This window comes from Hyperoodon ampullatus, assembly GCF_949752795.1.
Source record: "Hyperoodon ampullatus genome assembly, chromosome: 15".
In the NCBI taxonomy this organism is placed as follows: domain Eukaryota; kingdom Metazoa; phylum Chordata; class Mammalia; order Artiodactyla; family Ziphiidae; genus Hyperoodon; species Hyperoodon ampullatus.
Genome location: NC_136928.1, coordinates 69,332,854 through 69,462,878, shown reverse-complemented (window position 1 = coordinate 69,462,878; position 130,025 = coordinate 69,332,854). Strand labels below are relative to the sequence as shown.

General features: G+C 47.8%; 2 protein-coding genes across 2 annotated transcripts; one reads left to right on the top strand and one right to left on the bottom strand.

Moving 5' to 3' along the window:
- Positions 1–24,080: 24,080 nt before the first annotated feature.
- On the top strand, positions 24,081–108,891 carry EFR3B (EFR3 homolog B; the record flags this gene model as incomplete). Its single annotated transcript, XM_079720758.1, has 23 exons — positions 24,081–24,158; positions 61,724–61,800; positions 62,864–62,991; positions 71,993–72,143; positions 84,423–84,544; positions 89,221–89,370; positions 90,584–90,718; positions 91,373–91,451; positions 92,201–92,336; positions 92,615–92,776; positions 93,597–93,708; positions 94,089–94,140; positions 96,103–96,275; positions 96,798–96,873; positions 97,339–97,500; positions 98,916–99,047; positions 100,472–100,539; positions 101,435–101,562; positions 102,315–102,406; positions 105,636–105,684; positions 106,851–106,957; positions 108,294–108,343; positions 108,786–108,891. The coding sequence occupies exons 1-23, from the start codon at positions 24,152–24,154 to the stop codon at positions 108,889–108,891; spliced, it is 2,454 nt and encodes an 817-aa protein (XP_079576884.1). The 5' UTR covers positions 24,081–24,151.
- A 5,908-nt stretch (positions 108,892–114,799) lies between these two features.
- On the bottom strand, positions 114,800–118,021 carry POMC (proopiomelanocortin; the record flags this gene model as incomplete). The annotated part of the gene is made up of 2 exons (XM_079720971.1): positions 114,800–115,614; positions 117,890–118,021. The coding sequence occupies 2 exons, from the start codon at positions 118,019–118,021 to the stop codon at positions 114,961–114,963; spliced, it is 786 nt and encodes a 261-aa protein (XP_079577097.1). The 3' UTR covers positions 114,800–114,960.
- Between the last annotated feature and the right edge of the window lie 12,004 nt (positions 118,022–130,025).

Below are 130,025 nucleotides of genomic sequence, written 5' to 3'. Positions count from 1 at the left end.
CAACTTTAGGCTCAGAGGGGCTGAGGCATGAGCCAGAGCCGGAAAAACAAGTGGTGGGGGGTCCGATGAGGTTGGAGGGTAGGGAAGGGTCTCGCAGACTGAGGGACTGGTGGGTGCAGAGGTCCAGCGGTGTGAAGTAGGGTGCTATGGCTGGAGAAGTGAGTGGAGTACACGAGGGAGTGCAGAGGCAGGTGAACCTAAAGAGGTAGGCAGGAGCCAGGTCACAGATTTGAGCTTATCCCTGAAGGATGTTAAACAGGGCATGGATGTGTCCGGATTTGCAATTAAGTATGCTGCTTCTGGCAGCAGACGGAGTGGAGTGAGCCAGACTGGAAGCAGGAAAAGTAGTCAGAAGACGGCCATGGGAGAGCACATGAGACGCAGTGAAGACTTCTGCTTGACAGAGAATGCCAGCTAATAAAAAAGGACAATTAGCAAAAGCACCATTTTGCAACCCCAATTCAGACAAGGATTCTGATTATCAACAGATGCTAAGATATTCATATGGTCTCAGAGAATCTCTCCACTGATTATTAATTACAAAGAGGAAACTGTACCATTGCAATAGAAAGACCTGGTGGCCATCACCTTAACCTAGAGGTCAAATTTAACACAGTGGGACAATCCGATGTTATGTGCTTTCTGATGTGATGCAGTAAGAAACACATAACATCTCCTATATAGTATTCTTTTAAAGATGTTTAGGGAATTCCCTGGTTGTCCAGTGGTTAGGACTCTGCACTTTCACTGCCGAGGGCCCAGGTTTGATCCCTGGTCAGGGAACTAAGATTTCACAAGCTGCGTGGTGCAGCCAAAAAAAAAAAAAATGTTTAATCTGAATCTAATCATAAGGAAACAATCATGCAAATCCAAAATGTGGGAAATTAGCTAAGAAAACTGGCTGGAACTCTTCAAAAATTTAGTGTCATGAAAAACATAAATAAAAATAAAATGTGAGGGGACTGGTCTAAATCAAAAGAGATTAAAGAGACTCAACAGCCTCATGTGTATGTAACACGTGATGAGATCATTGACCAAAAATTTGAAACAGCTATAAAAGATATTTGGAGGACAACTGGGGAAATTTGAGTATGAACTAAATATTAGATATTAGTTTTTTGGGGTTTTTTTGCGGTATGTGGGCCTCTCACTGTTGTGGCCTCTCCCATTGCGGAGCACAGGCTCCGGACGCACAGGCTCAGCGGCCATGGCTCACGGGCCCAGCCACTCCACGGCATGTGGCATCTTCCCGGACCGGGGCACAAACCCCTGTCCCCTGCATCGGCAGGCGGACTCTCAACCACTGCGCCACCAGGGAAGCCCTAGATATTAGTTTTTTTAGGTGTGATAATGATATCATAGCTATGTCAGAGAATGTCTTATTCTTAAGTGATGCTGGAAAATTGAAGAGTGAAGTGTTTTGCTGTCTTCAACCTACTTTCAAATGGTTCCAGAAAATATGTAATATATATATGTGTACATATATGATATACACGGATGCTTTTACATATATATGATATATATATATGGCATGTATGGAGTGAAAAAATACTGATCAAAATCCAACCCATCACTTGAGATATGGGGAGGGGGAAGGGTAAGCTGTGACATAGGGCGAGAGAGGCATGGACATATATACACTACCAAACATAAAATAGATAGCTAGTGGGAAGCAGCCGCATAGCACAGGGAGATCAGCTCGGTGCTTTGTGACCACCTAGAGGGGTGGGATAGGCAGGGTGGGAGGGAGACGCAAGAGGGAGGAGATATGGGAACATATGTATATGTATAACTGATTCACTTTGTTATAAAGCAGAAACTAACACACCATTGTATAACAATTATACTCCAATAAAGACGTTAAAAAAAAATCCAACCCATCCATCAATGTCTGGCATAAACAACCTCTTTCCAAAATCTTTCCTCATCTCTGGAAAGTCACTCAACTAACATATGTGGAGTATTTGCATAAGCAAATGCAGAGTACTAGGTGCTGAGAATATGCAAATGAGTGCCAGGTGGTCCTGACCTCAGGTAATGCCTAACTCTGTGAGGGGATCAGGCACGTACGCAGATAAGTATAAAACAGCCTGCTAAGCACACTGATAGATATTACTGGGCACCAAGAGAGTACAGAGGAGGAATACCTAACTCAACCATAGACTGGTGAATTAGAGAGGACTTCCTGGAGGAGGCAACTGCCAGAGTCATAAGGTAAGTAGGAGTAAGCCAGATTGGAGGGTGGGATGGTGGAAAGTGTGATGGAGACAAGCAGCAGCCGGGCGGAGGAGGAGAGGTGCGTTTATAAGGAGTTCATTATTGCTGGAGTGGAAGTGGAAAGCCAGCAACACTGAATGCTGACGCTTGAGAGCAGACCGAGGGCTAAACCAGAGATTCCTAGCTTGGCTGCTCACTGGAATCACCTGGGGACCTTTAACAAGCTATTGATGCCTGAGTCCCAATTTAAATGGCCTGTGGTGGGGCCTGGGTGTGGGGATTTTTAAAGAACTCCTCAGGTGATTCTGATATGAAACCAAGGTGGAGAAGAAGTCATGAAACTGAGTTAAGACTTGTTTCTGAGGGAAACTTGGCAGGAGTTGGGGATTGATGGGATGCGTGGTCAGGTGGGAAGGTCAGTTTGACTCCCAGGTTTGTATCTTGGTGACAGGGCGGAATCATGGTGCCACCAGCTACAGTAAAGAATCGGAGCTGGGGGAAGAAGATGAGTTTGGTTTTGACTACAAAGTACCTGTGGGACATCCCGATAGAATTGTCCAGCAGGTAGTGAGATATAATTAAGATATACAGCGTCGGATATACATCAGCTGGTGGCATGAATGCCTATTGATAATTTTTGAGCCAGTGAAAGTAAATGAGATGATTCAGGGAGAAAATAAGACCTCTGAGGGTATTTGTTGTGTATAGTGTGTGTGTGTGTTGTAAGAGAGAGAGAGAAAGGAAAGAGAGGGATGTGCCAAAATGTTACCAATTTTCTGTTTAGGAGAAGGATACATGAGAGTTCTTGCACTGTTCTTTCACATTTATTTGTAAACTTAAACACTATGCGAATGAAAAGAAGGAGGAGAAACAGGAAAAGGAGACAAACTAATGAGAGCTTGACCCAAGACCCGAGCAGTAGGTTTGGGGAGGAAGGTTGGAGCCATGAGAATTACAGAAATATCGGGAATCTGTCCCAGTCACCCGGAGTGACGTTAGGGAAGCAGGTCCGTCAGGATTTCCACTCCTGGTCAAAGATTATGTGATGTCCTTCCATCACGCGAACAGCGGCAACAATCACAACAACGGCACTTAAACTCACCACGCCGGGAAGCAGAGAGCCATGGAGTGGCTTTGAGGGAATGAGTTTAGCTCTTCTGAGGCTCTTTTCTGACAACGAGGAGATTGGAGCAGGTGTCCTCCGAGGTCCTGTTTAACCTTCTCCAAATGCATAGTCACAGTTACGCTTCCTTACTGACGCTCCTCGGAGCCCTCTGACCTAAGCATTAAAGGTTTTGTCACGTGTGCCATGTCATTCTCTCGGTCCTGATTTATTTCTCCAGCCCTTTTTGGCCATCCTCTTTTGAGAGCCTGTCCCTGACCAGACGCGGTCCTCATTGAACTCCGCTCGGTAAGTGGAGCTCTAATAGCTGCCGGCCCCTGACCCGGCTGCCCCTTGACCTCATGGCAGGGCTTCTTCCTAGACTCTTGGATATTGCTTTCTATTAACAACTCTTCTGATTTTCTCTCTGTGCTAAAGCTAGCACACACTTATAGAAAAGTGGAAACTTTGGGACATTATATAGAAGAAAATTTAAATTACTCACAATTCCACCATTTCCCAGAGAGCCACTATCAAAATGTTTTCCGAATGCATGTGAGTGTGTATGTGTGTTGCATAGCTGATCTCTTATATATACATAATTTTGTATTCTGATTTCTTAACTTAATAACATATCTTGAGCACTCTCATGGAGGAGGGAACAGGTCGCCATTCTGTGATTTTTTTGCAGTTTCACAAGCGTCAGATGTCATTTAGGAACCTCATGTTTCATAGCTCTCGGTATAATGAAACATTATGTTTTGAGAAAGGTAATGTTAAAATTCCATGTTTAAATATATTTCTTTATCATTATATGATAATGATATAATTATCTCCTTATATACTTAAAAGATTCACTGTTTTCATATAAAGTGTTTTCCAAATGATTTGGCAACTCTGCCCATTTCTTCTGGTTCTGATGTAAGCCGGGCCTGTTACATCATCACTGGTACTGGGGAAACACCAAGATAGGGAAAGGACAAGAGAAAGAAATAGATTTAGAATTTCTCAGTTTATGGTCCCATATCATTAATGGCAGATCTGAGACAGGCTGGGACCTGGAACCTGGGATCCTTGGCTGCAGTGCTTGCACCTGGACAAACATCTCCTCAAGCAACAGAATACAAAGAAACTATAAGGGACTAAAAGTAACTGTGTACATACACAGTTGGGGCAAATTATGGACACCAGGATACAAAAAGACCAAAAACCCAACTGCCACTTCTGAGGTATCGGGAGCAAAAGCAGGGTACCGCGCACGATCCCTGCACACAGCACCGCCAAGGGGGTGGGCAGACTACCTAAGCCACTCCTCTGGCCTGACCCATGGATCCGCCCCTGCCCTTAGTCAATTTAAGGGATCAGCTCACCCCCCGACCCCCCCGCCCAGAGAGTGCGCAAGGGCACCTGTTACTTGTTTTCGTTCCCTCGTGCTGCAGCACAAGTCCCAATAAAGCCTTGCCTGAATTTCTCATCTGGCCTCTTATCAAATTCTATTGATTAAGGAGTCCAAGAACCCTGGTGGGTAACAGATCCATAGAACCAGTTCTGGGTGGTGTTGGTGGAATTTGTAGGGTGTGTATGTGTGTGTCTGTGTGGTGAGTGGGTAGCAGGAGAGAGGCAAGTGGGAGGAATAAGGCAATGAATTAAATATGCTAGGTGTGGAGGCACACACGGTAACTATGGAGATGCCATCTCTTCCTTTCTTACTAATGCCAAATAATAAGGTCTAATTTTAATGTACTGTGTACATGTGTGTATGTGTGTATATAATGGGGGGGTGGGGGAGACATGTGAGGAGGGATGCATTCTAGAATCTTAAAAAAAAACCAACAGAATTAATCACAAGCATTTCCTAATGTCATAAGTTAATTAAATTAACACATCGTAACAGTTGACAGATGGATATTCTTTAATGTCTCCAAGGAAGTACCAGAACCATTCACCAATTCAAGCATCTAATATTTTCATCCAAGAAGTTCAAACCACTTAATTCATCCTTATGGTCCCCCTGGGAAGCAAGGAGAAAAAAGAAATTACTCTCCACCCCCTCTTTTATATGTCTATATACACTTTCTATTATGCACTTATCTTTATAGAAAAGGAAACCCCATAAACCAAGTACACCTCTCTGAAATCACTTCTAACCCTCATTAGAATGTGCACATTCACTTGAAATTGTTGCCTACATACTCCTTGTCTTCCTGCATTTTTTCCAAATATGCACATTTTGATGACCATCACCCTTACTATTTTTAATGACTATATAATATTCCATTTATTGACATGCCATCATTTATTCAACCATATCTTTATTGTGAGAGATTTAGGAGCTGTTTCTAAATTATTTTGAGCATCATAAGTAATACTGTGAATGCATCACAGTGCAAATATTTTTTCCTTTGGGATTCTTTACTTGAATCTGATGCTGGCTTTTATTATTTCACTTTTGCTATACTATAAACATATAATAGAATCTCTAAGTTGTTTGATTGATATTCACCTAATTTCTATCAATAATTTAGAATTAGATAGTTTAATTTCTATCGATGGTTTCTATTTTCCTATGTATAAAAGTGTATAAAAGTCTATTCGTATCCTTTTCTACTCTGATCAATTGCCAAGTAGGAGCTAATCATTAGCCCTACAAATTTTTATTAGATCCAGGTTTTTTAGGAATGTAAACTTCTACGAATTATATTTGTCATGAATCATTTTCACATTCCGTGGTCTTCCTTTTTTAAACTTTGTTCAGTTACATTATTTCATATGATGTATTTTTAGATGTTAAGAAGGGATTGTAGAAGAATTTACTCATGGACTCTTTCCCAATGATTTCTATTGCCCTTGGAAACCTCCATATCACCCTGGCAAGTCCTAACAACTGAATCCTCTGCTATTAGGAAAAAAGCCTTGGGTCAAGGTTGATGTGGGGCCTGGGACATCCCAGGAACATGGCCTCCTCCATGGGGAACGTGGCTGAGAGCCAGACTATCAGTCTCCAGTGTTATTGCTACTAGCACTCTGCTTTCCCACTTCCCTCTTTGTTCCAAGATAGTCATTGTGATGTCTCAGAACTAAATCTCTGTCTGTCTCTTAAACCTTGTGGTTAGGGACCAGCACTGGTTATTCCCAGAGCTGCCGGTGGGTCACATGGAGAAAGGAGCAAAGGCAGCGTGTTTCCGTGACTCAGGCATGCTTGCTCCTGGCCACAGCGATGACACATTTGTCTCCTTTCCCATATCCTGAGCCTGAACCAGGCGTCACGCATTATTTCCCTGTCTGCAGCATAGAGGTGTGAGACAGATCCTGGCTCCAAAAACAAGGTTATCTTTATGGTCGTTTGAGTGTGTGTGTGTGTGTGTGTGTGTGTGTGTGTGTGTGTGTGTGTGTTGCCTGTCTCTCTGTATTCTCTGTTGTGTGTTGTGCTTGTGTAGCAGCCCCTCGTACACAGTCCTTGTTGGAATATGGGGTAATGGTGTTTGGATAAATGCTTTGTCCCAGTGGCAGTGGGGAGGGAGGGTGTTCAAACGCTGAACCTCATTCACAGACTCAGTCATCCTGCTCAGCTCTGCTCAGTCTGAACGAAGTAGGTTATCGTTAGTGGAACTGAGCTCTAATTCTGCTGAGGTGTCAATAACACGACCTGGGATGAGAACTCATTATGATGCTGAAAAGGCTGGGAGGTACAGGTGGGCTCGAGAATGGGAGGGAAGGGGGGAAGAGTATGGGAATTACTGTATTTCAAAAAACCATACTCGATGGGCTTCCCTGGTGGCGCAGTGGTTGGGAGTCTGCCTGCCGATGCAGGGGACGCAGGTTCGTGCCCCGGTCTGGGAGGATCCTGCATGCCGCGGAGCGGCTGGGCCCGTGAGCCATGGCTGCTGGGCCTGCGCGTCTGGAGCCTGTGCTCCGCGGCGGGACAGGCCGAAGCGGTGAGAGGCCCGCGTACCGCAAAAAAAAAAAAAAATAGAGAAGCAGTGAGTGGGGTGGTTGACAGCTATCTCTGGGCTTGGACTACTGGGTTTCAGTCCCACTTTCTAGCTGGGTAAACTTGAGCAAGTTATCTAATTTCCCATGACTCAATTTTCCCATCTGTAAATAGGTATAAAGTTACACCTACTTCATAGCTCTCTAAATGTTTTCAGTATGGTGCCTGGTACATAGTGAGCACTCAGTAAGTTATCATTATACCTTCCAGATGCCTTTCTCTTCATGCACTCAAGTTTGTTAATATCTCTTCTAAAGTGTAACCAGTCAAAATTAAACCCCAAACTCTATTTAGTCTGACCAGGCAAAAGGTGCAAGGGGCTAACACCACCAAAGATCTAGACATTTTACTTATTTTAATACATTCTAAGACTACACTGTTTTTGTTTTTTAGCAGCCATATCATACTGTTGAGTTATATTGACCTTGCATTTAATAAAACCTTCAGACCTTTTTGTGTGAATTTCTGTCCAAATAGCAGTTAACCTTCCTATCTCTAGGCAGTTGATTTTTTTTTAAACAAATACAGAACTTTTAAATTGTTCCTATTAGTTTTAATTTTGTTGGTTTGGACCCAGTGTTTTAGCTCATACAGATCATTTTGAAGTTTGATGACATTCTATTATCATATGTGTCATCATTCTTAGATCTGCGTCATCTGTAAATTTGTTAAATAAGTCTTTTATTTATTTATTTAATTTTTGGCCACGTTGTGTCTTCGATGCTGCGCGCAGGCTTTTCTCTAGTTGCGGAGAGAGGAGGCTACTCTTCGTTGCCGTGCACGGGTTTCTCATTGTGGTGGCTTCTCTTGTTGCGGAGCAGCGGCTCTAGGTGCGTGGGCTTCAACAGTTGTGGCATGCGGGCTCAGCAGTTGTGGCCCGCGGGCTTCAGAATGCAGACTCAGCAGCTGTGGCGCACGGGCCCAGTTGCTCCGCGGCATGCAGGATCCTCCCAGACCAGGGCTCGAATCCATGTCCCCTGCATTGGCAGGTGGACTCTTAACCACTGTGCCACAAGGGTAGCCCTTAATGTTATATTTGAATCATCCATAAAATTGTTGACTAGAAAAAGGCCAAGGGCAAAATCAATATGACTTTAGTAAAATCTCTGTAAATCAGCATCAATGGACCAGCAGCATTCTTCATATGTAATCCATTCAGGCTACAAGTTTCCACCTTGTCTATAATAATTCTATAAAGAAGACAAAAATTACCACTTCTTAATAAAGATGTCTGCAGGACTTCCCTGGTGGTCCAGTGGTTAAGACTCCAGGCTTCCACTGCAGGGGCCGCAGGTTCCCCTGGTTGAGGAACTAAGATCCTGCATGCCACTCGGCATGGCCAAAAAATAGGAAAAAAAAAAAAAAAAGTCTGCGAAAATGGGGCTCTAAGGATGTTTGCTGAGGTACTGTTTGTAAAAGCAAAAAATAGAAAAAAAACCCCTTAATATCCAATGAGTCATTAATTAACTAATACATTTTTGTACAAACTTTCGATGAACTATTCTTTGTCATTGCAAAATAAAAAAACAGAATTCTGCAGATTCATGGTTTCCAAACTTATTTTTAGCCATAGATATTGTAGAAATTTGGTGGGGTTTTCCCCTCTATTTTTTATTCACTTTTCTAATAATATCACTCTGACTTTCTTCAGGGAAAATTTCCCTTTCTCACTGGATACTTATAGTGAAACTGTCTAATAAAGTATCTTTTGCTTCCCTAGCCAGAGGGTGTATACCTGGCCCAGCCTAGGACAGTTGGGCTGGCTCTGTCTTCTAGCACTTAAAGGACCAAAGAAAAGTTGGAACTGATGCATCACAGCAGTCATGCCCTGATCCAAATGGCTATTAATTCCTGCTGCCAGGAGCCCAGAGCTCCCCTGGCTCCTGCCCTTTCTGATTCTGATTTTTCACCTATCCTTTTTATTTGGTGAACTACCCATAACTTTCTAATGAATTGCATTTTTCTTAAGTTATCCAGTTTTAGTTTCTGTTGCTTACAATCAAAAACTCTAACTCTAGAACCCTTTAAAAAATTTAAAGACATTTAAAAAATCCCAATACGTAAAACAAAATAAAACAAGAGTGTTCTTGCGTATGGGAGGTTTACCCAGTTGGCTACCTCTTGCCTGTACAACAAACTGATAAGGCTCTAAGTGTAAAATGTCATCTTTCATGGATATAAAATCTTCTCTCTTTGTTGACATAAAATGTAAAGTGTTCTTCTGTCTCTATATCCTACAAGTTCTTTTCACTGTTTGTTTTGTGTTCTGTTCTCTTTCATGTTAGATGCTTTTCTTAAAGGTCTGATTGGCTGATAGTTTATATTTAAAAGCAACTCACTAAAATGATTATCAGAAATGTAGATGGTCAGAGTTTGTACCTGTTTTTTCTTTTGCGTATTTAAAAGCAACTCACTAAAATGAGTATCAGAAATGTAGATGGTCAGGGTTTGTACCTGTTTTGTTTTTTTTGTTTTTTTTTTGCCGTACGCGGGCCTCCCACTGCTGTGGCCTCTCCCATTGCGGAGCACAGGCTCCGGACGCACAGGCCCAGCGGCCATGGCTCACGGGCCCAGCTGCTCCATGGTATGTGGGATCCCCCCAGACTGGGGCACGAACCCATGTCCCCTGCATCGGCAGGCGGACTCTCAACCACTGCACCACCAGGGAAGCCCCTTGTACCTGTTTTAAACTCTACTCTTTACATCTGAGGTTCTTCGTGCCTTTGACTCCTGAGCCTTTCTGGGCTTCTGCTGCCCAAATTGTCTTTCACTGACATCTTCTTCTGTAGGCACCTGCTTTCAGCTTATTTTTCTCTGCCAAATCAGTTACCACTCGTCAATTTATTTTTCATCTTCCAAACATTTGGTGTCATTATTGATCCTTTTATCTCCTCTCCTAATCTCTTTATCCTTATGAATTTTTATCTTTCTTGTTCCCTTAGTGAAATTTTAGTGTTTTTCAGTGGAAAGGAAGCAGAGATAATAGTCGGGGGTTATTAAACTAGAAAACTCTATCTACCTTTTCCATAATTACCATGTTTTATTTTTACACTAAAAGCAAATAAAGATATTTTTAACTCTAAAGTTAACAATTTTTATAACAATCTCATGTTGTCCACCAATGGCCTGCAAATCTATCAATTGATTCAAAAAGGAAAAAAAGATGGGTACTATGATTTGTCCTTAACAAATTCATACTGGCTCCAGCTGTTCACTTAATTACTTTTTAGGTGTTCATAGCAAGCAACTCTGTTTAATCAGGGGATTCTATTAATTGTCAATATTCACCACCAAGCTGGTAATTAGCAGAACCTACTTTTTCCTTTCATACAAGGTCAACCCAGTTTCAAGTCTCTCTAGTTTCTCATGAATTTTTAAAGTTTATTGATAGCTACTTTGCAATCCGTTTTCCAAGTCTTCTTAGCATCTTAGGAAGAAATTTGTCTAGATATGGGGGGTTCTGGTAATTAATTTTAAATAAATTAAAAAATTTTAAACGTATTAAAATAATTAACTTTGTTAAATTACTTTGCCTACCTTAGGCTTTAATTCTCTCTTTGCAATGTTTGTTCTAAATCCTTTCCATTTAAGGACTACAGTAGACTTTTCCTGGGGGGAATGGAGTGGGACCACCTAGCATCTAAACACCCTTCTCATCTGAGGGAATCCAAAAGATGTGGGACACAGAGCTCCACCTCCCACTGTGGAAACCAAAGGGGACAGCTCTCCTTGTTCTCCACCAAAGGTATTAGCATGTAATCTAGGCTCAGTGAGCCAGAGGCTACTGCACAGGATTTTTAATATTGAATGAGGAATGTGAAGACACAGAAGGTGAGAGGTTTTATTTGTTGTTGTTTCGATAGTAGAAGAGTTTAGAGTACAGATGTGGGGAGGGGGCATCCTTAGTCTGTGACACCAGAGTGACAGCAGCCAGCAGTGGTGGTGCCAATGATGGTGGCCTTATCCTGGTGGCATGATCTTGATTGTATTTGTATGCCCGATCTCTCTTGGTTCCTGGCTGGGTTTTGATCTTGGCCTTCCCATTGACTCTGTGATCCTATACCATTTTCTTAGAAAAGGAAAGGAATTTCTTTTCTAAGTTAGCCAGAGTTAGTTTATGTTATCTGGACCAAGATCTTTGAGTAGTACAGAGAAATTGGTGCTGGGAGATGGTTGCAGGCAACAGAACCTTGGGGAAATGGATGAGACAGGGAATCTGCTAGCTGGTTACTTAAGACCCAGAGCAGAAAATATTCTGTTAGTCTGTAGGGATGATATGTCCATGACATAAAATGGTAGGAAAAATTAAAAGGTAAATAAAGTCTCTGATTGCTGCTCATTAGAAGCAACTATTTGCTCCTGCCAAACCAGGAGAGTCAAAAAGTATTAAAGGACTACAGGATGGTGTCACTTCTTCTGTTGCATCTAGTTTGCTTAAACAAAAATAAATGACAAGCTCCAATCCTTAAATTTTCAGATCATAATACAAATTGTAACGTTTTCTAAGACTGTGCAAAAAAGAAACTCATTTCTTACAGCTGCATGACCGAGATAACTGAAAGCCAGACTCCATGAGTTGTCAAATTACAGAGTCCACTGAATTTACAGCCTCACCAGGTCTCTTATGTGAAAGTTAGGGCATTGATCAGGAAAGTGCTGCACCTCAAGAACTACAGTGGGGATATATGTGAATATCTGAAGAACTCGGGGAACCCTGTACCCCTAAACCTCACTGAGCCTCCATCACCAGCCCAAACAGAATCTGCCATATCTAATGAGGTTTTTATTGGTTTACATGAAGATCCACCGAAGGGAGTTACCTTACTGAAGGAAGCCAATTATCCTGTGCTTTACTCCCTTCACTCCTCATTATCTCCAAACATTTGACTAAAATTAGGTACCAGCACACCCAAGGGGCCAATTATAAGGTATAAACTGGGATTAGGGATCAGCACATACTGTGGATAAGGCACACACACATACACAGATCCACACACCAAGATTTGCTAATTAACATGAAAACGGGGGAAACACACATGAGGATGGATTTTCTAAGGAGGAAAAAACAAAACTTAGATTCAGACTGAATTTATCGACAAGGGTGCATTTGCTAGAAATTTGAATTTAACAGCTTGGCTTGAGTAGTTGGAAGTGTTTCTAAATATTTTCTTAGTGGGTTGCCTAAAACCTAGTCACAATAGAGAACACTAAACAAAGCTGAGGTACAGTGTGGTATAATGTTGAGGAAGAAATTCAAAGACATTGGAAGATAGAAATATGGGAGGGCATTTATCATGTCTTCTTTCTATGTCTCTAAGGAGGCCCAGAAAAAGCTCATGAAAGAAATCTTTGTGAGTGCTTTAGTGGTTATTCTAAGTAGGCCAGGAATGCCTGTGATATGCTACAGATGGAAAGCTCCTCCCCGTCTTATTTCAATCACAGTGGACAGATCCTGGCACAGCAGAGGCTTTATGCTGGCACTTAATTGCCAGTGATATGGGGACATGATTTCCATCTGGGACAGCAAGGTCAGCATGAAGTTTCAGACCTTCACTTTTTTTTTTTTTTATCATGGGTCCTCAGTACCAAAATAAATAATTAGCCACTGGGATCCCATTTGATTTAAAATATATTTTTTAAAATAAATAATTTAAAAATTATTATTTTGAATAAATAATTCAAAAAGTTCAAAACCAAACTCCAGTCAAAAACATTTGATTCAAGTCAATACAATAGAGTGACAGCCCCACATCCAATTACTAGATCCAAGATTCCATGAATAAAGGGAAAGCCTGGGTACTTTTGAGGAACAACCCTGCAGCCACCACAAGTACAAACTGTTTATATTTCCTCTACCCTTTCCCAAAGGGAATTGTGGCCATTTACCGAGGTAACTTGAGGGGAAGTAAAGGGATCATTTATGGGTTATTGGACATTGACTTTGAGCTAACACTAATTCTTCAGAACACTTAATACTGCCATTGCCCACTGGTTGGAATGGGGCTTATGGGAGCCAGCTTGTAAGTGGAATTTTGACCAGAATCTACTTCACAGTGGGCCCTAGAATCCCAGAGAAATCCCACAGTTATTTCCTCAGTTCTTGAGTTTAGAGTTGGACTAAACAGTCTCAGAGATTGGCATAATCATAGCAATGGATTCCTCACCTGTGGAATAAGGCTTATTAGGTAAACAAGGCCATGTAGAAGTACCTGCAATTCCTCCTACTAAACAAACAAACCAAAAAACAGTCAAAAGCAATACTACCTCCCCAAGGAAGTCATCAATACAACTGTCACCATAATAGTCTTGTTAGATGCAAGGTACAGAGTTCTATCATATTTCCATTAACTCTTTAGTTGAGCTAGTGAAGGATCTGGCTGGATCCTGAGAATAACATGGGTCCTCAGTACCCTTGGTTTATTATAAACTTAACTAGGTGATGCCTCTGATTGTATCTGCTGTTCCAGTTGGGGTCTCCTACTAGATCAAAACAATGTGGACTTTGGTACCCAGAAGACTGCAGCTTATCTCTAATGTTCTAATGTTTTTTATCCCAGTAATTAGAAAACACCAGAGAAAAAGGTTGCTTTCACCTGGTAGAGAAATACACCATTTTCCTAGCACTATGTCATCTCTCTGTTTCTGTACTACAATTTAAATGCATAAGACACTGATTGTCTTTCTATCCCACTGGACATCATGCTACAGTAAAATATGGGTGACATCATGACGATCAGATATGGAGACCCAGAAGTATCAGGTACCCTAGGTACCTTGGTAAAAACAAACAAACAACAACAACAAAAAAAAAACATGCAAGAAAGAGGGAGGGAGGAAAATTCTAAGAAAGTACAGGGGTCTGTTGCCTCAGGGATTTCTAGAGGTTCAGTGGTCTAAGTCATGTCAGGAGAGTTCATACAAAATGAAGAACACTTGGGGCTTCCCTGGTGGCGCAGTGGTTGAGAATCTGCCTTCTAATGCAGGGGACACGGGTTCGGGCCCTGGTCTGGGAGGATCCTACATGCCACGGAGCAACTAAGCCCGTGAGCCACAACTACTGAGCCTGCGCGTCTGGAGCCTGTGCTCCGCAACAAGAGAGTCTGTGATAGTGAGAGGCCCGCACACTGCGATGAGGAGTGGCCCCCACTTGCCACAGCTAGGAAGAGCCCTCGCACAGAGACGAAGACCCAACACAGCCATAAACAAACAAATAAATAAATAAATTGATTAATTAAAAAAAAATGAAGAACACTTTGTAACCCCTGGTACTCTCATCACAAAGAAAAAGGGCCTTCTTGGACTTTCCAGGTAATATATTTCACATTTTGGTGTGCTTCTCCAAACTGTTTACCAGGTAACTTAAAAGACTTCCAAGTTTTGAGTAAGGCCCAAAGAAAGAAAATTTTCTCTAGGCTGCAGCATATGTGGCCTTAATGACCCAGTGGATTCAAATGGTGCTTGAGTTATCAATGGCAGATTGAGTTGCTAAATGGAGCTTGTGGCAAGCCTAATTAAGAGAATCACTGTGGAGACCCCTATGGTTTTCCATCCATCTATGACCTCTTCAGCAAGCAACTGTTGTCTTTGTAAGAGATACTTCTCAGCCTGCTTCTGAAAAAGCAGTGAATGTCAACTGTGGAGCACCTGGTGACAATGCTATCTTGAGCCATCCATCATGAACTTGGTATCCTCGGAGCCACAATGCCTTACGGTTGGGTGTGATTAGCAGCACGCTAAAAAGCAATGTATATGAGAAGACGTCCAAGCAGGTCCTGAAGGCACAATAAATTATTTGAGAAGTTTGCTCACACTTGCAGCATGCCAGCTTCTGCTGCCTTGCTGCCGCTTCCTCAACTCCATGATCTCATATGGAGTTAGTTCCCTACTAGCCAAATCTAGTAGCAGCCCCACTCAGATGAGTCCCAAAGGACTGTGGAGATGAAATATACTCCCAGTAGGCAGAACTTCACACAGCATATCTCTACCCAAAAGAAGAGATAACCTGAAGTAAGAATTTACAATGAGTCATGGGCAGTGTCTGGTGTTTGGGCTGTATGGTTAGGAACTTGCAACAAGACTGAAGGAGAATTTTGAGGAAGAAGTATTTGGAGTGACATCTTGGTCAGAAATAGCACTGAAGTCATTTGGGGAAGAAGAATGTGGAATAACCTAATGGAGTGGACCCAATTAATCAGGTGAACAGATTACTCACTCTGAGAATATCATTCAGGTTCCTTCCCAAGCTACCCCAATGCCTGCTCAGTGGGATCAAACAAAGTGGCCAAGGTGGTAGGGATGGAGGCTGTACATTAATCCGACTACAGGGAAATTTCCCCTACCAAGTCCATTTTCATTTGTGCTTCCTTCCTTGGTATACTAAATAATTTATCTACTTCAGGTAAATTCTCTCTAATTTCCTCTTCCTGTCTTGTCTACTATTCTATATAGTGTATGTTGGTATTATTTAAAATAGTCGTTTAATTTAAAGGACACAAATATTGAGACAAGTCATGATGAAATAGAGGAATAATGGATATCACTCTGAGATTCTAGACTTGGAGCTGAATTCAGTAACTGACAGGCTAGGGCTTTCTCCTCTTGGGAAGGATATAGTATATTTTTAATTGTAGGAGGAACTGTTGCATTATATTAAGTAGGAATGCTTTTATGCTGGAAATTTGGGAAGGGACATATATGTGGATGTTTGGCTACCCAGGATCCAATCCTCTCAAGAGTACATGAAACATTCTCCAGGGTAGATCATATATTGGGCCACAAAGTTATATATATATATATATATATATATATATATATATATACATATACATATATATATATATATATATATATCTCACATTTTCTTTATCCATTCATCCTTTGATGAACACTTAGGTTGTTTCCATATCTTGGCTATTGTGAATAATGCTGCAACAAACATGGGAGTGGACATATCTCTTCAAAATACTGATTTCATTTCCTTCAGCTATACACTCAGAAGTGGAATTGCTGGGTTATATGGTAATTCTATTTTTTATTTTTTACACAACTTCCATGCTGTTTTCCATACTGGCTCTACCAATTTACATTCCCACCAACAGTGTACAATAGCTCTTTTTTTCTCCACACTCTGACCAACTTCTGTTATCACTTGTCTTTTTGATAATAGCCATCCTAACAGACATGAAGTGATATCTCACTGTGGTTTTGGTTTGCATTTCCCTGATGATTAGTGATGTTGAGTACGTTTTTAGATACCTGTTGACCATTTGTATGTCTTCTTTGGAAAAACGTATATTCAGATCCTTTGCCCATTTTTCTTTTTTTTTTTTTTTTTGGCCACACCATGTGGCTTGCAGGAGCTTAGTTCTCCAACCAGGGATCTAACCCGAGCTCCCTGTAGCGGCAGTGTGGAGTCCTAACTGCTGGACTGCCAGGGAATTCCTTTGCCCATTTTAAAATCAGGTTAGTTATTATTATTATTATCATTATTATTACTTGCTATTAAGTTGTATGAATTTCTCATATATTTTAGATACTAACCCCTTATCAGATATATGGTTTGTAAATATTTTCTCCCATTCCATAGGTTTCCTTTTCATTTTGTTGATTATTTCCTGCTATACAGAAGCTTTTTAGGTTGATGTAGTCCTATTTGTTTATTTTTGCTTTTGCTACCTATACTTTTGGTGTCATATCCAAAATATTATCTCCAAGACCAATGTCCAGGAGATTTTTTTGCTATATTTTCTTCTAAGAGTTTTACAGTTTCAAGCCTTATGTTTACATCTTTAATCCATTTTGAATTAATTTTTGTGTATGATGTAAAATAAGTGTCTAACTTCATTCTTTAGCATGAGGATATGTAGTTTTCCCAGCACCATTTGTTGAAGTGACTTTTCTTTCTTCATTGAATGGTCTTGGCACGCTTGTTGAAAATCATTTGATCATACATGTGAGGGTTCATTTCTGGTCTCTCCATTTTATTCCATTTGTCTATATATCTTTCTTTATGCCAGTACCACACTGTTTTGATTGCTATCACTTTGTAATATAATTTGAAATCAGGAAGTGTGATGTTTTCAGTTTCTTCTTCTTTCTCAAAATTGCTTTGACTATTCAGAGTCTTTTGTGGTTCAATATGAATTTTAGGGTTTTTTTTTCTATTTATGAGAAAAACGCCATTGGAATTTCAGTAGGGATTGCATTAAATCTGAAGATCATTTTGGATACTATGGGCATCTTAACAATATTAAATCTTCCAATCCACGAACATGGATGTCTTTCTAGTTTTCTTTAATTTTTTTTTTTGTGTGTGTGTGGTATGCAGGCCTCTAACTGTTGTGGTCTCTCCCGTTGCGGAGCACAGGCTCTGGACACGCAGGCTCAGCGGCCATGGCTCACGAGCCCAGCCACTCTACGGCATGTGGGATCCTTCCGGACCAGGGCACGAACCCGTGTCCCCTGCATCGGCAGGCAGACTCTCAACCACTGCACCACCAGGGAAGCCCTCTTTAATTTTTTAAAGCAGCATTTTGCAGCTTTCAGAGTCTAAGTCCTAGAGCTATTTTTATCTCTTTTCTGACATGTCATATTTCTGTCTTGACTTACCTTCTCTCCTAGAATGTCAGTTTTCTGAATGGCAAGGACATTCTTAGTTGTCTCTCCTCACTGTGTCTAACAGAGTCTCTTGCATGTAGCAGGCTCTCGATAAATGCATGTTCTGTAAATTAGAACACAAGTGAGTCCTAACCTAACAGACATCAGCTATTAACAGGTTCAAAATCAAATTGACTTTTTGGTTATATGCATGTTGGCATATAGATGTCTGAGCTTCTCCATTATTTTCACCTGAGAATTGCTGAGCATTCTCTCATGAGACTGAAGTGATCTGTCATCCCTGAGCTAGAAAAGAGAAAACTGGGCTAGAGATTTAGAAGCTGATAATTGGGACTGATTATCAAAGAGGAGTCCTGAAGCCAGGCAGAGTCCAGGGAGGGGGAAATGGGCCAGGGATTCTTAACTGCAGGGCTGCCAAAAGCTGAGAAGATGATTGTAAGTCAGCATCATTTGGGGGAGAAGGAGGGGTGATTTCAGGGTCCAACGTCAATCTGAGGCAGTGAATAGACAAGGCCAAGGAGACTGGGTTTGGCTCAGGCAGGCCAGGGTAACTTCCTCGGAGAGCTGGCATCTGGCCCCAGTGAGGTCCTCAGGCTCTTCCTCCTCCACCGGCTCCACTTTCAGCTCTTAGAGCTCAGCATCTCATATGTCTTTCTGGTTTTTTCCCCAGTAGCCAGGTTTGCAACTTTCTGGAGCTGTTTTTCTTCCTCTCCTCCAATTTCATTTAAACCTTTCTTTAACCAGGTTGGCCAGCCTCTGGGCAAGCCTGTTCCTTCAAGGTTCCATCAAACCTTGTTTGGTGCAGGTCTCCTTAGCTATGGCTTGGAAAGCCAGATTTGACCTTCTGAGATCATCTACCTGACCAGCTCTCCACTTCCTGTGTTTTCTAAGTCACGCCTATCAACAAATAAAAATGACACCATGGGCTTTCAAGTCCTTCAGAGCGTGGGTGGGCTTGGGTCTCCCCGTGGGGACAAGTATCACACTTGGAGATGGGAGTGTGGTGCTCAGTGGCAAACAGGTGCCTCTTGACAGCCTGGAGCAAGGAGAGAGTGAAAGGACAGAGGAGTCAGGGCTAAGGGCATGATAATGCCTGAGTTTTTTACTGGAAACATGGATCTGAGCTTCAAGTAGAAGAGGAGCCTCTTTTCCGGGGACCATAGGGAACAGCAGCAAATGAAGGGAGCCTGACCTTTCTCTGGAGAGTGAACACAGGGTAAACAAAAGGCAGTGAAAAGGGTGGTGGCTGGAGATCTGCCTTAGTACATTTAAACCTCGACTTGTCAATAATCAGTATCTCAGACTTCATTCACTCACTGGTGAAATCTGGTTTAGAGGAGGTAAAATCCGTCTGCAGCAGCCTTCTCCACCCCAGGCACTCAGGCCCTGCTCTCACAGCAGCAGGCAACTTGGTGCCCCTAAGACCCTCCTGCAGCCCGAGGCAGCTCTCAGGGACCTGGCCAAGAGCGTGTCCTCCTGACCTGGCTCCTGAGCTGTTTTCTGGGTTGTGGAGATGCCTTCTTCAGCCCTTGGATACCCACCTGCTCCTATACTTGGGTATCGTTTTTAGAGGCCGTTCTTTCCCTGCGGCTTCTGAGAAGTAGGTCAAGGTACAGGCTTTAAGGGAGAAATGCCAGGGGTTCAAGTCACCAGGCCGGGAGTCAGGAATCCCGAGTTCTGTTTCCGGCTTCACAGCTAATCAACTACCTGACAATCTCAGGGGCTCTTTCTCCCCTCGGCTCCCTCAGCCCTTCACTGGGTCTCGTAATTTTTTTCCCCTGAAGCTGTATTCCCCAGGACTGTCACTTTCTTCCCTCTTCTCTCCCTCTGGAAAATGCCCTTTAAAGCTGTTGGCCGCTCAAGGCTGGTACCCAGAGTAAGAGCTGCTGCAGTTGTGTGGCTGTTGGGGAGATTAGAGGCTTTTGAGCAGACAAAGTCAATCCCCTGGGGGCCATGGGAGGCTGGAGTGTCAGGAAGCCAGACTCCTGGACTACAGGACAGGCCTGGAGGTGTGGAACCACGGATGCAAGTGAGGCTCCTGGGTTTTATGTGATGACTGTAGATTGCCTCTTTCTTCTAAGCTGCCTTTCTCTGTAACTCAGGGCAATTCATCCTCTAGTTCAAAAGGAAACTGTGGGAATTGTGGTGCTTGCTCATGGCAGAGGGGATCCTTTGAGCTGTCGCAACAAAGGACATTGTTCAGAGTGACTGTGGTAACCAGGGCAAGTTTGGTCAAAGAATAATCACCTTTTCTAAGGCATAGTTCCTCCGCCTGACCCAACTAGTCCCAGGAGGCCCCCGGGCTCTAAAGGCAGGTGATGCCACAGTAGGGCCACCAACGATGGTCTAGGAATGGGGTGGAAATTAGAGCACCTGCTTTGGTCTGTTTAGCCTGAGACTCTCTCCAATCTCTACCCTCCTTCACTCCAAATGAGAGAGTGAAATACGGGTGAGAACGAGTAGCAAATGCAGGTAAATCAAGGGAAGGGGGCACAGTGCTTTAGACCATCTTAGAAGTCATTGCGGAAAAAAACTTCATTTAAAGTGCAGCTGCCTTTTTTTTTTTTTTCCTGGCCATGTGCAGAACTTCCCCGACCAGGGATCAAAGCTGTGCCCCCTGTATTGGCAGCACAGAGTCTTAACCACTGGACCACCAGGGAAGTCCAAAGTGCAGTTGTTATGTGACTCTCAGTGTGGACTGTAAGGCTTCATGGCGTGGTAGAAAGAAAATGTGTCTTGGGCAAGAGTTTCCTGGGCTTGAGTTCCTACTCATTTACTAGAATTCCAATTACTATGGTGGAGGGCCATAGAAGAAGCAGAGTAGAGCTTCATGAAGAAAAAAACGAAACTGCATCCACAGTACGGCCCAAGCTGTAAAAATTATGATTAAAGTAGGATAGGGTCTCAGTTTCCCAGCTGTAAAATGGGAATAATAGTATGGACCTTGCAAGGTCGCCCAGAGCATTACATCAGATAACCTGTGTAAAGTGCCTGGCACAGAACCTGTGGCTCAGTGGTCACACAATAAATGTTATTTCTTCTCCACTTCCCTTACTGTCACATTCATCCCATGTTTTGGATTTCCACAGATAGAGTAAGAACCTAGTTAGGGTAGGAATCCCAATTCTGACTTTCCCTCCTTTCCATAGTTCACCCAAATAGTTGATATCTGTTTGGCATCTTTTCATGGGCACACTATTCTGGATATTGGGGCCCTTGGGTTCTGCTCTTTTGTTTTAAACCGTGAGCTGGAATATTGTGTTCCAGCTTCCTTGTATGTAACACCACTACCCTAATTTCCACAGCACCATTTCCTGCACATATTTTATCTAAACATCTTGACTACCCCTCAGAGAAGCTGAATATGGGCTGGATTCCTTCACCACTGAACATATAGACCCAGAGGGGCCCGAGTGCTCGGGCCAAAGCACCCATGGCAAAGGGTGCAGGTTGGCCAGAGTGACCCCATCCCTGTGCCCTTAGGGGCCACATACCAATGGGATCTAACTGGGAATACAGGTTGGGGTGAGGGTGAGGACCACTCCAGGCCTGGTTCAGTCATGAGGATCCAGGAGCACCCTCCCAAAGGATGGTGCTAACTAAAGTTGCCAGATAAAACATAGGTCGAATCTGAATTTCAGGTAAACAAAAAAAATTTTTTTTAGTATAACATGTCCCCAGTACTTCATGGGACATACACTAAAAATTATTCCTTATTTATTCAAAATTCAAATTTAATTGGTCATTCTGTATTTTCATTTGCTAAATCTGGCAGCCCTAGATCTAACAGGAAAGGCTTTGGATCGGGTGCTCAAGGTCCTCCCAACATGGCACCAGACTACCTTTTCAGCCTCCCTTCCTACTTCGCCATGCAGCTTGTGGGATTTTAGTTCCCCAACCAGGGACTGAACCTGCGCCCTCAGCAGTGAGAGAGCGGAGTCCTAACCACTGGACAGCCAGGGAGTTCCCTTGCCTTCCTACTTCTGCTCCCTGTCCTCGACTCTGTTCCAGCCACATGAGACTCCAGGCTATGGCTCACATACTCTTTCTCCTCTACCATCCTGACCTTTGCAAATTGTGGTCCCTCTGGCTGGAATTATTTACATTATCTCCTCATCTAGAAATCCTGCCCATTCTTCAAAGCCCATCTTGAATGTTTTTTCCTTCCTGAAGCTCTACTCTGCTTCTTCCATGGGTCTCCACCATAGTAATTATTACATTTTATTATCATTTTTGCATGTCTCCCTTCTCCTGAGCACCTTCCACAGTGTCTAGCACATAATATAAAGTGATCAGTAAATATTTGATAAAAAGAATGAATTAGGCTCTTAGCTCTCTGAATGCCTAAGGAGAGGTCTGTGCTTCTCATGCACAATTTACCATATTCTTCCTTGTCATGTAATGTTTTTATCAGTATTTATTAGTCTTATACTCCCTGTTAGAGCTTTCACTCTGTGAAGACAGACACTGCATTTCCCACTGTGCTGCAGACACCAGTGTTTAATGAATATCTTTCGTGTCGCACAGATTGCGGGGGTAGGGGTATCTCTGGGTATCCAGACCAAACTAGACTCCAAATTCTCCCTTCTGCCCTGGTTCAAGGGCAAAAGTGACTCTCAGCGAATCTCAGAGTCACCTGACCTGGTCCTAGAACTGGACATAGAAAACAGAGCTGCTTTGTGAGCCATCTGAGGGTCTAGGTTAAATGTGAGCTCCAGGAACCTTCCCAGAGTTTCCCATGGGGCCTCAAGACTTGCACGTGCTGCTGAGAGAGGTAAAGAGGTAAAGGAACAGGAACAAAACTTGGAAACATCAAGAGAGTGGGAGGGGGTGGTGAGGGCAGAGAGAAATGGGAAACATGGGTTTGGGGCACAACAGAGGGCACTGTTCCAAGAGTCCAGTGACCTAGAGTCTCTCTCTGGCTCTGTCCCTGCCTTGGGTGACGAAGAAAAGAAAATGAATATGTGAGTGCCCACTGTGTACTTGCATGTAGGTTTTATATAAATTTCCCAACAGTCCTGCAGGAAGCTGAGGTTCAGAGAGGGAGATGACTGGCCTATGGACACACAGCTCAGTGTATCTAGGAAAAAGGACACAATTTAATTTCTCACAGCCTCAGTTTCCTCTTCATTAAAATGAGAGACATGACAGCATCTTTAAGATTCTCTCCTCTCTAACTTCTACTAGTAGAATATTTTGAGGACAAATCCCCCCAACCTTGGGGTAAATGTGAAATGTAGAGGGGGCTGGGTGAGAAGCCTTAGGGAAGCCCTGAGCTGGGCTAGAATTTGTCTTCAGGCTGTGGGCGTGAGCCTTCTGCCTCTCTGTGTCTGTTTCTCAATTGGTTCCAGAGGGTGAAGGCGGCGGATCCTGGTCACAAAGCATGTGAATTACACTTGTGAATCTGGGAGAGGAAAAGCAAGCTGACTTCCTGCAGCACTTGAGCGGTGGGACGGTGTGCGTTTCCTGCGTACCTGGCCGAGGAAAGACGCGCTTTGGTAGCGAGCACTTGGCAAGAGAGTGGCCATAGCTGAGGGCTTAATTAGGGAATGGCGTTTATTAAGGGGGCCAAGGGAGGGCGGAAGGTTATGCCCCAATTCCTCTTCCTGGCGCCCCCTGGATCAGACAACGCATTCTGGATAAATTTGGGGGAGGGGCTACATCTGCAGCTTCCAGCACCCCTGCTGACCCTCGGTGCCCGCGGGTTATGGGAGATCTCAGCTGTAGGCCTGAGCATTCCGACAGGAGCAGGGTGGGTCACTTCCTCTGCGGGACGCTGCCTCTGGAAAATGCGCCACCCAGCACCTGGGGGCGACAGCCTGGGAAAGGTGCTTCTAGGGATTTGGGTTTCTCGGAGGGTGGGAATTGCCGGGGGGCGAGGCGGGGCGGGGCGGAGCTTGGGCGGGGCGGCCCGGCAGTGGCCGAGCCTGCGGGAAGGGACGGTCATTAGCATAGCCTCCGCCCCTCTCGGCGCAGCCCTGCCCAGAAACCCGAGCCGAGGCCGGCCGCGCTCAGCCGGGGCTGCTGAATGGGCGTGCGGCTCCCGGCCCCTGTCCTCTCGCGTCCGGCCCCCGCTCTCGCTCCTGCTCCAGCTCCTGCTCCTGCCCCGCCCGGGCCGCCGCCGGCCGCCGCCATCAGCCACCCCGGCTGTGAATGAAAGGCCGGCGCCGCCGGGGGCTGGCTGCAGGCGACGCGGCCTCCCGGGAGGCACTCGCCCCGCCAAGATGTACGGTAAGGAGGGCTCTGCTTCCGGGCTCGCAAACTTGCAGAACGAGGACCATTGTCCCCCTGCGGGGCCCCGGCGAGGCCAGGGGCGCGGACTCGGTGCCCGGCTGGGCTCTTTCTGTCGCTCTGTGTTCGCGTCTGTGCTGGGAGGACAAAGATGCTCAGGACCGGGGACCGTAGGGTCCTCGAGGTCCTTCGGACCTCGCTCGTTTGAGGGCTCTGGGGCGGGTGGGCGGTGGTCCGTCGGGGTGCGGGGGCTCGGGGGATCCGAAGCGGCTGGGTTCTGGGGAAAGCGAGTCTCCCTTGGAGCCGAGCAGACAGGGGGTGTTGTGACAGCATTTGCAGAATTAACAAAAGCAGGTTGTGCTGGGGAGTTTTATGCGGGAAGCCGGTCCGGGATTGCGGGGAGACGCTCGCTGCCTGCCTTGTGCCGGCTCCGAGCATGTGGGAGGCGGCGCCCGCGGTGCAGAGGGCTGGCCAGAGAGCCAGTTCTGGGAGCCTGGTCTCGCCGCCCCTGGATGGACCTGCCTTCTACTTGCCCCTGCCGCCCGTGGGACCCAAGCTCCCGAACTTCCAGATATGCCCTCCGCAGGGATGAACGGGAGAGACGCTGCTGAGGGTGCCGGACAGCTCTGGGTGGCCACCTCTGGCTGTCCCCTGACCTCTCTTGCTCCCTTCCACGGCCATCCCCTCAATTGATGTGCAACAGTTAGCCAGACCCTCTTGATACCCTGTTCTGCTTTAAAATTTCCAGGAATTCCTCTGGTTTTGGAGGCAGTGTGGGTGAAGGAAAGAGCGCTCTGGGTCTCAGATTGCAGCTCAGGAATGGAGGACTGGAGACCCAGACCGGTTTAGAAATCAACGGCATTACAGAGCCTCCAGATACTCTGAACTGGTGTGTGTGTGTGTGTGTGTGTGTGTGTATGAGAGAGAGACAGACAGACAGAGACAGAGAGAAAGAGAGAGAGGATCCCCATGGATCTAAGTCCATCGGAAATCAGGCTCTGGCAGCTATTTAGGGCCAGCAAAAGAGCTGAAGCTATGCTCAGCTCCCACCCCCATGACCAGGTAGGGGCTCAGGTGGCACCTGAGGGGTGAGTGTCGGAAGAAAAGCACATTCCCGATTTAACCCATCGCCAAGGCCGCTCAGCTGCCTCACTCTGCAAGCAAGCGCTATGAGTCACAAAGTTTGAGGCACAGGAAGCTGAGAGCGTAGTATGAAGGCTCGGCAGTCAGTGGGCCTCATTATTTAGAGAGACACTCAGGCTTTTAATCAGCCTCCTTTCCTGCCCCATTGGTCACACATGTGCATTTCCGAACCAGGTTGGAACATCAGCAGGTCCCTTCAGCAAGTATCATCTCTTGGATGGGCCAAGGCTGGGGAGTGGGGTGGGAGGGGATTGACTTCAGAGCGTGTGCTGCTGGCCAATGGGGAGTCTGCAGGAAGGTAGCAAGGCGGTTGTGTTTTATAAGCTAGGAGGTTGTGAGGTTCCCAGGAGAGAGCTATATTTTCTTACTCTCTGTTTTTCCCCCATTCTTTTCTGCAGAGTGAGCAGCCTAAAGCTGCAGATCACTTGATAAAAGCATGTGACTGCAGGGGCACCTGCAGTGGGGAAGGAGTTAGGACAAGGCCCATCAGAATGGGTAAGAATTAGGAACCTTAGTTCTGCTGGGTCACCTCGAGGCATTTAGTCCGAGACAGTTTGACAACTGATCCCAGGATACCTGAGCGTTGGGAATCCCAGTCTGCCTCTGTTGTGTGAAGCAAGTCAAGGAAGAGTTGGATGGTACAGAAAGGTGAACCGGGAGGCTGGCATATCTGCGTGCTATTTTTGGATACACCACAGATTTTCAGTTCTGTTTTATAATATGTTCTTATTCCTCCAGATGCAAACAGAGACGGTACTTACCCCTGAATCATGCATAGAAAGATTGTAATGAAGGAATCCTCTGCATACTTGCCTGCAGCAAAGTCATGCCAGTGCTGGTTGGGAGATGATTACTGAATCTCGCTTAGTGCAGAGCCTTGTCTTAGGAGGTGTGAGAGGTGCCCACTCTCCAAGGGGAGGGCTCGTTGGCCTGGATTTTAGTATTTTCTTGACTTTCATGAAAAGAAAGGGTCCATGTCATACTTATAATCATACTCTCCTCAGCGACAATCAAGTGATGAAAAAAGATGTGACTAGGGAGGTTGGGAAGGCATAGAATTTTAGACTTCTTATATTTGGTTCTTATTTTCTGAGTGATTTATCCAAGGTGACACAGCTTCCTAGCTCAGTGCCCCTCCCCCTCCCCTGATGCCCTGGGTAAATGCTCACTGGGAAAATGCCACCAGGGATTTTATTAACTGATGGGCAGTGAGGCCCCTGTGTGGAGCCAACAGTCACCTAAGAGCTTTAGGTAAAGGTGTCCCTTGACCATCCATCCTGGTTACTGGATCCATTATCAGTGTGCATAATCTCACTCCCGTTGCTGCCTCTCAGCTGCGTGGTGATGCTGGACAGATCTTCATCTCCCCTCTCGTCTCCTCCTCACCTTACCTCTGCCCCCGGCAACTCAGTCTCCCTGTGTCCTCAGTTTCCCCCATCTTCTTCTTTCTATCTATGGGAGAATAAGGGCCCCTTGTCTTTGCTAGAGGACACGGTGCCATCTGGGACAGAAAGAATCCTAGACATGGGGCCGGCCCATCGCAACCCAGAGTCAGTTCATGTTTGTTTCATCTTAGACAGTGGGTTTGTCTCTCAGAATGATATCTCTGTATAAAACGGCGAGAGGCCCATCCACCTCCCAGGTCTGTGTGAGCCTCAGAGCTGGACCCTGGATGTGACAGTGCATTATAAGAGGTTCTACACTCACAGGACAAATTGCTCAAGAGCCTGTGCCCTTCAGGTCCTCCTGGGCCTTTGCCCTTCTCTTTTCCTCTCTGCTGGCTCCTAAAGATGCCTGTTGGCATAACCTCCCACCCCAGCTTAACGCACAAGTCACCTCGACCTAGCTGGCCACTCAAGCCACTGAACTCTCCTTCCCTTCCCCAAACTCACCCCAGCTGCTCCTCACGCTCACTCATTCCTAAAGCCCAGCCACTTTCTGGAAGTGGCTCTCTGAAAGGACACAGGTGACCCCCCCACACTCTTTTTCTACCTATGAACACAGACTGACAAGGGATCTGGGAAACTATAAAAGCCCCTTGTCCTCGGGTAGGAAGATTGTGAGCAAATTCTCTGCAAAAAGTGGATTCCCAGTAGGGTTTTTTTGTGTGTATTAGAATTACATAATTAAAAGTTTCCCTCTCCTTCTCCCCTGGGATGGAGCCACGGTGGTCGCACCTAGGAGCGTCCCACTTACGCACCAAGGCGGGGCCGAGCTCTCCAAGAAACACTGCCCTCCAGAATCAGGGCAGCAGGCCATGAAGACGATTGGGAAGCATTTCCCCAGAACCACCGTCTGTGTAGCCCAATCTCCCTTAAACAAAAGCTGCACTAACGAACCCCTCGTCACCTCTAGGTTGTGCCTCATGCCCAACATAGGCCTTTCTTCATGCTTTGTGATTCAGAAAGCCGACTGTAGGGAAAACAGCAACAGCGCACAAATTTCTGTAAATGTGCGTTACAGAGCACATGTGTGTGTGACTTGTGGGTGGCGGGGAGAAGTGCAGGGTGGAGCCGACTCCACGTGAGGCACAAAGGCTCACCTTGGCAGACAGCTCCACAGATCCTGCTTCTCCTCATCGCAGGACACACACACACACACACACACACACACACACACTCTCTCTCTCTCTCTCTCTCTCTCTCTCTCTCTCTCTCTCTCTCTCTCTCTCTCCAACCTCATCCCCCCAGGCCTGAGGCAGCCCTACGGTGCAGCGTGTGGCTTGTTCAGGTGGGAGCTGTCCCCCCGCCCCCTCCCTTCTCCTGACTCCTTTATTCCCCGTAGGGGGGCGGGGGGTGGAGTGAGAAGAGCCTGCTTTTTCTCTTGCTGCTCACAGCTCAGTGATCTCAAACGGTTGCAGTTTCCTTATCGCACATAAATAAAAACAAAAAGTTAATATCACCTTATGGAAAATCTGGAAAACGGAGGAGAGGGAAAAAAACCATCCACAATTCTACCCACTAGAACCAACCTTTCATATTGTTATATAAATTGCCCCTAAGGTTTTGTGCTCACCTGCTTTTGCCCTTTCTTTCCTCTTTCCTGCCTTGCTCCTGGCGTGTTACCCTGGTTGTGATGGTGGCTCCGCCCCTCAGGTAACCTCGGACCTGACTTTCTGAGCCGGTTTCCTGGCTCTACAGGATGACAATGCCCACCTCCTGCAGGGATTAATCAGGATAAGAGAGCTGCCCGCACTTTCTCCTTCCCTTTCTTCAACTTTCTCTCTTCTCTCCATTTCTTATTTTAAAAAAGGGGCAAAAAAAAAAATTAAGCTTATGTCTCATAAGCTTAATAACAGTGCTTGTGATACTGTTCCTGGTATAAACAAAAGAAAAATCTACTTTGAAAAGCATCTTTTGGGAATTCCCTGGTGGTCCAGTGGTTTGGACTCTGCGCTTCTACTGCAGGGGGCCTGGGTTTGATACCTGGTTGGGGAACTAAGATCCCACACAAGCCAAGGTGTGTGGCCCAAAAAAAAGCATCTTTTTTTTCCCCCCCCTGGTAGTCATCCAATCCTTCTAGAAAATCTGGAAAATGCCATAAACAATAAACAAGTATAACTGCTTTTACTGTTTTGATATCTTTCCTTCCATGCATTTGTTTATGTGGTTAGAATTATTCATTTCCCATAATTTGGTATTCTATTTTTTTCTACTTAACATTAGAATATAAGCATTCCCCCACCCCCAAGTTAACACGAAGTCACTGGCTTCCATTTTTAATGCCATTTTAATGCTATGTAACAGTCCACTGAATGGACATATAATTTCCTTATTGTACATTTAAGTTGTTCATAAAGATTCAGTGTATAACCCTGGGAAGAGTAGCTGGTGCACAGAGCTTTCTCTGAACCTTGGAGTATCTCCCTAGCCCTCCAAATGGGTTGATCAAGGTATATAAACATTTTAAAGGTTTGTTACATATTGTCAAATTGTTTTCAATTTGTATCGATTACACCAGCAGTTATAAGAGTACCTATCTCCTTGCACTCTCAAAAGCATTAAAGGTTGAGATTTTTTCCAAGTCTTACTAATTTGATGAGAAACATTATATAATTTTAATTTGTATTCTTTATTACTAGTGAAGTTAAACACTTCCTATATTTTCTAATCTTTTGCATTTTAGTGAATTGTCATGTGAGTATGATTATTTATTGAGGACTTAACCATTGGCCTGTCATTTGCTTTATGCTTTGTATTTTGAAGGGAAATAGACATAAACTATCAAGTATTTGTGGACTGTCAACTATATATGATACTACACAGGGCATCGTGAGGGATAAAAAATGTATAAAAGTTCCTTCCATCAAGAAGTTTCCAGTTTCAGTGCGCAAACGAGTTGTAAAGCCTGCAAAAAATTAAACGATACAGAGACAGGTTCAGTAAAATTACACAGTTTCGCAAGGTGGAATGGAGCTACTCTTCAGATGGTTAGCCAGCAATATTTGGACGTGGAAGAGCCCACTGGGAGGTGGAGCCATTAGGAGGACTTTGCAGGACAGCAGGCATTTATGTGACGTTCAGAGGGCTGGGGGGTAGGGGTCCGGGGAGCATGCTGGGAGACACACCTGGGTAAGTGCACAGAGGTGGGGAAAGAAAAGCCATGTCCAGGGATAGTTAGGGAAATTACCAGGGATTGGGCAGTTTAGATGATGAATTATGTGCTGGAGAAGGAGATTTTGTCGGAGCCGGTGAAGAGTTGAAAACTGTCAAATGGCTGATTTGCTCAATTAATGTTTTAAAGAAATGAAACTGGGGGGCACTGTGCAGAATGGGTGGAGGGATGATGGGAAATGAAGGAAAGAGGAGGAGATAGATGCTGAAGATGCAGGCAGTAGCCTAAGGAGTGAGAAAGCTTTGCACCAGTTACAATTGTGCATATGCGGTGGAAGATGTTTGCCCCTTAAAAAAAAAAAAAAAAAAAAAGCAGTAGGACTGGGTGGGGATAAGGTGAACTGAAACTTTAAAAAAATTCCCATGGTACATAAAATGTGGGTTATATAAGCAGATATAAAAAATAGTTTATTGTGAAATAGGTGCTAAATTACCTAGAGCAGTAAATTTATTATAATCTAATTCTAAAGAGGATTTGGAGCATGTATTTTACACACACACACACACCTGTGCTACAATAAATAAAGAGATCAATGCAAAGAAAATCTAAGAGTAAAACAGAAAAAAAAAAAAAAAAAGCCAAAAATAAAGTTGTATCAAGGAAAAAGCACCTACCAACCAGCCCTGTTGCAAAATTCAGTTTTGAGCTTCCTGTAGGCCAAAAAAAGAGGAGAAAAGTCATTTGTGAAACTCATAGCACCTTTAAAACTTTTTAAAAAATGCAATTGCCTGGGACAAATACAGTTTTTTGAGATGCTAAGATCCGAAAGAAATTCCTCCCTGAGTTCCTCCTTAAAAAGGAGATATTTCAAAAATATTGGCCTAAACTAGATTTTTCTTTTGAAAATATAGTTCCCTTAATCAGCTCTATCCCAGTTTGTAGAGTATGAAGACTGGTCCAAATACACGTTTGTGGATTCTGATTCCTCCCTGAAACTGCCACGGGCTCTGCCTTTGGCTTCCTTCCTGGTTTGGATGAGCCAGGACCTGCCGAGGCTCCTGCCCCGCTTCGCAGCTGTGGATGTTATTTTCTCCTTCCACGGATGAATGTGAGTCTTTTGAGAGTGTGCTCCCTGGAGAAGCTGTTCCTGTCTCCACAATCCAGGGAGGCCTGTCTGTCCCTGTCGTTCACAAGCCTTATTTTAATTCACTGCACAGCCATTGACCACAATCTAATCTTCCTCCTCTCTGTGTTCCCCACTGCATCTTTAGGGCACAGAACACTGCCTGGTAGGTGCTCAAAAAGCTACTCATTCATCCTTGTTGAATGGGTGAATCCTGAGCTAGATGTCTTTTCTGAAATTTACCTCTTTATAACTTCTGAGCCTCTCTGTGTTTCAGCCTTAACTGTTTTGAATAACAGAACAATTACGCTTGCTTTCGCTTCCATTCATTGGGCACCACTATGGGCCAAGCAGCGTTCTAAGCACTTTTTAGGTATTTACTGATTTAATCCTCCCCAAATTCTAGGGGTTGGTAATTATTATTCTCACTTTAGAAATGAGAAAACTGAGGAGCTAAGGGTTTTAGTGACCCACCCGTGGCTACACGCTTATGTGATTGGGCTGGGATTTGAACCTCGGCATTCCAGCTCCACAGTGCAGACTCACCCCCTTCCTACAATGCTGTCCCTAGAATATTCTGAATATTTCAGAGAATATGGGTCTTTCCTTTGCAGAGCTCACTGCACCACAGAGACTGGCACATGTTAATCTGGGGAGAGAGGAGAGTGTGCGCATCAGGGATGAACTGCTGAGGGGGACGTGCCTTCTCGTTGGTCCCAGGCCCGTCAGCAGGGAAGCAGGGAGCTCACTTCAGGTGGGACCCTCTGCCTCTTGGCAGCCTCCCCGCCTCCTTTATCATCGTTTTGCTTTGTCAGAGAGAGAAATGGCCCAGGAAGAGTCTGGGGGACCTAGATGAGAAAAGGTAAGTAAGAGAGGATTCAGGAGAGTAGGTTGGTGAGGGCGGAAGACAACGCAAGCGCCAGTGATGGCATGAAACACAAGGGAGCTTGGGCGTGCATCTCAGAGAGAGAGACTGGCAGGCAGGCGGATGGGGCTGTCATTCAACCAGCACTGAGTCACACACATGCCTTGTGGGCAGCGTTCTTAACAACGTGGTCCGTGGTCAGTGCTTGGCCTGGAGGAGCCAGAAGGACCCCAGAGACTGAGACCTTCATTCACAGGAGGAGCTTCTGTTTTTCTGATAGTCTGTCTCTGAATTAAAACTCCTTCCCTACATCTTCAGGTCCAGCCAGCCTAGAAGCAGTGATTGCTGCCTCTGAGAGGTGGGGTTAGGACTGGGCTGTGTGTTAGAGAGGGACGGTGGTCCAAGTCCCCAGTGGCCACCTTCTAGCCATAGGACCCTGGACAGTTATTTCCTCTCTCTCTGAGCCCATTCCCTCCTCTATAAAATGGGGATAGTTTGCTTTGTAATGAGAAAATGTCCCCATACATGTATTTATGTTATAGAACATCATACCTATGAAAGGGGATATTATCATCATCTGAGCAATTCTTGTGGACGCTGCTGGGGCAAGGCCATGCCCTCTCCAGAAACTGTGACAGTCCCTGCTTACAAGGATGAGTATGTCATATTTAGACTGTATTCGTTAAAATCCTTAGACAGAAGGGTCTGATAATAAGAATGTCAAACCAGAGAGCTGCTGCAGGATTGGCAAGCTGGGCCCCTGCCTCTGGGAAGCCTACCTGCCAGATGGGGACCCTGAACAGGGACAACCATAACACTGATTCCGTCAAGCACTTTCTTGTCTCCTCGAGGACCATGCACAGATTGGTGGTCCGTGACTGTGTCCGTCTCATCCCTGTACCAGAAAGATGAGAAAATCTCTTAGACCACAAAGAGGACAGGTGTGACATCTTCATCTAAGTCTTTAGACTACGCTAAATTCTTATGCATTACTAAAATGTAGCGATGTTTATTCTGTGTCATTCTGTTCATTACCTCCACTCAGAACAACCCTTTGGTGGTGGATGTCATTACACCTATGGTTGAGCTGGGGACACAGAGATTCAGAAGACCAATAATTTGCCCAAGATCATGCAGCTGGTTGAAGTTCATTCTCCATTGTCTCGTAAGCAAGTGTTCACAGAACTGCATGTGAGATTAAAACACTGCTTTTATACCTGATGGCAATAACATGTGCCTTATGCCAAATGGCAGATTTCACCACAAGAGAATTCCAAACTGAATATTTTAGTAGATTTTACATAGTTTAGTTGTGGCTTTACGTCTAGGAATATGGGTGCCTGATGAGGACTTTGAAGCTCAGTGCCCTAATGCACATGCTGTAGTTTGCCTATAAATCTGAGAATTAGGATTCCTGGGCTCAAATGCTAACTTTCTCATTACCCTACAGAAGAACCCAGATAAATTCAAGCATCTGGGAACCAGGGGTCTTAGATTCTTAGCCTGGCAGGGCTCCAAGCTTCATCATAACCATTCAGAACAATTTCTCTCCATGTCCCAACTTTCTTTTCAGGTGAGTAATACGTGAAATAACATTTATAACTCATAAGTCCTAAGTTACAAGAACATTTATAAAGACCTTGGGTGAGAGGCCCGCGTACTGCAAAAAAAAAAAAAAAAAAAAAGACCTTGGGTGAAGATCTCTTAGAAAGGCACTGCTTGTAATAAAGCGATGCCTTCCCACACCTCCTAGCTTCTTACCACTTGTGCAGGAGGTATGTTCCTAGAGCTGAGTCATACAGGATGGATGCTGAAAAAACCCAGAGCTGTGCAGCCTTCACCAAGCCTTCTTTGTGTCCCCACTGTATCTTATACTTGGCTGTTATTTTTTTCATGTATTTGTCAAACTGAATGTCATTTATTTCTTTACACACTAGATCTGTGAACCTCTTGAGGACACAACCTCTACCTTAATCTTCGTTTTTCCTAGCATCTAGGGGAGATCTTTGGTATGTAGTAAGACCTCCGATATTTGCATTGAACTATAACATAATTTTATGTGTCATTCATTCAACCATATGTACATACCTAGCAGCCCAAGTTTCCAAGGTACCAGTGATGGTGGGCTGGGGAATCTCTCTAAGGACAGAGAGAATCCTGTAGTGACAATAATATTTTACCATCTTACTGTGCCTTCCCTCATCAATCATAATTTTGTATAGCATAAAGAATATGCCAGAATATAACCATTTGCCTTTTCCTCCAGACTTTAATGGTGTTAATCATGAGAAATAGCCACTTGGCCTACTGATGAGATGGTTAGGGCAGTTAGAGAGTCATTCTTACATATTTCTTTCTTGGTTTGTAGAGCTCGGAATAAATGTTACAATCATTTTCTTCAGAAAGGAAGGTTACTTAGTGGCATAATTATGGGTAAATCTTTATTTTGATTTCCATTCATATTGTTTGTGCAGTATTCTTTCACAAAACAAGAAAGATGAAAAGGCCTTTTGAGGCAAAGGCCATGAAATGTCTGTTTTTCGAAGCACTTGGCCAGAATGTTCCTGGCTAAAGCACTCTGCACCCTTGTGCACCTTTGGTCTCAGGGCTAGAGTTCGGGGGCACCTGGAATAGCAGGTGTGCTGACTTTGGCTGAGGTTCCTATACAGGTAGAGTAGAAAAGGGAAACAATACCAGGGTCGTCCCATTGTTTCCCTCAAACCCCTGATAGGGGCATGGTCCTTGTAGCAGGCCTGGGCCCAGGGGCTGCTAAATAGAGTAAACATGTCTGATTGTCTGACTATCTTGAGAAATTTCACCCCAAAGATACTCCCCAGCACTGCTAGGAATGTCCTTTTCTCCCGCAGACAACACTGTCGGAGCAGAACAGGGCTGAGTGTTCCGGAGAGGAGTGGGTGGTACTGGACATCATACAAGGACTCCCTTCTGTTTTCTCAAGGACATTCATTTCTGCTCTGGGAGGGAGCGTTGGCCGTCAGGGTGATTCAGGCTCTGTTGCTGTGTGAATCCGGGCAAGATTCTCAACCTCCCTCAGATTTAGGTTCACCATCTGTAACTTGGGAGAGCCAGACTGGATGGTCTTGAAGGGTTTCCCAGTTCTTACGTCTGCACCTGGGTTGGGGTGACTGGTCTGTCCTGTGGGTGAGACAGCAGGGACTGTGGGTGCATCCACAGCAGGAGATCCAAGTGGTAATGTAGGCACTGGGGTCTTAGGTTCTTTATGTAACCTGGCCAAGCATCCATTTCCTCACTGATAAGACCACTGATGATGATCCCTTTGTTAATTCAAACAGTGTCTGTCCTGGGGTCCTGTTGAATGAAATGATGCTCCTAACAAGTATGCTGGGGTAGGCATGGATAAGAGGTGTGTGCCTTCTAAGTGCTGGCTGCTATGATTCTTGCCCTACGTACATTCACATTTCACAAAAATCCTGTGTGGTAAGTGTTCTTTTCCCCTCTCCAATTTTCATATAAAGATAATAAAGTTCAGAGAAATTAAATGCCTTGTCCAAGGTCATCCAGCTCACTGAGTGGCATAACTAAGAAAAGAACGAGGTCTGGTTTGTTTCCCAACACTGTTTTCTCTTCTGGTCCAAATGGACTCATTGAAAATGCCATTATTAATTGGACCACATCAAAATTTAAAACTTTGGTGCATCAAAGGACACTATCAACAGAGTGAAAAGGCAACCCACAGGATGGCAACCTAGAGAATATTTGCAAATCATACATCTGATAAGGGATTTCCATCCAGAATATATAAAGAATGCCTACAACTCAACAACAGAATAACAACTTGGTTAAAAATGGGAAGAGGACTTGAATAGACATTTCTTCATAGACAATATACAAATGGCCAACAAATACATGAAAAGATGCTCAATATCACTAATTATTAGGGAAATGCAAATCAAAACCACAGTGAGATACTACTTCACACTGATTAGGATGGCTATGATAAAAAAAAACAGGAAATAGGGGCTTCCCTCGTGGTGCAGTGGTTGAGGGTCCGCCTGCTGATGCAGGGGACACGGGTTCGTGCACCGGTCCGGGAAGATGCCACATGCCACGGAGCAGCTGGGCCCGTGAGCCATGGCCGCTGGGCCTGCACGTCCGGAGGCTGTGCTCCGCAATGGGAGAGGCCACAGCGGTGAGAGGGCTGCGTACCACACGCACACACACACACACAAAAAAAACAGGAAATAACAAATGTTGGCAAGGGTGTGGAGAAATTGGAATCCTTGTGCACTGCCGGTGGGAATGGAAAATGTTATGGCAGTTTTTCAAAAAATTAAAAACAGAACTACCGTATTATCCAATAATTCTGTCTCTAGATATATACCAAAAGAAGTGAAAACAGGGCCTCAAAAAGATATTTGTACACCCATGCTCATAGCAGCATTATGCAAAATAGCCCAAAGTGGAAGCCACCTAATTATATCTTGACAGATGAATGGATAAACAAAATGTGGTATATACATGCAGTAGAATATTATGCAGCCTTAAAAAGGAAGGAAATCCTGACACATGCCACAAAATGGATAAACCCTGAGGATGTCATGTTAAGTGAAATAAGCTAGTCACAAAACAACAGACCCTGTATGATTTCACTTATATGAGGTACCTAGAGCTGTCAACTTCATAGAATAGAGGTCAGCAGGGGCTGAGGAGATGGGTATGGAGAGTTGTTTAATGGGTACAGAGTTTTGCAAGATAAAAAGAGTTCTGGAGCATAAATAAGGCTAGGCTGATGACCTAACATTAGTCACCTTGTTGCTTGGGGTGTATATAAAAGGAGACCCAGAAACTGACACCATCATAATCTTGGGATCTTTAGAAAACTCCTCCAACTTAAATTAAGAATATTATTAAAGTGCCATCTTTCAAAGAAAGAAAATTTGAATAATATCAAGGGCATGTCTGTGACTGCATTTTTGTGAAAGTGGCTGGAGGAATGATTATCAAATTTGGAGGTTCTGTTACAAATGGTCTGGTTTAATGGCAAATGCATTATTCACCTTGTGGGGGAAGATGCGTCTCAAGGAGCTAGCCACTGTCCTGAGCAGTGAAAGTGAGGTACCAGGAGAGGTCATGTGACTGCCAGTGGAAAAAAGAGTGCCAGACACATTCCTCTGAAGAAAACAAGCAGTGAATTCAGATGTCGGCCCCAAATGAACCACAAGAGTTGGCGCTTGAAATTGCAGGTTGATTTTTGGTGAAGCTGCCTCTCACAACAGGCAACTCTAAGTGGCCTGCTCTGAGGTCGGCAGCAGCAAGCTTTATTTATTTATAAAAAAAAGCTAATGCCACACTAGAAAGCCAGCCTGTCATCAATGCATGTATACTAGCCCTGAAAGAAACCATCTAGAATACTAACAGTGGTTATTTCTGGGTGATAGGATCCCAGATGATTTTTAAACTTTCTTTCCAAAACTATTTGGGGGCTTCCCTGGTGGCACAGTGGTTAAGAATCCGCCTGCCAATGCAGGGGACACGGGTTCGAGCCCCGGTCCAGGAAGATCCCACATGCCGCAGAGCAACTAAGCCCGTGTGCCACAACTACTGAGACTGCTCTAGAGCCCGCGAGCCACAACTACTGAAGCCTGTGTGCCTAGAGTCCATGCTCTGCAACAAGAGAAGCCACCACAATGAGAAGCCCGCACACCACAACAAAGAGTAGCCCCTGCTTGCTGCAACTAGAGAAAGCCCGCACGCAGCAACGAAGACCCAACACAGCCAAAAATAAATAAAATAAATAAATTTATTTTAAAAATAACAAAAAATGAAAACTATTTGGACAGAAGTAGAGTTACAGATGTAGAAAACAAACTTATGGTTACCAGGGGATGGGGGGGAGGCATAAATTGGGAGATTGGGATTGACATATGCATACTACTATATATAAAACAGATAGCTAATAAGAACCTACTGTATAGTATAGGAAACTACTCAGTACTCTGTGATGGCCTATATGGGAAAAGAATCTTAAAAAAGAGTGGATATATGTATATGTATAACCGATTCACTTTGCTGTACACCTGAAACTAACACAACATAGTAAGTCAGGGACTTCCCTGGTGGCGCAGTGGTTAAGAATCTGCCTGCTAATACAGGGGACACGGGTTCGAGCCCTGGTCCAGGAAGATCCCACATGCCACGGAGCAACTAAGCCCGTGCGCCACAACTACTGAGCCCGCGTACCCCAACTACTGAAGCCTGCGCGCACCTAGGGCCCCTGCTCCGCCACCACAGTGGGAAGCCTGCGCACCACAAAGAAGAGTAGGCCCTCTCGCCACAACTAGAGAAAGCCCGGGCATGGTAACGAAGACCAAACGCAGCCAAAAATAAATAAATCAATTAACTAATTAGTTAAAAACACATTGTAAGTCAACTATACTCCAATAAAAATTAAAAAAAATTTTTTAAACACAAACTATTTGGTATTTTTTATGTGTTGTGTAGTGAGCATGTGTTTTTTTGGGGGGGGTACGCGGGCCTCTCACTGTTGCGGCCTCTCCCGTTGCGGAGCACAGGCTCCGGACGCGCAGGCTCAGCGGCCATGGCTCACGGGCCCAGCCGCTCCGCGGCACGTGGAATCTTCCCAGACCGGGGCACGAACTCGTGTCCCCTGCATCGGCAGGCGGACTCTCAACCACTGCGCCACCAGGGAAGCCCATGAGCATGTGTTTTAATGGCAGAACATAAATATAATCCAAAGTGTTTTTCACCATCAAAGGCCTGTGGGTGGTTATCTAACATCTTCTAATTATGTTTTAGGTATGATTAGGCAAGAATACATGCAAAAACAAATCAATGATGATGGAAGTTAGAAGTCAGATAGTGGTTGGGTGAGGGGCTTGACTGGAAAGGGGAACTCTCTGGGGACATCCCAAATGTTCTCTCTCTTGTTTGGGTGGTGGTTACACACATGTATAAGCAGTTGTCGAAACTCAAGGCACTGAACTGGTAAGATCTTTGCATCTACTGCATGTTAATTATATTGCAATAAGACAGCAGGAAACCCAGGAAAAGAAAACATGCATGCAAACAATCGCAGGTCTGTTTTGCATTGCTGGCAGCTGGTGTGCCAGATGACAGCCAGGGATCTGTGCCAGCCAGCACCGGGCTGTCACCCGAAGCCCAGCAAGGTCCCCAGCACCCCAGGAAAAGTGCTCATTGAGAGCTGCTGGTCGGGGCGCATGCTGCTAGAAAAACTTGTGCTGAGCAGAGCGGAAGAAGCTGACCCAGGAAGTCCAGGCCGGCAGCTGGGAGGTTGATGGTGCTGGCAGGGCAGGGGGCAGAGGGCCCGTAAGGAGGGCCATCTGGTGCGAGGCCTTTGGAGCACTGCCATGGGCACTGCTGACTCTTGTTGGACCTTAAATGACAGAACAAAGCCTGGCTTGACCAGGCCTGCAGCCCTGTCTCAGCACCAGCACCAGCACGGAGGGTGGCTGAGCAGAGCTGGGTGTGTGTGCAGGATTGATTTTTCCATTTCCTCCTTGGGGCTTCTGTGACCTCGCAGTGATCCCGTTCTCCTAAGAATGCATAGCCTTTAATGGCCTTATTACTCACCTGTTTCTTAATAATGTGCTGGTTTGTGATATCTCTGCACAAAGACCTACATCTCCCTAGCTAAAAATGGATTTTTTTTCCAATGGCACATGGAAGTGAATAAATCTCAGTGTCTCCTTTGCAGCCCCGGGGTTAAGTGTGAAGACGCTATAGTCAGATAGGCCTAGGTTTGAATCCCACTACCCCAAGTAACAGTTGTGTGATTTTGGATAAGTTTCTCAACTGTGTGTACTAAGCCTCATTTTCCTCATCTGTAAAATGGGGACATAGATCCCACCTCAGTGTTGTTGGGAGGATTGAATAAAACAGTGCATTCAAACCTCTTAACAGTTCCTGATACATAAGGAGAGCTTAATGTTAGCTGATGCTGATGTTAGTAGGAGGGGTTGTAATATGTATCTTACTATCAACAGATCCTTTTTATTGACAACATAGCAGTAACAGAACCACCCCTCCAGAGGCTGAAGATCTGATTTGGAGCTCGCAATCTCCACTCATCATTCAGAGCTTTTTAAGAAGCTGTCCCTGGCCAGCTGGGTTTCTGCTTTCAGGACCCACTCTGCTTAGCTGCTTTCTCAGACTGTCTGCTTTTTGCTTCTTGCAATGTGGGCAGAACCTGCTGGAGGGACTTTCTTCCTTGTGCAGGTATATACTCAGTATGCCCATGCGCACTAGAACTGCCTCATTAAAAATGGGTCTTGGCTGTGCTTGGCCTGATGCTTACTTGGCATTTTTAGTGTGGCTCAACCTAGCACTTGTTTTGCTGCTTTTTTTTGCCGAATTCTGGTGCTTGCTCCTAATTCTGTTTTGCATTTCAAAAGTGTTGCTTCTGAAAGTCCCCTCTGGCACCATGGTCACCCTGGTCCTGACTTTATCTTTTAGCAGCTCTGGGCACGTGCCTGTTTTGTGTTCCATCACCACTGCTCATGCTGTGACAGATTCTCTGATTATATATTTGACCTTTTGAATGATTGATCTTGGAACCTTAGCCTTTGAGTCTGTGTCTTAAATCTGTTAGTTCATCTGTATATTTAAAGCACTCACACTTACTCTCAATCATTTTGGCTCCATAACAATGAAGCTTCCTCTGGTTTCTATATTTGATACTGTGTGTTCATTTGGAAAGCTAGAGGTGAGTAACCTTGCTTTTTATAGGCTGCCTGGTGACCACAGTAGGAAACTGGACATGTTATGGGAATGGGGAAAGCATTCATGGTATAAATCCTGAGTCCTGGTTTCTAGTTCTTAGCTCCAAACTTAAATCAGCAGTGAAATTTCAAGCATTCTATTGTTTTCATGTGATGGATTCTACTCCCTATGCTGCAAACTCTTTGAGGGCGGGAGTTATCCACTGGAAACCTTACCCCCACAGTTCATGTGTTCTTTTTTTTTTTTTTAAGCCTATTCTATTTATTTATTTATTAAAATTTTTTTTTTTTTTTTGGCCACACCATGCAGCTTTGGAGATCTTAGTTCCCTGACCAGGGATTGAACCTGGGCCCCAGCAGTGAAAGCACCAAGTACTAACCACTGGACCACCAGGAAATTCTCCTGGTTCATGTGTTCTTAAAAAAAAAAAAAAAATTGAATGCCTCAATATACCAAGTGGTAGGTATTCAGATGGATAAATTTCAGATGAATGAATTCCCACAATGAGCTCAGAACACCTTACAGACAGCTATGCACATAGGCATTAACCTCCCACCGCACCCCACCCCACCCTTGATCTCATTTATTAGGATTCCCTGGGTTTTGAAGGCCCACAAATTACTTCCTTCCATATATGTAAACCATACACTGCTTATACTGATGAACAAAGTTTATAAAGTGAGAACCAATTAAATTATAAAATGCCAACAATGCTCTGTTACCAGTAATTCTATCATCAAAGTTACAGAATACCTCCAGGGTCCTAAGGCTACACTGGAAGCAGGAGGTCTCAGGGCCACTTTGGAAGTTCACCCGCGCTGCTTCTGATAGTAGAAGCAGCCTGGAGTTTGTCAATTATTCACACCTAGTGAAGGCTGAGCCTGTCAAAGCCATGTGTCCCTGTGACCCATGCAGAGGCAAACCAGGCACTGCCGATGGTGGTTGTGTCATCTTTAAATCAGTGTTTCATGTAATATTTTCTGAGGCTTCTAAACCAGCAATCACGGAAGCTGAGATTACGCCTCTCCTCCTCCCTTAGTAATCATTCCCCACTTGACTCACTCTATTTGAGATTCCAAGGTCATCTCTACTGAGAACCTGTCCAGAAGGTCACCAGTGGAGGCCTGAGTACCGAGCCCTTTGCCTTCGCCTTCTCAGTTCTTGCTGGTTTTTTCCTCTCCTGACCATTTTCACTTTTTGAAACTCACCTCCCCGCTCAAACTGCCGGGACACGGTGCCCTCCAGGTCCTTGCCTCCCTCTGTGATCGCGGGCGCTGTGCAGGTGCTGTGAGGCCCGGCCATTCCTGTCTCTATTGTCGCCCCTAGAAAGCCCCTCCACTTGCCCCTCAGCTGTCAACCCTGTTTGGTGGCCCTCACATGTAAAGGGAGGGAGAGAGGCCGAGCTTAGCCTGCGTTCCGCCCACCCCATCTCTGGGCTTTACCCCGCATGTCATCCCTTGGCTCTGGGGCCAGTGAGACACTCAGCAGAAGCCTCTGCTTCTTCCTGATTTCCCTTTCCATTTATTTCTGCTTCGCCACGGGCTGGAGACTGAATATGCCACCACCCCCCCGGCCCGGGTCGCACACTCACCCTGTGTGACTTCCCCACGTTTGTCATACCTCCAGCTGGACATTCCTAGTTCAAGGCCTTGTCTTGCTCCTCTGCCAGGGCTGTCACATTCTTTGTGGCCGCCCAGCAACGCCCCATCCATCTATCCACTGGAAGTAGATTCCTTACACATTCTGAGGCACAATCAAAGGTGACGTGGCTGTTAGTATAAAGACAGTTCTCCCCTCTTGGCCTGGCATCCAGGGCATCTCACCACCTGGCCCCTCCCTGACACCCCAGCTGCCCTCACACTGCCCTGGACAGACTGGCCCGCTGACTTCTCTCAGAAGGCTCCCTTGGACTTCACTCCGAGCTTTTGCAGATGCTGTTCCCACTGCCTGGAAAGCCCTCCTCTCTCCTCTTTGTTAGCACATTATCTGTACCTCATTTCCATTGGGAAGCACCTGAACTGAAATGACACCTCCACCCTCTGATGTCCCAGCATGCTGGCTCTCTGACTCAAGTGACACTTGTCATTTAGTTGTGGCTGCTTGAGCCTATGCCCGAGAGGACGGGGACTCATGCATCCTGGTTTTATTATTATTTTTTCTTCATCTACGTCTAATGGACTCGATGCATTTGTGTTGCATGCCTGGTGTGTGCATGAATAAATGAGATGACTGCCAGGTCTTTAATCAGCTCCAGCAAGAACCAAGCTGAGCAAGTACAGAAAACAGTCCCTCTGTGTGTGTGTGTGTGTGTGTGCGCGCGTGTTAAACTCTTGGATTCCAAATCTTTGAACAGAAAATTATTCGCATCAAACTTTGTGAGGTGTTCCACCCCGAAGAGAAAATGGGAAAAAATTTTAAATTATATCTATTTTAAATTAAGTGAGGAGTACATAAAAACATTTTTGTTGGGGGAGAAAATTCAACTAAAAACTAAGGCTCTAAGTCGGATGCAAATGTTCTTTATCCGCTCTCCAGTAAAGTAGCCACTAGCCAGTTGTGGCTATTGAACACATACAGTGTGGCTAGTGTGGCTATTGAACACATACAGTGTGGCTGGTGTGTCCGAGGAACTGAATTTTAAATTTGATTAGTTTAAATAACCACGAGTGACTGGTGGCTACCTCATCTCCTCATCCCACACTGGAGGTAACCACTGATGACCCTGCACTGTGTGTCCTTATGGGTCTCTCTTTGTGCATTTACAGCGTATTTCACACACATATTTGCATATGTGCCAAGTTTGTTGGGCCAGTGTTTCACACAAATGTCATCATGCCATATGAGTTCTGCAGCCTCCTTTTAAATTAGCAGTGTGTTTGAAGAGCTATCATAGTGGTGCTCTCAGCTCTGCTTTATTCATTTCAGCTGCTGCACAGTGTCCATTGCATGGATGCTCCCTGGTCTATTTAGCCAGTCTCCTATTGATGAACATTTAGGTTGTCTCCAAACAAAGCCACCAATCCATTCTTACCTGCTTTCTTGTGCATCTGAGCAGGTGCAGGTACTGAGAATGGGATTTGTGGACCAAGGGGAGGAAAAGCACCAATATTCCATCTGTGGTCCTCCCAGCCCTGGTTCTCCTGGACTGAACATGCAGGGTCAGGGCTGACATGTCCTACAAGCCCCTGTGTCTGAGACAGTGCAGGGGAGCCGTTAATATTATTACTTTTTTGTAGGAAGCTGGCAGCCGTGTTCTACTCTGATCTTTGTTCTCACTCCCCATGCTGAGAAGCTGAAACCTAGATTTTATCAAACAGACTGTGATGAGCTCTGAAAATACTGAGACACTAATAACAATTTGAAGGTGACAGACACAGACAGCATTCATCTGCAAGCTGAGCTCACTGCACACTTGAGGACAATCTGGAATGTCAAGTGCCTCATATTTAGTTAGAGTTCCCAAATGTGATCATTAGACCCATCTTGGGACACAAATATAAGATAAATGGGATTAAAGGTCCATGTATTTGCTTGCATTGGGTATTGGATGTTGAGCAATGAGTAAAACAAAGATTCATTGTACGATCTGCACCAGAGTCACTTTGGAAATGAGGGAAGGGAGGTCCAGGCCTTGGGAATGGCTGGGAGTCAGTGTAAATTAAAGTGAGAAGAGAAGCCGTTGCCTGCTTCTGGTGGTCACAGTGTATCTCATGCAGTACTCCCCCCACCCCCACCCCAATTTCAAAGCATGCTGAAATAAAAATTATTAAAGATTCCACACCCAGTTTTTTTCCCAGTGGTGATTTAAAATTCAACCCTGGAGGAGTTAGTGATGGCTGAGCTGGGATGAAGAATGGAGGAGGAAAGTGGTAAACAGCCCATAACACCCTTTCAGTTAGAAATGTCCCACCACAGCCAGGAGTGGGAATGGGCCCCTGTCCAACAAAGAGCTGGGGGCAGAGAGGAGTGCAAGTGAGCACAGGAGAGGGAAGCAGAGGCTCAGAGGGAACAGGCCCTGCTCACCAGGCTTACAGACAAGCAAGATCAGGGCAAGGGGAATTGCAAATATCCATACAGCATTCATGGAGATGAAAACAAAGAAAATTCACTGTGGTTTGATACACCAGCAGGTCAAGCTGTTTTCTTTTCTCCACATCGCTTGTCCTAATTTAATCATAATTTTCATAGCTTGGGCCATACTGCGGATATAGTTTAGCACATACATACCTTTCTCATTAAACACTCCATCCTAGGAAATTTTCCATGCTGTCACCTAGCCTTCAAAAGTATGCCAGTGAGGTTTGCACTTAAATTATTTACTCAAATACATTTCAGCCAGCTGGCTAAGTTTCACTGGGTTCCTTTGTTGACAGACGTCATGGTGGCAGTGTATGCTGTGCTTACGGTTAGTAGACCTCTGAAAAATAGAATGCTGATGCTGGAAGGCTTCTCTCTTGTTTGCCCTCCAGCTTTGTAATCGGCTTTTGGTGCATTGATTTTACTGGGCAGTGTTCAGACTCTGGCCCCAACCTACCTTCTTCCTCATGGCTGGTCCCAAACCTCGCGAGTCACTGTGGTGATGTGATGTTACTGATACTGTCATTCCACAGTGGCAGGAAGAGTTTCTGATCCCATTTCCAGGACCAGTGTGGGCAGGGAGCCACCACTGGGGGTGAGGCATCCCCATTTGTGTCACTAATTCCAAGCTCTGGACTCCCGGCCCCTCCCTGTGCTGTCAGTCACAGCTGTGCGCTGTTCTCATTCAGGTTTGGCCCGTCTGGCTCTTCCTTTCTCTTTCTTTTCCCACCACCCATATTTCCCTATGTCTTGGTTCCAGCTCCTTTTCTTGATGGCCTTCCTTCTTCTGCTGTCTCTAAACTCAAATTCCAACGGCCAGATTACTCTTTTTTTTTTTTTTTTTTTTTTGCGGTACGTGGGCCTCTCACTGTTGTGGCCTCTCCCATTGCGGAGCACAGGCTCCAGACGCGCAGGCTCAGCGGCCATGGCTCACAGGCCCAGTCGCTCCGCGGCATGTGGGATCTTCCCAGACCGGGGCACGAACCCACGTCCCCTGCATCGGCAGGCAGACTCTCAACCACTGCGCCACCAGGGAAGCCCCAGATTACTCTTGATTGGTCTTCCTAGAATACACTAGTTTCATCCTCTTATACTTCCTTTTCAACAAACCCTTAAATAACTCTCCCTCACCTACAAGATAAAGTCTGGAGTCCTTACCTGGGCAGTCAGAGCTTCTTGTGTCCTAAGGACTTGAGAGCCTTCTGTTTGGAACCTCCTCTCCATCTACCCCTGGCCATTTCCTGTCCCTGAAGAGGCAGTTCACATTCTTGAGTCTTAAAAATATTCATACCTCTTGACTCAATTTCTGGAAATCTATCCTAAGGAAATAATCCAGACAGTGAAAAAAGCTGTAATGTATACACACTCATTTCAGCATTATTTTTTTTTCAATATTTATCTATTTATTTATTTAGGCTGTGCTGGGTCTTAGTTGAGGCGTGCGGGATCTTTAGGTGCATGTGGGATCTTTCAGTTGCAGCATGCAGGCTTAGTTGTGGCATGTATGCGGGATGTAGTTCCCCGACCAGGGGTTGAACCCGGGGCCCCCTGCATTGGGAGCACGGAGTCTTACCCACTGGACCACCAGGGAAGTCCCAACATTATTTTTAAAGCATCAAAGTATAAACAAGATAAATGTCAAATAATATGGAAACAGTTCAGTAAATGATTATAGATCTTCTCCCTAGAATTTTAAGCCACATTAACAATGGTAATTATGACGACAATTCAGCAACAGGAAAAATGCTTATGAAATAGGATGATGGGACCAGAGAGTTCACATTTATGGAGCACCTACTGTGTACCAGCTCATGCTAGGTGCCTTACTCATCTCCCACAGATGAGGAAACCAGCAGAAGGCTTGGATGACCTGAGGTCACACAGCTCATAGTCCCAGTTTTGCTTAATTCCAAAGCATGTTCTTTCTATGCTATAAAACACAAAACTGTATCTATGTGATACAATTCCTATTTGGAGTAACAGTACTGAGGATGAATCTTTTTAAATTGTTTTCTGTGAATATTATTTAAGCTATTCAACAATTTTATTGAATGCCCATTCTACACTGACAGGTAGACGGCAAGGAGCTAGCTCCCAGGCAAGCTTAGGCTCCAAAGCCATGTTGCCCATTCTACACTGACAGGTAGACGGCAAGGAGCTAGCTCCCAGGCAAGCTTAGGCTCCAAAGCCATGTCTACACATAATCTTTTACTTAACAGTTTCTCTTGCCTGGACTGCCTCTCCCCCTCCCCTACACATCCTTTAAGCCTCGGCCTAAATTCTACCACCCCCAAGAAGCCTTCCTTAACCAACCCAGCCTAAGGAGCATGCACTCTCTTTTTTTTTTTTTGCGGTACACGGGCCTCTTACTGTCTTGGCTTCTCCCGTTGCGAAGCACAGGCTCCGGACGTGCAGGCTCTGCGGCCATGGCTCACGGGCCCAGCCGCTCCGCGGCATGTGGGATCTTCCCGGACCGGGGCACCAACCCGCATCCCCTGCATCGGCAGGCGGACTCTCAACCACTGCGCCACCAGGGAAGCCCATGCACTCTCCTTTGAGTCGCTATAACACATGAAACTTTCCTTAAGAAACATCAGTACACCTAGGCCAGCTTATATTTTATTAAGCGATTGTGCCTTTTCTCTGCAGCTAGACTGTAAGAGCCCCGAAAGCCAGACCTATGTCTTGTTAATGCTTCGTATCCCCAGGAAGCCCTGGGTACAACTGAGGCCCATAATAGGTATTCAGTATGTGTGCTGGCAAACCTTATTTCTCCCACAGTTGAGGCTGTGGGAGAGGCTCTGGCATGACACTGGTTCTTGTGCCGCCCATGAGTAGATCAGAGTTCTCTGTCAAGTTCCTCTGCCAGTTACCACCTCCGCTCAAAAGGAGGTGAACTTTGCCTTTGTCATACTCCACGTTTTAAAAAACTTCTTATTTTGAAATATAGATTCATAGGTAATTGCAAAGAAATGTGCAGGGCGGGGCCCCTGTATGCTCCACCCAGCCTCCTCTAATGTTAACATCTTTTTTTTTTTTAAGAAGATGTTGGGTGTAGCAGTTTATTAATTAATTAATTTATTTTTGCTGTGTTGGGTCTTCATTTCTGTGCGAGGGCTTTCTCTAGTTGTGGCAAGCGGGGGCCACTCTTCATCACGGTGTGCGGGCCTCTCACTATCACGGCCTCTCTTGTTGCGGAGCACAGGCTCCAGACGCGCAGGCTCAGTAGTTGTGGCTCACGGGCCTAGTTGCTCCGCGGCATGTGGGATCCTCCCAGACCAGGGCTCGAACCCATGTCCCCTGCATTAGCAGGCAGATTCTCAACCACTGCACCACCAGGGAAGCCCCAACATCTTTTTTTTTTTAAATTAATTAATTTATTTATTTATTTTTGGCCTCATTGGGTCCTCGTTGCTGCACGCAAGCTTCTCGTTGTGGCTTCTCTTGTTGCGGAGCACGGGCTCTAGGCACGTGGGCTTCAGTAGTTGTGGCTCTCTGGCTTCAGTAGTTGTGGCTCACAGGCTCTAGAGCACAGGCTCAGTAGTTGTGGCACATGGGCTTAGTTGCTCTGTGGCATGTGGGATCTTCCTGGACCAGGGATCGAACCCATGTCCCCTGCATTGGCAGGCGGATTCTTAACCACTGCACCACGAGGGAAGCCCCAATGTTACCATCTTGTACAACAATAGTTCGGTATCAATACCAGGAAGCTGACATTGGTACAATCCACAGAGGTGGTCCAGATTTCATCATCAGTTATACATGACTTGTTAAAAATAATCCATCTTAGAAATTATCTTTTTCTACTTGAGCACATTTTCTTCATATCCCTGCCTACCGTAATTACTCTTGCTTCAAATCGTCATACATAGTATTGCTCTGAAGTCAGAGGGCCTTCCTTGTTCTGTTCCTGGCCCTGTTCCCTGCACCCTGAGTGCTCTTGGGCAAATTAACTAACCTCTCTGAGCTCTGGTTTTCTCCCCTGTAAAGTGATAATACCTCATGGGCTTTTTAAAAAAACTGTAGTGCTTAAGTTAGGCACATGATATAATAGGCACTCAGGAAATGTCAGTGTTTTCTTTCTACCCACTTGCTACATGGAAAGCCCTCTTTTTCTCACAACTGAATGGAATCCTTTTATAAATAATGTTCAAAATTAGTCTCCTCCGACATGTTCCAATTCCATCTCTCAGCAATCCTGCTCTGTGTATGTGTGACATTTAATTAGAATGATGCTGATTACATGGTCCACATTCCTGTTGAATACATTTTCATTTCTATTTTTACCTATCAGCAATATATGGTATTTGAGGACTGAGACCTCAGTGCTTTAATTTACAAGTCAACAAGCTAGATAAGAGCCTTTGTTTGGTGCCATCTGTAAAACAAGAATACTTGTACCAACCTCATAGACTTTTGTAAAGAGTAAATGAATGAATGCAGGTGAATCACTTAGGGTGGTGCCTGGCACAGACCAACTGAAAGCACGGTAGCTGCTGCCGCTGGTCAGGATGACCCCTGCTCAATTGTGTTTCTACTCAGAGATTTGTCCTTGGGCATTCGAGAGGGGATGTGTGTCTACCTGGATTTGGATTTAGATTTCTTAAGAGCTGTTTATGCTTCACACTCCAAGTATAAAATGAAACCAAAAGGCTTTAAGGGCCATTCTTGCTCTGAAATTCCATTTTATTCTATCTTGCCTTCTCTCTCCTAAGTTAGGGAAGAGATTTTAATAACAGTTATCATAGTAATATCGATGATGATAACAGCTAATATTTTTTGAGTGCTTATTATATGCCAGGAACAGTTCTAAGAACTCACCTGTGTTAACTTATCAAGTCTTCACCACAACCCTATGAAGTAGGTTCTGTTGTTCCCATTTTGCAGATGAGTAGCCCGAGTCGCAGAGACCTTGAAACCTTGCCTAAGTTTGCACAGCTGTGAGAGCTGGAACTGAGGTTGGAAGTCAGGCTGTCTGGTTCCTGAAAACAGTTGGGATACATTTTTCCTGCAGTTAGTGTTTCCAAGAGACAAGGAATGGAAAAACATTCTGTTTATTTTTACCTATTACTCGCTGGAAGTGTGATACCTAAGCCCAGGGCAGCTTACAGTTAGTAAAGAATAGAAGCACTGACATTAAATCAATTGGACACATTTCTCTGTTTTTCAATCCCCACCCTCAATTAAGGTGGCAATCAGATTAGCCAAGATTGGCCGGAAAGCAGTGAGCGTATTGGAAGTGAGGGAGTTCCAAAAGGTCAGGCTACTGACAGCTACTGGTTGTCTGTGAATTCAGACACAGTCTGGTCCAAACTGTCTCCCCACGGAGAATTCAGCTACTGTTTAATTCCACTTCCAATAAAATCTATCTGGAAACTCGGACTCTGCCTCGTTCCCCAAACACATTTGTGTCAGCACCTCCTCTTGGTCTTTCAATCCCGAATCTTCCCTGGACAATGACAGATGGGTCCTGGCCCTACAGATGTCCCCTCCACTGCACTACTGTCCCCACAGCCACATGGCGCCATTTGATTTCCTTATCACCGATAAAACCAGACCAGGCTCTGCCTGTACGATTCCTGGCTTTAATTATCCAGGGCAAATCACGGCATCATTCAGAATAATGAAAAATTGGAAACAGCAATGGAAAATGATTAAATAAATCGGGGTCTTGTCAAAAGATGGAATAGTAAGTAGCCATTAAAATGAGGTTCTGAAAAATATTCAGTGAGACAGTAGGTGCTCACAATATAAGAAGAACATAGGTTTTAATGCTATACTGTATGATCCCAATTTTATGTGCACATTTTCAAAATATGTATAAACACAGAAACAAAAACCAGAAGAAATACATTATAAGGTTAATAATCACAAATCATGCGATTATAAGTGATGCTTACATTCATTTTTATTTTTTCCTGTTTTATACTCGTATACACATGAGCATGTACTCCTTTTAAAATCAGAAATAAGGAAAAAGGGAAAAAGAGAAAAGGGAAACTTTATGGTTTTCTTAAAGTTTTTCCCTTTGAAGTCCTGTTGACTTTTCCTTTCATAGGTTCACCAGTTCTTACCAGCTCTTTCCACCCATAGAGATCCAGCTCAGGTTTTGCCTCTTCCAGGAAGCCTTCCTGGACTCATCAAACTCCCAGAGATTTTCTTCAGCTTTATGGACTTCTTAGTCTCATTGCGACACATCATCAACTTTAAATGTGGGTGGGTCTCATGTCCCCAACTAGAGAGTAAGTTCTTTGATGGCAGAACCTATATATTTAAACTTTTTCCTCTTCCCCACCCCACCCAGCGAGTACTGTACAAAGTGCTGAAGTTCAGTTCACATCAGCTGGACACAAGACCTGGTCCTCACGGGAGGTACTTGAACCTAACGCCCCTTTCTCTCTGAACTTTGTTCTGTTTCCTCCAATTCAGTTGAAAGGAGTGTCAGTGCCATTAGCCTTGGGTTAAATTTTATTGTAAATTGTTTAAAAAGAATTCAGTTTGCTTTGGTAGGGACGAGCAAGTCCAGCCCTTGCCTTTACAAGGGGATTGTAAAGCTGAGAAAATAAATATGAACTATTTTAAGCAAAAAGGCATTTTTCTTGGTGAATGGGAATAATGGCATTGATGTTTATAAAAAGGAAACCAAGGTCTAGGAGAGGAGGTGACTTCCCTGGACCTCACGCTGATCAAAGGCATCACATGTCATGACAGTTTTCCTCGAGTCCTGCTGGGCTCCAAATACTGTACTGAGGTTAGAAGAAAATGAGACCCAAGGAATTTACAGTTTATCTGGGGGGGAGAAAATACCTTTCACTGAAATAACAGCCTGAGCAAGCAGTGGTAGAAGATTGGGTAAGATAATATGGTACAAGGGGTATACAGAAGTTAGCTGGCAGAGGGCAAGTAATGCCTAGAGTTGGATGTTATTAATGAAGACTCAGCACGTGCTGGGGTCTGCCAGCGCCCCCCGCCCCCTGCAGTGTGATGACTTCAAGACCCCCAGGACCGTGACTCTGACTTTCCTGCTCCTTTACCGTCTCCAGTTTTTGCCCTGTCCCTGTCACCTCAACATCCTTTCCTCCGCAGCTGTGGGGCTCTCGGTGGCTGGATGGCTCCCCCAGTCTGCTCCTCAGACCACCCAGCCCTTCTCACAGCTGGACTCTGATGTGGCTTCTGGCTGCTGGACAAGAGCTGTGCCAGGAGGAAGGACATGAAGACGGAACGACCCCCACTTTTACAGGGCATCCTTTGTTGAATGCCAAGTGGAAGGGTGGACGTGTAGTGTAATGGCGAGCCACACAAACGGCTTAGCTGTGAAGCAAACTAAATCAAGCAAAGATTTGCTTCAAAACTACCTAGAGAGTGAATTGAAGCAAGGAGACTGGCCGAGTGGCATTTACAAGGACTGGATATCAGGTGTAAGGGAGGGGTTCTAGTATGGTAGCTGTGGCAAAGAGAGCACAAGATGAACCTGAGAAATTGTTGAGGCTGTATTTTGGGGAAAGTGATGAGAGAATTAGGGGAGCCTCACTGCAGAAAGGCACATGCTGTGTGACTTTGGGCAGGGCATCTGACCTCTCTGATGCTGCTTCTTTATAAAATAAGAATAATAGTACAAACCTTAGTGTTTTGTTTTGAGTATTATACATACAAAATATTTATAAAGTTGCTTGGCCTAGTGCTTTGCACAGAGGAGGTGGTAAACCGTGGATTTTTTAGTTATTAAAGATCAGCATGACAGAGGCTGGATCAGTGATAAAGAGAGGAAGGAATCTAAAGGAACTAATATTATATCTCAGGGGGCCTGGCAGGTGATGCTGGGTTAGAAATAGGGAATTTGGGGGAAGTGGCCTAGATGTTGAAAAGCATGATGTGTTTAGTGTTTGAGAGTTTTTGCTTGTTTCAGACCTCCAGTCACCCCAGGTAGTGGGTAGCTCTGATCAAGTGGACAGATTAGTCGAGAAAATAGGATCAGGCAAGCAGAGCAAAGGAGAGACAGGGCTGCAGCGTGCAGGAAGTGTGAAGACACAGTTGCTGCCGAGTGAGCGGTCCAGAGTCCACGGAGGCTGCCAGCAGTTGTCAGATCTGCCATCACCTGCTGCCAGGCAAAGAGCTGGGCCAGTGCTTCTTATCCTGGCCGTGCACCAGAATCACAGAGGATCACCTCTGGCCCCTTGTCGGAGATGCAGGACTAGCCACAGGCCAAGCCAGGAGACAGCAAACGGGGCTTAGGGGGTTGGGGGCCAGGAGGCAGGGGGCCAGAGGGAGGGAGGGGCAGGGCAGAAGGAACCCTGATTCCAGGCTACCCACTGCCCAAAGTCCCCCTCCCCCACACACACCCTGAGGGGGATTGGCCCCAGTGAGGCTGGCTCCTAGCCGCAGGTGGCAGCAACCTCAGAATCCCGGGCAGGTTTCAGGAATTGGAGCCAACAGTTCTCCAATAGAAACGTTCCCCGAGTCCTCCTAGGAGAATGTCCTGCAAGCACCCAGAGAGAGACCTTTTGCTAAATGCCTGTCACCCTCTTACTGACTTTGAAATTCATGATCGCTTTCCTCCCAATCACACACTCTTTCTTCATTCAACAGATGTGTATGACTATTTCTCCCTCCTCCTTGCCACAGGTTAGACCCTGTTCAGGTTCTGGGATAGGCCAGGACAAACAGGCACAGCTCCTGCTCTCCAGAAACTTACCTTTGAATGGGGGAGACAGAGTGTGGACACATACGAAGTATGTCAGTTGGTAAAAAGTGCTACGAAGAGGAATAGATCAGGGATAGAAAATTAAAGGAGAATGATGGTCAGGGAAGTTCTCCGCAGTTAGGTGACATTTGGGCAGATGCTTTAGGGAAATGAGCATGGGAGCCTGGAGGATACAGAGAGGAACATTCCAGATGGGGAATATTAAGTGCAAGGGCCCTGAGGCAGGATGGTATAAGGAGGCCCCTGAGGCTGGGGCAGATGAACTATCAGGAGATGGCAGGATGGGCCACTGGTGCAGGTCTAACCATTCTTAGAGTTTTGAAGTTGGAGGAAGCCACTGAGTGTCATTGGACACTCTGTTAATCCCGCTGATAGGATTTTTTAGTAACCAGAGCAGCTGCATACATACTAGTGAAATTGGCCATATCACGTTTCCCTCTCTTTCTTAAAATAAGTATAAAAATATTAGGTAAGACAAGTCCTAGTGACAGAAGAGGATCCTTATTAAATTTACTTCTGGCATCAGTGGTTGGATATGCCAGACATGATCCCCAGAGAGTGAGAGAGGGCCCTGGTAGAGAGTGTTTCTCTCTTAGAAATAAAATGACTCATAATTTAAAAGGTTCTCTTACAGGCAAATGGCGAGTTGAACTCCATATACTTCTATGTACAAACATTAAGAATAAACACCATTAGAAGCAAGACTAAAGAAATACATGAAAATATATGACTTAATCTCTCGTAACAAGGAACTGTTTTCAATTTCTTTTTAAATGTCTTCTATTCTTTGTTTTTTTTTTACCCCCTGGCCTGGTTGTTGTTACTTTGAATTCACCTTTTTCTGGTTGGAAGCTTTCTAGGGGTGCCTGTGGGTTTCTGTCACCTCCTGAACTACTTTGGCACCCAGAGGCTGGGGGCTCCTGACAAAGCCTTCTGGCTCTTTGCCTTATCAGAGAGGAGACCTTTATTTGCTGCTTTGATTACCTATGCAGGAAGTGTGGAGCTTTTCTGACTTCTGGCTGAGATTCCAAAAAAATCTCTTTAGTCATATGATCGGTCCCTTTTTAAAGTCGAGCAGATAAGATGGTAAATAGCTTTAGGTTATTTTCCCCAATGATCCTTTCTTGTGTTTCTTTCCTTTAATCAGGACATGGTCAGCTATATGGCTTCATAGTTGTCTACCCCATTCTCTTTTGAAAGTTACTGTGAGTGCTTAAAAGCAGACAAAAAACTGTTAACTTTTTCTATACTTTCCCCAACCCCCCAAACAAGCCTATTAACTTTGCTTCCCTACCTTATTTTCCTTAAAACTGGGTGTGAAAGGGTTAAAACACAAGCAAACAAACTCCAGAGCTCTACATATCAGAACAGTTTGTAGACACTTGTATACTGGTTTCCTCATATAAAACACCCTCCCTACCCAAATGTCTCCAAGGTTCAACTATTAGAGATTATTTTTTTAAGCCTTTAAGCCTTAATGCATATACCCTCTGGAAGACTATTGATCAGCTACTAGCATCTCGTGAATTAGATAATCAGACAGGGGACTTTGAATTTTAGCAGGGGGTGGGGGGTGTGCCCATAAGGGCATGTTTCTGGGATTGAAACCGTGCACCTCAGATTGGGACTTGAACCCATGTGCTGGGACTCAAACCTGGCCAAAATCGTGATTGGGACTTGAACCCAGGTGGCAGGGACTCGAACCCAGCCAAAACCCACAGTCTTCCAACTGAGATCACACACCTGGTTTCAGGACTTAATGAAGCTCAGGTTCTTGATGTCTCATCGCAGAAAGAATTCAGTGAGAGACAAAGTGATAGGTCAGAAGTGGATTTATTTAGAGAGAAGCACACTCCACAGACAGAGCGTGGGCCATCTCAGAAGGCGAGAAAGGCGCCAGGGTATGGGGTTGTCAGTTTTTATAGGGGTGGGTAATTTCATAGGCTAATAAGTGGGAGGAGTATTCCAGCTATTTTGGGGAGGGGGCGGGAATTTCCAGGAATTGGGCCACCGCCCACTTTTTGATCCTTATTGTCGCCTTAGAACTGTCATGGCGCCTGTGGGTGTGTCATTTAGCTTGCTGATGTAGTACAGTGAGCGTATACTGAGGCTCAGGGTCTAGTGGAAGTCGACTTGTCCACCACCTTGGACCCACTTAGTTCTAATCCATTTATGTCATGTCCTTGGGCTATGTCATTCTTTCAAAGGTTGTGCCCTGCCCCCTTCCCTCCTGTTTCAGGATCGGTGTGAGCAGCATGAAGTCCCCAAATGCCTTAGCTTGGAGGGCCTTAGGGAATGGGCAGAGAAATGAGGAAAAGAAAGGTGAAAGGCTTTACAGAAAAGTAGTGGGTGGGGAAAACAGGAAGGACGTGGCAGAGGGAGTGGACAAGGCAGCCGTCCTCCGGGGCTCTGCCCCTTTCCCCTGAGCAGTCGGGTCCTCTCTCACACACCAGCGGTCAGTGAGGGCCAGTGACCCTCACAGCTCCAGCCCCGCTCTCTCCCATGAGTCTGAGCCCTCCTCACAGCTCCCTGGATGATCCCACCTAGACGTCCCCACTCCCCCCAGCCCCAGCTACCCCTCTCTTCTCCATTTCAGTCAAGGGGGTTGTGGCGTCTGGTCGCTGGACCGGGAAGCCCACAGTCATCTTCTGTACCTTCCTCCTGGTCCTCCTCACAGAGCTCCTCAAGTCTCGCTGACTCTGCCCTTTGCTCTCCCATCCTGACATCATCACTCAGTGCAGGTATTTGCCCCTGACCTGGGGCGATTCGCTCACACATCTCTGCCTTAAATCTCTGTGTCCAATCCCATCTTGCATGCCACCTCTGGACTGATCTTTTTTTTTTTTTTACATATCAATAATTACTTTATTTATTTATTTTTTACATCTTTATTGGAGTATAATTGCTTTACAATGGTGTGTTAGTTTCTGCTGTACAACAAAGTGATTCAGTTATACATATACATATGTTCCCATATCTCTTCCCTCTTGCGTCTCCCTCCCTCCCACCCTCCCTATCCCACCCCTCCAGGCGGTCACAAAGCACGGAGCTGATCTCCCTGTGCTATGTGGCTGCTTCCCACTAGCTATCTACCTTACATTTGGTAGTGTATATATGTCCATGCCTCTCTCTCGCTTTGTCCCAGCTTACCCTTCCCCCTCCCCATATCCTCAAGTCCATTCTCTAGTAGGTCTGTGTCTTTATTCTTGTCTTACCTAGGGGTAAGACTGGACTGATCTTTGATGTCACCCACTGCTCAGGAGGCTCCCAGAGCTCTCAGTTAATGTAGGCAAAGCCTAAACTCTTCAGCCTGTTGTTCAAGGCTGTCCTCAGTCTGGCCCCTGCCTGGTCCTCTGTATCTTTCCTTCAAGGGAGTTAGAAAGGAAAAAGGAGCCAGGGAGATGTTATCGTTTAATCCTCACCACAGCCCTCTGAGAAGGAACCATTATCATCTTCATTTTTCATATGAGGAAACGTGGGTTTAGGTGAAGTAACTTATTCAAGATCAAACAATAAGAAATTGGAAGAGCTAGGATGTCAACCTAAGCCTGTCTGACTCCAGAGCCCAAATTCTTAGCCACTGTGCTCTGGTGGCTTGCAGACTCAAAGTGTGGTCGCTGGCCACGGCCATCAGCATCACCTGGAGTCTGGTGGGAATGCAGAGTCTCAGGCCCCACCCCTGCTCTGCTGAAGCAGAATCTGCATTTTAATAAGATCCCCAAATGATGAGTGTGCACTTTACAGTTTGAAATTATAGAGGAGGAAAAAGTTTTCTTTGACCCTCTGAGAGTGCCTGGCTGGGTCTGAAAATTAAACTGACAAAGACAGATTAACAGGAGAAAAGCATATAAATTTGACTGAATTTTTACAGGTGCCTGGGAGCCTTCACAAGAGAATGAAGACCCAAAGAAGTAACCAGAGCAGGAAGATTTTATACCTTTTAGACAAAGAAACAATACATTTCTGAAGAACTGACCAGACAAAGGGGTTTGGGCTATGGGTAGTGAATGGTGAGGAAATAACTAGGAAGATAAGGGTTAGCTTAACAAGGTTTGTTTGCAGATTCCTCTGGTGACTTCTTAAAGTCTGTCTCCAGTAAAAGGAGCATTTATTTCCCCTCTTTAGGCAGAAAAGGGGGAGCCGTTTCTGCCTTTTGCTGCCACTTAATTGCCTTCAGCTCAAGACAGTTTTTATGTCCAAGAGGCACATTTGGGGTTGACATATTGTGGTTTCCCTCAAGATGCACTGCCCTAGTGGTCTTTCCCTTTCTGTGTAAGCCTTCCCTAGTTCCCTAGCTAATGCATCCCTTCCCTGGTATAGTACTTAAGAACATCGTAGCCCCTAGAGGTAGATTTGGGGGTTCAAATCCTGCCACTTATTAGCTGTGTGGCTCTAGGCAGGTAACTTAACCTTTTGGTGCCTCAGCTTCCACATCTGTAAAATGGGGATAAAAACAATACCTACCCCATGGAGTTGTTGTAAGGGTTAAATGAGTTGATGCTTGTAAAGTATTTTAGCACTGTGTCTGGCACATAAAGAATAAAGTACCCACTGTCCTTTTCCCCTCTGTGAATCCTGCCCCACGTCTTCTTGTCCTTCCTCTCCTGGGAAGCCTTCCCCCAACCAGCAGAGCTCAAGGTGATTTCTCCCTTTCCAGATTCTATTGCAAATGGTCTGGGACTTCAATCATAGAATTGTACCTTAGGGAAAATCTCCTCTTATTATATTGATGAGGAAACTGAGTCTCAAAGATCAAATGGTAGAACCAGGACTTGAACCCAGGACTTTTTAAACTCTAAAATTAGCAGTTTCCAATGTACTCCATTTATAGTAGTATATACCTTTCTGTTCCCACACAGCAGCCAATACATATGCCTTGAAAAAAGAATATTAAAAGTATTCATCATGCTGCTATTTATAACAGTGAAAAATGGGGAGATGTTGATTTGAACAAATTTAAATAGATTTCTTTACCTTATGACTCTTCAGAGGCTTTAATAAGCTTATTTGCCTGCAAATCTGAAATGGAGGATTTGGTGTGCAAGGTTTCATAGATTTATTTGTCCACAGACCCTTTTTCTGACGAATGCTTGTTAGTCACCCACTATACCTACTCTCCTGGCAACCCTCCAATGTCCAGTCCTATGGGTTCTCTCCAGGGAGCCTCTTGCTTTATCTGTCGACAGCATTTGACTCCAGTCTGTTGTGTGAGCTGGTAACATGTCACATTTGCATTGAGGTTCGTGGAGCTGATGCTGAGGCAGGAAAGTTCAGGGATGCTGGCTTTGAGAAGGTGGCCAGGCAGTGACTGGAGGTTGAGGTCAGATGATCATTTCAGACCCACAGGCTAGTGAAGTTTGATCTTCTGGGAACGTTCTGGGATTCTTCCTTCTTAGGCCTTCAGCTGCCCCTTGACCTTGCTCACCATAGCTGAGTAAGTGGTCAGTGGGGAAGCCACACTAAGATGTACCAACCAGCACCGACCAGCTAGCAGTTCGGGAAGGGCTCAGCTGCCCTGGGCTGGGGAATGCAGAGGGGAGAGCTGCTGGTGGGGACCTGCACTGGGTGCTAGTAGGCCGGCCCTGCTCTGAGTGCTTTGCTGCATAAATTCGCTGTGGCCTCACAGCAGCCCCGTGTGCTAAGCCCAGGACACCACACACACAGAATGTCATTACCTGCCCAACACCACACAGCTAGGAAGCAGCAGTGCCAGGATTTGGTTTGAAACCCATGCTGCTGCCCACTCTGCCTCCCCAGCCCCTGCCCTCCAAGGGTCTGAGGAGGTTGGAAAGAAAGAACAGACTAGAAGGAACCGCCAGGGTGTAGGTCAGGAAGCACCCGAAAGCAGTGCAGCTCTGCTGATAGGGGCACCTGCTCCCATCTCTTGTTCTCTGGCCTTCTCGCCTCTCCCCACAGGCAGGAGAACGCCCGGGCCTCGAATGCGATGGGTTCCCACAGAGGCCCTGCGTCGTGGCCTCTGTGCTGGGATGGGGAGCCCCTGCCCAGAGGTTTCTACCCTGAGTACCCAAAATGGGCTTGTGCTTTCTCGACAAGTTGGGGCTTCTAACAACCATGAGCTTGTTCTCTGTCCAGGGCAGGTCCCAGCTCGCGGGCCCTTCAGAAGGGGTTGAAGAAGGGACTGACAGTGGGGTTTGGGGGCCCTAATTTCTCACTGTCTCTAGTTCTCACTCCCTTAAAATGCAAAGGGCCGGTGTTCCTGTTTTAGGGAGCGTGTAGGGCACGTGCCACTGGGCATCCTGGGAAGGAGCGTGCCGACAGCCGCAGTGGGCAGAGAGAGGGCAGGAGGGCAGGTTTAAATCCTGGGCCTTGGGGCCAGGGGCCCCAGGGAGCTGTCCTGTCACAAGAAATAGCCCTGGATGCCAGCCAGCTGGAGCCCGGACACCTTCTCCCAGGCAGAGGCAGGGAGGAGATGGGAAGACGCCAGTGCCAGCCCAGCCCAGAGAGACCGAACCCAGAGTCCGGTTTGCAGCCGAGGACTAGGTCCACAATTCTCCCTGTGCCCGGGGTGGGTGGGAGGCTGAGGGCACACAGGGACCCAGTAGTCCCTGAATATTGCAAATCTGATATCCTGTCCTCAGGGTGCCCCTTGGCTTCTCCAAGGACACGCCCATCCCCTAACAACCGAGTCTCCCCTGGAGCCCAGATCGCGGTTCCTTTCTCCTCTTGGTGGTGCCGCCCTCATGCCCTCCCCATCCTGGTCCCCGAGAGCCGCCGTGCTCGCCGCTGTAAAGCTCTTTGTGGCTCTTTGTGTGATTTAAGTAATTCCCACTAAAGTAATTCATTCTTTTCTGAATGACCCATAGGCTTGATCCTTCCAGGGCACATTTACATTTCAAGCAAAGCATTTGTACAAACAGATTTAAGCTTTAATTGGTAGAATGAGGGGCAATTATTTTTTTTGGGGGGGGGGACTTTCCCAGGCCCTTCCCTGCCATCCTCTCCCCTCCCCAATGCAGGGAGGGTGTGGCTGGGATGTGCCAGGGGAGGCGTCTGCGTCAGGAGGAAGGGAGGAGATCAGTGGTTCCAACTGAAACTTTTTTACGGTGGGACCTAGACTCATCAGCTTTTTATTTTCCCAAGGTTTGTTTTATTATCACTGATTTCCTAACACTGTCGTTTCACAGCACCAAAATACAAAGAAGGAGCTCATGTCAGTCTTCAGCTTTCTGAAAACGTAGTACATTATTCTTAGGTTTTTTTCATTTTGCCTCAGACTGGTGAGAACCTCCTGGGGTGGGGGAGGGCTAGTGGTGAGAACCACCGACTGGGTGGCCCCCCGAAGCCCTCCAACTCTGAAACACCAAGGCTTTCAAACACCGCAGTCACGCTGCATTAAAGATGCATTTTCAAATGTTAATAATTAATGTCAGTGTTAATTTATCATAGTTTCACATAACATTCTATAATGGCAATGGCCCCAGGAGAGAGGATGGTAAAGGAGATTGAGGACCAGAGTAGAAAAGAAGCGGGGATCAAGCGAGGGGGCAGGGTAGGTGCGGCAACCGCTCTTCCAAGCTGTGTCCATCTTCCAGGACACTGGGGAAGAGTCTTGGGCTGCAGGAGACAGTTTTATAGTCTTCTCCCAGAGACAGAGAGACAGAGAGTGTGTGTGTGTGTGTGTGTGTGTGTGTGAGAGAGAGAGAGAAAGAGGGTGAGTGTGTGTGGGGGTGTGAGTGGGCGTGTGTGGGAGTGTGTGTGGTTGTGGGGGTGTGTGTGTGCGGGTCTGTGACAGTGAGTGTGTGTGGGTGTGAGTGGGTGTGTAGGAGTGTGGGAGTGTGTGGTTGTGTGGGGGGTGGGGGGAGTGTGTGAGTGTATGTGACAGTGAGTGTGTGTGGGGGGGTGTGAGGGTGTGTGGGAGTGTGGGGGGGGAGTGTGGGAGTGTTTGTGGGTGTGAGAGGGTGTGTGGGAGTGTGTGTGTGAGAGTGTGTGTGTGGGGGTGTGGGGGGGGGAGTGTGTGAGTGTGTGTGGGAGTATGTGGGTGTGGGTGTGAGTGGGTATGTGAGTGGGGGGGTGGGATGTGTGTGCGTGCGTGTGTGTGCATGTGTGTGTGTACACACGCACGCACACATGTGTGTGTTCTATGGCCTGGCTTCCTGAACAGGTGCTGGTCTGCTGGCACCTATGCCTGATTTCCAAGCAAAGACACCCAGTGGAAAAGGCAGACATCTTGGAGTGGAGCTGGGGCTGGGGAAGCAGTGGGAAGGACCGAGGCCCTGGCGCTCTAAGGGAGGGACCCTTCTGTTTGCAGCCTGGGTCTGGTTTCTCACAAACCGCCCAACCTGGTCCCCTCAGCCTAACCAGGAGGCTTAGCTCCCCGGTGTTTCTCGTTGCCGTTGCAGGTGTATGTGGCTGCTGCGGTGCCCTGCGCCCCAGGTACAAAAGGCTGGTGGACAACATCTTCCCTGAGGATCCCGAGGTGGGTCTCGTCTCCTGCCGCCAGCACACCTCTCACCACCTTACCCCATCCAGGGCCCTGGGGGCTGCTCCGAGGGAGGGCAGGCCCCAGGGCTCACTCAGACACACTGAAACCTTGGCCACGGCCCCGTCGGTGACCAGAGGCAGCTGGGAGCCTGAAGGCTGAGGAGCTTTGGACCCCTCTGCAGGCAGGATCCGTAGAGGGCTCTGGAAGTGGGTCTCGGTGTGCTCGGTGCTTCTGGCCACTGCTGAGCACTTTCTTCACTCATGTCTCTCTGGGTGATAGTTCCTTGAGCCGCTAACTCTGAATGGTACTATTTCCCTGTTGTCAGGTGTGAGCATTTCCCTTCTTGGGTTTTGGCTCTGGAGCTCGTGTCCTCTCCACGCTCCCTCTGGTACCTGCCAGGTGTCAAGTGGGCACAGGGGACACCTGGCTTCTTGGTTTCCAAGCTGCCACTCTACGGTCAGGCTTCATTATGGGTTATGTGGTTTCGGAAAGGGTCTGATGTACTTGACTTCTTCTTTGGAAATCAATGACCTCTTCTTGATAGGCAGTGGAGGGTCACATTTCCAGCATCCTCTGGACAATTCCCTGAAAGCTGCAGAGCTGCCTTCTTCCTGTTCACTTCTCGATGTTGGATATCCAATACGTTTTAATTCTGCATTGCTTTCATTGAAGACTTGTCATCCATTCATATACACACATATAAACACATACATAAATACCTTCATGTACATACACATATACATATGTAAATACATATAGTGTACACATGCACACACATATGTACATTTATATCACTGACTATTTTTGCTTATAGCTAGCACACTTTGGGTGAAGCTGTGAGTTCCTGAAGAGCAGGGTCTATGCTTTTCTGTTTTTTTTTGTTTTTTTTTAGGGTCTATGTTTTAATCATCTCTAGATCCCCAAAACCCACATGTGTGTGTCGCATACATTATAGGCACTCTGGTAAATGATGATTAAGTTGAATGACCATTTACCTTTAGACTTGAACTCTTCTAGCCATCTCATGGCCACAGTGAGGATGACCTGTCCTTTACAGGATGGCCTGGTGAAGACCAACATGGAGAAGCTGACCTTCTACGCCCTGTCAGCTCCAGAAAAGCTCGATCGCATTGGCGCCTACCTCTCTGAGAGGCTCATCCGTGACGTGGGTCGTCATCGATATGGGTAAGTAGTATGGGAGGGTGGAGAGAGATTTGCAGAAACTATATATTTTCAGGGCAAAACATAGGGTCCTTTTATTTATTTATTTTTGGCTGCATTGGGTCTTCGTTGCTGTGCATGGGCTTTCTCTAGTTGCTGCGAGCAGGGGCTACTTTTCGTTGCGGTGCGCGAGCTTCGCATTGTGATGGCTTCTCTTGTTTCGGAACGCAGGCTCTAGGTGCATAGGCTTCAGTAGTTGTGGCACAGGGGCTCAGGAGTTGTGGCTCGCGGGCTCTAGAGCGCAGGCTCAGTAGTTGTGGCGCACGGGCTTAGGTGCTCTGCGGCATGTGGAATCTTCCCGGACCAGGGATGGAACCTGTGTCTCCTGCATTGGCAGGAGGACTCTTAACCACTGCGCCACCAGGGAAGTCCCAGGGTCCTTTTAAGAAATGATAATAGACTGGATTGTTGAACAGCCTGAGAAAATGGGGACTGGGAGTGAGGACTGGGTTCCCTGTGCTTTTCCAAAGGGTAAAATGTGATGCTGTTGCCAAGATTTGGGAAGAAGGGGGTGTTGGCTTCCTAGGAGCACCTCTGTTAGCCTCCATTTACCCCCATGTCTCTATCCAGAAGCCCTCACACACCATTGAACCCAGAATGTGTCGTTACTCTCACCAAACACACCCTGCCTCATTCAGCTTACTCTCTTAAAAAGCAAGGAGGGTGCTTCCCTGGTGGCACAGTGGTTGAGAGTCTGCCTGCCGATGCAGGGGACACAGGTTCGTGCCCCGGTCTGGGAAGATCCCACATGCCATGGAGCGGCTGGGCCCGCGAGCCATGGCCGCTGAGCCTGCGCGTCTGGAGCCTGCGCGTCTGGAGCCTGTGCTCCGCAACGGGAGAGGCCACAACAGTGAGAGGCCCGCGTACCGCAAAAAAAAAAAAAAAAAAAAAAAAACCCTTAGGGACTTCCCTGGTGGTCCAGTGGTAAAGAATCTGCCTTCCAATGCAGGAGACGCAGGTTCGATCCCTGGTGGGGAAACTAAGATCCCACATGCCGCAGGGCAACTAAGCCCGTGTGCCACAACTACTGAGCTCATGCGCCTCAACTAGAGAGCCGGCGTGCTGCAAACTACAGAGGCCAAGCAGTCTGGAACCCGCGCGCCACAACTAGAGAGAAGCCCACGCGCCGCAACAAAAAATCCCACATGGCACAACGAAGATCCCGAGTGCCGCAGCAAAGACCCAACGCAGCCAAATAAATAAATAAATATTTTTAAAAAATTTTCTATAACTTGATTTAAAAAAAAATACACTTAAGTGAAGTATTTATCTATCTTCTAGGAGGGAAGGACTTGCTGCCTTTAGAAGAGGGAGGAATCTTAAAGAAAATGACTGATCAATAGATTTTTTTTATTAATTAATTTTATTTATTTTTGTCTGTATGGGGTCTTCGTTGCTGCGCGCGGGGTTTCTCTAGTTGTGGCGAGCGGGGGTTACTCTTTGTTGCAGTATGCGGGCTTCTCATTGCGGTGGCTTCTTCTATTGTGGAGCACAGGCTCTAGGCGCACAGGCTTCAGTAATTGTGGCATGTGGGCTCAGTAGTTGTGGCTCACAAGCTCTAGAGCGCAGGCTCGTTGTGGCACGTGGGCTTGTGGCGCACGGGCTTAGTTGCTCCACTGGATGTGGGACCTTCCCAGACCAGGGCTCGAACCCATGTCGCCTGCATTGGCAGGTGGATTCTTAACCACTGTGCCACTAGGGAAGTTCCTGATCAATAGATTAAACAGCCAAATATGTAGATTGAAATACTAAGATACCACCTTCACTTATCAAATTGTTTTTTTAAAAATATATATAATTTCCAGTGTTAACCCAGGGATGGCAAAATGAGAGGCATTTTCATACTTTTCTAGAATGAGTACAAATTTGTTGAAGCTTTCTAGAAAGTAATTTTGAAATATATGTCAAGAGCTTCAAAAACACATGCCCTTTGATCCAGTAATTCCATTTCTATTCATCTATCCCACCATATCAATCTTATATATAATCTAACTTTATACACAGAGATGTTCATTATGATAATTTTTATAATATTGAAAAGATGGAAGTAACTTAAATGCCCAACTAGAGGAGAATAGTAAATTATGGTGTTTATCGCTTCAGGAAATGCTACCTAGTCAATAAAAATGGTGTTTATAAACATATTTTCCATATAATATGGAAAATGCCATCAGTAAATGGAAAATAGAATACATACTTATATACACAGTATTTAAATCAAGTTAAAAACAATAACAAATCTCAATGCCTGGAAAATACAGTAAAAATAAATATGCCAAAATATTGAGTACTCTTAATATTTTGTGAACAATGTGGCTGGGGTTTTTGGTTTCTATCTTCATTTTTGAGTTTCCTAAATATTCTCTATTGAGCATGTATTACTTCCTCACTGACAAAAGTCAACGGCAGGACCTACCATGTTTGTTATGCTACCGTCATGCCACAATCTGGAGTGGGGCTGGACGTAAAGAGAGCTCTAAGATGTCGCTGGTGGCACGGCTGTTGGAGCAAAGGGAAGGGTACATCTAGGGCAGTTGTTCCTAAGTCCCATTGGTTCTGTTCTCTATGAAGCCTTTTATGTCCATCCTCTACTTTCCTCTGCTCCTACCTTTCTCCTGATGCAAGCTCCAGATTATGGCAGTGGCCTTGAAAATGGTCTCCCTCCTTCCCATCTTTCCTGTACTGGCTCTTCCAGATCAACACTATGATCTTCAAAACACAGACCAAGCTATACTTTCCTGGCTTCTTTAGCGTACAATCCAAGGTCTCAGCTTGATTTCTGGGCTCCTCCACTACCTGCCCCCAACTTGCCTTTAACCCAGCCCCACCTGCCACAGCTGCTCTAAACCCATTCCAGATGGACTAGCTGACGATCCCCCCTGGCTTTCTGGCCTCTGAGCCTTTGCAGTGATCTCTCCCCTGGACCCTCTTTCCCCCCCTACTACCATCCATCAGCCCCATCACCCTCCAAGGTCCCTTCCTCCTGGTGAGGAAGGTGGAGTGAGAACCAGAGTGTAAAGATCTGCATTGTGCTGACAGTGTATAGAGGTCCACACCTCCACAGGACCCACCAGCCACGCTTACATCAAGCTATCCCCGGTATAAAAGCAAGACCAGAAACAATTCATTTCTATGATCCCTTTCTATAATAAAATTAGGTTACATGCTCAGTAAAAAGGGCATGAATATAATGAACATGCTGATTATATAAGTCGCCTTGACATATTATAAAGCAGGCTCAAGCAAGTAAAAATGACTTTATCCTAGACTGAACCTGAAACTAATATGCAAGCAATACCATTAAACATTTAATACTAATTTTTCCTGCCCTCTCTGCAGTGATGGTTCTCTCAGTAAAAATGTCCTGTAGCCAGCAGAGCCACTTAGAAACATTCCACTGCCCTTAGAACTGCGACTCAAAATTGGTATCGTTCTGTTAAAAATAGCCATTGCAGCATCTAAGTATTTAAAGCCTTGACGGCCTCACTGGGGGCTCTAATCATAAACATTTGGAGAAGAAAAATCTGTTAGATCTGTTCTCCTGTTCTCTCTCCTCTCCCTCCCCGTCTTTCCTTACCCAATGCCACATTCATCATCATTGTCCTAATCACTGATGGCAGGTTTGGAAGAGTGAAATATTTACCTGCAGACAGTCTGAGGAGCTGTCTCCCTACCACCATGCAGGTGTCTGTGTTTATGGTTTGACCATGTGGATGTGAACCTTGGGTGTTGGACCCAGAGGCAGATCCACCCTCCTCTGCCCGTATGTGTTTGGCATCAAGGGTGATAACCAAATGTGGGCAGAGAGAGGATAAGACACGACTTTCAAGGTATTGCTCCTCAGTGTGGGCCATAATGGGCAGTGATGTGCAGAGCAGCAAAAAGTGAGAATTCTTCATATTCTTCTCCTTCCAGTTCAGCCCAGCTGCTAGAACACCCCTAGAAACTGGAGAGCAAGGGAGGCAACGGCAGTGCTGGGTGAGATTCAGGGTCAGCTGACAATGACCATGGAACAATGACCACATCCAGAAGGCCACATTAGAATCTGTCAGGTTCCCCAGTGCCTGGAGGATGGAGATGCCCATGCCAAAGAGGGGTGGGCTACTCCCTGAGGAGCCTGACCCTGGAGCTGAGCTGGTGGGGCTCCCAAGAGATACACTGTCCCCAGAAGGACCCTGAACCTGGTTGGAGGATGGAGCTGACCCTTCAGACAGAGATGTCACAGATTCCTACTAGATGAGGAGTTCATCCTTCCCTCCCTTGGCTGAGGTCAACCCCTACTTCTGGCTCCTAAAACCCAGAAGTTTCTGTCCAGCAGCGGGGACATGACTAAGTACATTCAGACTGCCCAGAATAAGAGGTTCTTTGTCAAGGTTCTTTGAGTGATTCTTGGGCAATGACTGGCCCTGCTAAAGCTGCCCCCTCTCTCTGTGTGCTGGTTCCCATCTCTGACCCTAGATCTGCTTTCCTCTCCAACCAAGTCTGGTTCGCAGACTTTGACTGCCAGTTCCTCCTTTCCTAGAAGCTCCTAAGCCCACTCCTGACTGAGTGAAAGGTGTTCAAGCAGAAGCAGCTGCCTGTTCTGGAATTCAATTCAAGGCATTTCCTGCCTCACTCCTAAGCAGCAGGCCCCCTGTGTATTTTCCTCACTTGTTATAACTCACCTTCTGCTCTGGTTGGCCCATGACCCTAAGTTCCTGTTGTTATAACCTGCTGAGTAGCCTCTCCTGACCTCAGCTGCTGCCTGTGAACCCCAATCCATCCCAGATTCCTTGAGTTCTGCCTACTTCACCTACTGGGAAGCCCTACTAGTAGATCCAAGATCCTTGGTCATCACCTGCTGCTGTGGTCCATGCCCTGCTCTTACCTCTGCGTTGGGCCCCTGTGGTGGGCTAGTCCTCACCAGCTCCTTTCTCCCCCATCCTGTTCCAACTACCCAGTCAGGCCAGTTTCTCAGACCTATTACTACACTGGACTCCTTTCAGGATACCAAGCCCAGAACAGATCTCTGCTGAGACTAACCTATTTGGCCCCAGTCCTGTTAGGTGGACATTACCCTGAGAAGCCCGTGCTCTATTCCCTTTGAAAGTATAGACTTAATGGATAAGATGTACCCAGGAAGGTTATGATAAGATAGGACCAATGCAGCGAGCAGGAGGTTCCAAAGCCCATTGACTTCTGATCTTCTAATAAGATACTTTGAAAAGTTCAAGTTCGCAATTATAATCCTTCCATCCTTAGTGTTGGGATCAAAGATGGGGATTGAAGGAGTGTGTATTCAGAGAACTAGGCCTTAAACCTCTTTACTTTTCTGTGTCACTTCTACCATAATTTTCACTTTCCATCAAAATTTCCTCTCCTGGTCAGTAGCCAATTTTTTTTTTTTTTCTGGCTAGCAAAGGATGGTTTTCCTTATCAGGATTTTCTGGGAATTTTTTTACAGGAAAGGGAAAAGCAGCAATCTAAGCTCTGGGGTTTGGGAGGCCTTCTGGTTTCTTCTCTTGCCAAACCCCACCCCGCCCCTTCCTTTCCCTCATTTAAACTCTATAAAATAATGGTGAAACCCTTCATGCAGAAGGATGCTGGGATGATTCATAGAAGAAGAGAATTCCATGCTGCCTGCTCCCATTTCCCATCCGCCATGTTTTGTTGCCAGAATGTGTCCAGGTTTCTCCGCAGGGAAAACCTGTCCCTTTGGAAGGGCCCCAGCCCAGGCTGCTTCCCCAACCCTGCAGGAATCAGTCTGCTTCACGGCCTATACAGTGGACCCGGGACATGCCAGGCCTGGGTCTGCAAGGCACGACAGGTATCCTGAACTGTGGCTGTGGCATCCTGTGAAGGGCAAGGCAATCGAGGACTGGCGGGCCCTCCAGAGCAGGAGGAACGTGGCTCCAGTTCACCAAACGAGCCCAAACACCCAATGCTGCCTTTTTTTTTTTTTTTTTGCGGTACACGGGCCTCTCACTATTGGGGCCTCTCCCGTTGCGGAGCACAGGCTCCGTACGCGCAGGCTTAGCGGCCTTGGCTCACGGGCCCAGCTGCTCCGCAGCATGCGGGATCCTCCCGGACCGGGGCACAAACCCGTGTCCCCTGCATTGGCAGGCGGACTCTCAACCACTGTGCCACCAGGGAAGCCCTGCCTTTGTATTTGAAAGACACTCTGTAGATAAGAGCATGACCAAATCCATTTGTGAATGTGCCCAGAGACAGCTATTTAATGATATTTAATAATATTTTAATTTAATAATATTAAACAATAATAATAGCTGACTCAGTTCATATAGATAAAAGAAATAAACATTTTACAAAAGTGAGAAGGAAAATTTCAGAGTAGAGAGGCTGTTTTACTTATGGTTGCTTGGTAAAGAAGTTAGGGCAAGGGTACTGAAAAAATGGTGACTGATGTCTTTAAAAAAGGACATTTAGAAAACGTCATGACTGCTGTTACTTTTATACACGTGGATTTGCAAAGCTGGCTTATGTGTGAGGCAGTTCAGATGCACAATGTCTGAAACTGAGTGGCTGCCACGAGAGCTTTGTGGAGCTTTGTGTTGTGGTTTTGTAGTATCTTCAAAAATCATCCTATAGTCATGCTTCCTGTGCATTCTTTTTATTTAACCAAACTCTGTTTTAAAACAAAGACTAGCTAATCAAGAGTTTTGTACTATCTGCCTAACCTTCAAAGAGATATGATTTGGATCAAAACATAAAGAATAAATCTTTTAATTCATCCCCTATTATATACACCGCATATAAACCTGACACTAGGCAGCTTCTTTTTTTTTTTTTTTTTTAATTTGTATTTTTTTTTTTGGCTGCTTCGGGTCTTAGTTGTGGCACACTGGGTTTTTTGTTGTGGCGCATGAGCTCAGTAGTTGCAGCGTGAGGGCTTAGTTGCCTGCAGTACATGGGATCTTAGTTACCCGACCAGGGATCGAACCAGTGTGCCCTGCATTGGAAGGCGGATTCTTAACCACTGGACCACCAGGGAAGTCCCTCTAGGCAGCTTCTTAAAGAGAGGCCTTTTGCTACTTGCTTTGACTTAGAGGCATCAGCCTGACTCCTTAGCACCCAGGTAGGTTTGGAGTTCTCTTCTCACTCTACCTTGCCTGCATTTTGTTTGTATCAGGAAGTACTTCCTGTGTTCCACATGGCTGTATGAGTAGAGGGGTCACCACCCTGTAATGGGCACATGAGCCACACTCTGAGTACATGGAGTCTGCCTGATCTCCCCTCTTGCAGGATGGAGTCATGTTCAGCCCTTACTTCTCTTTCCTGTGAGGGCAGTCACTTGAGTTGCTTTGGATTGCTCAAGCTTCACTTTTATTTGTGCCCTCAAGTTTCTAAAGCACTCCTAAACCTGATTATCAGACACTTGTGTTATTTAGGGTATAAAGAGACTTGAAAATACAGTGGCTCCAGCAATATGGAAATATTTTTTCTCTCTCATGCAATAGTCCAGTCTGGGTTGGTGGGCTCTGTTCCATGAGGTCATCCGGGGCTTTCACCTCTGGCCATCCATTTGCTGCCACTCTGCAGCCAGCAGGAAGAGGGAAGAGAGGACCCGGAGGACAATCCTGTCTTTTAAGCAAGCAATGCTGACATGGCTCACATCACCCCCTCTCATTTTAATGGCAACATGTAAGTCACGTGGCCTCACCTAGCAGCAGGAGAGGCTGGGAAATGTTCCCAGTGAGCAGCCACAGCTCAGCTAAACTTCTAAATGACTAGTGAAAAGGGCAAAAATAGACTCCAGGGGAGACACCTAACTCCTTAATGAAAACTGTAAAGATTTCAACCAGAATAGTTTTGCAGAGTCTCCCTTATTAGAAGTTAAAAGATAACCTTTTTCTATGAATGTCTGCCTTGCTTTTTTTTTTTTTGCTATACGCGGGCCCCTCACTGTTGTGGCCTCTCCCGTTGCGGAGCACAGGCTCCGGACGCGCAGGCTCAGCGGCCATGGCTCACGGGCCCAGCCGCTCCGCGGCATGTGGGATCTTCCCGGACCGGGGCACGAACCCATGTCCCCTGCATCGGCAGGCGGACTCTCAACCACTGCACCACCAGGGAAGCCCGGGTTTTGGTCTTTAGAATAATTAAGTGGTTAGAGACTTAGAATTGACACAGAGCACCTTCTTCATAAGGAGAAAAGAATTTTCATTCTGTGTCTATCTTATTCTCCATGAGGTAAAAATGCTCCCTGGGCAAGCTGAGTGTCATCCAAACATGGTAACACTGTCAACCATATTGTCTGAGTGGTACTTCATTATAGAACTTCTGAGGTCTTCAGCTACAAAAATTGCAATTTTATGTTCCTTAACATTTGCAGTTGGCTGGTCCTCAGGCCCATTTCAGATTCTTCATAAACTTTCTTCATTAAGTTCTTTGCTTCCTCCCCACTAGAGCCTCTTTCCTTCTTTGGAACCCTCGTGGGATGTCATTATTTTGGTAACATTTCTTATTTTCCCTTTAGAGGAGATATCTGTGTATTTATCTTATCCCTCCCACTCTAGGCTCCTTAAGTGAAAGGACTTCTTCATCCTTACATCCATGCACTGACGAGGGCAGTGTCAACAATCATGTCTTGACTTTGACTGAGTAATTCTCTGACCTCACTGGGTTTGAGTCCAGAAGCTGCTCTTCTGGGCATCAATTCTTTCTGCTTGTATTTCCTCATGAAATGGTTTACCTTGTCTGTCCTCATGTTCTTCATGTGTAAAATAAGGGGCTGGATGAATCCATCTCTAGGCTCCCTTCCAGCTCTGCTTCATTCTGCTTCTCAGGGCTGGGCTGGAGTGAGCACTTGTTGGAACAACTGTCCAGTCATCAACAACCTGGGGAAGAGCTGCATTCGCTGGATGCTGCCCAGGTGGTCACTGCACTGCCATCTAGATTGCCCCAGTCATGCAGTGAGGGCGGAACAGGCGTGAGGCTAAGTGATGGCAATGGTCCTGCTTTTCCCCAGGTACGTGTGCATCGCCATGGAGGCGCTGGACCAGCTGCTCATGGCCTGTCACTGCCAGAGCATCAACCTCTTCGTGGAGAGTTTCCTCAAGATGGTGGCCAAGCTGCTTGAGTCGGAGAAGCCCAACCTGCAGATCCTTGGCACCAACTCGGTAAGGAGCCCCAAGAGGGCTTTGGAAGTGGGAATGGTGGGGAGGGGGTGTAGAACCTCTGGGTCAACATTGTTTTGGTCCATTCCTATTTGGTTTCTGACTTTTAAAAATGATTTTTCCCTTAAATAAGTTTAGGTGAGGCCCCAATAGATGTAAAAATAGAAAGGGAGGTATTTCTCTGAGAGAAGGGGGTGCCCAGTGCCCTCAGAGCTTGGCCCCTGACTCCACGGGGCATACTTTGAAAGCTGTCCAGGTTGTGCTTCTTTCGAAGACAGAATAAACGGATGTTCACAGGACAGAGGGATCAGATAAGTAGGCAGATCACAGGGAAGCAGGAAACAGGGCTTCTGGCTTAGTTCTGCCCTTTCCTAGCTGGGTAACCTCGAGCGGGTTATCTTTCATGAGCCTGGCTTCTCATTGATACCCTGAGCGGATTGAACTCAGTCCAAGCTTTGTAATGTAACTGGTCTCAGTACAAGTGGCTGCTATCGTGAGGGCTTATGGTTTGGGGAGAGAAGAGGTATCAGATGTGTCAAGAACTCTCAGCTTTGTATGTATGTAACATACTTGAATATCCCGGTGGTTCTCTTCCATTTCTTGCTCTCTCTCTATTCCTTCCCCTTTAGGGAATACTTTCAGCTCCAGGTCTTCAAGCAGCTTGGTGTTAAAAGCCCTGACATGCAACTATTTTACAAATATCACCAGGAAAAAAAAAAAAAAAAAGTTTAAGGTTTGTCTTCTTAGCCTTCCCAACCTGACTTTTCTGAATGTTTATTGCACAGGTCACAGCTGCTTTCCTGTTCTATTTAAGTTGATTTAACCAGAAGATAGTCTTTCAACTCTTCTTGCAAAGACCAAAACTAACAACCTTTTCCCCTCTTTCCTCTCTCTGTGAGCCAGCTGCCTTTGACAAATTACATATACAGTAGCTGAGGGTAAATTCTTTTGTCATGTTGCCCTGGCAACAGCTTCAGTTACTGTTTCACTTGCCCTGTTTGAGATAACTATAGTCTAGAAGAGAACATGTACATGGAAACTAAACCAGTCATCAATGCATCCAGAGGGTATCTCCCCAGGGGTCAGCGGGGGAGACATAGAAGCATGTGGCTGCCAGCTCTAGCATTCCCTACAGCACAGCCTGGCCTAGGGTGGGCATTTTGTTAGCTACAGCCTTGAAAATTCAGAATCCTGCAAATTCCTAGATTCGCCATCACAGTGAATCACAGTATTAGCAAGAAAGCAGTTGACTAATGATTACCGTACTGCAGACAATGGAGATTATGTAAGGAGAGGTGATTATAAGTAAGTTGAGTCAGATAATTGCAATAGATTCAGAGTTCAGCTTCAGAGGCAGGCTTTGCTAGCGGTGTCCCTCAACCAGATGCTCTTCCCAGCTCTCTAAGCCTGGGACCTTCTCTCTCTTTCTTTCTTCATCCTTAATGGATCTTTATCCGGCTTGTACTTGACCACCCCAAGGATTGAAGCTATGGTAAAACTTGTCAGCAAAGAGTCTGGTTTTGCTAATACCATTCCTGCACATCATATGCAGTAAAGTATAATTTTTTAAATTTAAGTGATGCTTTCTGAACTTGGGATGACAGTGAGGGACCAGGAAAGTCAGGAGATGAGGGGGGGCCAGAGCCTACTAAGCTCAATTATTTGCTTAGGGATTTGCTTCTGCATACCTGCCTTACTGCCTGAGAGGTCCAAATGTGTGTCTCAGGGACAGTGCAAGGACCATGTGCCCTGACCTTCTGAGGTCACTCTGTGAGGATAAACTGAAAATATTAAATCTGAGAATACCGAGGTCCTTTACATAAACAATCTACTATATTAGCCTAGTGTAAATAATAAAATTATTATGAAAGATCATGGATTTAAAGTTTGTACTTTCATCCCTACCTCACAACATATATAAAAATTAACTCAAAATAGATTAAAGACCTAAATATAAGAGCTAAACCTATAGAGCTCTTAGAAGAAATATAGGGGTGTATCTTTATGATCTTGAATTTGGCAATGGATTCTTAATTATGACAATATAAACAAAAGGAACAAAAGAAAATATAGATAATTTGACTTCTTCAAAATTAAAAACTTTTGTGCATCAAAGGACACTGTCAGGAAAGTGAAAAGACAACCACCAAATGGGAGAAAATATTTACAAATTGTATATCTGATAAGGGTCCAGTAACCAGAATATACGAAAAACTCTTACAGCTCAACAGCAAAAAGAACACCCAATTAAAGTGGGCAAAGGGCTTGAATAGACATTCAAGAAGAAGATACACAAATGACCAACAAGCACATGAAATGATGCTCAGCATCACTAATCGTTAAGGAAATGCAAGTCAAAAAAAAACCCCACAGTGGATACCTCTTCGCACCCACCAGGATGGCTATATTTTTTAAAATCCTATAAAATGACATGTTGGTGAGGATGTGTAGAAATTGGAACACTTGTACGTTGCTAGCGGAGATGTAAAATGGTGTAGACACTGCGGAAAACAGTTTAGTGGTTCCTCTGAAAGTTAAACATATAGAATTACCATATGACTCAGCAATTCTCTCTAGATATATACCAAAAAGAACGGAAAATGGTTACTCAAATAAATACTTGTACACCAACGTTCATAGCAGCACTGCTCACAATAGCCAAAAGGTGGAAACAACCCAGAAGGTCACATGTTATATTTCCATTTAGATGAGATATCCAGAATAGGTGAATCCATAAAGACAGAAAGCAGATTAGTGTTTGCCAGGGTCTGGGAGGGAGAGGAATGGAAAGTGACTGATTAATGACTAAGAAGTGGGTTTCCTTTTGGGGTTTTGCTTTAGTTGCAAAACATTGTGAATGTATTGAATGCCACTGAATTGTGCACTGTAAAAGGGTTCACTTTATGTTTTGTGAACTTTACCTGAATTTTTAAAAATTGCTCTTTCGGGCTTCCCTGGTGGCGCAGTGGTTGAAAGTCCGCCTGCCAGTGCAGGGGACACGGGTTCATACCCCAGTCCAGGAAGATCCCACATGCCACGGAGCGGCTGGGCCCACGAGCCATGGCCACTGAGCCTGTGCGTCCGGAGCCTGTGCTCCGCAATGGGAGAGGCCACAGCAGTGAGAGGCCCGCGTACCACAAAAAAAAAGAAAAAAAAAAAAAAAAAGAGGGAAGCAGGAGGATCAGAGTCAAACAGAAGATGAGAGACAGAGAGGAAGAGATTTGAAGATGCTCCTCTGATGGCCATGAAGATGGAGGAAGGGGGCCAGGAGCCAAAGGATGTAGGTGGCTTCTGGAAGCTAGAAAGGTCAAGGAAACAGATGCTTCTCTGGAAGCGTCCAGAAGGAATGCAACCCTGCAGACCCATTTTAGACTTCTGATCTCCAGAACTGCAAGGTAATAAATTTGTGTTGTTTTAGGCCACTAAATTGTGGTGATTTATTACGGCAGCAATAGGAAACGAATACAGTTTCCTTCAATGATTCTCTTTCTCCACGTCCCCATGAAGTGTCTGTGGTCTCCAAGGTTGCTGCTCTGCCCTCTTCTCACTCTATATGCTCCCTCTGGACAATTTTATCAACTCCTGTGGTTGCAACTTGTCATCTATAGACTAGAAATTCTCTCATCTTCCACACCAGGACAGAAATCAGCACTTCTGGAGACCAGCAGCCTAGAAGTGGGTTCCGTGAAGGGAGGTCAGAGCAGAACTGTGATGCCAGTGGAACAGCTCAGGTCACGGGGGTCGGCACCAGCAGATGACGGGGACCTCAGAACAGAGGCAGCCAGGGCTTCCCTAGGTCTGCGCTTCCCAAGGGCAGGCCTTGGAGGCTGGCTAGCATGTGGGACTACTGGGACCAGAGGGATCCTTCTCGGGCAGCAAGACTGGGCTTTCCCAGGAGTTTTTTTTTTTTTTTTTTTTTTTTTTGTGGTACGCGGGCCTCTCACTGTTGTGGCCTCTCCTGTTGCGGAGCACAGGCTCCGGACGCGCAGGCTCAGCGGCCATGGCTCACGGGCCCAGCCGCTCCGCGGCATGTGGGATCTTCCCAGACCGGGGCACGAACCTGTGTCCCCTGCATCGGCAGGCGGATTCTCAACCACTGCGCCACCAGGGAAGCCCTCCCAGGAGTTTTTAAAACCACAGTCAGTTTTGCAAAGAATCTTGATGGAGGAAAGACGTAATATGGGTAGACAGGGGAGGATATCCTAGGTCTAGGGAATCACTATGCCCAAGTTGGCAGGCGATTTGCAGGGCACGATCATGTCACAGTTCCTCTGGCTTTAATGAAAACTGTATAATTCATTATTCCTCTGTCTTTAATGAAAACTGCTCCCGGGAGTTGCTATAAACAAGAGCAGGTGGGAGGATGGGGTAGGGGGTGTTAAAGTCAAAACCATGTGGTTTACAAGGTCTTTTCCAGCTAGGGTTCATCTTAGTGCCACAGAACAACTGTTCCCATTTTTCCTTATGTAGGTTAACACAGCGAAAAGGCCTGCAGTCCTACCACGAAAGAGTTGGGGTTCTCTCTATGCCCAGTATTTTATTTTATTTTATTTTTTGGCCGTGCTGAGCGGCATGTGGGATCTTAGTTCCCCAACCAGGTATCGAACCTGCGGCCCCTGCAGTGGCAGCATGGAGTCTTAACCACTGGACCACCAGGGAATCCCTATGCCCAGTATTTTACACTGTGGTTCTACTGTTGATGGCAGGGAGTTGTGGGGTTCAGAATGCCCACCTACAGAAGAGAGAAAGGCTGACTTCTGCTTGGAGAGACTTGGCTAGTGCTGAAGTGAGGCTGACCAGCTCAACTTCTTCTCCAGACCCGGGGAGAGCTGGTTTTGCAATGTCAATATTTGGAGCTTGCTTTCTCTCTATTGACCCAGCCCCTTAGTAACTCTCAGTTTTCACACAACCGTGTCTCCTTCCTGCTTGTGCCAGAGGGTTGGTGATCTCCTCCAGCAAACTTGGCACCCTTTGTTGTATATGAAGAGCTGAAACTTTGGTCTTGAAAGCGTGGCCCTAGTGGTGCCCTTGACCTTTGAAGTGTCACATCTTCACAGTCTCCAGTTTGTTGCTATGGAGACCTTCCTCATCATTGCAATATCTTAAAAAAATAAAACAAAAAAACCCCAACTTTACTATTTCACAATCTTGTGCATTAGGCAAGTAGCATTTTAACAAAAGCCATTTGTAAGGTATGACCTAGCAATGGTAGGGGTGAAGTAGCCCGGAAGTTCCTGCTGTATCAAGTGTTTAAAACATTAGTCAGTCACACAGGTAAACGGGCCCAGTGAAAACATATGGAGTGTTGACAGCAAGCCAGAAATCCACTGGGGGAAAATGAGGTATAACTGTTAACTCTGATGCCCTGGTCATACCAAGCCTATGAGGCAGCTGCTCTTGCTGGCCCCATTGTACAGATGGGGTGACCGAAGCATGGGGAGCTTAAGAAACGTGCCTCCTGTCAGCCTCCTACTAAGTGGGAGGTGGGATTCAGAAATGCATTCTGGCTCCAAACCCCTTCTCATAATCATAACACCGTTCTACCTCTAATAGGAGGGTTGAAGGCTCTATTTTATTTATTTATTTATTTATTTATTTATTTATTTATTTATTTATTTATTGTGGTACGCGGGCCTCTCACTGTTGTGGCCTCTCCTGTTGTGGAGCACAGGCTCCGGACGTGCGGGCTCAGCGGCCATGGCTCACAGGCCCAGCCGCTCCGCGGCATGTGAGATCTTCCCAGACCGGGGCACGAACCCGTGTCCCCTGCATTGGCAGGTGGACTCTCAACCATTGCGCCACCAGGGAAGCCCCGAAAGCTCTATTTTAAACCCTAGAGTCTCAACCCCATCTCAGCCAGGTTTGGGCATGTTTCCCAAGTGGACTCCTATAGTGGGTGTGGTCCCATGACCAGGTCCCCTGGATTTGATCCTCTGAACCACAATTACCAAAGTTTCCATTTTGGCCTCCTCCTATCAGCCCTGGAGGACTCAGGAGCAGCTTGAGGTGCGCTCCCTCGGAGCTTCCCCCACGAGGATACTGCAGGCCAACATTCCGTGACCAGGTCATCTGGGCAGGTCATCTGTGCTATCATAGTTTCAGACTCAGGGAAGGGAAGCTCCTCCTGACAAGCTATCAAACCAAGGGTTCCCAAGGATGCTCAGAGATCCTGGGACCAAATGTTGCCTCTTTTATTAGCCCTGGTGCCACCCACAGTGTAATAAATGGGGTTCAGTCCCTCTGGATGACATCAAGTGCAGCCTCATCACCAGATCTCGTAACAGAGCAAGAGTCCTGGAGAGTGAGGCAATGGCCTGGCTGGTCGACAGCCTGAGCCTGCAGGCTGCAGCCTCCCCGGCCTCAGAGATGGACCCCTTGGTTCAACCCCAAGCCACCCCAGTTCAAAGGAGGTGGCCATCTCTCCAGCCTTGACTGGCCTCTGTTACCAAGGACAGGAGGCCAAAATGTACTGCTTAAGCTTTCTCCCTCCTAGCCTGCCTTGGATCATTTCCACAGCTACTGGTCCAGCTTTCCAGTAAAAGAACAAAGGACATGGGGTCTGTAGATGCCCTGCCCCAGAATCTCCAGGGTAGGAGTTGATGGGGCAGGGGGGTTGTTCAGAATGCAGATGCCTAGGTCCTACCCACAGAGAGTCTTGTTCAACAGGCCTGGGGTGGCTCCAAAGTCTGCATTTTCAACAAGCTCCCCAGGTCATTCTGATATACAGTAAAATTTAAAAACCACTGGTGGAGGGCAGAGAGCATCAAAGTATCAGAATTCCCAAATTTGAGCCCCAGCTCCACTTGTCACAAGCGGGTTGACCTGAAATAATTCAGCAGCTCCCTTAGAGCTTCAGTTTCCTCATCCTCACAATGGGAGCAATATCGCTCCTATTAAACTCACTGGTTTGCCAAAAATTACGTCAGGTAATGGATGTTTCAGTAGGCTGGAAAATGGTCCCCCAAAAGATGTCCACGTGCCAATCCCTGGAACCTGCGAATGTCACCTGATACGGAAACAGGGTCTCTGCGGACGTGATCAAGTTAAGGATCTTGGGATGGAGAGATTATCCTGGATTATCCGGGTCGGCCCTAAGTGCAATCACAAGGGTCTTAGAAGAGAGAAGCAGGGGGAGATTGGACACAAAGGAGGAAACAATGTGCAGACAGAAGCAGAGACTGGAGGCATGCAGCCCCGGGAAACTACCATGATGCCTGAGCTGCAAGTGCCGTAGAAATATTTAATGTTGTTATTTCTCAGAATATAGGCGTTAACTTCTTCTTTCGCAGGGTGCTGCCATCCACACGTGGCGTTAGAGACGGGGCACGGGGCCTGGTGTGGCTCCTCCAGACACAAACTCCCGTGTCTATAAATAGCTTCTTCAAGGAATATTTTGAAGGCTCCCAATGGAACGAAGTATGAGTCGAAACAAAGCAAACACGCTTCATGATAACCATATTCGAAATTGTTTTTCTGATGAAGTGCAGCAGCAGGCGTGTGGAGAGTGGAGTGCCGTCTGTGAAGCAGTGTCTTGAATGTACTTGTACATTGCCCTGCAAACGCTCGTTCCACGACTGTGCGGTGCTGAATCCTGCCAGACCCGTAAAAAGTTTAAGCCTCTTAGAACTAGGAACCTCACTTACAGTAAGCCTTGAATTCACTCAGTTCCTGTTATCCCAGGAACTCAGGGAGCTTTTCTTAATTATCTCCACCTCATTCATGTTCCTAGGAGGTGATATATGCATTTTAAAGAGATGAAAACAAATGCTCGGCCACATCTTCCCCATCTCGCTGTGCCGGCTGCCCGAGCTCCCATCGAGCCGCACCTCCTTGTCTCTCGGTGCTGGGCCCTGTCCCATCCTATTGCACTAACTGACCTTCGGTTCCTGAATGGTGCTTCAGGGGGCTTGGCCCTCATCTTCCAACTTCCCTGCCCTTTGCCACCGTCCTCAGCCCCCACCCTCGGGCACCAGTTCACTGGGGTGGCTGTTAACTCATTTCCTTTTTTCCATATTCACACCTGCCCCTGGCATCCTGCATGGTCACCTGCATGGTTCATGCTGCCCATCTGGGCTCCTCCTCTGTGATTGCCTGGCTGGAAAGGACAAGGGTCACACTGCACCAGAGCCGAGGACCGGAGTTGATGAGCAGACCATTAAAGGCCCCTGTCACCATGCTCACCGCGGTGCAGGGTCCTGAGCATTCCTCCGGGAAGGCTCTGCATACATCCCCTCGTTTAACCCTGGTGACACCCCGTGGCATGGGCCCCATCACCCCCATTTTTCAGATAAGGAAACAGTGGCTCAGAAGTTAAATGATGTCCACAGTCACACAGTGACAAGAAGCAGAGTGAGGACACGGCTGTCTGGCTGTGGGTCCAGCAGATGTAGGAGAGGGTAGTCCACTTAAATAGAAGCACCAGGGCTTCTCTGGTGGCACAGTGGTTGGGAGTCTGCCTGCTGATGCAGGGGACACGGGTTCGTGCCCCAGTCTGGGAGGATCCCACATGCTGTGGAGCGGCTAGGCCCGGGAGCCATGGCCACTGAGCCTGCACGTCCGGAGCCTGTGCTCCGCAACGGGAGAGGCCACAGCAGTGAGAAGCCTGCGTAAGGCAAAAAAAAAAAATAGAAGCACCACCATGTTAAAATCGAAAATTGAGGAGACTCAAAACTAAGCTTCCAGGGAAGAAGACTATAGAAGTGTAAAAATCTGGGGATGGAAAAGAAAAGGAAAAAAAAAGAGAAAAAGAAAAGAAAAAAAAAGAAAAAGAAAAAAAGAAGAAAAAGAAAAGAAAAAAAAAATCTGGGGATGCAGAGAGTCACGAGAGAAAAGAGTGAGGGAATTTTCCAGTGAGCGTAGCAGCTGTGGCTGGTCCAGCTAGGGGAGATTCAGGAGTGACTGCTGGGCCAGCCTAGAAAAAAGCCTCCATGGTTCTAGGAAAGGAATCCCCATGTGTGTTTTCTACCCTGAGTTACCTCTGTGGCTGTCACAGCATGTTCCATTTTTTTAAAATTGGGGCTTCCCTGGTGGTGCAGTGGTTCATGGGTTCGAGCCCTGGTCCGGGAAGATCCCACATGCTGTGGAGCAACTAAGCCCGTGTGACACAACTACTGAGCCTGCGCTCTAGAGCCTGCGAGCCACAACTACTGAGCCTGTGTGCCACAACTACTGAGCCTGTGTGCCGCAACTACTAAAGCCTGTGTGCCGCAACTACTAAAGCCCACATGCCGCAACTACTGAGCCTGCGCTGTAGAGCCCGCGAGCCACAACTACTGAGCCTGCGTGCCGCAGCTACTGAAGCCCCCGTGCCTAGAGCCCGTGCTCCATAACAAGAGGAGCCACTGCAATGAGAAGCCCACGTACTACAACTAAGAGTAGCCCCCCGTTCGCCGCAACTAGAGAAAGCCTGCACACAGCAACGAAGACCCAATGCAGCCAATATAAATAAATAAAATTAATTAATTTTTAAAAATTGATTGTAATCTCCATTTTAACCTTGCAGCCAGGGCGTCGTAGTCGAAATCTTCAGCAGCCTGTACAGTGCGGAAAACAGTCAGAGCAGACTGGGCGTGAACAGGGCTCCGGCCATGCCACCTGACGGGCCACCAGTCCTGCTCGAGGTTCCACGGCACTGGAGGAAGGGGAAAGTCAAGGTTGAAAGTGAAGAGGCTTGGGAATTCCCTGGTGGGCCAGTGGTTAGGACTCTGTGCTTTCACTGCCAAGGACGGGGGTTCGATCCCTGCTCAGGGAAGTAGGATCCTGTAAGCCACGTGGCGCAGCCAAAAAAAAAAAAAAAGTGAAGAGGCTTGATGTCACGTCCACAGAGATCAGGAATCGTTCCGTGAAGTATCAGCGTCGGGAGGGGGGCCAGAGGGAAGGGAGGCCGTCAGGTTGCCTGTCAGGGATCCTGCTGCGTTCCTCAAGCGTGAGCCTCAGACCATCTAACAGGTGACTCTCCTCCAAGGCTGACTCAGCACATCTGGGGCTTGTGGCGGGTATCTGCATGGTCACGGAGACCCCTCGACTCTGCTGTACCGCAGTGTTTGGAAACCAGTGGCCTCACTCCTGCAGCCCTCTTAAAAATGCCAAACTAAGGTCCCCTCTGGCGGCTTCTTCATCCTCTGTTTGTTCTCCCTGACAATATCCACCACCCTTGCCTCCCCAGAGCAACTCTCCTGGGTCATTTGGCCTGAGGCGCTAGAGGAAGCCAGGAGCAGGAACAGAGCTGGAGGTTTTCTGGGCAGAGCTCTGTTGGAGAGGCTCGTGGTTGAGACCTGGGTTTCTCCTGCAGGACCCTGGGCAATTATGTAACATTTGTGGGTCTCAGTCTCTCTGTCTGTAAAATGAGAATAATAATATGTCTCTAACTTAGAGTCATTTTAAGAAACAAAAGAGCTGATGTATGTCAAATGCTTAGGGTAGTACCTGATACATATATGTTCTAAACATCATTGCTATTAGCCCATAAACTCCTACACCAGTGACCATGAAGTCTGATTATTCATTCTCTTGACATACATTTGGGTTTACACAGTCACTATATATTAGGGACAAAGTCTTTCTTTGACTGTTTCTCCTTTATTACTGGCCTCTTTTCTTTTTCAGTCTTGTTTTGATTATTCTGAAATGCATGCACTCTCGCATATACATCGTCTTATCTTAAGCTGCCTCATCATATTTGAAGTAGATATAGCATCAATAAAAAAAATAAAGAAATGTAGTGAATGAAGACTGGGCTGCTTATTTCACACATGGGAAAACCAAGACAGAAGAGAAGTCAAATGTCCCACCCAAAGGTCACCCCACCAGTTAGAGGTAGATCTGCGGTTAGAACCGCATAGCTGCATGACCCCTCTCAGTAGATGGACCAAGCCAGGCTTTGGCTGTGGGGAGTGCAGCCTGGGAACATCCTGTTGGTGGTTAAGAGCAGCAACACACCCAAATTTAGTTTCAGCCTCGGTATCAGCCTAAGTCTGTGTTCTAGCCCGGGGGGCTTAGGAAGATCACGTAGCCAAAGGCCAGCTCTATCGTTTTTTCTGGAACTCCTGAACTTGGGTCTAATCAATGATCTTGTGATCACATGGATTACCACTACACCTCTTCTGCATTACCACATCAATAATGCAAGCAATGTCATTTGGGTTTATTGCTAATGTCAGAATACTTGCTTCCACATATATGTGTGCATTTTAGATGTAACTTAGAAGGGAAGGTTTCCTTATCTGCTTTGCATGTTGAGGTTTTATGATTCAGCAGAAAATAAATGCATATTTATTATTGCAAGAACAAAACACTGTAATAATAAGGAGGCTTGTGGAAGTTGCTAATGTTCATCCAAAAAAAAACGTTATTGACAACTTTTAAGTAGTTAAATGGGGAAACAGGTTGACGATTGACACTGAATATTCTGAGAGTGTGCTGATGAGATAATTTTAGGAATAACAGTATGTTCTCTTTGAACCAACGAAGGTTTGTAAAAATTCTATAATAATACAAGGCAGAATAGTGGAGAATGTAGTCTAAGTTTAGTCCGTTTAGAGTTGTTTGTGGTATTAAATTTATAACATTAAACAAAATAACCTATAAAAATTCTATTTAACTTTTAGTAATTTAACTCCACTCAGTCTGTGATTCTTGCTCCTCTGAGAGACTCATCTGAAATCAAGTCCCTATTTAGAACTGCAAATGTGCAGCCTGGTGACGACAGAAGGAATCTAGAGGCTGAGAATGCTGAGCAAGACTTAATGAACTGAAATTGCAAACGTTAAAAGTGTACTCAAAATTTTAACAATAAAATGTAATTACGGGTTTTAATCCAATTTCAGCTCTGTCCTGGTTTCCCAGAATGCATTCTAGGGTGGTGCTGTATGCTTTGGCCTTGGTTTTTGCTCAGTTTCCAGCGTTATTCCTCACAGCCTTTCAGCCTGTATGTTTGGGGCAGAAAATGGGAGGTGTAAATGGGAGGAGGAGCTTAAGTAAATGGGAGGAGGAGCTTAAGTAAATGGGAGGAGGAGCTTAAGTGACTGAGCCCCCTTCTCTTTCTCTTCTCTTCCATCCTCTGCTCACCCAGCAGAAAGGAACAGAGAACTCAGAAACTCAGATTTCCCGAGTGTGCTCTGGGAGGAGGACTATAGCCAGATCCTGAGATGCATGGTTCCTAAGATGTGTTTTCCTGTGGCTTTACTATGGCCAAAGGGCCTGGGGGATGCCAGGTCCCAGAGCCCAAAGGCGAGGATCATGGCGGGTCACCTCGTGATGCATTTCCCCTCTCCCCCCGCACAGTTTGTGAAGTTTGCCAACATAGAGGAGGACACCCCATCCTACCATCGGAGCTACGACTTCTTCGTGTCTCGCTTCAGTGAAATGTGCCACTCCGGCCATGAAGACTTGGAGATCAAGACTAAGTGAGTATAAGGGAAGTTGAGGAGGCTGTGCCTCTAAAGGCAGAGGCATTGATGGTCCTGAAGAGCTCTCAGCCCGGATTGCGTGTCTGATTTCACTGGCGTTTACCGAGGCTCTGATGTTGCTGGTGGGGAAGGGGCACCTGGCGGGACTTAGGTGGATGCGTGGGCAGAGCTGGGCTCCCAGCACATGCTTTCTAAAGGAACAGCCTCTGGGGACAGAAAACAGGGTGGGACATAAGGTGACGGTCCTCTGAGCCCAATTTGAGAGCCAGTGACACACACATATACGTACCTGTGCTCTCTTTTGTTCAGAAGTACATGCCTTTATACACCCTAGAAACACTCCCACTCACCACTCTCCATCAAAATATACACCCACAAATAAAAAGCCGAAGTCCTCACATTGGCTGATCCCTGCTGCCCTCCTGAGTTTATCTCCTCCACTCTTGCCCTCCTCATTCCCCTTCCGCCACACAGGCCTCTGTGCTGCCTTGGAAACACACCAGGGACATTCCTGCCACAGGGCCTTTGCACAGTCTGTTCCTGTGCCTGGGATGCTTCCTCTGTGGAGCTGTGCAGCTCACTCCTTCACCTCCTTCAAGGCTTTGCTCAAGTGTCCCCTTGTCAACAATGCCTTCCCCTGACCCTCCCCTTCTCCCTCACCCTGCTCTGTTTTTTTGTTTTTTGTTTTTTTTTTCAGTACGCGGGCCTCTCACTGCTGTGGCCTCTCCCATTGCAGAGCACAGGCTCCGGACGCGCAGGCCCAGCGGCCATGGCCCACGGGCCCAGCCGCCCCGCGGCACGTGGGACCCTCCTGGACCAGGGCACGAACCCGTGTTCCCTGCATCGGCAGGGAGACCCCCAACCACTGCGCCACCAGGGAAGCCCCCTGCTCTGTTTTTATTTCCCCATAGCACTCATCCCCTTCAAACATGTTTCATAATTTACATATGTTTCTCATTCATTGTCTGTCTCTCCCCACTAGAATGTAAGCTCTGTGAGGACAGGAGTCATTGTTTTGTTCTCTGACGCATCCCAAGTGCTAAGACAGTGCCTGGAGAGCAGCAGGCACTCAAGACATACTTGTTGAGTAAGTGAATGAAGGAATGGATGCTTTTCAGATAAACATCTTGAATTACAGAACACACTTTTACACACACATACTCACACTCACAAAAATACTTAACTTACAGAAATCATCGCCATAGAAATTAAACCCCTCAATGAAATCACAAAGAAATTCACACAAATATATGCTGATGGATAGATAAAGGATGAGAAGTAAACCACTGCCTACAAAGAGTGCTTATCACCTGGGGAGGCGAAATGAAACACAGGAAAAGGAGGAGGAAGGAGGGAAAGGGGCTGAGCTGTCCTTACCAGGCAAAGCTGCAGGAGTCGGAGAAGGAAGGGGCTGGGGGCTGAGGCTGGTGGCCAACGTGCCCACGGGAGACCGGGTCTCCATGGGTTTGTTCCAGAACTCAGCCCCTGGCTTCTTCCTGCATCATGTCAGCACTGCAGCGGGCCCGAGTGCACGTGATACGCAATGGCACGGCCCGGGAGCCCTGTGTGCCCCTAAACTACAGCTTCCTCACCACGGCTGCTGGTCTGGGTTGGAGAAACAGGATGTGAACCTCTCCATCCCCCAGGCTGCCTGTTCCCAAAGCTTCCAAGCTGTGAAACGGCTCCAGGGCAGGACCCTGTGTGACTGACGTCAGTGTCCCTGCTCCCCAGTCTCCCTGTCTTGGACCAGCCAGGGGCTCCCTGGGGCTGTGCTGCTGCAGTGCCTCAGTGGGGCCAGTGGGGGTCACGGGAGGAAGGAGCCCCCGTCTCCCCAGCGCTGGTTCCCTCAGCAGCTACCTCCCTCCAGTGAAGAGGCAGGAGGGGCTGGAGCAGGTGGGGTGTGTCCAGAAGCAGGTGATGGGGGAGGGGGAGACTGTGGCCAGGTGTGGCTGTAACAGGTGCTGACCGCAGGTAGAGCCAGGCTCCAGGAGGGGAGGGGACACTCCTCAGGCCGCTCTACACACACTCACGCCGCTCTACACACACTCACACTCACACACAATCACACAACTGCATACACAACCACCTGTGCACACACATACAATGGCCTGCGGAACCGCACACACACACACAATCACATACACGGACACACACATAACCACACTCACACAAATCACGCACTCATACACATACAACCGCACACACACACTCCACAGTAGGAGGGGAAGAGGCACGGAAGCAGACACGGTCACACCGTGTCCTGATGGTGTGGGGAGCGACTGAAGGTCAGGAGAAGGGCGCTGAGGTTTGCTTCTGGCAACTGGGCGGTGCCATCAGCACCCACAGCCTGGCACCTGCCGCCCATGGAAGCAAGGCTGCCGGGGTGAGAGGAGTTTCTCCCTTTGTCTTGTCTCCCATCCATAACCTCCCTGCACCCCTCCTCCCTGAGCTCTCCTCCTGGTCCTTCGCAGCCTTTGCAGAGCCCAGAGCTCCTTTCCAAGAACCACCCTTGGGTCTCATGAATAGGTGTGTGTTTGTGTGTGTGTGTGTGTCTGTGTGTGTGTGTAGTCCCCTTGGGTTCAGAGACTTCCCAGTCCCTTGCACGTGGGCAGGCCTCCACTGAGCCCATTATAGGGAACAGTGAGAGGCTGCTTCTCCCCCAGGCCTGATCAGGCAGCTCTGGGCATCATGGAATGAAATGTGTACCTATATGGAAGGGATTCTGGGGAGATTGAAAGAGTGAAGAAAAATTAATTCAGTCACACATAAGGAAGCCCTGGGTAGAAAAATTTCCATCCCCTGGGCCTGGTTTCCTGCCAGCCAGGCTCTCTTGGGTGGGACATGAGTCCAGCATGTCCGGGATTTATTTCTGTAGTGCACGAGGGAGCACCTTTAACCTGGAGCCAGGAATAGTTAGCAGAATTGTATTACAGTTACTTCGTTCTCAAGTCTGGACAGCCTCAGCTCAGGGTGCTGACTTGGCTCAGGATTAGAGGAGCTAAGTGTTTGCCCAGGGAATCCTTGTCCATTGCCAGCAGCCCTAATGGTCCTGGGCCAGGGGATGTTGGTGCATTAGGCATCTCTCACCACCCAGTTATGGTCTCCGCGTAAAGCTCAGGGTAGCGCCGTGGTAACAGCACTTAAAACTGAAGCTGAAATGACAAATGGCAACTAAATATTTAGAAAAACTGCTCAACTCCAATAATCATCAAAAGGATACGAACTGAAATCGCAACAAGATATGAGGATTTTTCTGAGCCACAAAATTAGAGCAGATGTTTAAAATGAGATCCCTAGTGCTGAGGCAGGCACAGTGAGGATGGTGTTCTCCTGCAGCTTGTGCAGTGGGCGTGGGGAGAGGAATCTGGCAAAACTGGGAGCCTTTCATTCCTTACCTTTCGATTCAGTAATTCTGCTCATGGCAATGATTTGGAATGTAGTAAAGTACTTTGTACAGCGATGTCCATTGTAGCATTATTACAGAAGCAAATTTAGAAACAACTTAAATGACCAATAGGCGACTAGTTCAGAAAGTTCTTATAACAGTGTATCAAATAACCATTCAACATGTTTGTGAGTGAATGATGTAGGAAAATGTTTGTGATAGAATGCTATAGGTGAAAAAAGCCAATACAAATTACATATGCAGCAGGTTCTTGATTCTGTTATATATTATACACAGAAGAAAGGAAAGACACCAAAATGCCAATGATAATTATCTTTGAGTGGCGATGGCAGGGGAAATCTTCTTTACACTTTTCTATAATTAGCATGTATTATGTTATAATCAGGAAAAAAAAAAAGGTTTGGTTAAAAAAAAGGAACTTCAGGGGCTTCCCTGGTGGCGCAGTGGTTGAGAGTCCGCCTGCCGATGCAGGGGACGCGGGTTCGTGTCCCGGTCCGGGAAGATCCCACATGCCGCGGAGCGGCTGGGCCCGTGAGCCATGGCCGCTGAGCCTGCGCGTCCGGAGCCTGTGCTCCGCAGCGGGAGAGGCCACAATGGTGAGAGGCCCGCGTACCGCAAAAAAAAAAAAAAAAAAAAAAAAAAAAGGAACTTCAGGTTGAAATAAATGGCCAGTAAAGAGGGCCCCCTCCTGCAGGGCTGCGCTGACCCCTGAGTCAGCAGAGTGGGAACTGGGGATGTGCAAAAGGGGTCCCCTCTGTGCGGTTACTCATTTCCCCGCTGCTTTCTCAGCCAGCTTAGTCCCAGCCAAGACCTCTCTGTGCCTGAGAGCCTGACAGCTCTGTGCCTCCCCCTCCAGATCCCCTCCCCCTGTAAGTTGCTCACAGCCCTGGTTTCTGCCTCGTCCGTTCTTGGCAGCACTTTGAGCTCTTATATCTTGGGCTCAAGCTAGAGAAAACCCAGCGGGGTACTAACGAGCCTGGAGAAACTGGGCACCCTAGGGATGAAGCCCGGGTGGTACGGGGCAAGGGCAGTCTGGGAATCTCCAAGACAAGCCAGAAGACGTGGCCTCCGTGCTCACATCCACCAGCACAAGAAGGCGGCCAGCCAGGAGGCCAAGTCACATGAAGAGTAGAAGGTGGGCTCTGTTCTGTCTTTTGAGGGACGAGTGCCTCCCTAATCCCCTCGCTGTGCTCCTCTCCTTGTCACGGAAGCTGGTCTTGTCAGGGCTTGGAGACTTCATGGCCCCATGTCTCCCTTTTCCTTACAGAATCCGAATGTCAGGTATCAAAGGTCTGCAAGGGGTGGTGAGGAAGACCGTGAACGATGAACTGCAGGCCAATATCTGGGACCCACAGCACATGGACAAGATCGTCCCATCCCTGCTTTTCAATCTGCAACACGTGGAGGAGGCAGAGAGGTGAGCAGGCGAGGGGGGAGCTTGCACGCGGCCCTGCAGCCCTCCCAGGGCACCTGGCAACCACACGGCTGGGTTGGTTGGTAAAACCCAGCCCCAAAGTCAGGGCTCTTGGCTTTTGTGGCTTGTTCTGCAGTGAGTCCAAAGCTGCTTCCCTAGGAGCCTTGGCTCTGGCCTTCTACCAGCCTGCTGTACCCCTTAAGGTCTGCATTCCTGAAGGAGAAACAGTAATGGTGCTGGGCTCCCTGGGGTAAGTGTGTGCTGCACACAAAGGACCAAGAGTCGGGTTCCCTTGGTCTTTCTAGAAGCAGCAGGCCAAGGAGGTTTTAAAATGCCTTTCATGGTTCCAGTTGCTGAGGAGGACCTTTCTTCTCTCGCACTTCCTAGTGCTGCTCCAGTCCCTTAAAAATGCCCACTTGACCAGCCAGCAGCCACTTGACACGAGTGACAGATACTGGGTTTTAATCTGGGAACCCCCAGACATGGATTCATCCTGTCCCTGCCCCTCACTCTTCCCCTCTGTGAAGTGGGATGGAGGGAAAGTTTCACGGTGCTGTCCACGTTGGCTGGGCATGACGCCGATTGAAGATATCGTGGGTTCCCCACTTTCTGTCAGTTGAGCCTGCGCTGCTAGAGCCGGTTGGGAAATTTAGTGTGCCCTCTGGTGGTTGTTCCTGGAATAGCATTTCACTGACAAGCTCCCTGGTGGTGTCAGGTGGAGGTGGGTGGGTACCACTGAGTCACACCTAACTAAGCCAACCCACGTGCCTTTCCTTTCTCCCTCCCGTTTTTTTCCCTCCTTCCTCTCTCCCCTTTTCTTCTGCTTTCTCCAACTCTGTCGGCCTCCCTCTCTTCTTATCTCATCTCTCGTTCCTTCCAAAGCCTTGGGGGCATGGAGACACTCGTGGTCTGCGCCTCCCCAGGCCATGGTGCTCAGGGCATCTATCCTCCCCACAGAGGCACATCAGGCCTATCCCTAGGATGTCCAGAAAAAGAACTTTATCCCTCCCCCCACAACCTTCCTCCACTGTGGGCTTCCTTACCCCCATTTAACTTCTGACAGCCTCAACACCTCCCCTGTGACCTAGTGCAGCCCACGTCAAATTCCTGCTTGTCCTACTGGGACCATTTGCGTGAGGGAAGCACAGAAGGCCTGCAGAAAGCGACGCCCAGCTGTACATTCCATCCCTCACCCATGGGCTGTGTGTTTCCACAGCCGGTCCCCCTCCCCCCTCCAAGCACCAGAGAAGGAGAAGGAGAACCCTGCAGAGCTGGCTGAGAGGTGCCTTCGGGAACTGCTGGGCCGGGCTGCCTTTGGCAACATCAAAAACGCCATCAAGCCTGTTCTCGTGTGAGTGTTCCCCTTCCCCACCCGCCCGCCTTCAGCTTTGAACAGTTTCAGGTCCGGCACCTCCTTGCTGACTCGGGAGGAGGGAAGCAGGTGTTATAGTTGTGGTGCTTCGGCCAAGTGAGTCCCTTCTCTGTGCCAATGTTCCCCGCACTGTGGCATCAAAAGCTACCACATGGTGGGCTTCCCTGGTGGCACAGTGGTTGAGGGTCCGCCTGCCGATGCAGGGGACACGGGTTCGTGCCCCGGTCCGGGATGATCCCACATGCCGCGGAGCGGCTGGGCCCGTGAGCCATGGCCGCTGAGCCTGCGCGTCCGGAGCCTGTGCTCTGCAACGGGAGAGGCCACAACAGTGAGAGGCCTGCGTACCGCAAAAAAAAAAAAAAAAAGCTACCACATGGTGACCGAGCACAGTTTTGGGGAGAGGAGTTGGCAGGAGGAAGGCGCCCGGCTTCATTCCTGAGCCCACAGCTACGGAACCCTGTTCGTTGACTTCTCGTGCTTCCCTTCTCTCACCTACACCTGAAAGCCCTTGCTACTTACCTGGGAGCTTCGAGAGGGGCTGGGTCTCTCGGGGGGTGACTTTCTCCCACCAAGCTTCTCCCTCCTATCATCACTTGCGTTTCACAGTTACTCTCCATATTTTCTCCCTCACAGCCATCTGGATAACCATTCTCTTTGGGAACCCAAGGTGTTCGCCATCCGTTGCTTTAAAATCATCATGTACTCAATTCAGGTACGGCGGCTCCCCTGGTCCAGCCTGTCCCTCTGGCCAAGGTGGCGCCTCTGGGAGCGGAACGGTGCACGCCTGGAGAAAACCAGCTGTCCTCTGTGACTTCTCCTAAGCCCCTAGTTGTCTAAACCGGCGCTGCTTAACCTAGTCGTGGAGAAGGACTAGTTTAATGTCTAATATGTCACAGACCCATACTTTATAAAACACAAAAAGAATTGCTAGAAAAAACAAACGACAACCTCATGCAAAATACAAGCCCACAGACCATAACTGGCTGCCATGGCTTCTGTCAAATTGCTTACTCAACACTTACTCTCAATTTCCATACTTAGCTCAATGTAAATGGGCATCAGACAGATCTTGAACTGGCACCAGACCACAGGCCACACTTTGAGCACCACTGGACTAAACCACCTGGCCTCTTGTGGCCCTAATAAGACCTGGGATCTGGGGAAACTGAAAAGGAAGACAGTATCTTAAAATTGACATTTGACCCATTTGAAGTGAAGGGGCCCAGGAAAAGTGTGGAAATCCAGGGCTTCATTGGGATTTGACTCAGCTCCTTGTTGGACCGAGGAGGGGGAGGGGCTCAGGAAAAGGAACTGGAGTATCCGGGTGCCACCTCTAGTGCCTGCTAGCCTTGGGACCTCCCTTTTGTCCACCCAGCTTTGGGTCCTCGTCGAGGGCTGCCCTGGCTCAGAGGCCATATGGGGGCTGCTATCTGGGGACCAGCACCTCTCCCTCCCCCCCAGCCGCAGCACTCCCACCTGGTTATCCAGCAGCTCCTGAGCCACCTGGATGCCAACAGCCGCAGCGCGGCCACGGTGCGGGCAGGCATCGTGGAGGTCCTGTCGGAAGCTGCTGTCATCGCCGCCACGGGATCTGTGGGTAAGGGGGATCCCGAGTGGAGTGGAGCCTGGGGACCCCCTGAAGGACAAGGAACTGCCTTAACCGTAGGCTGCCTCCCCTTCCAGAAGAGGGCAAGGCACGATAGGGAGGTGTCAGAGCCGGCTTTCCTCAGGAGGAGAAATCAGCCGGGGAAGGTAGTGGGCAGAGGAAGCCCCTGGCTGGAAGGGGGCCTGGGCTTGCCCGATAATGCAGGGCAGGGGAGAATAAGCGAGGAGTGCCAGCCCCGGATTTCAGGTCTCCCACCCCGCTGCGCTCAGGGCCCACGGTGCTGGAGATGTTCAACACTCTGCTGAGGCAGCTGCGGCTCAGCATCGACTACGCTTTGACCGGGAGCTACGACGGGGCCATCAGCCTTGGCACCAAGATCATCAAGGAGCACGAAGAGCGCATGTTCCAGGAGGCGGTCATCAAGACCATAGGTGGGGCCCGGGAGGGGCGGGGCCCGGGAGGGGCGGGGCCCGGGAGGGGCGGGGCCCGGGAGGGGCGGGAACCGGGAGGGGCGGGAACCGGGAGGGGCGGGAACCGGGGAGGGGCGGGAACCGCGGAGGGGCGGGAACCGCGGAGGGAGGGGCGGGCAGGCAGGCGGGTGGGAAGGCGGGGCCCCTCCCGCGAGGATGTTAGTCCAGGGCAGTGTAGGATTGTCATCCACTTAAATCGTGTTATTCACGGCCACTGGGGGAAGTGGAGTCAGCCCATGGCGCACCCAGCTCACAGAGTGGCCTGGGCCAGGCCCGAGCTAGATCACAGCACCATCTCCCTGGGTTTCTCAGCCTGGAGTTCAGATCAGAGGCTAAGACAGGCGAACTCTTCCCGCACCCCAGTCCCCATTAGGCCCGCCTGATGCTTCCACGTTTGAGCGATTGGAGGGGAGGTGGGAGAAAGAAAAAGGGAAGGAAAGAGGACAGGGAGAAGCCGTGGATATGCACGTGGATGTGGAAGGGGAGACCCATAAAGCCACCACGTGCCTGTAAGGGCTCATCACTTTCAGAGCCTTCTGGTCCTAGCGCCACTGGAGCTTCTCCATCCCGGAGACCTTAACCGCAGCCTCCGGAATAACAAGTGAAGGAATGGGAGCCTGGAAGAGTCCTCTGCCGTCATCTAGGTGTCTCCCTCTGGGTCTTAATCGTCTCCCTAGAGAAGCAGCCCGCACTCTTCACAGTAGTTTGTTCAGCTGAAAGTTTGAGCGGAGACTCCAGCAGCTGCCGGCCTCAAACCCTCTCTTCTGTCTTTTTCCTGAAGGCTCCTTCGCCAGCACGTTGCCTACTTACCAGCGCTCCGAGGTGATCCTCTTCATCATGAGCAAGGTTCCACTGCCTTCCCTGCATCACGCCATGGAGATGGGGAGGACCGGGTGAGTCTACCATGCCTTCCTCCCGCTTCCTCTCCCAGCCTAAATTCCACCTGACTCCCCGCCCCACGTTTTTGGGCTCTCGCTTCTCCACCTCAACTTTCCTGGTTCTATCCTTACTTGTCTTCTCTCATTCTACTCTCAAATCCCTCAGCAGCCCTTAGTGGGCCTTTGGATCCTACAGTTCCTCAGGCTGTCCCACCAATAACAACCTCCCACCTTGGGGGGAGCCATTAGTTCCCTGGTCTGGAAGTCACTGTCCTGGGTAACCCAACAAGATAAGCCTCATGGAGAATCTAATCAGGAGAGAGAACTGGGCAGGCAAGTGTGGGGTCTTTGCCTGTATCACCATCTTGGTGATCATCTGTGTCTCTGGTCTATAGGGAGAACAGGAACCGGCTGACCCAGATTATGCTGCTGAAATCCCTCCTTCAGGTGAGCCTCTCCTGTCCCCATTCCTGCTCTGCCTCTGTAGGAGGCAGCGCCTTCCAAGGAACCAAGACAAGGCTGCTACATACAGCTGTGCAGGTTGCACACTGCACAAACATGCCCAGCCAAAGGGGTGAGTAGGGGGCTGAAATCCAACCTGTGTTCCACTCACTAGCCAGGCTGGGTACCCACAGGGCTGGGTCTTCCGGAGCAGGCAGGATGCCTGTTTCTAACTTTCACAAAGGTACCTTCTCAGCTACTGATGGCCTTGTCACTCAAACATTATCTCTGTATTGAGATGGAATCTATTGGTTCCTGCCCTTTTTCCCTCCAAGTATCTCCCCAGGTCCCTTCCACCTGTTTCTCCCTTGGTACTTATGCCCACCTCAGTCTCCCAGCCACTATCTTTCCCTTTATCCATTAAAAAAAATAATAACCATCATTATTTTATGTAACTTAATTTTTTATTTTTTAAAAAAATATTTTTGGCCATGCCACACGGCTTGCAGGATCTTAGTTCCCCGACCAGGGATCGAACCCAGGCCCCGGCAGTGAAAGCACCGAGCCCTAACCACTGGACCACCAGGGAAATCCCCCCTTTACCAATATTTTTACATTTGTCTTCTTTCCTTCTTTGCAGCCATCACTGGAGGCTAGATTTATTGTTCTCAAATGCTGTTCCTATGACCAACTTGTTTAACATATAGATTCCCTAGAGATTTTGAGCCATTAGTCTGAGTGAGGTCCCGGAATCTGTACTTGTAACAAGCTCCCCAAGGCACAACCCTGGCCTAAACTCTGGACATCTCAGAACTAGATTATTCTCATAGCTGCTCCCTCCCTCCTCACCTATCATAAATACAACCAAGAAGAATTTTCCAGAAATGTTGTTCTTCATGTGTTGCTCCTTGTTAAGGAGTAAATCTCAGTTTCTAATTGATGTGCATCCAGATTTCAAACTTCTCAGACTGAAATTGGAAGGTCCTCAGTCCCCTTTCCCTCCATAGACCCCCCCCATGTGACCCCTCAACCCGTCTCTGTTCTAACCATGCCGCTCTGCACAGCCCCCTCACTCCCAGTCATGCCCTCCCTCGCCTCTCTCCAGCCCACACCTTTCATGTCACGCTATTTTTATAAAGGCTTTTTGTGCTGACACTGCCCACGTCTGGTGCCTCCTTTGTCTATGTACTCCAGCCATTTCTTTGCTGAGTTTACTGTCATTAATTTGTACCCTGCATCTTACCAAGGTGACAGTTTGGGGCACACTCAAATACATCCCCCTTTAGTGAACATTGATGTTTACTACTGATGCCACCAGGCTTTACCAGAGCCTCAAGGGCCTGCTGAATCATCAAAGGCATTGTTTTGCAATATGGACTTAACAGTAAATCTGTTTTGCTGCTTTTAACTACTTTGACACCATCATGGGTGAGATGTCTCTGTACGCCTGCTGGCTTTAATCAGAAGACCCTCATTATGGCCAGGCTAGAAGAGATGTAAGCAAACGCTTGTGTGCTCTTGGCTGTTGCCATGTCCGTGGGTTCTAATTCCTCAGCCCAGCTGTAAGTTCTTTCACTATCTCTCCTTCTTTGTGACTGTTCGTGCTCCTAACGAAGTGTGTTCATGGTGAACGTTCGCCATTTGTGCCCTAATGGGCTGAAACATTAGGTTCAGAGGCTCCCTAGCTGTTGCTCTCTTCTAGCGCTCATCCTTTGCTTGCTTTTAGTAACTTAATGTCCTTGCATACTGTCCCCATCCACTTAGCTAAGCTGAGCTGGGCGGGTTGCCTAGGTAGATGTTGGAGGGTTCCCAAAAGCTGCCTAAGGTGGAGGACCGGGAAACTGGGCTGGGAGGTGTTTAGAGAGGATGGATGCTTCAGACCCAGATTCTGCCGACTGCCCCTCCGTCTCCTCAGTGCTGCCAGGAGGGCCGGCGTTCCTAAGCACATGATCCTGGGCTCCCTTGCAGGTATCCACCGGCTTCCAGTGCAACAACATGATGTCAGCTCTGCCCAGCAACTTCCTTGACCGCCTTCTCTCCACCGCCCTCATGGAGGATGCAGAGATCCGTCTCTTCGTTCTAGAGATTCTCATCAGTTTCATTGATCGTCATGGCAACCGTCACAAGTTCTCCACCATCAGGTGAACTTGGGGTCTCCCCTCTATTTGGTGTGTGATGGGGGAGGAGACTCCCATTAGGACCTCACACTCAGGTGGGAAGACAATTCAGATCTTCCGTGGGAACCCCCCAGGGAGCTAATCACGGACATGGACCCTGGGGTCCTACAAGGGAAGGAGAGACTGAAGGGGCATTTGTGCCTGGTGGAGCAAGGGAGGGAGATTTGGGAGGTAAAGAGCAGGTACCTAAGGGAGCTCTCAGGTGGGGAGGAAAGAAGGGGATGCAGGGTTATCAGTTGAGACTGGGCGGCTGAAAGGGAGGAAAGAAAAGGAGGAAGAGGATAATCTGGATCAGTATTTAAGCAAAAAGAGACAGGAGCTTGAGAACTTGGGAGAAAGTGGAGATCAGGCTAAGAACCAGGGCGGGAGGACACAGGGAGGCACTGGTACAACTAACAACACTGGGATAGAGCCCAGTGATACCATGTGAGCTCTGCTGGCCTCACACAAGGGCTGACTGAGGTGGCCCCTCACGTCCCCTCCCAGTACCCTCAGTGACATCTCTGTCCTGAAGCTGAAAGTGGACAAGTGCTCCCGGCAGGACACCATCTTCATGAAGAAGGTTAGCAAGCGTGACCTCAAGACACAGTGAACCCCGGGTGGGTCAGGCCCTGCGGACCCCAGTCTTCCAGCCCCCAAGTCGCCCCTGGCCATGCCCCTAGAACCCGCTTCCTCCTCTTTGACTATGCTTAGTCAGGATGACCAGCCTACCCTTCTAGGGGATCAAGCCCCCAGGTCATACTTATCACCGAGCCAGAGTGAGGAGCATCCCTTGACCGTGTTCTAAAACTGGATTTGGGCAGCAGCTTTTGTTGCTGGTTCCACTGGACCCACCTTCCCTAAGCACATACTCCTGCACTGCCCGATTCCACTGGGGTCTGCTTTAAAGGCATCCTGTCCCTGAGGGCGGAGGTGGGGTACACACAGCTGCGCCGCCCCCTTCAGACTGCTCTCCCCATTCTCCTTGCCCCTCCTGTCCCCACCCTGCCCGCCATGGCCTTGGCTCCACCCTTGTCCCTATCTCCAGCACTCCCAGCAGCTCTACAGACACATCTACCTGAGCTGTAAGGAGGAAACGAACATACAGGAGCACTACGAGGCACTCTACGGCCTGCTGGCGCTCATCAGCATTGAGCTGGCCAACGAGGAGGTGGTGGTAGACCTCATCCGCCTGGTGCTGGCTGTCCAGGTGGGGCCGCCTGTGGGCAGGACATAGGGGTTGGGATCGGGGGAGGGGACCTGTTTTGGCCAAGCACTAGTGAGAGTGCCAAGTAGCTACTGCTTAATGACTGTTCTGGAGCCCAGGAATATGGCACCCTTGGTTGGCCATTCCTCCATGAAGACCACAAACCATGGTCCTATTTGGGGAACCACCAAAAGATGCTGAATTCATGGCTTTGGCCCATCCTCAGAGTAAAGGAGACCCGGGAAACAGGGTCTTTCAAAAATATCCCTTCACCCTAGTATTCTGGCTCTCTTGCAAGGTCTGAATGAGACTCCAAGGATTGCCAAGAAGGGTACTCACAAGCCCGGAGTGATCTCCAAACAAACTCGTTTGTCTAAAGATTACCTAGTTCCCAAACCTGGCTGTGCTTCAGAATTGCCTTAAGCACTTATTAAAAATATATAGGGCTTCCCTGGTGGCGCAGTGGTTGAGAGTCCGCCTGCCGATGCAGGGGACACGGATTTGTGCCCCAGTCCGGGAAAATCCCACATGCCGCGGAGCGGCTGGGCCTGTGAGCCATGGCCGCTGTGCCCGCATGTCCAGAGCCTGTGCTCCACAGCGGGAAAGGCCACAACAGTGAGAGGCCCGCGTACCGCTAAATAAATAAATAAATAAATAAATAAATAAATATATAATCCCAGTTCTGTCCCCAAGCTTGGGGATCTGGAAATTCAACAAGCTTCCCTTGTGACTCTCAGGCAGCCAGTGTGGCACCAGATAGGGCCTTAGACTTTCACGGTCTGCCTGGGTGGAAGTCTACTGCTCAAGATGCTGGGAATTGGGGTGGGTCCTTCAGACCTCAAAGGCCAGGGTCAGCAGGGTCCTGAAGCTGGGTGGGCATCATATCCTGAATGGTGGCAAACCTGGAATTGTGTGGTGGAGACTCTTCAGCTACCTGCTTGATGGTGCTAAGTCCTATAAGGCCAACCCAGATGCTACGATAGTCTTCATTCTAGAATTTGAGATTCCTTTGTGTCCCGATCCCCTAGTAACTCACACAACTTTGTCAGTTTAACATATGAACCCAGCTTAGCAAGCCAATCCAGTCCTCCAAGAATCATCCAAGGTCTGTAGTGAAGGTAACAGCATCCTAGAGGTGGGATTCATGAGGGTTTGGACAGTCAAGTTCCCTACAGCTGGAACTGCAGAGTGGGATCATCGCCTCTCCACTCAAGTATTTATGAGCCTCCAGCTCATGGATTGTTCTAAGGACCATTTGCTTCAGCTTTAATGAGGGTGACTTCTGTTCCCCAGGAAGTTATGGGGAAAATGCTGGAAAAGGCTTTGTCTTGAGTAGCGGGCCACCTCTAAAGGAGGTTGGTAGAGGGTGGCTGGAGGGTGGGACACCAGTACAGTTTGTTCCCTCTGTGTTGCCACAGGATGTGGCCCAGGTCAATGAAGAGAACTTGCCTGTTTACAACCGCTGTGCCCTCTACGCACTGGGTGCCGCCTACCTGAACCTCATCAGCCAACTCACGACAGTGCCTGCCTTCTGCCAGCACATCCGGGAGGTTGGTGTCCTCATGACCCTGAGAGCTCAGGAGGCCCTTGACTTGGGGTTTCCCCAGAACAACTTTTGCTTAATTGCATGAGCCCTGTGCTTAGTCTAGGCATGTGCTTAGTCTAGGCATGAGAACTAACGATGAGAAATTCTCAGCAGTAGTGACTCCTCCTGTACGACATGACATAGCAGGGCAGGGTCAGGCACAGGCAGTATCCTGTACCCCTTCCCAACCTGCTACCTGCCCTCCTCTACTTCCGGCCCCTCTATACTCCCCCCACTCCCGGAAGCGCACATACCCACATCTCTCAGGTCACCTGGGACTAAAGCTACTTTAAGGAAAGTTTTTGTTATGAAAATTTTCAAATATCACAAAAGCAATATGAGTAGGGCAGTGAACATCCACACAGCTGTCACACGAACTAAACAGTTATGAAGATTCTTCCACATTTGCTTCATCCTTCTCCTTTTCTTTTTCTTTGCTGAAATATGTTCAAACAAACCTTGACTATCATGTTGTTTCACCTCTGCATATATCAGTATGTGTCCAAAAAAATATGGACACCTTTCTACCTAACTGCTGTGCTATTTACATGCCTAATTAAATTATCGGTTATGCCTTGGTATTATCTTATACCCGGTCTATAATCAAATGTTCTCAGTTGTTGCAAAAAGGCATTTTAAGACAAACTGAACTATGTATAGGTAGGATTAACTTTAAAGTACACTAGCAAAACAAAATAAAACTAAACAAGAAAGCTCAGGTCTCAGCGAGCCTGGGCTGGCTGCGGGCATGGAGGAAGGTGCTGTATTGCTGTGCCAGAGGCCACCCTGAATGAGGCAAGATCTTCCCAGCCTTGGGCTGATCCAGGAGGGCAGGAAAGGCAATGCCCCGACATCCTCTTCAGTAAAAATAGTAGCCTGATGGCTTCCTCACCTCCTGCACATACTTTCATGCCAAGCGTCCTCCCACTTCTCAGCATCTTAATAACTGTCAGCTTTCTTGTCAAAAATTTGCAAAGGATGCTGAGGGAAACTCACCATGTCACTCTCCATCAGGGTGTTTTGCAGTGCACCTGGGTTTGGGGAACAGTGAGACCTATGCTCCCGTTTTGGGTTTAAACAGAAAACAGGAATAGGACACAGGAGCAAGAAACTGAACTCTCTTGGGAGCTGAGTCCCCTGCCTTTGGAGGACACTTAATGCACGTGTGTCACTGGAGACAGCTTGAGCAGTCCTCCTGGGCTTCACAGGCTGCCCTGAGGTCCCTGTTGGTCTGAGTTTCTCCCTCAGAAGCCCAGCCGTGGGTGCTCTTCCAGGGGGTTCGTGGGAGGGAGGAAGTGCTCAGGGGAGCGGGAACTCTTTCACTGGCCTGTTTGGATTTCCCTCTCCCTGCTGAACCCAGCTTTTCTCTCGATTCCTCCCAAACCTCAGGTGATAGAGAGCAGGAAGAAAGAGGCTCCATACATGCTCCCTGAGGACGTGTTTGCGGAGAGGCCCAGGTGAGGAGAACACCGAGGCCGTGGTCAAGGACAACCCAAGCAGCTGAGCAAGAAAGTGGACGGTCTGAGGCCAGGGACTTGGGCTTCTATGGGCTCAAGGGCAGAAAGTGGACCCTATGCCTATGACCCAGAAGTCCTGGGTCAAGTTTGATCCCCTCACATGACCATAATTCATGCCTTGAGCCATCTCAGTGTGTTGTACCGTAGAATATGGGATGCAGCCTCTGGGAACTTTGACCAAGCCCATGGGAACAAATCCTGGAGGAGTCCTTCCTGACAAGACAGTGCCACCAATCCAAGTGGCCTTCTCAGCCTGCAGTGTGTGGGCCAACATCACTTCAGCGTCAGAGGGACTCAAGGGAAAGATATTCTGAAAAAAACAAAATATCCCACAGTAGAGGATGGCTTTATAAATTATGGCCCATCCACACCATAGACAACTGGTAGCCCATCCAAAATGTTCTTAAAGAATAGTTCATGTGAAATATTCACTGTATAAGAGGTGAATAAAATAGATCCTAGAACAGGACAGTGGGGGCCATGGGGATGTTTGTGTGTGTGCAAAAATGTGTGTGACTGAGGGACTCTGCACAAAATGTGAGTGTGGTTCTCTCTGGAAAGTGGGACTGTAGGTGGTTTTTTTCCTTTTGCTCCTCTGTCACTTTTGTATAATGAGTGTTACTTTTTTTTTTTCCAGCCTTGCTGCGTGGCTTGAGGGATCTCAGTTCCCCGACCAGGGATTGAGCCCAGGCCATGGCAGTAAAAGCCGGGAATCCTAACCACTAGGCCACCGGGGAACTCCCTTGAGCATTACTTTTAAAATAAGGAAGGTCATCAGGAAATCATCCTAGTCCCCCATGGTTCTCATTTGCCTCTTCCCTCCTTTGTCTCCCAGGCTGTCTCAAAACGTTGATGGAGTGGTGATTGAGTTTCTCTTCCGCCAGAGCAAGATCAGTGAAGTCCTGGGGGGCAGTGGTTACAATGCAGACAGGCTCTGCCTGCCCTACGTCCCTCAGCTGACAGGTAGGAGCCCTGCTTGAGGACTTCCGAGCCTGCCTCTGGCTTTTCTTGGCCAGGGCCTGAAAGGAAGGGACTTGTGAGTCCGTCGGTCACCTTCCATGGCACCTTAGATGTCGCATAAGAGCTGAAAGACGCAGTGGAAATCCATGGTGCGATCCTTGATCTTCCCACCTCTCCTCCTCAGTGCAGGGTCCTTGGGAGTAACTGGCCCCCGGGATAGCCTGGCCTGTGCGTGGGAGAGACCCCGCTGTGCTGGAAAGAGCACACATGGGCTGTGGAGTCTGAGACCCAGTTCTCTGCAGCTTACTTCCTAAAGAATCTTAGATGAGTCCCTTGGCATCTCTGAGTCTCACTTGCCTTGGCTGTAAAATAGGGATATTAACAATACCTGCCTTAGAGGGTAGAGGCAAATGCCCGTAGTAGGAAATGCTACGCAAATGACAGCTGCTGGTGCTATTAGCAGATGACCCTCGTGAAAGTTGAGATACGCTTTCTGGTCATAAGCAGCTTCTTTGTGCTCATCAGTGATTTCAAAATCTTAGCCCTACAAAGCAAAACTCACCGCCCTAAGATGGGCGGTGAAGGCCCGCAGCCCTCCGTAAACTCCAGCTGTAGCCCCAGTGTATAAACTCCCTCTGAGCCCTCCGAGGACTGTGGACCAGGCAGAGGCAAGGGGACTGGGAGATGGTGCTGGAGGCGTGATCCTGGCTTGCTCTGCAGGGGCTGGGGACTCTAGCTTCTCTATCCTTTCCCAGATGAGGACCGCTTATCCAAGAGGAAGAGCATTGGAGAAACCATTTCCCTGCAGGTGGAGGTAGAATCGAGGAACAGCCCAGAGAAGGAGGAGGTGAGTGTCTCCTTCTTGATCCACTGTCCTGGTGAAGCTCAGTCCCAGGAGGGGACTCTTCCTACCTCCTAGGTGGTCAGACACTCCACGATCTAGGCTCCCTTAGCCACCCCACACATTTAAAGTTGCACAGAAAGTAAATTTCTCAAGTAAGTCCTGTTTTCTCACTGACTCTCATCATATGTATCCTAGACATTTCCATCAGGAAAAAATTACTGAATCCCCCCCTCCCCGTACACTCCCATGAGCATGTTATAAAAATCAGTCTAGGGGCTTCCCTGGTGGTGCAGTGGTTGAGAGTCCGCCTGCCATTGCAGGGGACATGGGTTCGTGCCCCGTTCCGGGAAGATCCCACATGCCGCGGAGCAGCTGGGCCCGTGAGCCACGGCCGCTGAGCCTGCGCGTCTGGAGCCTGTGCATTGGGAGACGCCACAGCAGTGAGAGGCCCGCGTACCGCAAAGAAAAAAAAAATCAGTCTTGAAAGCCTTGCTTGTAGTCATTCCCTATTCATGATGGAGGCGGACGTGCTCCATGTTGGAAATTGGAAGGCCTCACAGAAAAGATGAGGGCGAGAATAGCTTTTACAATGTTTCTTCCAGATATGTCAAGAAAAATGCTTTTTTAAAGAGAAAGAGGTAGCTTAACGATCTTTCTTCCTTCCGTCATCTCTTGAGGGCTGTGAATATCTAACTTCTGTTTAAATTACCATGTGATATCTCTCCTACCAGTATTGCTTCTACCTCAGAAACTAAAGAAGGTGTACCCACAAGTAAGGGGGAATAAAGAATGTTAGTGGAAATACCAAATTTACTCACTAAAATGAAAAAGAAATGTGGGCGAGGCAGGGAGGAGGGAGAAAGGCATCCCAAGGGAACTGAAGCCTCAGGATGCGGTACGCTTGTTTTAAATGGTAACTCTGCCCATTAAGGGAGTTGACGGAGGCAGAGACGCAGGGGAACCTTAGCAAGAAGCAGGGAGGATGCACATCTGGGTGGGACTGGGACAAGGAGACTTGCGAGATCCCTGGGCATGGACAGCCTGGACACCCAGCCTTTCCCCAGATGGGCCTGGAGCAAGGAGAAGTCAGTGGAGTAAAGATCAAGCCTCCCCCTAACTGTGCCCTCAGCCATTCCAACAGCTCCTCAGTTACTGGGGCAATCTTCCAGGGTAGGGCTTTTCCAAGCTTTTCTGGAACCTTCCCATGGAAGGAAGGAAGCTCTGACTCAGGCTAATTGGAGAAGCAACACGAGGTTGAGCCAGGTGTCCTCCAAGGCCCTTCCAGCTCTGCAGGGGTGGGAACCTCACATATTAGGAGCACAGCGTGAATTGGCTGCTGTCCCCTCAATAGTTGTCATTCTTCCTTCCTGAGAGTTGAGAGACCCTCAGGAATTGATAAGTAAAGTGAAGCAGAAGAAGGAAGAGAAATGCTCACCTGGGTACACAGCCGCCTGCTCCCTCGTGGCCCCCCGGTCAGCATCATGGGTTCCTCCCCCTCAGAGAGTCAGCTTAGCCCAGGGATGGCTTGGTATCGAAAGCAGGGGTGTGGGAGCCACCACCCTTCTGCCGTGCTGTACGTCTTTCCACTTCCAGCCCACCTTGCCCCCCCCAACCCCTCCAGAATCTCACGGTAACCCCCCGTAGCCTCAAATGCCAGCCTCATAACAGGTGATCAATAAATGCTGGTTTGGTTAAATTCCAAACCCAGTGCCTGGCATCCAGAGCCATTTGTAGTCAGGGATGCCCTCCCATTTCATTTCATCTCCCCTCCTCTCTGGCTGGTCTGCTGTCAGTCTCCCCCATGCTATCTCATTCACCTCCATGTCTTTGCTAGTATGGAATCCCATGTCGGAATCACCCTTCCTCTCCACCTCTACGTTCTTGAATCGCCCATTCATCAACATCCAGCCTGTGGTCCATCTCCTCCATCAGCTTCTCTCTGCCTGCCTTTACCCAGTGATCTGTCTTCCTTTTTCTCCCACCACCACATGGTTTCCTAGCACTTTACCCGTGAATATCTGATGTTGGTCAGTGCTGACAGTGGATGGACGGATGGATGGATGGGTGGGTGGGTGGATGGACAGACCTACAGAGGATGAACCTTCACAGTGAATGAATCTTCAGAGTGAATGATAGCGCTCTCTTGCGTGTAATTCCTATAGTAATACATTTTGCAATTTCAACTAAGTGACTAGCCAAGAATCCTACACATAATTGGTGCTCGCTTAATATTTGTTGGATGACTTTATCCCATACCTACAACTCTGGCAGTTCCTACTCGAACAAGCATTTATGGAATTCCAAGCTCAGTGAATTGTCTGAGTGAATAAAGTGAATATACTGATGCACTCACACCCGGATCAGGGACTAAAATGTTGTCTTCCAGGAGCCCTGCCTCTGTATCCCCTCCCCAGAGGGAGCCACTATCCCAACTTAGGTCACTTCTTGAGCTTTATATCAATGAAATCATTCTCTCCTGTGTCTGCCTCTTTCATGTAATATTACATTTAAGTAATAGAATATGAATAAATCATGGGTCTTGCCTCAAGGAGCTCACAGTCCAGTGGGGAATTCCTGGAATTTAGTCCACACCCCTTCACAATTTTCAGCATCTGACCTAAGGCCACACATCCATAGAACACCCTTCTTTGGGTTTTATCATTTTCCACCTCCTTATGGGTTCCCAGGACACTGAGATCCTGTGACCCAGGTCCTGGGACCAACCTCAGTATGCCTTACCTTTACTGAATACTCACATCACCTTGGTGGATAATTTACTATCAGAAGTCTTCAAAAATGTTAGTCAGTTCTTGAAATTTTCGTATGAGATTATATTTGCTAACTGCCTTCTCCCGTTTCGAATATTTTCTGTTACGTTCTCTGAAGCTTTGTTTGAATTACAGTGTTTTCTTCCCAGGGAGCTTAATGGGACCCGCTGGGCGGCGAGGGCAGGAGGGGCCCGTGAGTTCTTTCGGGCCAGACTTGTGACTGGTGAGGCACTGGCCTCCCCTCCTCTCTCTCTCCCTGCTCTCCTTCAGTGGGAGGCTCTGTGCCTGCTCAGGCAGCTTCCAGAGACCCCAGTGAGAATGTGAGTGTCCTGAGGGAGTTTCTCCCTTCAGGACGTTCTTCTGAGAAGTGAAGTGGCTGCCAGGTAACTGAGGAAGCCAAGGCTGCCTCCCCACCCCCCGCTCCCCCTCCCCCTTTCTGAGCACTTCTGTTCCCTCTCCCTCAGCGCGTGCCTGCCGAGGAGATCACCTACGAGACGCTGAAGAAGGCCATTGGTAAGCGGGAGCCCCCCAGGGAGGGGATCGCAGGGCTGGATCCTGGAGAGGCGTGTGGGTGTGCACAGCTGTCTGCTGCCCTCGCAAGTGTGATTCACACAGGTGTGAGGGGAGAGGCTGGTGGCTTCCTCTGAACTCTTCACAACTACTGAAGCTGCAATCAAAAGTCCCCCCGCCATGGGGGGGGTCCATGTCCTATGCCAGGAACCCTTTTTCTACTGACCGCTGCCATTAAAAGCGGTCAGTTGAGGGTTACAGCCAATCAGACAAGTAAAAAGCAATTTATTTTTTTTTTTCTTAACATCTTTATTGGAGTATAATTGCTTTACAATGGTGTATTCGTTTCTGCTTAATAACAAAGTGAATCAGTTATACATACACATATGTTCCCATATCTCTTCCCTCTTGCGTCTCCCTCCCTCCCACCTGCAATTTTAATTTGTATAAATACCTTGACAATTTTTTGGTGGAGTGTGATACAAAAGAAAAAGTTGACCAATGAAAGCCAATAAGAACAAATCCTATTAATATTTATTTAATAATGGCAATAGATTTTAAAATGCAGTATTACGTCGTCCAGATTATTGGGCAATGAAGTATCCCGAATTAGAGAATTTTTCCGATAACTGATAACAAATCTTTATCTTTGTTGTCATTCATGGTACACTTTCTAAATGTTCCCACTGCTCTGCCTTCTTAAACTGGGCATGCTGAACATATTTCATACCCTTCTTTTTTTTTTTCATTTCGGCTACCAAGAGGAGTATGCAGAAGCCTTAAACTAAATGGCCTCAGACTGCTCTGCCATAGGGGTTCTTCGTTGTCTTTTGTGGCTTTTCCACTGTTGATGTCCCTTTTCATATTCCCCCCAGAGTACTTCCTGTTCCAGGAACTTTCGTCTAAGCGTCCCAGTGTCAATGCAACTACATGGGGCTTTAGCCCCACTTAAGGGTCCACTTAACTAGTTTTCAAACTCTTAGGCAAGGAAGGGGGCTGAGCCCTCAGGCAGAATCGGAAAAGGGTCTAGCCCTCCCAGGGCCAAGTGATGGCATCGCACCCTCCACGCTACCCTGCCCCTCGTCAGCGGAGTGGAGAGCTGGGGGGGCAATCTCAGACTGCATCACTGGGGTAGGACCTGAGGGCTGACCCAGCTCTTTGTGGCGCAGTGGACAGCGTGGCCGTCGAGGAGCAGGAACGTGAACGGCGGCGACAGGTGGTGGAGAAGTTCCAGAAGGCGCCCTTTGAGGAGATTGCAGCGCATTGCGGGGCCCGGGTAAGTGAGACGTAACGGTGCCCCTCCCGGGATCAGACGGACACTGGATGTGGGTCCAGGGCAGGACTGAGTTTCTAGGAGATCCTGGTACTGTTGTCATCCAGAAATTAGGGTTTAGATCCCAACAGTGCCTTGGCACTACATTGTTGCCCCATGAACCTAAAGGCTATTAGTCATACACCCCTCCAGAGGTCACAGTTTTCATATAAGGGAGAAATCCTGACCTCAGGATCTCCTGTACCAAATAGATAGATTATAATAATTATAATCATCAGAGCAAGAATGTAAATAGCACTTGCTGTTCATCAGAGCATCTTATATTTATTAGCTTATCTCCTTCTCATGACAACTCTGTGAGTTTGTTGCCATTAGGGTTGTCACATTGTGGAGTGAGGGGGGAGGGGGCCATGGCACAGGAAAGATGGCCAGCGTTTGCTAGAGGGCCCACTTCCAACTGGGGGACCCCGGCAGGTGGAATGGAACGGCCTGGCCCTGGAAAAGAAATCTGAATGAGAGGGCGCCAGACGAGTAGAAAGACGAATAGATGGCTAAGGGAAGAGCACAAACACTTCTTGAAAATTATATTCCAGGATTTGTTAGTCCCAGTGTCCATCTTCGTAACAATGAAACATAATTGTAAACATCCAAAGTCTACAAATAACTTGTATTTTATTGTACTTTTTCCTCTCAATAAAAACACATGTAATTTTCTATTATATATATTTCAAATATATATACATAAACTTCTCTTATATTATAATAATTATATATAGTAATATATAAAAAATACATAAATTATATATAAAAATACATGTAAGTATAATATGCATTTTTCTGGGCTTCTATTATGCTAACCTCTTGTCCCATCCTGAGAGGTAGATGCTGCTCATTTCGTGAGCTCAGAGTTGAGCACAATCTCACTCTCTGTGTACATGGACTTAGGTGGGGCCGGAAGGGACCAGAGAGAACATCTTCCCTAATGCACCAACTTTGTACAACCGCTCCTTGGGAGTTAAGGAAAGAGCTGGAACCAGCTCTGAGCCTCCTGACTCTGCCCAGCAGGCCCTATTGCCCCACTTGGAGGAGCTAAGGGCTCTTCCAGAACTTTCGCTGAAGTCCTTCCTGGGGTTCCTGGCCTCTGTGCTGTCCCCAACAGACCTTTGCTGGGCAGCTCTTTCTGATCTGAACCCACCGCCAGGGTCCACAGATAAGTGCTGAAAACGAGCTCACACTGGTTTCTTTCCTAAGGCTGCAACTGCCCAGCACTTTCAGTGCATGCTGGGCAGGGGGGCTTGGGAGTCAGCCCCCGGCTCACTTTCCCTCTGTTTGTGTCTAGGCATCACTGCTGCAGAGCAAACTCAATCAGATCTTTGAAATCACCATCCGGTAAGTGGCAGCCGTGGGCAGGGGATCCCCACTTCTGTGGCCCAGTGTAGGTACCCCTCCCCCCAAGTCCTCCTCTCACACCTGTCTTCAGCCCTCCCTGCCCCCAGCCTCTGTCTCCAGGGCCGGAGTTGGCCACCAACTCTCCCCAGATAAGGAAAGAGAGACTGAAGGGAGAAAGAGACAGCTCAGTGAACCCTGGAAAAGAGCCGGGGGTCCTAGTGTCACAAGCTGGTACTTTCTAGAGCAACAGAGTCGCTGTAGAGCCTGCAGTAAAGCTTGACTTCAAGCTGAAGATTCTAGAACAGCTTGAAACCTGGGAACCACGGAGTGACAAAATCTCTGGTCCCTATTCAAAGAGAAACCTCAATCAGCTGCTCTGCTGCACGGGGCGGGACCCCAGAACCGTCCTCATGCCTTTCCCCTCCGTGTGTTTCTGCCCCAGGCCCCCACCAAGCCCATCAGGAACCATCACCGCAGCCTATGGCCAGCCTCAGAGCCACTCCATCCCCGTCTATGAGATGAAGTTTCCCGATCTGTGCGTATACTGAATTCCAAGATCCAAGACACAGCTTCTCGGAAGGGTGGGGCCTGAGGGAGGGGCCCGCCTTCACGCCCACCCCGACGCCATGGAGATCTAACTGGGATCTCAGAGAAAAAGCACCTTGGACAGCTAAGCAAGGTGGAGCCCTGGGGCCCCCTGCCCCCCTCTCGGCCTCCCTGCTTCCTCTTTGTCTTTCCTGAGGGAGATCCGGCCACGTGCCTCTCTGGGGCCAATAAGCATCCTACCTGTGCCCTTTGTCTCCTCCTCTGTGTCATCCTGGGGTCAAGAGTCATTGGGGGTCTCCAGAGAGAGGCTGAGGTCCCAGGAAACTCCTGCTTAGAGTAGTAAGTGAAGGGCTTTCACGGGGGTGGGTGTGCAGCTGCCATTCCCCCAGGAGGGAACTAGAGAGAGACACAGTTGTTCAAAGGAAGCTGGAGGAGGAAGCAAGGCCAGCTCCTCCTGTAAAGCAGTGGCCTGTGAGAGCTGGAAGATGGGGCACTGATGTCCTCCAGAGTGTCCGCTCCTCCTTCCCCATTTGAGGGTCCAAAGGCCTTCAAGTCTCTGGTGTCTTTTCCACTCCCCTGCTCACCCTGCCAGTTGCCTCTTTGTGAATTGTTTCTATTGTTAATTAATACTGAGCTTGTATAACAGAAGCTGGGGTAGAGACACCATGGGGGCCAGCAGGCCGCTGATAGAGGGAGCCTGGGTCCCCAGGCTGGCCGACTGGGCCAGGGAGCAGAAGCTCGGGCCAGCCTCCTGTCGAGGAGCAGCGGGCAGAAGTGGGCAAGTCTGCGTCCCTCTGTAGTATCTCCCCTCCTTTGTCCAGAGGGATGTATTTCTGAGTTGAGTTCTCCCGCTTTGATGCTCTTCTTCCTGCGGCCCCCCGTGTGAGCTGCCTCTGGCAGAACCTCACCTGGGCCTCTTCCTGAGGCCCTCTGGCCAAGAATAGCCCTTTCCTTCTTCTTTTCCAGTCTAACTTCCCATAACTTTTCTGAGCTGATATGACTCACAGGAAGGTGAGAATGGTCACATGATTCCTTCCTGGAGAATTTGCTCTTGAAAAGAGGGAGGGTGAGTAGATTTCTTGGCCCAAAGGAACCCCTTTTGAGGTACAATTTTCGGCAGCGTGGGGTGGGGTCGGAAGCGGGCTGATTCTGCTAAGGGGAGGGCAGTCTTCTCGGGACACCCTCGGGTCACACCTCTGTGCGTGGCCCCGCACAGATGCACTGTGAGAGCCTGATTATCAGGGCTGATAGGTGTATTTGTCCAAATTCGGAGAATCTTAACACATGGAACTTTCCTATTGCGTGTGCAATAACCTTGTTGGGTATGGGGGCTGCTTGACCCTCGTTCCTATAGTTTCCCCCCTTGGTTGCTGCCTCTGTGCTGTGGGCCTGTGGCTTCCAGAGGGTCTACATGACTACAGGGCCGAGGGGGCCCGGCTCCCGCCCCTCCGCCACAGCCTTTGGCTCTGCTCTGTGGCTTTTGGCTAATGCTCAACCCAACTTTACAGGCATGAACCGAGATTTCTCTTTACTTTAATATCTCTTTATTAAGAAACCAAATTTAAAATAACTAGAAACAAACTTGAAGACAAATGACCTTTGGAAGAAGCTTCAGAGAAAATCTAAATCTTGAGCCACAAACGTGTCTTTTCCTCACTGGATCTTCCCATCTTTCTTCCCTGCTCAGCTTTGTCGCGAAGCCCTGTTTCTCTCTAGTGCTTCTCTGACTGTAGGGTCCACCCCCATGGCAACTGCACCCCGAGCACTGCCCTGGGGCCCTGGTTCTGGGACTTGGGAGTCATTCCCTGGAGCCTCTTTCTAGAACTAGCACTAGAACCAGAGACCTACATGTCCATCAGCTGTCTCTCCCTCATCCCCACCCTGGGAACAGATCGAAGAAACAAGGCGCAGGATTCCCATTCTTCATCTCTTCATCTACTTCACTGCTGTTTCCTCTGTCTGAAGCAGCTTTTTCTTTGCGTCACTGCTACATAGCAAAGATGTGCTTCCTTTGGAGACCTGGCCACATTTTGAGTGCCCTCCTTCTCGGTTTCAATTTAAACTTACACTCAGTAGAATATTAACTTGCCTGCTGACATGGAGTAGAATATGGATTCTGGCCAAAGATGCCTCAGAATCAGAAAGTTCATGATGAACATTAACTGGAACAATTACATGGTAAATTAAGCAGCCTCCTTCACCCAGCCCTGCCCTCCCGAGCCCTGGGAGAGAAGGCAAGCAGAGTTTGGTGGGTACCCCAGCCTTCAGCCTAGCATCACTCTTCCTGCCTTCCAAGCCCGCTGGCGTCTGGCGGCACCGTGTCAAGCGACCAGCCCTTTTTGCTATCCCCCCCTCTATTGTGAATTTTAATCAGCAGGGCCACCCAGGCCAGTCGCTCCCCAAAACTGCTGAAGACTCTTCCTCGTGGGCAAGGGGTAGGGTCGGTTAGCACTCTGCTGACAGAACCCAGTAGCATGGATATATTTGGAATTTCAGTGAACTTGGTTGAGTCACATAAATGCATAAGAAGCAGATGAGACGAGAGCCCCAGTGTGACCCTGGAGGCTCCTTCCGGTTTTCCTTGCAAAGTGGTCCCCCATGGCCTGTGCCTGTTCCCATTTTCCTCTTTTTGAAAAGTAGAAATAAGTGATTTCTTGACTCCTAAACATCTCCTCCCCAGAGAAGTAGCCTGAGTGGGTCAGAAGAAGAAGGAGAAAAGTCCTCAGACATTCTCCTCTGTCCAGCCCTCCACCTCAAGCATAAGAATAGATGCATGAGCAGTGAAAAGGTGGGGCTGGGACCATCTGAAGTGCTTGAAGTGCAGGGGTCCCAGATGCACTGTCCTTTGCCCTGGGTGTTCTCAGTCCCAGAGGATATGTTTCAACTGGCCTAAGAATCAGAACAGCCTTGCAGTTGTTTAGACTCCTCAAAGGCCAGACCTCCTGGCTTCACTAGGGGCCCTTGGGTCATGACACCTTCCAGTTGCTATTCCATTGTCCCTGGGGCTTCTCACCTGGGTACAGAGAGTCTCACTGAGAAGTGAGGCTATTTCTCCCAGTTCCTCTTTATGACCATGAAATGGCAGCTGGCCAGCTGGGGCCTGTGGGAAAAGACTAGACCTGAGCTGTTAGGCTGAATATTAAGTTTGATGGTAGACAGGGAAGTGGGCACCTCTGAGCAGGCCACGCCCACTTCTCCAGACCCACAGACCCTGGCAGGCAGTTGTGCTGAAACAAGGCAGCTTCCTTATGTCTGGGGAGAAGGCTTAGTGCAGTGTGTTACCTCTTCATCTCGCTAACCCTAGAAATCTTCTAGTTAAAATACCCCGTATCCCAAATCCGGCCTAGGACTGAAGCCTGCAGAAGGATGGTCTTGGTGGGGCCTGCCAGCTGGGGAAGTGGGGAGGGGACACAGGCCTGTGGGAGGGGGCTCTGCGGCCCGTTTTCCGTGCTCTCCTTTAGCACCAACCAGGTTGACCAGGTCTTTTCTCCTTCAGGGACCCTTGGGACCCCAGCCCATTACTTTCCCCTTTCGAGCTCTTCCTCCATGGCTGTTGATTCTGGCCTGTGGAGTGCAGAGCTGTAAATCCACAAATGCTGCAGCATTACACATACATTGTAACATGTCTGTGTCCATTTAGACGTTCATGACCTGGCTGAGTGTGTGTGTGCCCGTGCGCGTGCATGTGTGTATAGTGTAGTTCATAGTTGACAGTGTATGTATATAATAACTGACGTATTTATATGTGAGTGCAGAATTAGTGCCTGTGGCGGTTTTCTGTATTTTGAACTCATTGAATCAAATTAGTTTAAGGAAGGGGACGGAGGATTGGGGGGGGCGGGGTGGAATGTAGGAAGAAGGACTCTTAGCAAGATTATTCTTTAGGACTATTAGTCGTGATTTCCCAATGAGCCTTCATGATGCCCTTTTCAAATAAATGTTAATGTTGTCACCACACAGTTGTCTATTTGATTTCTTTAAAGTAAATGGTTTTTTGAGATGCAAACAGGATCTGAAAATGCCACCAGTATTAATCACTGACATTTAGCCACCCCCGCCTATCATTATTTACTTGCCTCAAAAGGAAGGAGGGTAAGGGAAAGGATGCTACCAAGATGTAAACACAAGGCCCAGGATTCCCAGCATAGGAGCATCCTCAGATGGGAAGGCCTGGGCCATTTCTTCATTACAGTGACTAGAATCTAGCCCCATTTCATATAACCCTCATTGAGGGAGACTTTATCTTAAAAGTCTGGCTTTCTGATTCCATCAGGACTTCCCAGGTGCATTCCAGTTTTCTTTCATTGTGAACTTCTAAGATCATCAAAATATGGGAGTAAATACAGAAGTGCCACACAGAAATGTTCCCCAGCCGGCTTTGATCTGCATCATCCCCTGGTATGTCTGATGCAATTGACATGGAGATGTGCATCTCTGTGTATCAGTGTCTGTGAGTCTCTTGTGAACTGTAAATGTGTGTGACTGCAAACCAGTGGCCCCAACATTGTGAAAACATCATGGGGACATACAAAAGAAGCACAATCCCTGGCCTCTGCCCTCGTGGAACTTAGAGTTTCCCTGAGAGAAAAGCACAAGACATATGTGCAGCAAGAAGCTTCCCATCTGAGCTGGTCTGCATGCCCCCCCAGTGCAGAGGGGCTGACTGCAGAAACCCTGAAAATGAGCAGGCTCAGCTGCAAGAGATCCCAACTTTCCCAGTGGAAGTGGACTTTCAGCCTGGGCTCATGTTGAAAAAAGGGTAACATTCCAAATGGAGGGGGAAGGTGGGGAATTCCAGGCAGAGGGTGGAGGAGGATGGGAGAAGAGTGAGAAGACCAGGGGAAGTGGGGTTTGGTAAGGAGAGTGAAACTGATGGACAAGGGCCCTTGTGTGTGCCATGCCCAGTAGTTTGGAATTGATGGAAGAGTAGGGGTGGGGTGATTGTTTTGTGTCTTGAGCTAGGGAATATGGAGAAAGCAAGATTTTGTATACATTAATATGAAGAATGTGTACGATGGATTGGGGAAGAAGGCAACTGGAGACAAGGACACCAGTTGGTTAGGAAGCTGTTAGGATTGTTAAGGCCTGAGCCGCGAGCGCTGAGAATGAAGAGAAGGTTGCAGCTGGACAACATGAGGAGAGAGCTTGGGCATGACAAGGGGGAAAAGATAGTCACACCTCAAGGCTCGAGCCCTAGGGACTGGAAGAAGTATCTGTGCATTTTGTGTTGTATTTATACAGATGTGTCTCCATGGGTGTGTGTCTATGTGGGTGAGACCCTGTGTTTGAGAATATCTGAGAGGAGTCTGATAAGGCAGTCAAACTGGAACTGATACCAACCCTCAGCTCTCCCATTTAGCCTGTCGGTGATAACATGATCCCATCCATTTTCTCATTAACCCTCACAGTAGCCCTCACAGTAGTAAGGAAGAAAGGAGTGGATGAGAGAACTAAATCTTGGAGAAGTTCAGAAACTTGCCCGAGGTCCCACATGGCTAGATTCACGGAGGCATTACCACAGCTTGCCACCTGAGCCCAGAGCGTCCTCCCAGTTTTGGTTGGGCTTCATCAGCTTCCCGCTGGCTCATGGAGTTGGTTGGAAAGCAGGGTCACTTGGAAGAATCCTGCCTCTTGACACATCAGCCAGCTGAGCAGTCCTTCCCCATCCAATGGAGAGTGGGAAATGTAGCCATACTGAGCCATCACCCAAACTATTTGACCCCTTGAAGACCCATTTGTCACGGGTGGGAAGTACATTTTCTTTTCATTCCCACTATATCCTATGAAACATACTACCACTTGGTCACATGGAAACCGCTATCGCTCCTTCAGTATGTGCTGCTCTTAATTTGATGGATAAGCATTTTTATTTTATTCGCCCAGTCAATATTCAAAGTCAGAGTCGGATGGGAAACTTGAAAGGTTTTATTTCCTAACTACAGACAGCTTTAAAAGGTGGAATAGCTGGTGCCATCACCGCCTGGGCGAGTCCTCACCCAGGCCGCGAGGCGGCAGGAGGGGGGGCTTTGGGGTCGACTTCCCAGGGAGAGAAGCCCTGGCCCACTGCGCCCTCACTGGCCCTTCTTGTGGCCGTTCTTGATGATGGCGTTTTTGAACAGCGTGACCAGGGGCTTCTGGCTCTTCTCGGAGGTCATGAAGCCGCCGTAGCGCTTGTCCTTGGGCGGGCTGCGCCAGCGGAAGTGCTCCATCTTATACGGGCCCTCGTCCTTCTTCTCGGCCGCCTCGGCCTCCGCCACCAGGCCATACTCCAGCTCGGCCCGGGCGGCCGCGCCCTCGGCCGGGGCCTCGGGGCCGCGCGCCGGCTCGGGCCGCTCCCCGGCCAGCTCCCTTTTGAACTCAAGGGGGAAGGCCTCGGCCGACTCGTCCTCGGCGCCGTTGGGGTACACCTTCACGGGGCGCCGCTTCTTGCCCACCGGCTTGCCCCAGCGGAAGTGCTCCATGGAGTAGGAGCGCTTGTCCTCGCGCGGGCCCAGCTCGGCGCCATCGCCGCGGGGCCCCGGGCCTTGGCCCCCCGGCCCCCCCTCCTCCTCGCGCTTCTGGGCCGCGCCGCCGCCGCTGCTGCTGTTCCGGCGGCCAAACCGATCCCAGCGGAAGTGGCTCATGACGTACTTCCGGGGGCTCTCGGTCAGCGGCTGCTCGTCGCCGTTGCCGGGGAAGACGGGCGTCTCGGCCGAGAGTTCTGGCTTGCAGGCCCGGATGCACGCCTGCTGGAGAGCGGCGAGCGCGTCAGGCCCCCGCGCCCGCGGCCCCCGCGCCCCGCGGCCCCCGCGCCCCCCACCCCCCGCCGCGGCGCCCTCACCACCCACAAACTGCACCTGCGCCTCTGCTCCCTCCGCACGTGCGGGCCGCACAAGCGGCGCCAGTGCACTGTGGGTTCCTTGCCGAGGACGTCTGCCCACCCCCGCCTCTGGGCACCCACGGACATCTGAGACTCAGCTCGGGCAGCGCCTCGTTTGTCCCCTGGTACCCCTGCCTGGCAGCTACAACAAAATCCCTGTCCCACTCGGTGGTTTACTTGTCCCGTAGCTTTGTGGGCAGGGTCAACGTCTTAAACCTTATAAGCCAGATATATAGGAATTCATCAGTAAATGGCAGGTGGGTGGTAGTTGTTGGCACTTAATGAATCGCGAATAAACAAACATGGTTCAGTTCGGTCTGGGAAGGGCATCGGGTTGAAATTTGGGAGAGAATCTCCCAACGTGGGAAAAGAAGTCCAGGCTTCTAGGGCCTGTATTTTCCACAATGCCTCAACCTTACCCCAGTGGTCTGCAAACCTACCTCATACCCTCCCCCAGCCATCTCCCTCCAAACTTTCCCACACCCACCCATCTGGCACTTTCTTTCAAGTCTTCTGAGCTGATCCTATACTTTCCTCAATCAGTGAGCTTTGGGAAGAGGTGTCTCACTTCCCTGTCACCTTCTGACTGGAGGGAAGGGTAGAAAGTCAGGATTATTTCCGTTGCAGGGGTCATGGAGCCTGTGTCTCCTCTCCCTGTAACTAGACAACTGTGGCACACGTTTGCTTAGGAAAATGACCTTGGGGCTGCAGCCTTGAGTTTTCAGTTACTGGGGACAACAAAGGAGGGAACAGAATGATCCCTCCCCCTCTGTTGAGTTGGGGATTTCATACTCCAGGGATTTAGAATTATAACACTGCAGAATATTAACAGTGGAAAACAAAAATTGTCTCATACTCCTCTCCCCTGGACACATAATGACACCCAATTTCTCAGAGAGGAGAAGGGAACTTGGCAAGGTTCCACAGCCCATTGGTGACAGAGCTGGGACTAGAACCCATGGGCTCTGACCACGGCCAGTGCTCTTTCGCTGGTGAGCTCTCAACGGAAGAGGCTGGGCAATGGGTGTCTCCGATCAAGAGTCTCTTGGGTCTCTCTGAACTAGAGCTCACAGGATTCCCTAGGCTCTTTATTTCTATTTTATATTCCACATGCAACCTGCTCTGTTTTTGAGAAAGTCTCTCTCCTCACCTAAACTCAGCTTCTCTACTGACAAAATACACAGAATGTAGTGATATGCATTGCACCCTCACCAGGCAGGTACAGGCAGAAGGATGGAACTCAGTCACAGACACCAGCAGTGTGTCTTTTGCCTTGACTTGGTATTGTTTCTCATGTATGCCTCTCAATACAAATACACACACACACACATAAACACACACACTGTGGTGACCTAGAGGGAGTTCCAGCCTGGCAAAAAGGGCCTTTATATGCTTCTGGAAAGGCTGCTGAAGGGTTTTTTCCTTCTCCCTCTAGAGATGGTTTATAGTACTACCTTCCTGGCTTTGTAACTGGTAGTAGATAGAAAGGGAAGAAAAATGGAATGGAAATGGCAAGTGACATGAGGTTATTTAAAAAGGAATAATTTGGGGGGCTTCCCTGGTGGCACAGTGGTTGAGAGTCCGCCTGCCGATACAGGGGACACAGGTTCGTGTCCCGGTCCGGGAAGATCCCACATGTCGTGGAGTGGCTAGGCCCATGAGCCATGGCCGCTGAGCCTGTGCGTCCGGAGCCTGTGCTCCACAACAGGAGAGGCCACAGCAGTGAGAGGCCCCCATACCGCAAAAAAAAAAAAAAAAAAAAGGAATAATTTGGGGGCTAAAAGATTGAAAGTATAGGATCAGTTGACGGAGCAATTATTGTTATCATTATTGTTAGTATTGTTTGCTTTAATGGCACTGTCTCTAAATAGCTTAAATGGAGTGGGTCTCTATACAAGAAGACAGGACAGGAAGTAAAGATAATCAAGCAGAACTTGGGGACCAGACCCATCTCCCTGAAGCTGCTTCCTCCCTTCCTTGGCTCAATTCTGACTTCACTCTGGAGGTCTATTCCTGCCCTTGGATGACTTACCCATATCTCTGGGAATGAATTTCCCGTTCCCCATACCCCTTTCTTTGTGCTGTCCCAGCCCCAGTCCCATCTGATACCCAAACCAAGATGGCGGCCACAGCCCACATACCAGCAGGTTACTTTCCGTGGTGAGGTCCTGACACTGGCTGCTCTCCAGGCACCAACCACGCACTTCCATGGAGGCCTGAAGCAGCAAGGCCAGCAGCAGGACGCCCGAACAGGTGCTGTGCAATCTCGGCATCTTCCAGGCAGGCTGAGGCTCTGCAGAGGCAAACAAGATTAATGGGACCCCTGCAAGGAGCAGAACAATGTTGGCCACTCATCAGAAAGGACCGTGAGCCAACATTAACAATACGCTCATTTGTGGAGCTCAAGGCTTTTTGAGGACAAGCTCAAGGAGCAGGTTGGTGTGCAGGGTGGTCGTGTGAGTTGGAATAGAGAGGAGGGCAGTGGGACCTGGGGAAACAATGTACAATTTCTCCTTTATCTCCTATTAAAAATCAGACCCCAAAGGATGTTAGAGCTGGAAGATATTTTAGGGGTCATTTGGTCTGGCCCCTTGTTTGAGAGATGAGGAGACTAAAGCCCAGAGAGAGACAATGACTTAGATGTTCATGACAAGGTAAGGCTAAGTTCTCCTGATACAGCACAGAGCTTTTCTGTTTTACCATCTTCAGGAAACTATAGTTCTAACACTCCAGATCCAAGGAGTAACTTGGGAAAGGCAAAGCACTCTGAAACTCCTGCTTGAGATGGTCTACTCCTCTCCACCAGGATTCTATCATTCCTCAGAAACCCTGTTTCCTATGAATAGTAGGTTTAAATAAAGGCAAATAAAACCTCTGTCCAGTTAAGCCAAAACCTCAGCCAACCCAATTTGATGACCTGTACACAAATCACTCAGGGGATCACTATTTCTCAGGCCCCTGTAACTTTGAAGAGATTTATGTTTAAATCAGACCCATTCTTTTAAAACTGGCTCATCTCCTGAACACATTACACGTCAGACCTCTTGTGCTATGAGTCTCTCAAATGTAGTCTGAAATAGCTGGACCTGAAGATGCTGTAGGTGTGGAAAGGAAGGAGATGGTCACAGAGGGCAGAAGGGAATTACCTCCCATTGTGAATACCTACCAAAGACTCTTTCTCAGAGAAGTCAGGAAGTACCTCTGGTCAGATGCTGAGTTCAAGGGGTCAGGATGCAGTGAAGGGAAGAATCAAGGCAGCCTTTTGCCCCATGTATCTGACTCTTTCCCCAGCTTTCTAGCTTTCACACTGCCCTGTCCCCTGTCATGAAGGTCAGCCCTCTGAAATGACCCTGAGTTCTGTCATCAGCTCACCTACAACTCCACAATCATTTTAGATTTCAGAAGATCTTTTCAACCAGCTGTTAGGAAGAAACCTAATTAGGTAAGAAAAGTAATTCACATTAAGGTGTGGAGGACTAATTGTCTCTCCTAATTTAAAAATATCTGCCTAAAGACATCTCCTGTTTGTGGAGGCATGGGCCAAATCTTTTTTATAGGGAAGGCTCTGGAAGTGAAATTTCCCCCTGGCTCTCATTGTCTACTTCAGGAAGCCACTTCCTTCTCTCGGTCCCACCCCACTCCTTCCCCCAAAAGCTGAGCCAAAAGGGCTCCCTTCTGAATGGTTGCCAAGCACAGGCTGAGTGTTTTCAGAGCAGCCATTAGGTGGTGCTGGCAGCCAATAACCTAGCCTATCAGCATCTCAGGGCAACTGGGAGAACCTTGGTCACCCTTGGTGTCCAGTTGTGACCTGGGACAGGCTGCTCCTGTTGTAGACTTCTGGTGCTCCAGTTCAAGTACAAAGCCTGAATTTGGTGGACAAGGCAATTTATGTTAAAGCTCTGAGACCACACAACGCATTTCGGTCAGAAAAAAATGCCCAGGTTTACAAGAGAAGCAGAAGAATGGCAGTTTTATATCACTATGGGCAACTGTAAAATAACATATTAGTAAAGAAGGAAGTAAAATCATACAGGTCTGACAGTCCCCTCAACTATATTTCAGTTCTTCTCAAAGTTGGCCATTCTGGAATGATTTCATTTTCTAAAAACTCACCTCATGATTTCAGACCTTCCTGAAAAGCCTCAGAGAGCATTTCCTCTCCTGCCCCATTGGCTAATGTCACCATAACATGGTGACATTCTCACTCCCCACCCTCTCAGAGCTGCAATCTCCTGCTAAAAAGTTAGATAGCTCCCTGAAAGCAACTTGTCTTCTTTCTGCTTCTGTATATTTTCTATTTTTCAACAAAAAACAAATATCACATTGTGTTATTTTTTAAAGCAATAAAGTAAGAGGGAGATGTCAAATGTGCTTTCTGTACGTAGGGAGTGTCCAATAATTGAAAACTTGGAAAAATAAGTAGAAATTTGGAATTTGCTCATCTTGACATTAACTTTATAATAGAACTACACTTATTAGAAATACATTTGTGTAGGTGAATTCTCTATGAGCTAAACAAAACATTTTTTGTTTTTTTTAATTTTATTTTATTTTTAAAGTATTGTTTTCCATTATGGTTTATCACAGGATACTGAACATCGTTCCCTGTGCTCTACAGCAGGACCTTGTTGCTTAGCCATCCTGTATATAATAGTTTACATCTGCTGACCCCAAACTCCCAGTCCCTCCCCCCACCCCGCACCACCCAGAACATTTTGCTTGTTACTATAAAAGTGCCCACTGGCCATGCCCTCTGTCAAGGTTAGAGGAACAGAGGGGCAGAGCTTTGTCCTTGCACCATGATACACACGTATCAAGTCCTAAAGCAGAATGTCAAAGGAACATTAAGTCATTACATAAGCCATAGTCTGTACATATCTCAACAATGGACAGAACCAATGCACACTTTTACTTTCCTTGGCTCCTTCCAGCCATTCTGTGGGAACCACCCCCTCCCCATTTATTCAGGAAGAATTGGGGGGAATCCAAATGCCCTGCAGACTCTGTCTCCCTCACTGGGAACCCACCTTGCCTGAGCCTCCATCTTGCCTGAGCCTCCATCGGCTCCTATGGCCGCTTCTGCCCTGCAATCTAGGGTCTGCGGGATAGAAGGTCCATTCTGAGGTCCTATTGAGGGAAGAGACGGGGTGGTTCAGGACCGTGGACAGTTCCCATCCGGGCCACCTCTTTTTAACACCAGCTGCTTTTCGTAGAGGAGGCCATGTCCGTATCAGAGCGCGGCCCCGTCGGGTGCGCTGAGGCGGACAGGGAAACGAGGATTCAGAAACCTGAATCCAAACAAGTCTGGAATGCAGGGAGTTTATTGTGACTTTTAGCCTCGTCTCTTCTGCCCCCATTTCCAACATCAGTGTACGCTATAGTATATGGTATCTTTTAAGAAGTGACACCTACCCAGAAAATCAGAAGAAAACCCGAAAGACTGGGTCTCCCGAGATCTCCCCAGAACGCGGTAGGAGTCTCAGGGGCCCTAGCAGCCCCCCTCCCCGGGGGGTGGGGTGGGACATGGCTGCCAGCTCGTGGAAGGCACCACTTTCAGCCGTCGCAGCCGCTCTCCCACCGTCCAGAGGCTGGGCTTCGCCGCCTCGCTGCCGGCGGATTCCCACGCGGCACCCAGTACAGAAAGTTTTCAAAGAACTCAGGACCGCGGCAAGGCAAAGGTACCTCTGAGATCGGAGCTGGACGAGAGCATCCCGAGCCCCCAGGCGCAAGGGGTCCGGGGATGAGAGCGAGGTTCCGCGCCGCTGCGCCCCTACCTGTCGCGGGGAGGCTGCTCTCGGGCGACTCCCGCTGCGCCGGGGCGAGGATGCTCGGCGGCCTCTCGGTCACTTTTCTTCCCCTCTTTCTCTTCCTTCGCGCCGCCTTGTCCCGCTCGCTCTCCGCGGTCCTTATATACTTGCGGGGCTCGCCTGGGTGGGCGCTGGACGGGAGTGAACTTCCCGGCAGCGGCAGCGTAACAGGCAACTCCCCCGTCCACAGGAAGGGGGGCCGTGGGGCGCAGGAGGGGGGTTTCCAGGTAGGGGCTGAGCGCGAGAGCAGACGTGCCCGGAAAGGCTGGATCCCTGCCCCCGGAGGCTGGAATTAACACTGTCCTGCCGAAGGGCACACCTGGCAGCGGGCAGGAAGGAACTTAATTAAGGATGGTTTTGGGTCTCCAGTTAGGACAAGCGGGAGGCTTAGCACCCCGGTGTGGGGCAGGTCTAGCGCGCCCGCTGAGGTCATTGAGGAGCGGGTGAAGTTACCTGTGTACGTGCTTGGGCTGGCATCTGCCTCCTTCGCATTTGGAGGTAAATACCACCGCCCAGGGAGTACGTCTGTGATGCCTCAGATCTCCCCAGCGTTTGGAAACTGTGATGTGAAAATGTCACAAGCAGTCACAATCCCTCTGTAACAGGTTGGAGAGACCAGGGGCAGAGAAGGTCAGGAGTCTCTCACCTGAGGCCCAGGACACGTTGCCTTCTTGGGGGCGTGAAGGTGTGTTGCATTGTCCCACTGGGGCCTCCTCTGCAAAGCCTAGTCCCTGGCAGGCTCCCTCCTGTGCCCTAAACCCCAAGGAAAAAGTGCTGTTGACCTTAGCCTATTAACGGAGGGAGGAGGGAGTCCTCTGTGAAGAGCGGCTGAAGTACTTTCCCTGTGCCAATGAGCTGACAGCGTGGTCTGGGGATTCTCAGTCTTCTCCAAACCTGGTCTTGGAGGTCTGGCTTGGTGCTAGTCTCACATGTCAGGCCAGGGAGGAGAGGACAGCACTCAAACCTGCAATGGAAGAGTCTCTACCTTAACCTGGAGTAAAGAAGCAAAAGCAAATTGTGAGGAGCAGCAGGGGCGAGCAGGAGCGTTGGGACTAAACTGAACTTCAAGGCGCTTGTTTAATTTGTCATTTGCAGGAACTTTCTTTATTCCCAATCAGATGCTCTTTTAGACTCCAGGACTCCCTTGAGAATTTCTGGTTGGTGACATTGGCTTTATAGTCAGCAATCCTTTTCTTTTGGGCCACAGGAGAGATTCACGCTCCTTAAGAGTAAATAAGGTACTTTACTACCTGGGCTTGGCCTCTTTCCAGGGTCATCTCCAACCTCTCCATTTTGTGTCCTGGCACTTCAACCATCCACAACATTCCCATTCCCATAAACACTATTTTCTCAAAACCCCACCTCTTTGTCCATGCTCTTCCCTCAACTAAAACACCCTTTCTCCTTCCAGCCACCTGGGAAAATTAGACTCTTGCATTAAGACCTAGCTCATTCATCATCACCTGTTCCCTGAAGCCCTCCTTGGTCACTTGTCCTACCAGGGCATGAAACATGGTAATCTCTGTTTTCCAGAGAAGCCCATTCCCATCTCACCTGTACACGTAGCTTTCACAGCTGGAACAAATTCCACTCGGTCTTCTGTCTTCCCTCTTCCACCCGCTACTGCCCCTACCACTGCCAGGCTTATGAGCCCTCTCAGATTGTGATTTTTATCTCATTTTTCTCTGTATTATTTTTATAACTTTAAGAGGCAGCTGATGGTAGCAGAAAAGCCAGACCAGGAAAAGTTCAGGTTGACCCAGCTTCTGTCCTCCTCTGTCAGTCGAGTTCTTAATTACATGCAGCAAAACCGACTTTGGCCGATGTGAATTGAAGCTCCATTGAACCACATTTAGAATCACTGGGAAGGTTGGGCAACCAGGATCCAAAAATGGGCAGAGACAAAAATGGGCTGGAATCATGGTCACTGATTGGATCCAATGAGAAAGAAAACCAGACCACTCTTGGGACCAAGAGGCCACAAGTTGTACTGTCAACACCACAGGCATTGGACATAGATGTCACTTCTATACCCAGGTTGGGAGGTTGTCATTCCCACTTTGGCTGATATTACCAGAAAGGATTGACCGCTGCCCTTGCTTCATTATATCACTAGCTCCTTTTTGAAAGCCTGGAGCAGGTGCCCCTGATTGAGATGATAATATGATTTTCCCCTTTATTCTGATAATGTGGTGAATTACATTGTTGATTTTCCTACCATGCATTCCTGGATTGAGCTCAGTGTGATTATGATGTGCTACCATTATATAGCATTGGGTTAAACTTGCTAATATTTTATCTAATATTTTTGCTTCCATGTTTATGAGATCGGCCTGTAATTTCCCTTTCTTGTAGAATTCCTATTAGGTTTTGGTATCAAAATTATGCTGTCTTCATAAAACAAGTTGGAAATCCCTCCACCCACCCCCATTTTTTCTAATTTAGTAGAAGAATTTGTGTACAATGGTGTTTATCTCTTCCTTGTATGTTTGGGATGATTTGTTAGTGATGCTCTCTAGGTTTTTAAGGTTTTTCGTTTGTTGAATGGTTTTAAATTACAGATTCAATTACTTAAATAGCGCTATTCCAATTGTCTCTTCTTGCGTCAGTTTTAGTAAGATTGTATTTCTAGGTATTTGTCCATTTCACCTAAATTTTTAAAGTTTATTGGCTTAAATTTTTTATTATATCTTCTTCTTATCTTTTTGGCATCTATGAAATCTGTACTTATGGTCCTCTTTTATCTCTGATATTGGTAATTTATGTCCTCTCTCTTTTTTTGGACTGATTTTCTTAGGGGGTTACCAATTTTATTAATTCATTAATTTGTTTGTTTGTTTATTTTTGGCTGCATTGGGTCTTCGTTGCTGCACATGGGCTTTCTCTAGTTGCAGCGAGTGGGGGCTACTCTTCATTGTGGTGCACAGGTTTCTCACTGCGGTGGCTTCTCTTGTTGCAGAGCACGGGCTCTAGGCGCATGGGCTTCAGTAGTTGTGGCACACAGGCTCAGTAGTTGTGGCTCACGGGCTCTAGAGCGCAGGCTCAGCAGTTGCGATGCGCGGGCTTAGCTGCTCCGTGGCATGTGGAATCTTCCCGGACCAGGGTTCGAACCCGTGTCCCCTGCATTGGCAGGCGGATTCTTAACCACTGCGCCACCAGGGAAGTCCTATTAGTATTTTTAAAGAATGAATTTTGACGTTGCTGATTTTCTCTATTGCATGTACATTTTTTCTATTTCCAGAATTTCTACTTGTATTATTATTTCTTGCCTTCTAATTTTTAATTAGCTATTCTCTTGAGTTGGATATTAAATGAATGCTTTTACTTAGATAATTGATATTCAACCTTTATTCTTTTTGACATGAGTATTTATGGCTATAAATTTCTTTCTAAGTATGGCTCTAGTTGCATCTCACAAGTTTTGATATGTCATATTTTTATTACCATTTAGTTTAAAACACTTTATTTTCGTTGAGATGTCTTCATTGACCCGTGGGTTATTGAGAAGTGTTCTGTTTAACTTCCAAACACTGGGGGGTTTCTAGTTCGGTTTTGAAACTAAATTTTAGTATAACTGTTCTGTGGTCAAAGAACATACTTTGATTTTAGTCCTTTGAAATTTTGCGGGACTGCTTAATGGATGCACATATGGTCCATTTTGATTAATGCTTCCTGCAAACGAAAAAGAATATGTATTCTATGATTGCTCAAATATTCTATATCCTTTCTATACCCATATCCTTTCTGATTATTTGTCATTTTTATCCATTAGTTACTAACAGATGTATGTTTTTTAAATCTCCCCATTAATTTCGTAAATTTAGCTATTTCTCCCTTTGCTCCTGGCATAAAAACAACTCCTTATAGAAATCTAATGGTGAATGTGGGGCAGTGGTGGAGGGTAATATAGAATCAAGGATAAAGATGGCAGAAAGCTACTAGAGCATGGTTGCATGCTGATGGAAATAATCCAGTAGAGAAGGGGAAATTGAAACCAAATGATCCAAGTCTTAAGTAGAGGTGAGATGGGGTCCAGAGGAAGAACCTGGCCTCCAAACAGTGGAAAGCTTTCCTCTTCCAAGAAAGAAGGGGGTATACACACAGGATAAGCCATGGGAAGATGAGTGACTTCTGTCTGTACCAAAGCCTTTACCTTTTGATCCAGAATTTCCTGAGGATATATCTAACAGTTACCCTAAATAATGTTCAAGACTATTCATACAATATAGTTTATAGTAGCAATAAAATGAAATAAACTAAACATCTTGGGTGTAATTATAAAAACAGTAAATTATACTCATAAAAATTATGGTAAAGCTATGCAATGGAATATTTTGCAGCCATTCAAAATAAAATAGATGTTTATTTCTAGACATAAAAAATGACCACTGATAAAATATAGATATACAGTTGACCCTTGAACTACACGGGTCCACTTATACTCAGATTTTTTTCAGTAAATACATACTACTGTCCTACATGATCATGGTTAGACCATGGACCTGGGACTGTGGATAGAGAGGGCCAACTGTGGGACTTGAGCATCTGTGGATTTTGGTATCCGAGGTGGGTCCTGGAACCGATCTCTCGTGAATATGGAGGGATACTGTAAATACAGAAAGAGATAGATAGAAATAGAGAAAAAGATTAAGAGATACCAGAGTGTTAATGATGGTTGTTCTGGTTATCTAATACTAAATCACAAACTACCCCCAAAACTTGATGGTTTTAAACATTTATTCGGCTCATGAATCTGCAGTATGGCCAAGGTTTGGCAGGGCCAACACATCCCTGCTCTACTTGGCAGCAGCTTGGGCAGCTCAAAGGCTGACATCTATAAATTATCTGAAGCCGCTCACTCACACAACTGGTTCCTGGTTGGGAAGACTCAGCTGGGGGCAAGGAGAGCTGGGGCTCCTCAGGCACTTCTATCTATCTCCATGCAGCCTGGCCACGTGACCTCTTCAGCATGCAGCCTTAGAGGAGCTAAACTTCTTACACATAGGTACAGGTCTCCAAATCATGCATCTGGAGGCGACTTACTCTTCCAGGTAGAGGGGGTGGGTAGTTAGCAAGGGCTTCCCAGAGAAGGGGATGCTGAGCTGGGCTGAGTCTTGATACAATAGGTCACCAGGATGAAGAGAGGAAAGTAATTCCAGGCAGAAGGAACAGCGTGTGCAAAGGATTCAAGGCAGGAAAAACCTTATGTTCATGGAATGCTGGTACAGGTGGTAGAGGGAGAGAGAGAAGACTGGAAACGGTCAGAGGTCAGAGGGAAGGAAGTGGGGACCCTTCAGGGACTGAGTCAGAGGGGCCGTAGGACCAGCTTTCTGTGGCAGTGGGGAGGGCGATCAGAGGGGAGGGAGCCTGGAGCCAGCAGGGGATGACCCAAAGCCCAATGCTCTCCTCCAGGGCCTGGAGGCCAGTCCAGCCAACAGTGGGAGCAGTGAGGCAAGAGAGGAGACAGAGGCAGGTTCATGAAATACTAAAGAGGTGGCATCAATGTGGGGGAAGGAGTCATGAACACTTCCCCATCTGAGGTTACCGTGGGTGCGTGGATGGCACAGTGTGATGTCATGGTTAAGAGCACAGCTCTGAGCCAGACAGCTGGTCTTAATCCTGCTCAACCACTGCCTAGCTGTGTGATTCTGAGCAAATTCCCAACTTCTCTGTATTAGTTGTCCCATCTGTGAAATGAGGGAAATGATTGCACCAGCCCATGTGGCTGCCATATGGATGCAATGAGGTAATACATGTAAAGATGGTAGAGCAGGGCCTGGCCTTAGTTATTATTATCCTTGTGCTTCTGATCATGGAAGTGCTGGTCCCAGGAGAGCCCGCCTGGCGTAGAAGGAAGGAGGGAAGGAGAGGGGCTGGGTGGAGGGAAGGGAGGAGGAAGGGAAGGAGGGAAAGCAGGAAGGAGACAGGAGCAGACATGACTCTTTGGTAGGGAGCTGATGTGTTCATTTGAGGGCCTGGGGCCGGGGTGAGGCATCTACATCTGGCTGTGGGCCAGGGCCACGGCTGCTCTCGTCACCCCAGCTTTTCACCTTTGAGGGTTTAATTGGAAAAGCAATGTCACCAGGGTGTGAATGCACTACAAAGACAGGTGTGGAAGCAGACTCCTGGGGGGAGAGGAAGTGCTGGGCGAAAGGCAAGAGGACAAGGACCAGGTGGCTGAGAGCTTTCACGGCTCAGCTTCCAGGCCCTGGGGCCGGGCAACAGGGGACATTTCACTGGGGAAAGAGAAGACTTAGGGATGAGGCTGCCAGTTACCTGTGTTCCGCAGACTCTGGGACAAGCACCAACTCAAGCCTTGAGGGGTACAGTGAGGGGTGGAGGTGGGGTGCGAGGGAATCCGAGCCTTCCATCCTGGCCGCCCATCTTCACTTATGCTCCAAGTCTCAGTGGACAAGCCAGGGAGGCTGCCAGCCCTGCCTCAGGTCAGAACAACTGTCCCTTCTCAGGGCTCCTTGGGCCCAGCCGGGGCCTCTGCCCCAGGGAGCACTTCATTCCTGCTATTGTCTGGGTCACACGGGCCTCAGGCCTGCTCCGCTGGTGCCCCTTGCCGGCAAGGGGACAGCTCCCAAGCCAGTGTATGAGAAGAACTGGTGCTCAAGAGGATTTGCAGAGAGAGGGCTGGAGGGAGTGACTGAGGAAGGGAGCCCTTCTGAAGCCTCCATTTGCAGAAGCTCACGATCCTCTAAAACTCTCCCCAAGCCTCCTCTGCAGAATATATGAACCTAAAACTGACAGGTGATCTCCCTCTTCACAATGTGTCTGGATTAGAAATAGCCCATCGGGCTTCCCTGGTGGCGCAGTGGTTGAGAGTCCGACTGCTGATGCAGGGGGCACGGGTTCGTGCCCCGGTCTGGGAAGATCCCACATGCCGTGCAGCGGCTGGGCCCGTGAGCCATGGCCGCTGGGCCTGCGCGTCCGGAGCCTGTGCTACGCAAGGGGAGAGGCCACAACAGTGAGAGGCCCGCGTACCGCAAAAAAAAAAAAAAAATAGCCCAGCACCTGCCCCTTTATGTGTGTGCCTGCTGGGGATGGCGGGGAAAGCTCACCCCTCCCCGGCTGCAGCAGCCCAGGGACTACGGGCAGCTTTGGGGTGGCTCTGGCCCCCCATGACCCTGACCTAGGTCACTGCAGGCTTCTCGCCTTCCAGGCATCTCCCCCTGCAGAGATAAGAAGAGAGGACACCGAGTGACCTTCTACAGGGGAGCCTCCTGCCTGGTGCGTTACGGGTGCCACGGAGAGGGGCTTCCCGGTGAGAGAGTAAAGCAGATGTGGAGCCTGCAGTGGGCGAGGAGGGCGGGAAGCAGGACCCGGGCCCGCCCTGCGCTGAGGAGAGGGGGTCCGTGGGAAGCACACAGCAGGGTGGGAAGGTGAGCATGCTTCGGGCAGGGCCTCTCTGCCCCAGCGGTGGAGGAGGGAAGGGAGGGCAAGCTGGGGAGAGAGCCTGGCGAGGAAAGGACGAGCTGAGGGACCCTGGGAGGCAGCGGCAGAAAAGGGCCATGGCCAGGCCTTGGGGTCTGACTGGCTGCCGGGGAGAGAGGGTGAGAGAAGGCAGTCAGGCAGGATTTAGGTGTTCAGGCGTGGGGCTGGGGGAGCAGAGGGCAGGACCAGAAAGCGGTGTGGGGCCGGGTGAGGAATCGCTAAGACACAGTGACTTTGAAGCAGCTGCTCTTCAGTGTGCCCTTTGCCCAGTGCCAGTCCCCCAGTGGGTGCTCACACAGGGCTTACTGGGAGGTGGGAAAAGTGCCGGCTTGGAGGGCCTGGGTTTTGTTCTGTCACTTATTCACTCGATGAATGTTTATTGACCCCTCCATGTACCGGGACAGATCTGGTCTGTGCTCCCAAGAGGACTTCAGCTCTAGGGAAACCTAGAACACAGCAGTGCACAAATAATGACAAGCCGTGATACATGCAATGGGGGAAACGGAGTGGGAGAGGGGAGGGGAAAGGCTTCTTAGCAGAAGGAAGAGGGTGCAAAGGCCCTGGGGCAGAGAAGAGGGTCGCAGCACTGCTGGAGGGGCAGCAGGGGCGGGAGCGATTCTTGGGAGGAGGGACATGAGGGGCCAGGCCTTGGAGGCTATGAAGGTCGTCCGATGACGACTTAGATTTTATGCCAAGTGCAGAGGGAAACCATCGCTGGGTTTTAAGCAACAGAATGACAGGATCCAGTAGGATTTCTTGAAAAGATGGCTCTGGCTAATGTCTGGAGAACGAATCAGACAGCAAGCAACTAACAGCCTCTTTTGGGGAGTCAGAACCAATAGGACTTGGAGCAGATGTGCAAGCGAGGCGACGGGGAGAGGGTTAAAAATGGTTCCAGATTTCTGGCTGCTGGAGGAGGGGTGGTGCCATTCAGTGATCTGGGGAAGACTGAGGGGTAGCTAGGTTTGGAGGTGGAAACAATGAGCTCTGTGACCTTGAGCAAGTTACTTAACCTCTCTGAATTTCTCTG